This window comes from Tiliqua scincoides, chromosome 2 (assembly GCF_035046505.1).
Source record: "Tiliqua scincoides isolate rTilSci1 chromosome 2, rTilSci1.hap2, whole genome shotgun sequence".
NCBI lineage: Eukaryota > Metazoa > Chordata > Lepidosauria > Squamata > Scincidae > Tiliqua > Tiliqua scincoides.
The window spans coordinates 55,505,297-55,649,475 of NC_089822.1; the positions used below are offsets into that span (position 1 = coordinate 55,505,297).

The 144,179-nt window shown below is 44.1% G+C and overlaps 1 long non-coding RNA gene across 2 annotated transcripts; it reads left to right on the forward strand.

The window, feature by feature from the left end:
- The first annotated feature begins 75,530 nt into the window (after positions 1–75,530).
- On the forward strand, positions 75,531–102,306 carry LOC136641047 (uncharacterized). 2 transcript variants are annotated; one of them, XR_010793838.1, is made up of 4 exons: positions 75,531–75,623; positions 78,372–78,576; positions 98,299–98,391; positions 99,519–102,306. It is a non-coding gene; the product is annotated as an uncharacterized lncRNA (long non-coding RNA). The 2 variants fall into 2 exon arrangements; XR_010793837.1 differs by having other exon boundaries at positions 75,539–75,610.
- Positions 102,307–144,179: the final 41,873 nt, after the last annotated feature.

The following is a 144,179-nucleotide window of genomic DNA, read 5'->3' on the forward strand; positions in this document are numbered from 1 at the left end:
ACCTTCCCAAGCTCCAGTAGGGAGGAGATAGAAAAGGCAGAGGAGTGGAGGAAGGCTGGGCCTCTTGCAACCTGGAGGCAGACAAAGGCTGGCCAAGGCCAGGGACTATCGCCCAAAGAGGGGAGAACCTCCCCAGGGCTATTGGAGAGCCCCAACAGGAGGGGACCCCAGGAGCACATCTACCTTGACCCCACTTCCCTGAGGGCAGGACTACTCCCCCATCTGGCTGGACAAGGAACCCTGTGACCGCTGGGCCAGAAACTACCTGGGAGATCGAGAAGGAGATGAGAATGCAATCCTGAGACAAGGGGACTGCCCTGGTGTACCTACCTTCCAGTGGGGAGCACAACTTATCCAGCACAACTCATGGTGAGGATTACTGGAGAGGGGACCCGTAAGATAACTGGCCCCCTTTTGGGGGATTGTTATGAACTTTAACTAACACTGTATGGGGAATGCCCCAAGGGTTCCTGTGATGAAACAGGGCCCCACAGATGAATATAAAAACCTCAACTGAAGTGAAAAAGGTCAACAAACCCCTTTTTGCGGCTCCCTATTCTTTGCACCGGCCAGGGAGAGACTGGGTGGGCCTGGACCGAACAGTAGACCCCGCACCCCTTGATTCTGCCCCCAAGATGGACATCACACTGGCTTAATGGCATCACTTCCTGCTTAATGACATAACTTCTGGCCGTCAACAGGCATCATGAATGCTATATGGACCTCCGTATGAAATGAGTTTGACACCTCTGCTCTAGTGTACTTCCAGAGAAATACTGGTTTGGCTGACATTTTGAAGATCTCTTGTATGTCTATCCAACCACCCCCTCCCCCTTTAGTAAGACTTATGAGGAAAATAAACTCCTTATGAGGAAAGTGGGGAGGCGTGTGCCTGCCATGAATGTGCACATAATCAAATGCATGAGTCCTGTTGGATGGAGTAAGTATACTCTGAATCAGCCCATTGTGTTGAAATTATTGAGCTACAGATTATTTTTGTTATGGAAATTAAGAGTAAGGAAAAAGGAGTTGCAGCTCAGTCCTATGAAACTGTAAGTATGGAGCATGCGACAATGGTGTGTGATTGGGACTTAGCTTGAGAAGCAGCACTGTGCAGCAGGCCTCATTAGTAGTTCCTTCTCAAAGTGGCACAGGAGGTCAACACAGAGGCAGAACTGATCACAGGCAAGAGTTTAAACTGAGGAGCTCAGATGAAGGAAAATGGAACAAGGCTAGAGAGAAGCAGATTAGATGATACAAGGGAGATAAGGAGGCAGTGAGGGAGACAGGAGGAGAGATGGGCAAAGCTCCCTTGGCAGAGAACAGGGAACAGTACAGATGAGCCCTGAGACTGGCTGTTGTCCAAGAATGAGGCGTCTTCCTCTATGTGTTTATAGCTAGGTCAGTAACCATCAAAGGTGGATGGAGCTGTATTGAGTTGCAGGAGGACTTTCTCCACTTTGCAGCTGTGAATGGCACGTCGCCAGGGTTGCCAGCGAACAAACAGAAGACTTCAGTATCAGTTGAACACTGACAGAACCACTGTACTGCTGATGCAGGGCATTCTGGCATCTATGGTGTGGGAGAACAATTTGCCCTCTGGCAAACAATTTGGCCTAAGTACCAGGGCAATGTCTGCCTTAGGCAATCTCTGGACAACACAATGCTGCTCTGGTAAAGAGAGGGCAGATTCCCCACTGTCTGCTTTGCACACCATCCCAAAAGCCCGAAGGGAAATAGGCTACTACAACTCTGTACAAGCCATTTCAGGGGTAAGGAAGGGACTTGGGCAGGGGTCAGCAACCTGCAGCTCTAGAGCCGCATGTGGCTCTTTCAGCTGTCTGCTGCGGCTCCTCCAGGTGAAAGTGGCAAAGAGTGTGACAGGAGGCACCTGTGTTGGGAGTGCAGGCTGCTTCCCTCCGCCCCCTGAGCTCACTGCCCTCCTCTCCCTTCACCCCCACCTTCCCCACATTGGTTTCCCTATTCAATTTTGGCCGATCTGCAGGCTTAAGGTCCCTGTTTTTCCCTTCCCCAACTCTCCAGCAGGCTCAGCCAATCAGCATCCAGCAGGCTCCTGGCTTTTTCTGTTGGAATGGCTCAGGGCCCTTCACTGGCTGATCACCAGCCAATCCTGAGCCGCCCTCCTCCTCAGCCATTGCGAGCCCTTGCAGCCCGCCTTTCCCTGAGCAAGTCCCCACTCAGTGCAAGGAGAGGCTTTTGCTCCACAGCAGAGGAGACATCCTGTGTGTCTACTCAGTAGTAAGCCCCATTATAGTGGATGAAGTTTGCTCCCAGGAAAGGGTGCCTGGGATGGCAGCCTTGAAGCCTGCTCAAGGCCAAGCGCAAGGATGAGTGAGTGGGAGCCTGTGCAGGTCTGTTCCAGAGTAAGCCCCATTGTAGTCCCTGGGCTACTCCCAGGAAGGTGTGGACAGCTGTATCCTCAGCCTCCTCCTGTGCAGGTCTACTCACAAGTAAGCCCCACTGTAGTCAGTGGGGCTTCCTCCCAGGAAGGTGTGGAGGGCTGCAGCCTCAGCCCCCTCCTATGCAGGTCTACTCTCAAGTAGTCAGTGAGGCTTCCTCCCAGGAAAGTGTGGAGAGGACTGCAGCCTGAGAGCTCCAACCAACTTGTCTGCTCAGAAGTCCTGTTGTAGCCAGTGGGGCTTACTCCCAGGATAGTGTGGAGAGGGTTGCAGCCTGAGTGAGGGAGGGCAGGCAGGGCAGAAGCTGGCCTGTGGTCCCCCCCAGCTCTGGCTTCTTCTCTTCCCCACCTCTGGAGTCTGTGTCCTTTTTTCCTTCCAGGAGGGTGCCTCTGGAAGGTGGGGGGAGTTCTTTAGTATCCATGTAAGATAAGCAGATGTCATAACGGCCATATGTATTGGATTCCTGGAAGATCTGGTGAGGAGGTAGATGTGGTGTCAGCAATGGCCCCTTTAAGGGTCAGGCCTGGGCATCCAGCAGAGTGTGCTGCACAGCTGCAGCCACTTGAAGGCAATAGAGCCCTCAAGGATATAAGGAACACCTGAGGAAGGGGGTGTGGGTTGTAGAAGGAGTGCAGGTTGGAGGTACGAGACTGACTGACTTGGCTTATTGACTTTGACTTGGATACTCTGACTGATTTGACTGACTTACTTTGGAATCTGATCTTGGACTGTGACTTGGCTAATTGACTTTGGACTCTGCCCTGGATGCTCTGACTGACTTTGTGACTAATGGACTGCTGGAGACACTGGAGTTTGGTGTGTGGCTGCTGTGCCCAAGACCTGCTGAGGATGCAGGGTCTGCTGTAGTGGTGGTAGGCTGCTGGCAGGAGAGAGGACCTCTTGCAGGTTGAACAGGCGAGCTACCCTGGAGGTGGGGTCCAGGAGGACTGCAGTGCAGAACCAGGGTCATTTGTTGGGGGAAAGAAGGGGAGCTAATTTGCTTAAAGTGGGCCTAATTCTCCAGGCAGAGAATGGCCTTGGAATCAGGCAAAACACCATAGAGGACCAGGCGTCTGAAAACACAGGACAAGAATGTATGACAAAACTAACGAAAAGCTACAAGAAGGGGCTACATTATAAATTGGGACCTATAAGAGCATAAAGGTGAAAAAAAAACTATATATGCAGTATTATCTTCGTTTTAGATGTCAAAAGGGTTTTGTGGCTCCTGAGGTTTTTTTTCCTCTGGAAAACGGGTCCAAATGGCTCTTTGAGTGTTCAAGGTTGCCGACCCCTGGACTTGGGCTTTCAAAACCTGCTATTTTCCTTTGCTTACTTTTCTGACATTTGAGTCAACACACATGAATAGGATTGTGGGTGGCCTACAACTGCTGGAGGAGCCACCAACTGAGTCCCTGTAGCCTTCAATTCTTAAGCAAAGGTCAATATTCAGATGCCAGATCTTTATCCTTCCACCCACTTTTACTTTGGCATCTGTCTTTCACAACCAACCTAATGATCAGTATCTATACTTCTCTTGGCCTAAATATAGTTCTAGTATATTCTTGTATATTCTAGGGCAGGAGGTCTGACTCAGTTGGTTGAGCTGCCACCTTGTATGCCTGAAGATCTGAGGCTGCCAGTTTGAAACAACCGGAAGTACCCGAGAACTGATATATCACTGAACTGATATATATACAGATACTGATATACTTATCAGTACACTGATCAGTATACTGATCAGTATCAGTACTGATATACTGATATACTGAACACACTGATATACTGATGAGCTGACCCTCGGTGGCAGAGAGGAGTTGCCGTCAAGTGGAGCGTGGGAGGCGAAGGGCCAGAGAGAGACCAGACCAGGAAGGAATCCAGCTGGAAGGAGGAGTTCTATGAAAGACTAGAACTATTCAATTGTAAAAATCCCTACAGGGGTTTAGAACAGCCTGCCTATGTAAACCGCCTTGGATTAAAGTCTGAGGAGAAATCTGACGACCGAAGAAAGGTGGTATATAAATACCTGTATAAATAAATAAATAAATAAATAGTATTGTTAAGGCAGCTGCAAAAGTCTTTTGGTGTCCAGTGACAACTCAGCAAGAATGCTACTCTCTTCCAATGGGATACATGGGATTTCAGACACCAACACAAAGAGAAAAAAAATAAACCAGGATAGTTCTGTACAACTTTTAGTTCTCTGGGCAGTGGTGTACGGTTAGATCAATAAATGTTGCCAATGTTTCTCCTTTATAAGAAAATCCACAGTAACAACTTAAGTAAGGGCACAATCCTAGCCAGGACTACTCAGAAGTCCTATTTTGTTCAATGGGGCTTACTCTCAGGAAAGTGTGGTTAGGATTGCAGCCAGGCAGCCCAATCCTGAGGCTTGGCACACAGGCTCCTGGGGCTCCCAGGCTCGGCGGCACAGAGAATGGCTGCCACTGGATCCTACACACCTTGGGCTACCACGGGAGATGCCTCGGGAGAAGGGAACTTTTGTCCCCTTCTCCCGGGTAAGGTAAGCAACCCCGCAATGGGGATACTCACTTTACCACCGACCAAAAGGTCGGTGATAAGGTAAAGGCGCTCATGTAGGGCGCGGAACCCTCCCCGAGCGCCTTGAATCTTGCAGAGTGGAGCTCCGCTGATCCGCCTCCCTCCCTCCCCCTGACATGCCTCCAGCCCACCCCCTCCCTGCATCACACCTCCCCATCACGCCTCAGCCCAGCCCTCTATCCGCCCCCGCCGGCCTCTCCTCTCCCCGGAATGCCTCCTTTCCATCCCTGCCGCCACCTACTGTGCCGCAGCTCGGCGGTCCAGGAGACCGTTGAGCCACGGAAGCTGGGTGACCGCCTCGCGCTAGCCCAGCATCAGCTGGTGCTGGGCTAGCATGGGCAGGAGCCTGGCGGTGAGGCTAATGCTCAGTGAGGCTAGCAACAGTGCTTGGCGGCATGGAGCCATGCTGCAGAGCACAGTATTGGACTCTAAGCTGGCAATGTCATTTCAGCAATAGCAAGGTAACAGAAAGATTTGAAGAAGAGAGAAAAAATTATATGGGGAATTGCCATGACCTTGCATGGTCATAACATATCACTGTAATGAAATCATTTACTAAGGAAAAAAAGATATATTAAAGAATAAACAGATTTCAAGCAGTGCTAGAAATGAGTTCACTTCTGAATCTTTTTAATACGGAAGGTAAAGAAAAAGCCCTGAAAGTTAATTCCACCCACATTACTAAAATGTTTTGTTTCATTATCATTGCTTTGCTCAGATCATAAAAATCAATGTTACAATATTCAAAATTTATCTGGCTGATTATTGAAAAGGTTCATATTCATGTAATAATTTGTCACTATTAGCATTATGTTCAGTCTTCCATCATTACATATTCCTTCCAAGCTGGTAGGAATTTAGTATATAGTGTTGTATCTGGAACACAAAGAGCCAGCAGCTGACATAAACAAGGGGAAAAGAAATTGTCCAAACCAGGTTCAAATTAGGACAGATCTTTTTTTCTTTTGAAACATGAGAGAAATATCTCATTTATCTCATAAATGGTTGGCTAGCAACCTTCAGTCTCGAAAGACTATGGTACAAGCCTACAGCACCCGGTATTCCCAGGCGGTCTCCCATCCAAGTACTAACCAGGCCTGACCCTGCTTAGCTTCCGAGATCAGACAAGATAAATGGTGCGCACGCACACTGATGGGGCTGCACGCATGACACCGTCTTCAAAAATCACTAATGGCACAAATCAGTGGTTATGTGGGGAGCAGGGATGACATATGGCCTAGGAGAGCCTGCTCACATGGTTCAGGGTCATTGAATAAAGGTGGCAAGGGAAACTGAGGTGAAGGCATCTCTTTGGTGTTGCTCTTTTGCTCCAAAGCTAGGAAACTCTCAGGACATGGCTTGTTTACAGGTTCAAATTTGCTGAACAAAGCAAGATGTGGCCAATCACGTAATGTTCCAAAATGAGAAAGAAAGGCAATGTATCTCGGAAGCCAGTCAGCTAGAAGTGGAGAGGGAGCAAAGTTCGGCCTCTTCGCTAAGTCCTGAGGGACATGAGGCCGGTTGGCATCAACGCGATTCCACAGTCCGATGAGACTGGCCTGGGCCATATTCTTCTGACAGGAACTCAGCACCACTTTCATGTATTAAGAGCAATGTATCAAGTAACAGTATTAAGGCTGCAATCCTAACCACCCTTTCCTGAGAGTAAGCCCCATTGAACAAAATAGGACTTACTTCTGAGTAGACCTGGTTAGGATTGTGCCCTAAGTCAAGTAACAGTATTAAGCTTCATTTTACTGCTTTTTTTCCTTATGGTAGGAGATTGACAGCTTTCCACTTACATACGGAGTTGATAGGAGTATTCTTTTCACACAAGGTAGGCACATATTTGCACAAAGTAGACCCTAGTCCAAAAGTGCTTGTTTGTCATTTCACATATCTTTCCTTCAACTACATTTTGAGAAGTGATTTTCAATTTTTTTCTTCTCATGGCACACTGACAAGATGCTAAAATTGTCAAGGCACACTGTCAGTTTTTTGACAATTGACAAGGCACACCATGCTATTGGTGGCAGGTTCACATCCTGCAATGGCCCTGTTAAGGGCTCTTCCCCAAACTCCCGCAGCACACCTGCAGACCATTCACGGCGCACCAGTGTGCCATGGCACATTGGTTGAAAACGGCTGCCTTAGAGCCTTACAAGACTCTGGGTGCAATCCTAACCCACTTTCCAGCACTGACATAAGGGCAAGGCAGCTCCAAGGTAAGGGAGCAAGCATTGCCTAACCTTGAGGAGGTATCCATGACTGGCCCCCAACTGCAGGATGACGCACATGCCCCACTGAAAGAGCTATTCCAGTGCTGGAAAGTTGGTTAGGATTGCGCAGTTGGTTAGGATTGTGCTTTACGGCACGTTTGCGACCCTCCAGGGGCTCCATAACTGCCAGTTAGGATTGCGCCCATAATTCCTCCTCCTTCTGCCCTTCTAGGTAGATTGGCATGTTAGCAATGTACACTAAGTTTTGAATGGAAAGGAGGAGGGAAGCAACAGAAGTGACCATCCAACATTTAAGAGTCAAATCCTCCAAACTCTGAAAAGCTGAGATCAGATAAACCCACAGGAAGCCCAGTAGCATCATAAGCGGGTGTTGGTGGTGTGTACGGCACCAATTTTCACCCTCTTCTTCTCCTTTTACTACTTTGGGTGTTGAGGGAAATACAAAGTTCTGGTTCTTACACTTTTAGCGACCTCTTCCAATGTTATTTGATGTTGTTGCAATCTATCTTTGATGTTGTCTCTCCATCGTCCTCGGGGTCTGCCTTGTGCTCTTTGCCCTTCTCCTCTCTTAATATATGCCTTATGCAGTACAGATTCCGAAGACTTTCTCACTAGGTGAGCAAACCACTTTATTTCCTGTTTTTGTACACAATATAGAATTGGTTCTATTCTATTGGTTTCACCCTCAGGAGGATGATACCATACACAGCCCAAGTCTCTGTTCAGTTATCTTTGCCTAATCCAAGCCCATCCGCCTCGCACTTCTGCCAATGATAATATTTTCACCACTTGCCAGTGAAGAAATTAAGTGACTGGGCCTGGAGTGGGACAAAAAACTACAGACAAGGCAGTCTGGAGGAGGGCTTTTAGCATTTATTGCAATGAGATAACCCAGGGGTGATATGATTATGTCATTACATCACCCTCAAATTTCTGGAATGCTGAGCCTCCTCAGGTAAGTGCTACACTGGGTGGCACTCACCTTACAGATGCCTCTGAGGAGGCCCATTATTTCTTTTTAAACTATATTTCTTTTCCCCTTTTCTCTACCTCCTCCTTTCCTATCTCTGTTTCTTTTGTCTTGTCCTCCCTTTCTCCTATGGAAAACGATCCTGAACAAGCCAAATAAGACAAGGGTAGAGCTGCTGGTGTGACTCATCACAGGTCAAAAGCACGACTTGCTTGTGGGCCCACCAACTATAGAACAGCAGACAGGATCATGCGCAAGGCCAACTCTTTATCAAGTAGAAAAGACAGGCTGGTGTGTCTCATCAACCTAGAGATAAAAACTCAATTGTTATTCATGTCGTGGTTTACCAGATTTTATAACGTTTAGTGTCGACAATGTACTCTCACAATTTCCAATCACCCTTTCACAAAAAGAAATGATTAAAAATGCCCTCAGGTAGGAGACCCCCATGAGATTTTAAAACCAAATCACAGGGGGATGGGAAAGCTCTTTTGCTGGATTTCGTAAAATCATATCAGCCTGACAAGCTAAGGTCATTGAAGTTCAGTTCCGAAATGTTCTCCTCCCTTAGGAGAATGGGACATTATTAATATTTTTGTAGAGAAGAGCTCATGAGTGAAGCAGTCTCTCTCAATGATGAAATGAAAAGGGTATTCCACTGTGTACTGTGAAATATATAATGTATCTTCCACATAGTTGGTTGGGGATGAACTGCCAGTTTCTTCACGGTTTGAGCTCCTGATTGAAGTGCCAGCTGTGTTCCCGGGACTGAAAGAGACCTTGAAAATGGCAAAGCAAGGCCCAGCGTACAGAGCTGACAAAACAAAACTGACAAGAGCAGCCATCGCTATTCTTTCCAAGTGCTCATCATAGGAAATGTCATCGGAAAAGAGATTGAAAAAGAAGAAGGGAACAAAAAGCGGGATGGGGAGAGCAAAAAAAATCAGATGGTCTTTTCAGTTAGACTTGGACATGGTTTGTTTGTGTTTTTCTACACCTACTTTGCTAGGAGAACAATTCCTAAGACTATGACAGAAAAATTAAGAGGCAATTTAAAGAAAAGAAATTTTCTCCAGGAACAGGGTGGAAATAATTATCTTCACTGAAACAAATTCAGAGCATGTGTGTTTGTGTGTATACATATGCATTCAGCTGTGCAACTTTGAGCAAAGGTGCCTGGGATTTGTGGTGTTCTGTTCTTTGTGTTTGACAGATCAGCCAGTTTTTCATGCTGTTGTTTGTATTTTAAAGAAAATGATGTGTTTTGCTTTTTTCATCTGAGTCATGTGAGTGAGAAAACATTTGTTCTGTGGGGCAACAAAGACAATTGGGCCACCAGCTGGAGTAGCAGAAAGGCCTTTGAAAATTGACTATGATGTAAAAGTTGTTGCTGTTGTTATCATTATCATTAACTTTTCCTATTCAAAAACATGCAAAGTGGTTCCTAAAGTTTAAAAGCAAATACAATAAAATGCAAATAAAGCAATAGCATGCAAGTTAAACCTGGCTGAAATAGAAACACCTTTAAAAGAATCCAGGAAATAAAAAGAGATGAGGCCAAACTGATCATCACAGGCAAGGACCTTCCTTGTGTGTGTGCCCATTTGATATCAAAGAAGCGTAGGACAGAGCAGAGGTCCTCAGATACTGATTTTAAATGCTGGGCAGGCTAATGTGGGGAATATATCTCTATAGCATGCAATGTGCTTTAGATTATCACGTGACTCTTTACAACAACTCATAAAGATAGGCCATGGTCTGTTCTTCCTATTTTGCAGGTAAGAATTCAAGAGTTAGAATGAGTAATAAAGGTTATTTACAGCCCAGTCTTATCCTCCGCAATCTTGCTGGTGCAACCACACAAAAAATGGATGCACTGTATCCAGTGAATAGGGGGTAGGGATTGGAAGGCTTCAGCAGGGAAAAGGGAATTCAATCAATATACCCCTGCATAAGTCTCCTGCTAGCAGGGTCAGGCCTGGTTAGTACTTGGATGGGAGACCGCCTGGTAATACCAGGTGCTGTAGGCTTATACCATAGTCTTTCGAGATTGAAGGTTGCCAACCAAGTCTCCTGCTTCACAATGGGTTGTCTCGGACCTGCACAAGCAATTTCACTAGCGCAAGTCCAAGGAGGCAGGGAGGCTACCAACGGATGGGATATGATCCATTGTGCACCATCGCAGCTAGATCCACCTTCTCCTGTAGGCTTCTTGCCCACCAATCCTTCCCCCTTCCCAATTAAAAAAATAAACTATTTTTATTGCTTTTACTGGGCTGTTTTTATTATTATTTTTAACTACTTTTAGTATTTTTTTTTGTTAGGCTGCTTTTAACTATTGCAATTTTTGCTTATTGTACTTTTTGTGTTTTTTTTTTAAACTTCTGCTGATAGTTGCCTTGAGGCCTGATTCTTTGGGGGGGGGGGGCAAAGGCAGAATATAAATATTTGAAATAAATAAAATAGTCTGATATACGGAACAGAGGATGTTATGATAGAGACAAGGGCCAGTCAATCATCACAGTTCAAATAGAGCATAAACTGACAACCAGAACAGCTTATCTCTAAGTTTGATCTGGGAATGAAGGTTCTACATTTGTCCCAAATTCATTGCGTGTACATAGCAAGACATGGCTAACATTATCTATGTCTGTATGCACTCTAAAACTTTGTCTGTAAGATCACTTTCGCACCGATTCACAAGTACAGTATAAGACTTCACAGTCTTCTCCCATAGCTGTATCTACACAATGATCAACTTGAGCTGACAACAAAAACCTGTAAGAAGCAAAGAAGGCAACTCTGACCTGCCAGGCTGCCTGTCAGTTTGCCCCAGCTTACTATGATAGATCATGTGCAAAGAATTGCACCTACACAGTTGACTCTGTGGCAGGTCTCTAAGGCACAGTTCACTTTCATCAATCTCTGAAATGATTAAGATCATATTTTAGACTGGATATTAAATGCTGGAAATGCAATTGGGAAAAAAGTAAAGGATTCTTGGCTGTAGAGGGAAATGAACAGATCTTGAATTCAGTAAGTAAAACTATAGGATGACTCTATAGGACTTTCACCAGCTTTCAGTGAAAAATCTAATTATGATATGGTATGGGAATCAGCTTTTCAAGAAAAACTGCAAAGAATTCCACCACACAAATCATTCAAAGCGCCTGACAGCTTTCTGGATCCCTGTTGTAAAGCTATGTTTGTTTGAGCATTTTATTATTTGTATAATGTTTCCCATCCCCCTCCCCCTGGAGAATTACATCAAACTGTAATGTGATGGCTCTTCTAGTTGCTGGTGCGGCGTGACCCAGAATAGGCCTCCAGGACCTCCCAAGAAGGCCTTGTGATGCTAGAAGGAACACTGCATCATGACCTAGCACATAGGTTTGCGACCCACCACACATCAGGTCACGACCCACCAGTGGGTTGCAACCCACAGTTTGAGAAATGCTGATCTAGTTAGATTGTTTCCAGCCCTACTGTGACATCTACTTTTCACCTGTTTTGATCCCATGCATCAAGTTGTGGGCTCCAAATAGTCTGGAAGATAGTTGCATGGTTAGACATTGTTGCACCAGTACTATGGGTGGAGGTTGAGCACCACCAATTGTGAAGTTCTGCCAGCACTGCTATTTTTCTCCTGCTTATAAACAATTGCGTCTGCATAGTTGGTCTCAGAATATTTGGGGTATTTGATTTAAGAATAGACTTTATATGGAGGTTCCCTAAAACCTTGCATTCTGAGCAACTAGAACAGGGATTTTCAACCTTTTTCACCTCATGGCATGCTGACAAGAAGCTAAAATTGTCACGGCACACCATAAGGTTTTTGACAATTGGCAAGGCACTCTGTGCTTCTGGTTGGGGGTCTCACATCCCCCAATGGCCCTACTAATAAATGACCCTCCCCCAAACTCCTGTGGCACACCTGCAGAGAATTTGAAAATAGCTGAGCTAGAAGAAGAAAAAGAGTTCTTTTTGCACAAATAAGTGCTGAACTTCCAAGGAACATAATAGCTTCTAGGAACTGTTTACACTATTTCCTTAAAGGTCACTGTTCTTATTCTTTTTAAGAATATTTACATACTATTTTTCAACCCCCAAAAAGTACACAAAGAAGTTTACAGAAAAAAATCAAATAACTAAATGGCTCCCTGTCCCAAAAAATGCTGTCAATATAAAATAACTATTTGCCCCTTTCTTTTTTTCTTATTTGGCATCAAAAGTACTGAAGTGTCTATTGGTATCCCCTGGAGACTTCATTTCCACCATCTGACACTGCCAAAATTATCAAACTGTTGAGGGTTTATCTCCCCTACTGTGACTCAGTTGGAAAGTCTAAATCAAAACTGTCATGGAGCATGAACCTGAGGTTGATTACAGTAAAATTGAAGAGGTCGTTTTGACTGCAAGATACTACACCGTGGCTGCCATTTTTCAAAGAGAATGCAAGTAATACCATGTGTTCAATCTTGACTCAGTAAAAATGTGATAATCAAACGTTTTAAATAGGGAACAAAAAGAAGTGTATGATGTCTTCATGGAGAAGGTATCCTTCCTATATAGATAATTCCTAAATGGATGCAAAAGAGAAAGTATAAAATCAATATTTTCAAGTGTCATGGCAAATATAATTGCTGCCATTTTAGATATTTCTTAATAGGTGATTCAGTGAGACCAAAGCCCCATATATTCACCCCAATACTACTAGACATAAGGGAACAGTATTTTATCTCTTTGATTATACATATGCTTTCCAGGAGTATACTATGCAAATATAACTGCATTTTACAAATCAGTCATACTTGCAGTATACGTTTTCCCTTACAGGAGAAAGTGGTATTTTCTAGTGGTATTTGTATTATAGGCTTATCCCACTCTTTGTGTTAGATATGTTAAGGGATGTCAAAGGGAAAAAGGTACAGCACCTAGCCTTTAACAATGGCAGCCATCTCCCATTATTTTTGCTTCACTCTTTTTTTCCAGTTAAACTAGGACTAACTGGTAAACGGCTTCCCTTTGCTGCCACTGCCCAAAATTAGGAAGCCCAGTCAGAAGAAGGCTGCCTTGGGAAAGCACCTTCCCCAGATTATTCAAGAGAGTTCCAAAATCTGCAAAGCTGCTTAGAACCAAAGCAGTAGGACAGCGGTTTTCAACCTTTTTCATCTCACAGCACACTGATGAGGCACTAAAATTGTCAAGGCACACCATCAGGTTTTTGACAATTGGCAAGGCACACCATGCTGCCAGTGGGGGGCTCACATCCCCCATTGGCCCTATTAATAAATGACCTTCCACCAAATTCCTTGTGGCACACCTGTGGACCACTCATGGCACATCAGTGTGCTACAGCTGCAGTAGGAGAACACAACTATCAAAAAGGAGTGGCGAGCCTTTGCCTTCAAAGTGAACAGAAACCAGTTGGCTGAAATGCAGAAACACAAAGCATTTCTGAAAAGGCTGAGGAATCAAACCAAGGAATGGAAAAAGGCAAAGGATGAAAGCAAAGCACTCGTTTTTCAGAATGAATCCCCAGAAATGATTATTTTGTTGATGCTGCTGTGCAACTAAAGATATATCTCCTTCCGCACCAGTCTGCTGCTTTGGGTCAGTGGTTCTGTTCTCACACATCGAACTTGCAGACATATGAAGCTGCCACCCTGAGTCAGATCATTGATCCTTCTAGTCAAGTTTGGTCTACCCAAGTAAGCATAGCTTCATTTCAGACAACGGTCCTTCCCAGTCATACCTAGACATGCCAAGGACTGAACCTGACACCTTCAGCCCTCACCACCAAAGAATGTGGCAGAAGTGCTATTGAACCCATGTCTCCCTTTGGAAATGGAGGCATCAAGAGAGGCAACAATAGCACCTTGAGCCTCACTCAGTGGTCATAACAGGTTATCATGCTCCATCTTACACAGGCAGAAAATTGACTAAACAGATATTGGGAACAGTCTGCCTAATGTGACTTCGGGGGGGGGGGGGCTCATGACCCTGGTTGCTACTGTGGCTGTTTTTCTCTTTTCTACTTTCTCTGTTTCAAGAGGTCCCACTATACCTCAGCAGATAGATATGAGCTCCCTGCCCTCTGTCAAGTTGCTATTAGAATATGTATAAAAGCACCTGAAGATGTGGGATGGGGGAGGGATGGAAGTGGGAGATGGGCTGACTCCTTCCATGAAGCTTTAAGTCAACCAACCCTTCAGGCAAATGTCTCTCTCATCCTTAGCAAAAGGGAATTCTTCAAAATGGCTTTCTTAAAAAATTCCAGCAGGCTTTATGGTAGAATTTATAGGATACTTCCAGGAGAACGTGGATTGTATAACCATTTTTCCTCAGCCAAAATTGTATCCTGCATGATAAGGCAATTTTCACCAAATGCACAAGTTAGCCACTGCTATTTTTTTTTCATGAACATCAAAAAACTCCTTAAAATTACCATTCCTTTTATTTGCCAGCCTCCTCATAAATGTATAAATTACAGAGCACAAAAGTTGCCTTTCATTAGTGAGTTGCACTAGAGAAGGCCTTTCTCCATTTTATTACTCAAAAAAGTAGGAGGATTCCAGTTTTTGTTTACTGAAATGAGAAGACATGGGCAGCCCAATGCTGAAGCATATTTGCTTGGTAGATTGCTCCATTAATTCAAGTGGAATTGATTTCCAAACACATTTATGCTGAATTACTTCAGGAGATAAAATGCCATGCAACCTGTATTTAAGGTATAAATTGCAGGCCTTTTCCTGCATGTGAAAATACACATGTGTAATTCAGCAGACATGCACACAGCTCTCCACACGGAGAAAGGTAGCCAGTGGGATGAAGGGGCCACTGATATGGGAATCTCCTCACATACAGCTCTGCCTGTAAGAGGGATAAAAATAACTTCATTCTGTGTTTTTTGAAGTACTTCATATTGTTGGATGTTTGGGAAGGTCTCTTTATGGATACATCTTTTTGGAAAGCCAGGAACTGGGCAGGCAGAGGGTGGACCAGGGGGGTGGTTTAGGCCCTGGAGGGGGGTGAATCGGTGACTCGGAAAGTGCCTCATTATGACTCGTTTTCGAGTCAAGTCATGGAGGGGCGAAGACTCTAGACTCAACTTGAGTCAAGCCTTGCTGGACTTACCCATCTCTGTTTCTGCACCAGCTAAATGGCTGGGAGAGATCTAAGTAGACACATAGGGGCTGCTGGGGCCTGACACAGGGTATGGTAACTGAAGTTCCCTTACCCTGAGGAGACCTCTGGCAACTTCCCTGCCCCCCCAGGATACAGCAGCAGCCAATTTTGCACCACTGTACCATGGGACAGCAACCTGAATAGGACTGGGTCCTAAGAGCAGCAAACGTGGCTTTGGATAAGAATTCTCATATCATAAATTTATTTGGTGAATGCATATTGTTAACTCACATAACGCTTCTATGTGTTATGCTTCTCTTTGTAAGATCTATTGCAAAATCCATAACCCATAAATAAAACAAATAATAAAGAATGATAAAAAGAGTAATTTGCACAAGCTAGGGAAGACTGTGATAAATATCAAAATCACTTTATTTCTAGTTCAAAGCATAGGATGACTATCTGAGAAAAGTCATGTAAGCAATATCCAACCAACAAAAAGTATGCACAAATATTCACAGCATGAAGAAAAAACCTGAGACAGTCTGTGTGAAAGCATCTGAGTCACAGCAGTTCCCTAAGGGGAAAATGCAGGCATTGACTGCAGAAGCAAACATGTACCCCTGTGAACCTGAATGTTTTTACTTGATAGCTTGGAATGCTGGAGTCCAGCATTGGAGACCACATGGATAATACCTCCCCAAGTTTTGTGTTTGCTTGCGCATATACTGTATCCAGAGAGAAGGAGGTGGGGCTATGGACCATATTGGGACCAGGGGAGGGGCTTGCTAGCATGATCCCAGCACTGTTCATATGTGTCTGAGGATTTGACTATCAACCTTTCCTCAGACTTCATGTAGTAGTAGTAGTAGTAGTAGTAGTAGTAGTAGTAGTAGTAACTTTATTGTCATTGTGCTACAGCACAACGAAATTTATGCACCTTTGAGATACAAGCATAAATACGAGTATATACTACAATTCCAACAATCACACTCTACACACTCACCCACACATTCTATACAACATGCATCATAATATAAAAACAGTATAGCAGACCATAATGCCCAGGAGCATGGTAGCAACTATATCGCCTTATTCAATGTAATTGTGGCTGTGGGATAAAAACTGTTCAGGAATCGTGTAGTGCTGCTCTAATAGTTCTGTATTGTCTACCCAAAGGCAACAGTTCAAAGAACTTATGAGCTGGATGGAAGTGGTCTCTCACAATACTATGTGACTTCTGCAGACAGCGAGATGTATAGATGTTCTCCAAAGCTGGTAGATGAAGGTTGATGATGTGCTGCACAATCTTAATAATTCTCTGCAGAGCTTTTTTGTCCCCTGCAGAGCAATTTCCATGCCACACCAAAATATCATAGATTAGGACACTCTCAATGGTGCAACAATAGTAAGACACAAGCAGCTGCTGTGACAAGTTTAACCTCCCAAGCTTCAGAAAATATAACCGCTTTCGTGCCTTTTTGATCAACATGCTGGTGTTAATAGTCCATGAGAGGTCCTCTGTGATGTAAATACCTAGGAATTTGAAACTAGCAACCCTCTCCACCTCCTCACCATTTATGTATAATGGTGTGTGTACATCCCTCTTTTTCCGGAAGTCAATTATAAGTTCTTTAGTTTTTTTGATGTTAAGTGAGAGATTATTTTCTTTGCACCACAACAACAACTCCTGTAGCTCCTTCCTATAAGCAGTCTCATCATTCCCGCTAACAAGCCCCACCACTGTAGTATCGTCATTGGATGACAATGTTGGATAGCCATATTCTACAAAATTCTAGAATATTTTACCCATTGGACCGTTGACTTGGCATATTGTTTGTGGACTTAGAAAACAAAATGAAAATTATACTGTCTCCAACTGTCTCCTGAAATCCTCATTTTCAAAAAGAAACACTAAAAAAAAACTTTTTAATATACACAAAACCACAGCCAATTACTCCTGCAGTTCAAAGAAAATTGCAGCATCTCCTCAAGCACAGTGGAAAGTAAGCTCTGGCAGCTACAGCTTTCATAGAAGCATCTTTCCCATGACTAATTATTCCAGCAAAACTATTAATTATTCACAATAGTTTACATATGAAACCCGACGTTAGGATTTCAAAACACTTCAAGTTAAATAAGCTTTCATAAAGTGATCCGATCTTTGTACAGCCACCCATCTCTAACCAAGTATATGTATACATTTTAACAATTTGCACACGCATTATTGTAATCCACCGGGTGCATTTTTTTTATTGTACGTGTTTGCGTTAAAATAAAATAAAATGTGATTTTCTCACTTCCAAATCCAGTAAATTAAAAATGCAGTTGGTTGTTTCATGCATGTTATGATATTTTTGGGTGTCTTTTCCCCTTTTTCCTTTTTCTTTTTAATTAAAAATAAAATCAAACATAGGTACATTATTCATCTAGGAAAAAAAAGAAAATAAGAACAGAAAAGTAACATTATGACAGATATCAAAGCAGATAAACTACTAAAGAAAAACACCAGAAACGATAATTAATTTTAAAAAGCCCCCCCAAAATCATTCTGAAGATATATTTCCACTCATATTCCAGTACTGAACGGATGATTTTTTGATTTTGTTGAAATAAACTGGCAGATCTTGCATTCCTTTGGAGGGACATCTCAGATCCATTTTTAAAACCACTCTGCTGCAATCCATCAACCTGTTCCAGGCATGTTATTGCCAAAGCCATCCTTTTGTAAACCCTTGGGAGTTATAGTTAGACCATCCAGTTATGCTTGTTGTATGCTGGATTTCTGAAATTCCCTAGGCCTGTGAGTCAGTGTTCTGGAGACAATACAAGGAATGCAATCACAGTCTGTGTGTACTCGACGCAGTGATTAAAAGTTGGCATGACGAAAGGACTGGAGAAACAGAAATTGCTTTTTAAAACCAGGATAAATAAAACTGCTGCCCTGGTCAGCAGGACACCAAGTTGTGTCTGCCTATAAAAAGTCAAGAAAGCACTTATCTGGCCAGGTGCCATTGAATTAGTAAGCTTTGGTAGCGATAGAGCTCTTAAATGGGATTAGACAGAGCAGCCATGAATATAAAAATCAGACCCTTCCTTTATTTAAGGCTGGCTGAACAGCTGTGAATAAGTTAGTCACAGATATATTCAGGAATAAGTAGGAGTGGGATGTTGTCACTAGCTGGTTTTTATTGTGCGTTAGCAATCTTCTCTTCAGGACAGCCAGAGTAAGCCAAAAACAGGTTTCTGAAGATAAGAGGCAACTTAATCACCCCTGGAATTTTCTTGACCTTATGTCAATATACGTATATATATTTTTTCTTTTTGTCTTGCTAGTTCCATTCAGATATGATGCAACCATCTTTGGGAGTGCACCAGCAAGTATGTCCTCTCCATGCTCTGTAGTTTTACCCTACTCCCCTGGGGGACAGCATTTTTCTGAAGTGGCAGATTCTATCCCTAGCCTTAGCAAGAATATATCTCCACAATCTGAATATTTTATGTCAGGAAGCAGGGCTTGCTGATGCTCTTCCAGGTATACTATACACACAAATGCTGTCCATGATTACAAGTTTGAACAGGGCTTCTTTCTTTCTCATCAGATGATATATACTATATGGCAGTGGTTTCCAAACTTTTTTTGACTGGCTGCTCCCTTGACCTACCAAGACATTGGCCACGCCTCCCCATTAGGGCTATAAATCATATACATTGTACAAAGCAGTGGGTTTTTCGCAAGGATTCCACGGCTCCCCTGGCTGGTGCCCGCAGTTCCCTGTTGAGCCACGGCTCACAGTTTGGAAATCACTGCTATATATACAAGTGGCGAACTTAGATGGTTGACTGGCTACAAATCTGGAAATGAAATAGGGCCACCCAATATAATTCTTACATATTCTATTCTAGGCAGAAGTGCGTGTGTGTGTGTGTGTGTGTGTGTGTGTGTGTGTGTGTGAGAATTCAATAAAAGAGAAGGAAATATATGTATTTTTTTCAACTCCAGAAAGCATCTCTGTGAGCTTATCTTCCAGGATCTTATGGACATTTGAGAGCACCCAGATAAGAAAATGCTATGACTAATCAAATAGTCTGGAGAGCAGGAAATCCTGCTTCTCCTTTGTTTTTTGAGAGGATAAACATGCCACACTCAATCATAGCTATTCCATAACCCTGGATTTCTCCACTGTTATCAATGGGTAGGTCTCTGTCTTGCCCAGGAGTAGAAAATAAGAGGTACTGTTTGAGGTTAAACAATTGTACTCTACAAGAAAAGGATCACCTTTTCCCTTTCCAACTTTCCAGACACCCCCCCCCCAAAAAAAAAAACAAAAAAAAACTGTTGAGGTTAGAGACTGACACTTGATCCTTTAGCACTATAGAGCAGGGCAAGTCCAAGGAAGTGAAAAACAAGAAAAAGTATCCTTTACCCTTCCCTCCCCCACCTACAGCCACCCTGCTGAAGTCTAAACAGAACTACAAGGCTTTGTTCCAGGCTGTCTGGAGTCTGAACAGATGGGCAGCCCAATCCTAAACTGCCCAGCACCCAGAGGAGCAGCAATGTCAAAATGGCTAACTCTGCATCGTATGGGCACTGTGGCAGACACCAAATGTCTCTTTGGAAGAAGGAGATGTTTGTCCCCTTTCCGCAAGCAAGGTTGCAGGCCCCACAATGGGTCTCCTCCAGTCTGCACTGGTTATTTTGCTGGTGTAGACTGGAGGAACTCCATGTCAGGCTTTTCAGTTCAACACAGAGCGTAAGATCTGACAGAGGTCTCCTCCACTGGTTCCACCCCCTCCCAGGCCCAGTCCTTCCCTCCATCTGCCCTGTTCCGCCCACTCCCCACGTCCCCCCTGCCCCAAAAAGCCTTATCTCCAGCTGATGCTGCAGGAGCTGGAGCCAGCTGTCTCTGCTGTGCTGGGGTTCGGTGCCAACTAATGCTGGTCCAGTGCTAATGTTCCCTACTCCCAGGGTGCCTTAAGCATGCTTTATAGCAGGGGTGTCCAAACTCAGGCCCGGGGGCCACTTACAGCCCTCGGGGATTCTCAATCCAGCCCGCAAGGAGTCCCCAGTCTCCAATGAGCCTCTGGCCCTCCGGAGACTTGCTGGAGCCCAGGCTGGCCCAATGCAACTGCTCTTAGCATGAGGGTGACTTGACCTCCCGCATGAGCTGTGGGATGAAGACTCCCTCTACTACTTGTTGTCGCATGTCTGTGACAGAGCCTGGACAGCAAAGGAAGGGCTAGCCTTGCTTTGTTTATTTATTTAGCATATGGCATCTAATACATGGACTTATATATCAGTTAGACTAGATCAATGTCCAGTTCATTCAAGGACAGAGTAACCTTCATGGAAAAAGTCAGACCATGGGGCATGTATACGCCCTCAGTTTGCAGCCAGACACAATGTGGTACATGGTTTGGTGGGAGAACCTGCAATCACACTGAGGAGTAGATACTAGCCCCCATTTAAACATCGAGTCCTGACAAACACCATGTAGGGTACGGATCCTATTCAAAGTTTTCCAGTGCTAACGAGATACCGTATTTTTCGCTCCATAAGACGCACCTGACCATAAGACGCACCTAGTTTTTAGAGGAGGAAAACAGGAAAAAAATATTCTGAACCAAATAGTGTAATAAAATATTTAATAAACTATAACAGAACAACATTTGAACCATTTAAAGTGAACAGCAGTCAACAGTGGCATTAAGAACCATTATCACTGTCATTAACAAATGGAGAGACTTAAAGGTTTGAGTACTCTAGTTTTCTGGAAACCCCAAGAACTCATCATCGCTAGAGTCAGAATTTATGAAGCTCACAAAAGCAGGTGCACTCAAATAGGGGATAACATTATCTTTCTGCTACAATGATGTTCTGCCAAATTCCAACCCACTGGGCCTCATGCCCGCTTAAGGCTGATCAGTCCCCCTTGTGCAACTCACCAGTGCAGCAAGCAAAAGTGAGTCCAGTTCCAGTCCACAGATGCCAAGTAAATCAGTCCCATCAATCAGAGTTGCCAAACCAGAGTCCAGAGCCAATAAGCCAAATTACAGTCCAAAGTCAGGTTCCAGGTAGGTTAGTCAAATCCGTCAGGGTATCCAAGTCCAAAGACAAAGTCCAGTCACAATCCACAGTCAGATTCCAAATTCAATAAACCCGGTCAGTCTCCTCTCCTACCTCCAACCTGCACTCCTTCAAAACCCACAAACCCTTTCTGCCTCAGGTACTCCTTATATCCCTGAGGGCCCTATTGCCTTCCAGTGGCTGCAGCTGTGCAGCACACTCTGCAGGATGCCCAGGCCTTACCCTTAAAGGGGCCACTGCTGACACCACATCTACCTCCTCGCCAGTTCTTCCGTGATTCCAATACAAATGAACAAGTGGAAAATCCAACCAGAACTTGAATTCTCAAGACACAACAAACCTCTGGATTTATGGTGAGAACCGAGCCTTACCTGGGGCTTGTGCAATAAGCAAACACTGGAATTCTGACCAAGGAGACAGTTTTTTCTTTGTGATGGGGGAAGGCTTACATTCAGATGCTGAATGAGGTGAGTGAAAGCGCCCCTCCCCTGCTGTGTGAGTGTGTGGGGGGGGCAGAGCATCTGTGTGTGTGTAAGAGAAGGGGGCAGCCTGTGTGTGTGAGAGAGGGGGGAAAGTGTGTTGCAGAGAAGTTGTGAGGCTCCAGGCTTGGGGTGGGGGGAAAAAGAAGCTGTGATGCTCCAGGCTTGGGGGGGGGAAGAGTCTGTGATGCTCTAGGCTTGGGGGGGAAGCAAGAGTCTGTGATGCTCCAGGCTTGGGGGGGAAGAGAGAAGCTGTGATGCTCTAGGCTTGGGGGGGAAGAGTCTGTGATGCTCCAGGCTTGGGGGGAGAAGAGAGAGGCTGTGATGCTCCAGGCTTGGGGGGAGAAGAGAGAGGCTGTGATGTTCCAGGCTTGGGGGGAGAAGAGAGAGGCTGTGATGCTCCAGGGTTTGGGGGGGAGAGAGAGGATGTGATGCTCCAGGGTTTGGGGGGCGGAAGAGAGAAGCTATGATGCTCCAGGCTTGGGGGGGGAGAGAGAATGTGATGCTCCAGGCTTGGGGTGGGGAGAGAGAGAGGCTTTCCTGGGAGTAAGACCCCCTGACTCTAATGGGGCTTACTTCAGAGTAGGCATGCACAGGATTAGGAAGTGAGACTGCCACCCCACCCACGCTTTCCTGGGAGTGAGCCCCACTGACTCTGAGACTTACTTCTGAGTAGACACGCGGGCTTGGGCTCCATCCGGCACTGCCACAGCCCGTGCGGGTGCTGAGGGAAGTCAGGAGCCCCCCCAGCCAGCTCAGCCTCAGCCTCTGACTGCCCGGGGAAGCCAAGCAGAGCGAGCGGGCAGGGGGCGGGGCCAGGGCCAGGGGCAGAGTTTTTTTTTTTTTGCAGTATTCGCTCCATAAGACGCACACACTTTTCCCCCCACTTTTTTGGGGGGAAAAAGTGCGTCTTATGGAGCGAAAAATACGGTAAGTCAAAACCTGGCACCTTAAGTGTAGGATCGTCTATATATCTACCGGTTTCTGGGCGTTTGACTGCCCATTTAGCTTTAGCCTTTTATGGGCCTTGAGCTACTGCAAGACATTCATTCATTCATATAAGTTCCATCTTTAATATATTCATTTATGTAAATTTATTCAAATTTTAAATGTAAATTAATTCTTTTTTTCCCGTCCCCGACACAGTGAGATGAGAGAGATGATGTGGCCCTCCTGTGAAAAGGTTTGGACACCCCTGCTTTATAGCATATTCACGACACCCAGTGCCAGTGGTACACCTGTAATGCTGGTGCTGCTCAGGATTGGCCTCTAATTCCTCCTCTCCTGGACAGACCATCAATTGCCACATTTTGTTGTGTATTCCATTGGTGTAGCATTCCATTGTAACATTCTGCTCTACTCTCCCAACATTCCATCACTCTGTAATAGAGCTTACAAACGGAACCAGAATGGGGCTATTTTGAGTATGCATTCTGCTGTTCTATTTTGAGGAGACATGATTTGTGCTCAAAGCAGCGATTATTTCTTAATGAATGGAAACCAGGAAAGGCTATTTAGACTTTTTGAATGAAATGGCCAGCAATCCCTCAATGAGACATTGTTTCCTCCTATTTTTGCCTTTTGTTAAACCTCTAAGGACATCAGGCCATAAGGAATTCCTTTGGTAGGTTAGATCAAGATCCATCTAGTCCGGTAATCTGTTTCCTGATGCAGCTGGTTATACTTCAGTGAAAGTTCACCATCGGGTGATGTTTATTCTCACAGTTTCTGATATTCAGAATACACTGCTTCTGTATCAGAGATTCTGTTCAGCAAACCTACCTAAGAGCCCCTCATAGACAAACCTTCTGTTAATCTCCCCGCAAGTCATTGAAAAACAGACCAGTGAATTAATTTGCCTCACCGCTAAGGATCTTGGGATTGGAGGCATTACAAGGCATACATACATCTTACACAATATTGGGGTCATAATTTAGTTGTAAATTTCAAGATTAAAAAATGTACATATTCCGATGATTTCAACTCCCTGTATACAAATGAGCAGATAGAGTATTTTCTTTTAGAAGCAAGTTAAAGTTTCCCTTCTACATACACAGAAACACCCACGTCCTTTTGGCTGTAATTTCAGCAGCCCAACATTCTCGACATCAAACAGAGGTTAAGTACTATGTTATTTAAACAAGATGGAGGTATTTGATAATGACCAAATAAGGAAAGTGGAGTCAGAGGAATGTAGGAATGGAATGGAACTTCTATCAGCAGGGCACAGGAGAGAACCTAAACACAACAGCCCATAAATCCACTTGAATCCAAATATTGCTGCCACAACAGAGTAATTCATCTCTCTGTGTTTTTATGTTTCCCACTCCAGAGGGCAACTATGTCTGTAGATATTATTTCACCTTTTAAAAACTGTGCTATTTGAGAGAGTATCTAAGATCTCTTAGATTTAATTATGCCCATTAAGTTAAGTTATATGTCAACCACAGCCAGCATGTCACACATGTGTCAGTGGTAAGGAACTTGTTAATCAGATACAGAAGATATTTTTGGTTGACCATCAAACTAGTGGCACCATGTTTCATTTTCTCAATATTTTATCACACTTCAGTGACATTCTTTCACCACAAAGTGTGTTTGTTGCATTCACCTCTGGTATTTATAATCAAAAGAGGATTGTTCAAGGAAAGGACTAAGAGTGTCCTATAGTGGTACAATGCAATGGCCCAGAGTATCCCTATGACCAGATGTGTGACAAATGAAGCGGCAAAGGGGAGGGATTTCTGTAAACACTAGATCTGGCCCATGGGCCAGGGTCTGGCGAGCCCTGCATTAGAGTGTTTTCCCCCATCAAATGATCTAGCATTTGACCTAGGGATTGGCTGGACGCTTACAACAACTGAATAACTATCATTCATTTATTATATGAAGAAATACATTGGGAAAGGCCCTTAGGACAAAGCACTTGCTCCCTTCCCCAGGAAATGACTGTATGTGAACAATTTGTTCCATCTGAATATATGGTGGGTGAAAGAATAATAGCAGCTGTATTTCCAAATATATATGACAGCCATGTTATATATTTGTCTTGCAATGTCATGGCATACAGGTAAGCTAGATGAATAGACATAAGATACAAGAATTGATTCCTACAGGAAAGAGGAATCCAAAGAGGAGTAAAAAGGGTAAATCCTTTTTTACCCGAACACAATATTTTCTCCCCCCTCTATTAGCCTGATTCTAAAATAAACACTTCAGAATAAGTTCCACTGATTTCAACAGCCCATCCTTCCAAATAAATACAGGCATGTGCTGCTTAACAACCGTTTGCTTAACAACAGACTGCATATATGACAGCGGTCAAAGCGCAATAAATATGCTCTTAATGAGGCAATCACATCTCCCATAGCCTGCAGCAGAGTGCCTGCGTACACAATAGAGAGGCTCTTAATGCCAAGAAGAAGCGATCAGTCTCCAGTAGCCTGTGCAGCCGGCTAGCGTCTGGCAGGATGTGTCTGTTTACACAACAAAGGCAATTGATTGAACTGAATGATCACTTAATGACCTAATCACATAACAACAGGTATTTGAGAATATATCCCCATTGTAAAGTGGCGCACACTTGTATTCAAAAACCTGCTCCAACAGTTATGCATGTTATTTGGGTTGCAATTCTCTACATACTTACCTTGCAGGAAGTCCTACTGAACTGATTGGGACTTACTTCTTCGTAAACATGCCAAAGATTGTGCTGTTGATTACTATATACTTGCGCAGATTTCCACTTGCTTCTACATCATATTTGCTGTGCACTTCTTCCAGTCCTTTGTTATGCAACATGAACAAATGCTGTTTTTTTCTATGGGAACATTTACTTCTGTATCTACAGGTTTCAGATGTGGCCAATGAGCTGTCATGAATGCCTGAACTTTTCAAGGCCCCTGAAGACTGAGTTACAGCATATGTTTTATAACTTAGCAAGAGGACATCAAAGATTCTTTTCACTACTGATATATTGATGTCACCATTGAACTATACTTGCACTATAGATTTTTTAAAAAAAATATATATCTAAAGTACCTGGACATTTGTTACATAAGAGTTACCATTTGTAGCTCAAATGGAAACATTTTCATCTCTCACCCATCTTCACTTCATCACCTTCCAATGCACTCATCCATTTAACTCTCTTGAATGTACTGAACACCCCCCCCCATTCAAGTTCATAGGGAAAATTAACAAAAAATTCATTTGAAAATTTACTTTCAGTTCTTTTTTCATATTTATATCCTTCTTATCTCCTATTTAATTGAAGGTGGCTCACAATTAAAACTAAAAGTATCTATGTTACTGCTAAAAACACAAAGGCTGCAATCCTAGCCACACTTTCCTGGGAGCAAGCCCCATTGAACACAACAGGGGTTACTTCTGAGTAGACATGCAAAGGATTGTGCCCAAAATTAAGTAAGCAAAATAGTCATGGAATAATCAATCCCAACACAGAGAGAAGGGTAAAGAGAGAGAAAAAACAGGGCAGCAATAATGAATCAAAGTTAGGGTATGAACAGAGGATGTTACCTTATACTGAGTTAGACCATTGGTCCATCTAACTCCAAATTGTCTACATAGACAGGCAACAGGTTTTCATAAATGGGTCTTTCCAAGTCCCAGCTGGAAACAGTCAAGGAATGAATCTCCAGTCTTCTGAACACAAAGCATGTACTCTACTACTGAGCTGTTCCTCCCAAACCTTTTGCTCTCTTCCCATAATGAGGTTAGAACCAAGTAACATCTTGCAGGTAACATCACTTACAGCCCAATTCTATCTAAATTCCCTGCACTGATGTGGCGGCACTGGTGCGGGCTATGCTACATCCTGTGGAGGAATTTCAGCTTCTGGAGGTCTGCTTGGGACAAATGTCCCCTTGCCCAACATGTCAACTTGGACCTGAGCCAGTGAAATTGCTGGTGCAAGTTCATGTTGATCTGTAATGGCAGATCAAACCATGGAAGGGGGATAGGATATGGCTGCGCACCGGTGTGATTGACAAGTCCATCTCCTCTAGCTTTTTGACTGTTGTAAGAAAAATATGTGGCATAGGATCTTATATAGAGAAATAAAAACTGCTTTTCCTTCTCCCTTTGGACCTAGGAAACAGTACACAATGATTCTGAGCCTGTCAAAGCTAGGTACTTTAATGCTTTAAAGCTTTTAGTAAGGTATGTCAAATGCATAGTGTAAAATAAACTCAGTGCAGGCGAAAGGTTGCAGTCATAAAGCAAATTTAACCCCCTCCCCCACTTCTCTTAACTACAAAATACTTTCTTAAGAAAACATCTCTCCAATTGGTTGGCTAAACAATCTCTTCTTCCCAGCAGAAGAACAAAACCTGAACCAGATCCACAGCAGTGTGCAGGTGGCCAACAGATGAAAGTCTGTGCTCACTTGCATATAAGCTTCATATTCTTAATTCATAAGAGGACCTACCCGCTTATTCCCTGACTGTGAAGTATTCTCAGCAGCCTTTGGCCAGGGGCCGTGACAAATGCCTTCTGAAAATTGAGATATATAATATCCACAGGTTCTTCTGTGTCTCCACATGCCTGTTGACCCAAAGAATTATAAAAGGTTCATGAGGCAAGACTTACCCTTATAGATGCCATGCTGATTCTCCCTGAGCAAGGCTTTTATATGTTTTAAGATTTTAACTTTGAGGAGGCATTCCACTATCTTACCTGGAACAGATGTTATGCTGACTAGCCTGTAGTTTCCCAGGTCCCCTCTCCTTCCTTTTATAAAAGATTGGCTCCTTCTCCCAGTGGCAGCTGGCCCCTGGTTGCCTGTGCTACCAGATTCCAAGGCCAAGCTCTGCCTGGAGAATTATGCCCACTTTAAGCAAATTAGCTCCCCTTCTTTTCCCCAACAAATGACCCTGGTTCTGCCCTACAGTCCTGCTGGACCCCACCTCCAGGGTAGCTCGCCGGTTCAACTTGCAGAGGTCCTCTCTCCTGCCAGCAGCCTCCTGCCACTACAGCTTCCCGCCACTGCTTGGTCCTCAGCAGGTCTTGGGCACAGCAGCCACACACTAATCTCCAGTGTCTCCAGCAATCTGTTAGTCAGTCCCTTAGTCACAAAGTCAGTCAGAGTATCCAGGGCAAAGTCCAAAGTCAGTAAGCCAAGTCACAGTCTGAGGTCAGATTCCAAAGTCAATAAGCCCAGTCAGCCTCCTCTCCTACCTGCACTCCTTCTACAACCCACCAACCCTTCCTGTCTCAGGTGCTCCTTATATCCCTGAGGACCCTATTGCCTTCAAGTGGCTGCAGCTGTGCAGCACACTCTGCTGGCTGCCCAGGCCTTACCCTTAAATGGGCCACTGCTGACACCACATCTACCTCCTCGCCAGATCTTCCGCGATTCCAATACATTGCCCCATTTCTGTCATTGTTTGTTCTCTGTAATTTCCTGCATCTGCTTTTCAAGGATACAGGGGCAGTCCAATCCTTCTCCCCCTGCACTAATGTGGGAGGGGGGCAGCACGGCCTACAGTGTATCCTATGTGGTAGTTGGAATGCTGGCAGGTTAAGGGGACATTCATCCTCTTGCCCTGGAGTAAGCCCCAGCGACTGCAATGGGACAATTTGCACGTGCACCTGCAATGTACAAGTCCACGTTGCCCCATGTCAGTGGATCAGGTCCAGGAAGGTGGATAGGATAGGCAGGAGTGCCAAACTCATTTTGTACAGTGGGCCAAATAGCATTCATGATGCCTACTGAGGGTCAGAAGTGATATCATTAAGCAGGAAATGATGTCAGTAGGCAGATGAAACCCAGAAGTACTTTTTTCTCACATTGGAATGCATTAGCTGCAAATGACAAAATATGCACATCTTGATTATATTTTCAAAATACGAGAGAGCCCAATTGTCACATAGGCTGCCCTTTCAGCAGTGACACCTCAGCAGCTGAGAGCAGCTGGTGGTAGTACTGGGAGAGCCTGAAGACTGGATAAAGAGCTTCATGGTCCCTGGGCCTTATGTTTGACATCCCTGGGTAGGGTGCTTGTGGATGCAGCTGATTCTGCCCCCCCCCCCGGCCTGATCCACACATTTCCCACCCCAAACCAGTGCACTGGAGCACCGGTTAGGATTATGCCATGATTTTTAATCTAGGTCTTCCATCCATCCATCCATAAACCTTTATTGGCATTAAATAATCTAGGTCTTTTTAATCAAGGTCTACTCTGGTTCAGGGTCCTGAAGTGAATTCTGGTCAGCTGCATCCATTCTTCTTTATCAATAATAATAGAAATGTGTCCTTTCTCCTTGCTAATCTGCAAGTGACTGTTCGCATTTCAACCTCTGCTATGATAATATTTTGAGTAACCAACTTCTTGTCTTGAGTGAAAGCTTCCCAGATTGGACAGCCCTCCATTTGTGTATATACTTGATATAATATGTACTCCATGGCGGAAAACTAGCAAATTAAATATGGAATTCCAAAGTTGTGTTTTATATATATATATATATATATATATATATATATATATATATATATATATATATATATATATATATATATATATAATTTTTAAATCAAAATCTATGGAATCAGAGAGAGAAGAGGAAATGGGAAAGGGATAGGGGCTGGGATAGACGATGGGGGAGGACTGGCAAGACCATATGTTCCCTTACTGTTCTGAATTTTACATACAGAATTTCCAGCCTGCCAGATGGAAGGAAGTGGTGTTGTGTGTGCGTGTTTTGCAAAGCACATATGAGTTCCTCCAACAAAGCATAGCAATTATAAGTAGCCTGTGTAGAAACCCATCTGACTCTTATCTGACTGTTAAGTGGGAGCATTGTCAATTGCTGGGAAACTGTAGCACACTGCTAACAAAATCATTTGAGCACATCAATAGCCTTTTTCTTAAAATGACAAGATTGAAGTTGTAAAATTGGCACACGCTAATACAATAGAGTGGTCGGGGAAAGATTTCTTGCCTTCTTGGCAATTTCTACCTTTAAATAAAAGATTTCCAGATAACAAGTGATCCCTTCATGTTGTTTGCATGAACGTGAACATCTGATAGAATTCGATCAAGATGGCAAGTTTTTCTTCACTCTAAATCCTGGTGCCAGCAGGCTGATGGAAGCATTTTGATAGATAATGTAAACTGAAGCTTCTCGATAGATAAACTCATCAGTCAAAATTCTCTGACACTTAATGCCGTAAAAAGAATGTTAAAGGGGCCACATTCAGTGTGAATATCGGAATTTCTTTCGAGGGAGCTTCAGAAAACACTCAGAGAGATACCTTTTATCAGGAGCTGGAGGAGGACATGTGAAGGTTAAAGTTAGTCAAAGACCAAACAAAAGCAAAATTCACAGTGCTATCATTAATACTCAGTTCCTCTTCCCAGAGAAGGCTGGCAGCCATCCAGTTTATAAAAATTACAATCAAAGGCGGATCTTCCCTCTGTAGACAGAATGAGTCAAGGATGGATCGTTTACTCAAATAGCCTTGCTCGCTGAGGTATAAAAAATGTTGATGTTTTTTATACATAAAGGCCAAGAATCCATTGGGAAGAAATTGTTATTTTACGAATATTGCTACAGTCAGGTCAATTTTGCCAGGGGACCATTACCTTCACCTTGGGTCTCTACACTATGTATGGTGGTGCCTGCTCGTTAATGGAGCAATTCCAGTTAATTAAATGGATGTCTCATTGAAGCAAAAAGCCTTTTAAGATTGGCTTTCCTGGTGAGCCACACATATTGTATAGGGGGTCCCCTGGAAGAGTAAAGTATAGATGTTTCTCTTGTTCAGAGACCAAGGATCTGAGCCAACCAAAGAGTTAAGGGAGTGCTTAATTTTCCTCACTGAATCAGAATGGAGCTGATCTGGCTTAACAATGACTATGGCTCACGTCCATAGTTTGGCAAAACCAGCTAAAAGACACTTAGCTCGGACTTAACAGAACTTGTAGTGAACCTGGCTGGCCAGTGTCTTGTTGACCTTTTCTTGTTAACCTGTACATCTGAAGCAAATAGAATGCAGGGTTCAGCCTTGTGTTTGCATACACAGAAGGATGGGGCTGAAGACCAAGGGGCACATAAGAACTTTAGACTTGTACTTGGTGCACTCGGAGCATCAAGTCATAGCATAAGCAACTATATGCATTCTAAGCAGATACAACGAAAACCTAATCCTGGATTAGACTTCTAAAACATGAGAGGAAAATACATATGGCCCATTTTTATCCGAATCATTGTATGTATAGACAGAAAGAATACAGGAAGGTAATCTAAAACTGCTTGTATCCTCCTGCAGCTTCCAAGCATGTCATCTTGAAGTGACTTGCTACAACAAAGTCAATGGGACTTTATTATATCAGGGAAGTAGATTACATGCCATTCGGTGTGTTTGGGCCACCTCAGTAAGCAGCAAGCTTGGAGGGGGATTTATGTAGGATTGGGCTGCCCTAAACATTGACACAGTGCTTATGCACATATGCTAAGGAGAGGCCATAGCTCAGTGGTAGAGTGCTTTGCCTGCAGAAAGACGTGGGTTAAGTCCCAGGCACTACTAGGCAATTCTAGGAAAGACCACTGTCTGAAATGCCAGATCAGTGGTTGCCAAACTCGCAACCACTGTCCGATGAAAATGTGGTCCCCGTTTGGACCAGAGCTTACCATTCTGCTCCTGTGCTGTGTGTATTTCCAATAGATCTGGGTACCTGGATGCTCTGGGCAGTCGCATGTGTTGCCCAGTGTATCAGAAGGCTGTGCAACAGAATGTCTGAGCATTGTCCCTCTGCCCAGATGCAACTGTCCAGAGCATCCCTCTGCCCAGATCTACTGGAAATACGTGTGGCACGGAGGTGGAGGGGTAAGCTCCATTCACAGAGTGGAGGGCTTCCCCCAAATGCTGGATCTGGCTCCTGGGTTTGGAAAGCTCCTGGCCCAGATAGTTGTTGCCAGTTCCAGAACCCCCGTGGTTAACTGAAACCACAGATACTAGGGACACCCCCAACATTCTGGAGGCGAAAGCGGCTATACTCCCCTTGCCTCTGGAGGGTCTTCTGAGCCCCACAGAGGCTGTGCACATCTTCCCACAGCCTCTGCGTGCCTCAGAAAGGCTGTTTAGGCTGAAACAGTTTTTTCTGTTTTTTCATAAAACCAGAAGTGATGTTTTATGCCTTTAAAAGGCATTAGGAGAGCTGGGGAAGCTGGTCGGTTAACATGCATTTTGGCCCTATGGAGAGCATGCAGGGCCTTGATAACATTAGAGGGATACAAACTAGAGAGCAAAATGCTAAGAAAATGAGGAAGACAAAAAAGAGGTAAGGGAAAATTCACAATGGGCAGACTTGAAAGAAGAAAATCTATTAAATAAAATACCATATGTGAAGGAAACATAAATCTTAGCAGTAGGTGGAATGAACTTAATTCCTTCTGGGGGGCGGTGGTGATGGTGGTAGCCATGTTAGTGTATTACAGCAAAAACAACACAAGTGGCAGGCTCCTGAAGTGGGGGCAAACGCTAAGTTTTCCATGTGTCTGAACACCAGAGATGTCTCCTCTGCTTTGCTCTCACTGCTCCAAATGGCTCTGTAGGGGAGGCAAAGGGAAGGGGCCTCTTTACACCTGCATTCAGGCTCCTGAAAACCTTAGCGTTTGCCCCCTCCAGGAATGCCAGTGAACAACAACATCTTTTGTAGCACCCTTTTGGGGGCTAAAATCCACTTCATCAGAGGCACAAAGTCCTCATTTAAAACCTGGTGCGGAAATAAATTGGTTAGTTTTTAAGGTGCTACAAGGCTCCTTGTGGCTTGTATTTTCACAAGAAAGACACCTTTGCTCACCTCTTTAGAAGTGAAGAGTCTAATGGGGCTTATATTTGAATTAACATGCCGAATTAGCGTTCTCTGCTTAGGAGAATGTCGGATCCCAGTCGTGGTAAACAGCTTACAGATAATGGTTTTGTTCACTTCCTCCCAATCACCGGGTTCCCATGACCATAGCATTCCACGTGTGTCATCTGTCCCTAATTAAAAACCCTCTACATTGGAGTTCACACCTACAATTACTCATCTCAGGCAGTAATTTTAGAGGTTAAACAGCATTTCTGTGTACCCAAAAGGCGGGCAGGAGATGTAAGGCAAACTGTCTTCAAGCAGGAAGAATGCCTCTCTCAGTCAGCAGGCCTGCCCCAGGGAAAAACAGTGCCTTGGATCTGCTTTGTTTGCAAGGCAGCATTTCATAAACAAGGCTTTGATAATGACACGGTCATATTGAATTGAGGGCTGTGTGACTGAATGGCTGTTGAACTTCTAAGTTATGATTCAGCACACCACAATGAGAACAGAGCACACACAAAAAAAATTAAACACCACCAGATGGTAGTTCAAAGCCCATCAGATACACAGATTCCCTTTTCTTTTCTACAAAAGATTGGCAAGGCTTCATATCTAAAGGGGGGAGGGGGAGAGACAACCCATTAAGATAAATGGAGTTGATTTGGCTTTTGTTTTGCTAGGCTATTCTAGCAAAGTCTTCTGAATGGATCAAATTACAAACAGGCCTGGATCAAAGGATTACTATGGCAGTAGCAGGTCAAAGTGATTCAAGCTATGTCAACTGGATCAGTGTGAGACCCTAAACCACAAGGCAACAACTCTTAAAAGATTTGACCAAACAAATTACAAGAAGCAATGTGGGGTTGGGGAGGGAATGGAGGTTGCTGCAGGTTAGAAAGAACATATGGAAATCTATATGTTAACAAGTCAGTTTATCTGAGTCTACCTCAAATCTTCTACCTAAAACTGGGTGGGAGAATAATATTTGCAGGCAAGACCTCCAGATTCCATGGGTGGTGAAGAAGATCTCTACAAACACAGCGTTTTGCTGCAGAGTGAAATTCTTGGCATCATTGAAGCTAGTGGTTTAGCTCTTCCCTCTAAAATTACAGGGCTGCTAACCAGCCCAAATTTCAGATCCCCAGCCAAAGTTCGACCAACTTGCATTTAATTTTGGGGGAAGAGATGGCTGCTGCAGGTGATTCATGCAAGTAAGAGGACATGTAGCAAGGCAGTGGGGGCAATAGGCCCGGGGTGCCTGTAATGGAAGATCAGAAGATCCTCAGGTGGATGATGTGGTGTTGACAGCAATTCCCATGTTTTGACAGCTGTTTGACAGCTCTGGGAAGGGCAGGGCTGGCTCCACAGCTGTAATCAATCAAGGCCAGTGGAGACTCTGATGGACACCTGAGCTTCATTTGACCTTGATGGGACTTTGAATGGACATGGACTGAAGAGATGGCTCACCTGAACATAATTTGGATTTAACAAGGGGCTGCAAGGATAAAAGGCAAGGATAAACACTTCAGAAGGAGCAATCCCAGACCTACAGGACATGGACAGACCTACCAGACACGGATAGACCCACACCCTGGGAGAAGGGGATTGCCAGGACCCTGCTGGAAGACACAGAAGAGAGGGCTGCCAGGACCCTGCTGAAGGAGAGACTCTGCTGGAGAGGACACAGAGGAGGGACTCTGCTGCAGAAGACTGGACTGGGAAGACTGGACTGTGCTTTAGAGATTAGACCGTGAACTTGAACTGGAGGCTTTGGACCTTTACCCACTGTGTTAAGTGGAGTTTTGGGGAGGGAAAGCCTCTGGACAAGAGGACTTGAGGGGGTGTCTGTGTTTATAGCAATAAATCTTGTTAATTGCTCAAACTGATAAGGAGTTCTGTTTGTTTCCTTTGCACACCACAGCTGCTATTCTTGGAGAAGGGGAGGTATTAATTAGCCAAAAAGTGGGCATTGGGAGACAAGAGTATTTTGGACGAGACAAATTGGCATAGTTGGCAGGATTGCAAGACAAATTGGCGTAGTCGGCAGGATTCGAACAAATTGGGCAAGACAGTGCCACACTGGAACATCACATGGGTGGGTGCCATGTGAGCCCAGCCAAGATGCTGGTGGCCACCAGTGTTTTGATCCAATCAGAGATCACTTGGAAACACTAAGGGGGTGGTGGCATGAGGAAAGGGGATGTGAGAAAGGAGGAAGAAGGGGTGGGGTGTGATTGCCTTGCTGCCTCCTTCTTCCTTCTCCCTTGCATCCCCCTTCACACCACCTGCTAGTGTTTTAGCAGCTTCCTGGTGCACAAGCACCAAAACACTAAGTGGCAGCAGTGAGATGGCTAAGCCTCCAAAGGAGGAGGAAGGAGTTGTGGGCTATTGCATCCTACTCTTCCAGGAGAACCGGGAAGTGATGTTGCATTGCATTATGTTACTGTCGTGACATCACTGCCCCAGGTTCTGGGGCCCCCAGCTATGCCACTGCATTGCAGGGGTAGTGTTATTGGTTTGGGCTTCATTGGCACTCCTGGTGGGCCTAGAGAGGAGTGTGCGTTCATGCATGTTGGCATTTAGTGGGCAAAAGAATACTGAACTAGGTAGGTCTTCTTATAAATATATCTCATAGATCCCCTGTCTTAAATCAAGATACTTCATAATTAAGGCATCACCAACAGATTCTGTCTAACTTTTACAGGAAACCATCTGAGATGCCATGCCTCTTGCTCAGCTGCTTTTATAGCGAATCATGCTTTTTCCTGGATAATGCCCATCTTCCTATGTTCCTATATAGGAAGATACACGATCCTATATCTTCCTATATTTTATGGTCCCAGTGCAAATATACATCTACACAGTAGTAGGCTGTGCACCTGTTGCTCCACTTGAAGATTCTTCCTTCTGAACAGAGGATTGTCGACACTGCAGAAGGGATGTATCCTGTAGCAACTCTGAGAACACACCCTGGATGCTAGCAACTTGTTTCTTGAATGAATGACTTTCCTTCATAGAACACACTTTTGACAACATCCATTTGCAAAAGCTTGTTTCTAGGTGTGGATTGTGCTTGGGGGGGACGGGGGGCGGGCTTGATATGACTTTTTCCTTAACATTCATTAAATAAGAATGAGTGTTTTACTTTGGGGGTTGTACAATAGGCTACTTGTGTCATTAAACATTGAAGGCGATATTGTTAACTATTCAGCCCCAGCTGTAATTCTTATCTCTAGAATCCACCTCTCCAGTTTTTCTGCAAGGTTGTACGTTGTATGAAGAATGTACGAAAATGATGAAATGAATGTCTTTAAAAAAACATCCTAAGACTTTCCATTAGTGTTATTATATGAAAACACAACATCTCTTGGCAAGTGCTCCGTTTTCAATAGAAGGATTTGATTGCGAGGCAGGAGATCTGAATGTTTTAAAAATCAAGGATCCAGCCCTGTTCCTAGCAAAATGTCTCACATATTTGACTGTTAGAGATTATGAAAATGAACACACTGTGAATGTAATTAATCTTCTTTAAAGCCCTTAGAAATATACAGAACTCCTCTACAACCTGATCTTTTGAAGTAGAGACAAGAGAGCAGGGATTCCCAAACTGTGAGCTGTGGCTCCTTGGGGAGCTGTGGAAAACAGCCAGGGGAGCCGCGGAATCCTTGCAAGAAACCTGCCACCCTATACATTGGATAAGACTGCAGCCCTAATGGGAACACCACCACCAATGGCCCAGTAGGTCAAAGAATCGCCAGTGGGAAAAGTATGGGAACCACTGCTCTAGGGAATCAATCTAATGACTCTAGCTGTCTGCTCCTGCAAGACCCAGCCAAAGAGAGAGTTTTCATACCTGAATCAGGGAAATACAATGTCACCACTCTCCTAGGTTTCCTGTCTTCACCACCTCTATCTCCTAGGTTTCCTGTCTTCACCACCTCAGTATTTTCCACTTAGGACCCAATCCTACCCAATTTTCCAGGGCCAGTGCAGCCATGCCAGTGGGGTGTGTGCTGCATCCTTTGGTGTGGAGGAAGTCACAGAGGCCCCCTCAATGTTAGGGAACATTAGTTCCCTTACCTCCAGGCTGCATTGCAGCTGCACCAGTGCTAAAAAGTTGGATAGGATTGGGCTCTGAATTTCCTAAATGCATAATGAGGTGTCAAACAAAAGGAGCACCTCTCACAGCTGCCTAGGCGCCTTCACTTGATGCTTCCACAGATGGGAAGAGATAACCTTCTGCCTTGCTTGTAGGCTTGTGCCCACAGAGATAAGGCAAACACACCACTTTCCCATGATTCTCTTGGAGAGAATGTTCAGCATTTTCTTTCTTTCTTTCTTTCTTTCTTTCTTTCTTTCTTTCTTTCTTTCTTTCTTTGAACAGAATTTTGATAAGAACAGTTGAGTCTCAAATTCTGGAGTGTGGAATTTTCATCTCAAAATCCAAACACTGACGTGCAAATGGCAACATTGGAGGTTTAAGGCTGGCTGTTTTAGTTTCAGGCTCTGTGGAAATTCAGTGCATAATGTTTAGGGTGAAAGCCAAGCTTCACATGATATGGTTCACAGATTTGGTGAAACCTCTTTGCGACTTGCAGCTGTGTCCATCTTCCTTCCGATCCGCATGCGTCCTGTGGCATCATCCCTTTGCAGCTTTCCAGCAACAATCAAATCATTCGATTCACTCATTATCAGAGGCTCCCCACATGCTTAATTCCACCCATGTAGGAAGGCTGCTTGCAATTCAGGGGACATGTCTGCTTTTCCTATTTAATTTGAGCAGAAGCTTCAGGTCCTGGAAGTTTACAGTGGGGGCCAGTGGCCTACTTTGCTCTGAATAAGCAGCTTTTAATAAGTGATGCATATTTTTTTCTCTGCTGCAAACATTCCCCCCCTTTCTTTCTCTGGGGTCAGATGGAATGAAATGCCAGCACTTTTCAAAATGCTGAATGTCTCAAAGCCCCTGATGATTTTGAACAGTGCAGCACATCACACAAACAGCAGTCATCTGGGTGGTGGGGGCAGCATTCGAGGTGGGGGAAGGAGGCTCTCCTCTGCCTCGCTCTGCACTGTGTTTCTATTCATGGATAAATCAGCAAACGTTACAAACGCCTTGACTGAGTAATGAATGGGTTCTGGGTTAGTTACTGTGCTGACAGCAGGTTTTACATTCTATTGAGTCAGGCAAGGGAGAAGGTGAATAGGGTAGAATTACAGGAAAGGATTAATGAAGGGTTTCTTGCTGAACATACTGCTGCAATGTTCTCTAAGTTGCTGTACCAAGCAGTCACTGATTTTTTTCCCCTCTCTTTTCCCCCCCACTTTTGCCTTAAGGCTCTCACTTTAATAGCTTCAAATAAGCTTCCTTAAACAAATTCGCATCAGACAATGTGCACGTGAACACTTCATTGGTTTCAATAGAATTACTTTCCTAAATGCTCTTTTTTCGGAAGCAATTTTTTGTACTTGAAAATGCATTACAGGGAACATTTACTGCAGCTACAGTACAATGATGTATAATATGACAAGCCACGTTTTAATCAGCATGAACCGCAACCGGGAACATACATTTCATATGGTGGTTCTCAGTCAATGTTTCCTGGGATGCTCGCTTGTTCCTCTGGAGTCATCATTAAAATCCATTCGTTCGGCCTTTCCACATTGTCTGCTTTTTATTAGGGGGTGTTTGCTAGTCAAGATTGCTGGCCCTGCACGGGAATTGGTAGCAGATTTAGGATGACGGTTTGATGGATGTGTGTTTACCGGTGTTACATTATTTCTGCCCTTCATGTGTATGCAACCATGCCAAATAAGTTCATAAGATCATTTTGCTAGCACAGAAATCATACACATGCTTTGCTCTTGCCTGCACTTTGTCAGAAAGAGAGAGAATGAGTAACCAGAAACTTCACACTGGATTTAGCGGCTGCTACACAAAGGGAAAAAAAAAATGAACTTATGTTCAGAACAAACAATGGTTTGTTGTATCAGGAACAGAATTTAAATGAACCTTGAGTTCATGTGTTTCTCTTTTTCTTTCTTCCTTATCTTGGGCACTGAGTCGTGGTACAAGAATCCTCATTTGTTAAAGCACAGCTCTACATGTTGTCTGAACCTAGAAGCTGTAGTTTAACAGTGGTTTACAAAACAGGATATGAAACTAGGATTATAATCTTGATTTTATATACAGGTTTGTAAGTCTGAAGATCTCAAACTGGGGAATTGCAACACCCCTGCTTGAGAGTTTCAGCCCCTGGCCCCTTAAGGGAGCGGGGAAAGGCAAATAGCAGCAACTCAATGGCAGCGTTGGAAATGGCAGCAACTGGGGGGTGTTTTTACTTACAGAGGGCTGGTGGAAGGTCAAGGAGTTGTGGGTAGCCCTATGCAGTCCTCCACAGGGCTCCCCGAGTCTTAACATCTTGAAAAAAAAGAACGGCAAACCACTTCCTGTTTTGAGACAGCAAACTAGAATTGATTTGTGATCACTTTTTTCAGTATTCTAAGACTCGAGGTGCCCTGCGGATGGCTGCACAGGGTTCCCCACAACTCCTAGGCCTTGTGTCAGCTCACTGTAAGTAAAAACAGCCCCCTTTGCCTCTATTAGCAATGCGATCCTGAGGATCATGTTGCTGCCTTTCCCCTTCCCCAGCAAAGAATTACCTTGGGAGTTTTACTCCCGAAAAGTTTGAGAACCCTTGTTGTAAGCTATAGTTAAACCACAGTTCTTGGATTCCGATAACATGTTGAGCTGTTGTTTGTCCACCTGCATGCCTCATTGGTCCACCTTCTCCTTCCACTTCCGGGATTGGAAAAGGAAGAGGGAGACAGGGAGGAAGAAGAAATGTGGAGTGTTGGAATACTGGAGAATGAGAAAAGCAGAGGCTGATACTGGCACACTGCCTCTGGTGTCAGCAGGTCTTAGGCCAGCCCTGGAAATATATATGCATTTCCAGAGACGTGTCTACCCAACGATTTCTTGTTCAAATGGGAAGTTTGATCAAATAGAACAAGATTAGCTCTTGATGTAAATCCATTGATCTCAGTGGAACCATTGAAAAATGTCATCAAAAAGCTATATTACAAATAGGAAATTTATTACAAATGTTTCATTGTCATTTAAGCAAAGGTGGGAATCAACTGTGGTGTAGAATGGGCTGTTGTTGTTGTTGTTGTAAGTTTCTAAAATACTGGCTGTGCCAATCCAGTTTTGCTTAGCTCATTTACTCTGCATCTGAACTTGTAAATTTATCATCTCTGGCAACAACAATTTAGCTGCAATTAATCATACAGGGAGGAGCAAAGGACTTGCACGGATGTGAGTCATATTAACAACATAATTTGATGGCTCTCAGTGTAATTTACTAGTAGCCCGATGTGCATGTACAAGGCTTCTGCTGGTGTTCTGGCACATGAGGTAGTGTGTATCATGCAGAATACAATAGGATGAATAATAGATAGCCAAAGTGGCTGAGCATCTATGTTACTTACTCCCTTGCTTAATTGTTTATGTGCAAAAAAAAAAAAAAAAAAAAAATAGTATGTAGCTTTGACTTGTTTCTTGTTTCTAAAATTCTTTTGTGCATGGAGAGATAAGGATATGATGTGTGATCCACTGGGAATTTCCCCCACGCAAGTTCCATTAAATAAACAAAAGCTATCCAAGAGGACAAATAGTCTTCTGTACTCCCATTCATTTAAAATAGAACATCACCGTACATTTTGCCCAGTGTTGACATCAGAGGGAAAAATGGAGGAGGGGAGGCAGAGAAAGGGTAAAATGCATTGTGGGACAAGCATGTGAAGTCTCTCCAAATAACCACAGGGCTCCAGCTATGGGGTTTCCCCCCTGCCACTCCTCTGGTGCTCCCTATGATTTTGTCACTTCTCTATGCCAGTGACCTTCAACCATTTTTGGGCCATGACCCCCCCCAAATAAATGATGAGAATGGGATCCACTGCTGATCCAGATCTGTCCACCCCCTTGCCCTCATCAGCCCCATTTCCTCCTGCCTCTTGTTTCCTCATTACAACCCTGTGAAGTAGCAGGCCTGAGCAGGGCTGGTCTTAGGGGCTGCAGGGCAAGTCAATGAGAAGAGGCTGCACAAGATTATATCAAGAACTCCATTTTGGTAAGGAAGGACCATGACTGGATTGGATCAAAGCACAGGCTTTGAAAGGCTCCCCACCTTCATGAGGCTTCATATCCCATAGATTGAAGAACATGGGTCTATGCCAACTTATTGAAATCAAGATGTCTACAAGTGATTTTGAATTAAACTCAAGAGAAATCCATATTGCTGAATAATTTTTCAGATGTCTAAAGTGTGTCTGCTCTAGCATGCATGGTTGTCAGCTGCCTTTGAGGCTCGGAAAGCACAGAAAGCCAGTGTAGTGAAGTTGTTAGAATGTTGAACATGGACCTGGGTGAGCTTGCTTCAAATCTCCAATCATATAAAGTTAACTGGGTGACCTTGGGCCAGTCATTGTCTCTTAGGCTAACCTACCTCAATAGTTGAACAAATGCAATTGCCTGATTGCTGAGTCAGAGTATGGGTCTGTTCAGCTCACAAAGTGACTACCTGAAGTAAGAGTGGTTCTCCAGGGTTTCTGACAAGAGCCTTTCCTGATCTTTCTGCAGAAATAAAGGACATACTTTATGCAAAACACACAGTCCTTCCCAAGTCAAAACAGAATCAAGTTTCATAGAGACCTGTTCAGGCAGACTTTCCTTTGAACATACCGAGGTTCAAAATGATGAGCACGATTCCAGTTCGCCCTCCACATGTTATGCCAAAGGTTTTTGAAGGCCTGGATAGCTTTGAATGGAGAGAAACACTGGAGTTTCTCAGGAATCAGAAGTATTGAAAAAGAAAGGATAAGCTAAGTAAAGTTCAGTGAACACCAGATAAGTCAAACAGTTTAAATCTACTTCTGTGTCTTTATATATGTACCACTTTATTTATAGTCTTTATATTTTACTGCAGTCAGTGTGGGAGGGAAAATGTCTTTTCTCCTGGGTGCCAACCCGCATCTGAAATCCCAGCTTGTTTTCAATTTGTGTTCTAAAAGTTGCCTAGAAACTTGAAAAAGGCTATGCAGGCTTTCATAAACTGACTCCTGTTCTCTTGAGGCTTGGCCTTCAAAATATGAATGTGATTTAAGTCAAACCAACACAGATGCTGGTGTTGGATGAAATCAGAGCTCAAATGTGTTTGCAATTTCATTAAAGTTATACTTTGGCTGGTATGAACGATCCTGGCCAAAGAATAAAAGGTGCTTAGGCAGAGCATGTAGTTCTCAAAAATATTCCACGTTCCTACAATAATACTCAGCACTTGCAGAGTACTTCATATGTGACTTCTTTATGTAGTCTTTATATCAACACTGTAAAGGTAGGATCATTATCTCCATACTGTAGCTGGTAAGCTAAGGGGAAGTGGGGGAGATGGGAAGTAGTTTGCCTAAGGCCACCTAATGAGTTGATAGCAGAAGTAAGATTTAAACCAGGTAAGTCCTGTTCAGAGTTCAGGGTCTTAGCTGCTAGGTTGCATCAGCTCTCATGTAACATAAGTGCATGCTTTGTGTGGGTCAACTGTACACTTTTTCAATTGAAACAAACACTGTTGCATGGCTAGATGAGCACACCACAATGTTGGATAGATCAGTGTCAGCTCCAGCTTTTTTTTTATGGGGGAGGGGAAGTCTGGGGAAAAATAAACACATCCTGGGATTGTGTCCCATGGACTTCAATAGGCATTACTTCCAAGTTAACATGCACAGGAATTGTCCTTGGCAGACTTAGGCTGCAATCCTAAACACACTTTCTTGACAGTAAGCCCCATTGAACACAATAGGACTTACTTCTGAGTAGACATGCGTAGGATTGTGCCCTTAGGCTACAACCCTACGTGCACTTTCCTTGGAGTAAACTCCATTGAACACAATGGTACTTACTGCTGAGTAGACATGCATAGGATCGTGCTGTTATATGTATGCCTCAAGTCACATTGGAGGTGCTTCACTTTAATAAAAATCACAGTCAGCCTCAAAAACAGTAAAAATCTCAATCAGAAGGCCAGTAGCGGCTCTGGTTTCATGACTGAAAACCGTAAGCGGCTTCTGATCATGGCATTTTGGAAACAAACGTCACCTACATTTTGGCATGGGTGGACACTTCCCTTGGGTTCCGCAAGTCTCAAAATTAATAAAAATCATGATTAGAAGCCACTCACGGTTTCAGATCGCGTTTTTTATTATTTTTGAGGCTTGGGGAGCTGAACAGAAGCATTGGCAGTGCTTCCCGCAACCCCTGGAGCCTATTGCTGGCTTCAGAAATGCCCCTTTCACCACAGAAGCGTGATCCTGGGGATTGTATTGCTGCAATTCCCCTGCCGCAGCAAAGACTTAAGTGGTTCCCTTCTCTTGAGGAGGATTTTGGGAACCACTGATCTAAGTTATATCATACATGTGCTGCTCAAGGCAACATCCCTTTACACAATACAACTGGATACCCCAGTGTTCTAACACTGGAATAGGTAAACTTAGGAGGGAATGAGTTTCAAATAGCATGTAACTGTGCTCAGAACTTGAAACAAATTTGCTTTCAATATTCAAGTTGTTTTGCTGGATGGTAGGATAATGCAATAAACCTTCATTGATAAAATTCTGTGTTTCTGAAGCCATCAATTTTAAAGGGGACAAATATTGTTGGTATTTTCAAAATATATGTGTTTCCTGGGCTGAGAACTTGTTTGTCAAGTTTCAGCTCAAGGCAAATTTAAAGAGGCGAGTTATAAAACTCCAAATAAAATGTTGGTAATGGAAATTCTGACAGAACCTCAGTGTTAGTGGCCCAGGCAGACAGAAGTCTAATAAAGCACCAAAGCTCAGGAGAGAAAAGAGTGTATCTTGGAAAGCCTCCTAAGCGGTTGGTGTTAGCAAAGAGGAACTTGGGATTAGTTTGTTGCAATTGGTGTCATTAAATATATGTGGTTTGCAACCATTCCATGGCTCTCAGTAGGTTTCCACATCATTACTGATATTGGTGCATTTGTAGAAAGTATTGTGTATATGTATGCCCTGGTTTGTGTGCTTCCCTGGGACATGAAGAAACAGTAAGAAACCTAATGCTAGATTTCTTAGATCTTTGGTCTGATCCAATCAGACTCTGTTTACACTCTTAACCACTTTTTCTCAGTGTAATTCTTGTTGCCTGTTGTGAACTATGTGGCCCAATAATCCAGTCAAGCTGTGTTTTGTTTGGTGAGCATCTTCTTTATTTGGGTTCATTCTCTTGATAGTTTTAGAGAACTGTTTTATGGGACTCTCCTTCAGAATTAAAATCCTCTGTGGCTTTGCTTTCTACCATGGCTGGTTGTGTGTGGAGTTGTGGTGCTGCTGAAACCAATCCACAATTCCCAAGAGGCAATGCAATAATGTTTGTGGCATGACCAGTGCACACGCACCAACATTACAAGCTGAGAAAAAACGATGAAAAAGTGTTTCCTAAACAAAACTTAAATACTGGGCCAATCACAGGCCTACAAAACAAACACACGCACACACGCACACACACACACACACACACACACACACACACACACACTTTTATTTTTAGTTGCCAAAGACATTTTGACTGTATTTAGGATATTTTTGGGGTGCTGAATCCAAAGATGGCATTGGTTTTGGCTGATTGGCTCTAGCTTTGGGGGTATGGCATAGCCACCTTAGAGCACAGTCCTGGGCTTAGTGCTGCGGCTTCGTGCTGCCACGCACTGTTGCAAATGTGCCGTAAGGCACATTAGTGAGCCTCACCACCAGCCTACCACCTGTGCTAGCCCAGTGCCAGTGGGTGCTAAGCTAGTGCCGGGCTAGTGTGGGGCGGGTGCCCAGCTCTGCAGCTCGGCTCACGGACCGCCAAGCCACAGCACAGTAAGTGGGGCGGGGGGGGCGGAGAGGAGGTGTTCCAGGGAGGAGGGAGGCCAGCAGGGGGCAAAGAGAGGGCGGGGGGAGGCGTGATGGGGAGGCGGAGGGCGGGGAGAGGGGCGGGCGTGAAGCGTGCCAGGGGGAGGGAGGGAGGCGGGTCGATGGAGCTCCACTCCACCAGATTCAAGGCGCTCATGGAGGGTTTGGAGCCCTACATGAGCACCTTTACTTTACTGCCAACCTTTTGTTGGCGGTAAAGTGAGTAGCCCCATTGCGGGGCTGCTTACCTTACCTGGGAGAAGGGGACAAAAGTTCCCTTCTCCTGAGGTATCGCCCACGGTAGCCCAGGGCTCACAGGATCCGGTGGCAGCCATTCTCCGTGCCGCCAAGGCTGGGTTTCCTAGGCAGCTCAGGATTGGGCTGTTATATGCTGATTCAAGCAGCTGCTACATGAGGAAATCAATGGCTTCCCAAGAATACATCTAACAGCATACCCAAGAAGATAGGGCTAACTTTTAAGATAGCAAAATGTATATAGGCCAGTAGTGTCACTAGAGGGGAGGCACAGCATTGCATTTTGCAGGTGCCTTAACACGCCGTGTAAGTGGCCCATCCCCCCTTCAGAGCCATTCCGGGTGACAAGAGCATGACAGAGGAGATGCCTCTGCTTTGCTCTCCCCACCCGGAATGGCTCCAAAGGCGAGGGAGAGGGGCCGTTTTCACGGCATGTTGAGGCACCTGCAAAATGTGGTGCCCTGTTCCCCCTCTGGGGATGCTAATAGTGTAGGCTTGTGTTTTGTTGTCTCCCTTCAAACCCAATATTTCAAATGCGTATCTGTGCAGCACATATATTTCCACTTCAGATACAGCTTCTGAACATAAAACCAATATTTTGATGAAATCACTTTACTAATACATCCTGGGAGCGATTCAATCCATTCTTTTTCTATCAGAATGCCATTACAGACAGAATAAGCTTTTTTTATAATACAAAGTAGTGTCATTTTAAGACTGTTCAAGCAGAGTGCGTACGATCATTATAGAGACATTTATTTGAATTATCCAGTATCACCACATGGTTCATCAGTCTGATCCAATTCTACATGGCTTCAATAATAAAGTTATCTCAGTGATAGTGAGTGCACTGTGATTATGAATGGTAAATCAGGTGCTTTTCCACTGAAGTGTGTTGGGTCTCATTCAGCACTTCAAAGACCTGAAAAGTCACAGAGCAATTACCCTCCAACCCCCACTTTGACATTCTTTCCTTCAAGCAGCAGATAAGTGAATATTAGGTGTCAACAACAAAAGTCAACATAATTATTTTTGCTGGTGCCACCGTCTGCACTTTTGATTCCTCACTACAAGACTAAAGCAGTGTTTTTTTTAACCAGTGGTATGGGTAGCACCACTGGTACTTGAGGTGGTATCTGGTGGTACTCACAGGACCCCTGGACACCTGCCACCTGGCAGGGAGACCAGGAACCTGACACAACAAACCACAGTAGGAGGCTCAGCTCAGCAGGCAGAGCTCTAAAGAATGCTTTTCTGCACTCAAAAAAGCCCTCCCGACCATCCTGAGCTTCTTACGGGTGTTTGTCATGTCGCATCTGGCCACCCAACTCAGAAGTAACTGGTGATGATTTCATGACTTTCATCATGATTTTACTTTCAGTGGTACTTTGAATAGGTGGACCATGTGAAGTGGTATGACGGAGGACAAACCTTGAGGAACACTGGGCTAAAGGATGCTCCAGGGAGCTCGTCCTTGCTCTTGAGTCAGAAACCGATCAGCAGTTGGAATAACAAAAGAAGCACTTTCCCCATAAAACGATGTATCTCCCATATTACATATTTCCCGACGAGTAGAATTATTTAACACAAAATGTTATGATGGTAGATAGCATAGATTAGGAACATCCAACTTCTTTGACTCAGGACGGGCAAACACTGGCCAAGGCACTCAAGGTCTGAGCCCCTCCCTGGGCAATGATGTCATTTCACCAACTGGAGCAGATTGACTGAATAAGATGACTCCCAAGGATGACGAGATTGGAAGGCAGCTTTCCAGGCTTGAAAGGACCAGCCAGCCAGCCTAGAGTATTCTGGGATATTATTCCCTTTTACACCATGAAGTAAAGAGGTGACATACCACACATTGTTTTGGCCTGCATCTCACTGTGAATTGTCGCTACTGAACCTGCCAGCTGCCCCTCAGCCCTCTCAGCAGCGAAGGGAGAAAAGCCCCAAAGGCCTCTGTGTTGTCACAGAGGGCAGTGGAGTATTTTTCTGTCCCTGGGATGAGCCGGGCCCAGGAGAGGGCGGTAAAGGGGGTAATTTGTACCTGGGCCCAGGGTCAGAAAGGAGGCCCAGGAGCCAAAGTTGCGGGCCCAGAAATTTCCTGGGATCTTACATTTTCCAATATCACCCAGCTTGACAGCCCACGTGCAATGCTGGGGGCATCACTGTGGGCACATGGCAGTGACTACTGTCACAAGCCATACACAGCAGGCCCAGGAATTCCTTAAGCCATTTCTGTCCAATGTTGCATATAAGCAACAGGGACCAAAAGTGTACACCTGTGGGCTGGGCAAAAATGGTTTAACAGTGTCACATCTGGGAAGAAACTGACCTGCTACAGTAGCTCTTTGGCTTGTGAATCCACTTCCTATGAAAGAATGTAGAGGAGCTCAGTGACACAGCTGCGAGACTTGCAGCTGCTGCAGAAGTCAGTTTTGGTGCACACAGGACACTTTCCATTCCAGTGTGAGCCTAAATACAATGATTCTTATCTCCTGCAATGATTTTCTATAGTTGAAATATTTTAGAAAGACTTGGTTTGGTGTGTTTGGTTTTTTTGTATTACTGTATCTAGCTGCCAATGCCAGGCAGGCAGGTAGACATGAGCTCTGTATTGGGAAGACTGTTAGACGTGGGCACCAATTCCAGCTGTTGCCACTTTCGCCCTGCCTGTTTTTCCCCCATTCTGCCAACGCCCACTGCCACTTCCCCATTCTGTTTCACCCCCTCCCTCTTTGGGAAGGGGCCCAGAAGAAACTTTGTACCCCCTGATAAAATGCCTCTCAGAGGCTCTGGGAATGAGAGAGTGATCAAGCAGGTCAGAACTGGTATATGACTGTGGTATATATTCACTACATTTAGCTTAGGTTTCTTTCAGTAAAATCCTATTCAAACCTAACCATAACAGTAGCTATTTCTCACCATTCCTGGTGCTGAAGACTGATCAAGCAACCTCTGCAATGGTGCAGAGAAGCCTTTGGTTTCTCTCTTCCTTTAGTTCTGGGGTGGCTGGGGCTAGGCTAGCCAGTGATGCCCCCAGCCAGCTGTTGACCAGAGTGTTTTCAAGCACCTTGAGCATTTATCTTCTCAGATACTTGTTTGGCTCTTTATTTTGTTCCAAGTTGTTTAACATTGCTTTTCCAGGTGGAATGTGGTGTGTTTGTGTGTCACTTCCTGATTTACACAAGGCCAACCAATCAGCACTGAACGGACCTGTTGTGACCAGGCAGTGCCTCTGTCAGCAATGGAATTGCTAGTTGTCCAATCAGCACAGCACAGTTCCACCTTCTGTTGCAAATCAAAGCTCCCTCCGAGTTTGATCTGGGAAGAAAGTCATACGTGTGCCAAAATGGAGTAGGCAGTTCACTGTTCATATTCTGTACATCTTTGTGCTCCATTTCTAAATGGGGTCTAGGCAGGAGATGAGACAGAAGTGAAAAAATATGAGGTGCGTTGGAAATGAAAGCTTTGAGAACATCTTGCCTGATCTGACAGCCAACATCCCAACTTGCTATTTTTGCTACTTTGAAAGCTACAAATGAGGCTGATGTAGAATATTTGATGAATATTTACATGCACAAATGATGAAAAGGAACCCAGAAGCAAACATCGTGCTTTGTACTAGGCTATAAATTAGTTACTTACATTTTGTTTAGTTTTGCTAGAATTACTGGGAATGTTTGTGGCTTCATTCTTTCTTAGTTTAGATTTGTTTCAAGAGAGCTAACCCTTGCCGAAGGAGCCTAAACTCATGCATGTGGGTTAGCATGTCTGTTGCTAAAATGTTTTATTAGTCTTTTACTAGCTTTGTCCTGAAGCATTGTTAGGCTGTATTTTTTACTGGTCTGTGCAGCCCAGCCTTCTTTTTGTCCTGAAAAGAGAAGCATCTGCTTTGACCACTTATCTTAAGGCCAATTCATAAGCACCCACAAAACTATGTCCCCTACTGGAAATTACTTCAGCATAAGAGCTAGTCATGCATTATTTATTTACATGCATGTCTAGGTGTTGGTTCACGCATACATATCTTTATGTGAACAACTGTACATGATTCATTTTTCAAGTAAATCCTGAGACAAACAGCCCAAACCTGAGCTGCCCAAAGCGCAAGGCTCCCGCAGCAGCAATAATGGCTGCCACGGCATCCAATACACTCTGAGCAGCCACCACCGCCTCCTCGGGGGAAGGGGACATTCATCCCCTTCCCCCGAGTAAAGGAAGTGGCCCTCAATGGGACTACTCAATTCTACAGCAGCTCTGGAGCTGTCGCAGAATAGGAGACCTCCGTGTTGGGCCATGGGCCAGACGCGGAGTTCAGGACCCAGTGGAGCTAAGCTCTACCAGTTCCATCCTCCTCCCGCCCCGCCCCCTTCCCCAGCACACCTCCTCTCCGCCCTCTCTCCACCCTTCCCCTGCCCCGGACTGCCTCTTCTCCATCTCTCCCAACAACCACACCTACCTCTCCACTGCCCAGCGGTGGGCTAGCTCTGGCACTGGGCCAGCGCTGAGGCTTGCAAACGTGCTTTACAGCTCATTTGCGACAGTAAGTTGGAACACAGTGTTTAGGATTGTCCTCAAACGCCCCGATCCTGTCCAGTGCTTTAGCAATGCAGTCATGCCAGTAGGGTGCATGCTGCACCCTGTGGTGGGGAGGCAATCTCAGAGGCCTCCTCAAGGTAACCAAACAAATGTTTCCTTACCCTGGAGCTACACTGCAGCTGCATCAGTGCTGGAAGGTTAGATAGGATTGGGCCCAAAATCTCTCAAAAGTTATTGTGCATTGGTGAACACTAACTGAAATTGCTGAACGCTCATTGAACATACTGTGTGATTACTGTACACTCAGTTATTGTACTGAGTACAGATCAACAATCAGCATGCGCTACTACAGTAGCATATATATTAGTACATATAGAGTGGAGATATGCAAAGTTGTCATTTGTTTTATTTTTCACATTTTTTATACCACCCATCCTCTAAGGAGCTCAGGGTGGAGTGAATGGTTCCTTCCCTTGGGAATAACCCATGTGTGAGTAACACATACACAAGTGTACGAATAATCCTGTAGGTAATTCTCAACAGAACTGCAGGGACCATTTGAACATTTGTGGCTGAAATGTTTGGAGCCCAGGAACCAACTCTGATTTGCAACTGTATAAAGAGTTGGGGTTATACTTACATGACTCTGGATGAGTTCACACATAGCTCATACTTAGCATGCAGAAAGTTTGGGTTCTGTTCTGGCATGTCTAGGGACCCGGGTAGCATGCCCACTGCCACCCTGGAAAGCCATTGATAGCTGATGGTGCCAGAACAATGGACTAACTTGCTGTAAGGCATCTTCATTTTGCTCTATATTTATTGGACTCTTAACAACTGTTACTCAAGTCATTACTTTAGGTCGATACCTATATGTGCTGCCAAGGTCAGACTTAACTCACAGTGGCAGAGTCCTGTATTGTTCCAAATGCATTATGGGAAACTGCATAGTTGAAATGCCTTGTTTATGTCAATATTGCAAGTAATGAATATTTTAAGTATTCTTGTGGTCTATTCAGTTGAAAGATGGGCTATTGATATTTAAAAAGTAAATGCAGTTAGAGATCCGCACCTGTTTGCTTCACCCCAAAACCCAAAGAATGTATTCCTTACTGGAACAATAAATAATTCTATGTGAGAGCAGAAATACAGAAAAATTGAACGTGGGCCTCCTTTTCTGGTGATAACCTCAATAACTTGTCTGAAACCTTGTTAAATGAAAAGCCCAATCCTATCCACACAAGATGGAGGCTCCCATCATAGCAGCTGCTCTGATAGTCTCATCTCACCACCAATGGAGCAGCAGCTGGGAAGCCCCATGTCAGTAGCATCAGCATAGGTAAGGCGGCAGTGGCATTCCCAAAGGGGGGCAAAGCCTCCGTGTTGCTCTTGCCACTCAGAATGGCTCTGATGGTGAAGGGGTGGGGAAGCTTACAGGGCATAATGAGGCACCTTGCAAAACTTAGTGCTTTGCACTCCCCTGGGAATGCCACTGGGTGGGGGGGCATGATGGTGGTGTATCTAGGCAGCAGTAGCACCAGCACCTGTGAGATCTGACAAACTGTCCTGAGCCTAGCACACACCCCCTGTGGTGCTCCCTGTGGCGGTTCAGATCTACCCCAGCAAAGTATCTGACATAGGTTTGAGTATCTGGCCCATAGGGGCACCAGGGAGCAGCAGAGAAGTAAGCAGTTTCTTTACTTATCTCTATTGGCCAGCCTGAGAGCTCTTGAACAGAGTTTCCCAGCTTTCAGCTTTGCCAGCCCACCTATTGCAGCACTGGAGCCGCATTTCTATATCAGACTGAACTATGTACCTCAAGGATGCCACCCAGGCTGCAATACAAGCCAAACTAGGCAGATGGGATTAGCACACTATTGGGCGCCACCTAACCTTGTAAAACTCCAGCCTCACAGTGTGATTTTCAGCCTTAGCAACCGACTCACTGGAAAGGATTCTGCCAGCTAAGCACCCGTTCCTTATGTAGTGACACCACTTCCTATCTATCTTGACTATATTACTTGCATCAGGTTCTTCTGATATTTGGCTGCTGATTAAGGAACTTGACACATACCTGTTCTGGACACGGCTAGTCATCTCTGTGTCCATCAGATTGACAGCCAACTCCCTCTCGATCCCCAAACCTTACTGCTGTGGACCAGTCCCCCCCTCCAGTCCTACGTTAGTGCATTCCTTTAAAACATTTGTATCCTACTATTCAGTCAACAAGGCTCCCAAAGCACCTTACAGAAAATCTATCAATGGAAAAATCATTATAATGGTAAAAATGTGTGGGGAGGGACTATGGCTCCCCAGATTCTTCTTCTCCTTGTTTTCTTCACAGAGGAGGTGGTTCTGTGACTTCTATAGGGGAGGAGTGTTTAATCTTTTGAAAAAAAAATCTAGCAGGTGGAAGCAGTAATGGTGACTCTTTGTCTTGCTGGCTTTTCCTGTCTTCTACACCACTTTGTAGAGTAGTTGGTGGTTCTTTAGGTTTTTGGGCTTATACATGCTAATAAAATGCTGGCCAAGCTAAAACATACCCATTCTTCTTTTTGATCTCCAGGGTCAAAAGAGAGGACCAAATTCAGATTCAATCTCTTGCCAGCTTGTATTTCACAATGGGTTTTCATTTCTTGAAAAGCTTACATTGACAGATGGCACTTAACAGAGAAAGAGCATGTCTTTTCGCATACAAACATGTCTTGAAAAAGAGAGAGATCCCAAAGGTTATCCTGCACTTCTGAAGTTGCGTTCCCAGTTACCAAAATACAGTGAATGTTTTTTAGCATTCTTATTGTATCATGCCATTTCAAAGTTGATTCCATGAACAGAATATAGAATTACGATCAAAACCTGTAACAATCAGTTTTGAGAAATCCATTCTAACTTGCAGCATTCAAAAACAACTGAAATGTTGACAGTCTGTTATCTCCTAGCAGGGAGAGACAGGAAAAAAAGCAAAGATGAAGTGATGCACAGAATGGAGAAAGCCTTTAGGGATATTAAACCAATCTAGAACAATATGGAAATAATCAAGAATCAGTCAACAGACCAAATAAGACATTATGAAATGAAAGTACAGACCATAAGAAGAATTGAATTGTAGTAGATGCCATCTGTTTACGGAACAGACCAAGAGATTATAAGAGGTGACGTGAAATAATTAATGCTGGTTACACTTAGACAGCCCACAGTAAAAATTGATTTACAGCCCAATCCTGTGGTTTCCCTCTCCCACCAATGCAGCCATGTCAAAATGGCTTGCATGACATCCTATGGGGGGGGCAGACCTAGGGAGTTTCCCCTGGATGAGCCTCCATGGCACAGATGGATCTCCTGGGTCTATTGGGACCTATTCCAGTGAAATTCTGGAAAGTGAAATTCCAGTGAAATTCTGGTGCAGGTCTGCATGGGTTGGGGGTTTGGTTTGGCTATTTGCCCCCTTCCCAAACCCAATCCACCCCATCACCACTCCCATTTTCTCCCCATTCTGCCCACCCTTTTCCCCATTCCACCCTCCCCTGCTGTCCTTCCAGGGTTGACTGGTCTGCAACAACCCTCCTGAGTGTGGAGAAGGCTCTGGCCCTACTGCCTGTACTTCAGCAGCTTGCAACTCCACACAATGCTGGAAGGGCTTTTATGACAGCTGTAAGGCAGTTAACACTGGCAAAATGCTCATTCCACCAGCTTTACAGCCTAATAGGATTGGGCTCTTAGCGCCCAGTCCTATCCAACTTTCCAGCACTGATGCACCTGCAATGCGACCTCTGTGACTGCCTCCTCACCTTAGGATGCAGCACATGCCTCATTGGCATGGTTGCACTGGAAAACTGTACAGGATTGGGTCCTGAGTCATTTTCAGTTTAGACATATGAATGGAAGGTGTAACTTACATGATCATCCATAAATATCAACTTGTTGAGCCTCCAAAGGAGAAGGAACAGAGGGCAGTGGCTGGATCGTGGGCTCACTGCCACTGCTGCCAGTGCCTCTTCCTAGAAAGTGGAAGCCAATGATGAAGGAGCCTGGCACAACCCCACCAATGAGGCATCGCAACCTCAAGGTTGCGCACCAGCACATTTTTAGAACTAGAACATGGTAGTGCATATTTTTGTGCAGATCTCATTTATTTTAGTTGACTTCCACTGTGGATTTGTATCTGACTGCAGAACTGAAACTGAACACCCATAACAGGTTATTATTTAGATTTCTTTTTCGCAGGAAGTGTTGTCATGACCGTAACTCATTCTACCCTGACAACAGCTTTGCCAGGTAGTGGTGTCACTTGAAATGCAGTGCATTCCTGCTCTGTAACTGCAGGTGCTTCACCCATTACTGCACATTTGAGAGCTTTATTTCAATTTAGAAAAAAAAAAAAAATAAAGTGAAAAAGGTGTAGTTAGGATGGACTGTGAAAAGCCAATCTGAACTCAGCTCATGGCAGAGCTTTGACACCATTGGTTCCATGCATTGCATCCCACTCACATGTACCCCAATGGTGCAAAAGCCACTTCCCACAGAACGGCCTTAAGGTACTCTAGGGGTGTAAAATAACCCTGTAGGCAAGACCAAATGTGTGAATATTTTTAACTCAATCACTGCTTCCTTTTGCTTGCCACACATTCAAAAGAGCATACGAATGAGTTCTAAGCAGGGCTTTTTATTCCCTGCCTTCCATGTTGAAACCCAGACCTCTATCTGATAATCTTCAAGGAAAATACGGAGAAGGTGAATTACAGGAAGCTATTCAGTTCAATTCAGTCAGTGCAGAGTTTTTCAGGCTCAGAAAGCAGCCATCAGATGCACGTCCAACTATCCTAGGCAGAAGAAAACAATAACGAGGATTACAAAGAACAATGTCTATATCTGAATTACATGTGATGTACTGGAAACTGTCACATTACAGCCAAGATCCTGTGGAGCAGCTGTCAGCTCAGTAATAAGCTGTTGGCATGTTTCCACTGACTTGTTCTTGCTCATTCGAAGGGTTGCTCCATCTCATGTAGTTGGCTTACACTCAGGCAGGCTGTATGGAGCTGGAGAGCATCGAGCCTCGTTGGTAAATGAAATGCTCATATTTCTGTTGGATCCATCAAAGAGTGCAAACAAACTCCACTTAGAACGGAACAGCCAGGCACCATGAAATGCATTTTCAAACATGTCTATATTTTCTTGAAATGACGTCAACGTTTGGCACCAAATAGCTACATTTTCCAGTTGTGAATTCGATCTATAAATGCTTCTTCACAACATTCATATTTGCAATAGAGCATATCAACTATCCAAAAGAAGCACCACACTGTTTCTCAGGGTACACCTGCAACAAGCCAAGAGCACCTCTATGAATTAAAGGAGACCTTGGGAGCATCACAATTGCATTGATATCAACCAAAATGAATGACTCGGGTACAAAGTCCTATAGATCAGTTAGACCACTGTATAGACCACTGTAGACTAGAATAAAAATGCCATCTATGAAATTGCACCATTGAGCCATCCAGGCTAGTAGTGTCTCCTCTGACTGGCAATGGCTCACCAAGAGTTCAAACAGAGGCCTTTCCTAGCCCTGCTACCAGAGATGCCAGAGATTAAACCTGAAACCTCTGGCTCATGTCTATTACTGACTGCAGACGCAGGTTCAGAACCTTTCCTGCCTTCCTAGAATTGAATGGCAAAAAAGAGATGGAGCTGGGTATCATCAACCAATCTCAAATCACCAAATGGTTTCATGTATATCTTTCACCCAGTGGTTTAATGTATATCTTTAAAAACCTGGGGTACAAGACATCCAAGCAATACTCCCAAACCTGGGGTGGAGAGAGATCACTTTCTGGGTCCTCCTTTCCAGGAATGACTGGAATCACATCCATACTGTGCAACCAACCTTGTCCCAACAAGGAATATCAGTAGCTTCAGGTCAGAAACCAGATTAAAAAAAATGTATAGCCCAATCCTATCCCCCAGCCATGCTATAGCATGCAGCCATATCAACATAGTGCATGTTGTATGCAGTGGTTGTGGGCTGATCAGAAGAACAATCAGAGATAAGTAAAAAACTTTTTTCTTTACCTTTTTTTAATTTACCTTTGGATAGGCTGTCTGTCCATCTATTGGTCTTCTCGGATCCTTGCCAGCATGGTGTATGTCCAAGGAGAGAACGGTAGTGGGATAGGCTAGAAAATTGATGATAAGATCCTGTGTGCACCTTTGCTGCTGAGCTCCAAGTCTTCAATGGCTCCCCGCTCCCTGCCTTCCTCCCTTCCCACTCCAAAAAGCCCTGAATTTTTCCCTCCTAATACTTCTGGCTGTTTGACCAGCAGCCCAGAAGCATGCAATGGCATCTCGGCTTTCAAGTTGCTGCAAAGTGCCTTGTGCTGCCAGACTGCAAGTTCTTGCAGCACAAGGCCCAGACAGGGTCAGGTTGTAAGGTAATCAGTCTCATCCATGAATGCCAGTAAATGGGTGCCAGTACATGCTCAAACACTGTGCCAAAATATGACAGGCTGATAGCTATTCAAATAGATAGGATCTAATGATGGTTCCTTTAGGAAGGATCTCACCATGGTCATCTTCAATGTCATGATGACACCTTCTCATCAACCATCAGGCGGTGGACCAGTAGCAGTGGACCAGTCCCCCACTCTGTCCAAACCAAGAGCATACGTGGTTTGAGGCTTGAGGCTTGAGAGATCCTGTTCATATCCTAGTGGCACAAACTGAAAAGGATCCATATAAAAAAAGCTTATTTCCTTGCATGCATTTCAACACAATGCCATTTCATCCCAAATACTTTCTTCCTGTGAAACATGAAAGTGAAAGTAACTGGGGAGGATCCATATGTAGCCCAGAAGAAAGAAAATGCCTCAGTATTTCTACAGCTACAGCCATAGTAAGCTTGCACTTGAAATGTACTAAGAGTAAATATGCCATGCCAAATTAGAGGCTCATCAATTTGGAATGTGCCTCAGCCCTCCTTCCTTTCTGGGCCCTGCCTGTGAAATGATGGTGGCTAAACTTTACTTGCAGTGAAATTATGAATGTGATATTACAGTGCCCTGGGGCAGCAACTCAGAAATATTAACATCTAGTATTTAATTATATTTAACACACAGCCAAATTGCCCCTGAGTTCCAAAAGCAGGTAAAAAGCTCACCAACACCCACTGCTTTCGTTTAACTTTTAGGTAGACAACTTTAAAAAAAAAAGATTCTAGGCCATGTTTGTTCATTAAAGGTCTCCCTGGCTGAAACATTATATAAAAGCGTCATGTAAGTAATTTTATTATGAAGTTATGAGCACCTGTAAAGGAGGTGTGAAATGAAAATATCAACAGATGTGTTCATCAGCAAAAACCTAATACTCTTTTAAAGGCTACAGCCAGGAAACCCATGGAGGTTCCAGACTTCCAAAAGCAAAAAGAAACACCCAGAGAAGAATGTCATATTTTCTTGACAAGCATTATGGCTATTTAGATCTCTACTTTAGATCATCCATGGTAAAAGTTTTGATCCCTAGAGTGCGCAGGAGTGTCTCTCTTCAATCCTGCTGAGAATGACTAAGAACACCCAGGGAGAAAGAATCTAAAACTTCCACAAGTTCCTCTTCCTTGGAGAGGTGCTGATGGGACAACCTTAAGTCTACAATTATTTAGCTCATCTATCAATTCTGATAGGAATTCCATAATTTTTTTTCATGGTATATCCACAGCACAAGCCTATACATGTCTACTTAGAAATAAGACCCATTATGTTTAGTGGGCTTACCACAGGAAAGTGGTATAGGATTGCAGCATCAGGACCTAATCCTGTCCAACTTCCCAGTACCAATGCAGCTGTTCCAATGGGGTGTGCGCTGCATTCTGTGGTTGGGAGGAGAACCATGGGGCTGTATTGCGGTTGCCTCTAAACAGCTGGTTAGGATTGGGCCCTCACTCAGGTAGCCCAGAATTCATGGAAACCTTAGTGCATATGTGGAACTCCTGCATGCAATCACTTCTGTATCAGCTACAAATAATCAGGTACACATGTAATGGAGATGCACATACATGCAATCAGTGTTAAGATGAATGCAGAGCCTTTTACTCATGCAGAATTTTCATATGGCATCATGAGCAAGACTGGTGTCTCTTCCAGCAACCACAGACATAGATCCAGCTGGTCTCTTGCATTCCTCCAAGTACCACCTTTTGCTTTACTAATTGAAACCATGTTTTTGAAGGTTTTTTTCCCCTTGTGAAATGGCATTCCACAGTCAGGGAATTAAAGGACAGGTCCTCTCATGGATTGAGAACTGGTTGAAGACCAGGAAACAGAGAGTGGGTGTCAATGGGTAATTTTCACAATGGAGAGAAGTGAAAAGCGATGTGCCCCAAGGATCTGTCCTGGGACCGGTGCTTTTCAACCTCTTCATAAATGACCTGGAGAAAGGGTTCAGCAGTGAGGTGGCTAATTTTGCAGATGACACCAAACTTTTCCCAGTGGTAAAGACCAGAAGTGATTGTGAGGAGCTCCAGAAGGATCTCTCCAGACTAGCAGAATGGGCAGCAAAATGGCAGATGCGCTTCAATGTCAGTAAGTGTAAGATCAAGCACATTGGGGCAAAAAATCAAACCTTCACATATAGGCTGATGGGTTCTGAGCTGTCTGTGACAGATCAGGAGAGAGATCTTGGGGTGGTGGTGGACAGGTTGATGAAAGTGTCGACCCAATGTGCAGCAGCAGTAAAGAAGGCCAATTCTATACTTGGGATAATTAGAAAAGGTGTTGAGAACAAAACGGCTAATATTATAATGCCGTTGTACAAATCAATGGTAAGGCCACACCTGGCGTATTGTGTCCAGTTCTGGTCACCGCATCTCAAAAAAGACATAGTGGAAATGGAAAAGGTGCAAAAGAGAGCGACTAAGATGATTACGGGGCTGGGGCACCTTCCTTATGAGGAAAGGCTACGGCGTTTGGGCCTCTTCAGCCTAGAAAAGAGGCGCCTGAGGGGGGACATGATTAAGACATACAAAATTAAGCAGGGGATGGACAGAGTGGATAGAGAGATGCTCTTTACACTCTCACATAACACCAGAACCATAGGACATCCACTAAAATGGAGTGTTGGGAGAGTTAGGACAGACAAAAGAAAACATTTCTTTACTCAGCGTGTGGTTGGTTTGTGGAACTCCTTGCCACAGGATGTGGTGACGGCATCTGGCTTGGATGGCTTTAAAAGGGGATTGGACAAGTTTCTGGAGGAAAAATCCATTACGGGTTATAAGCCATGATGTGTATGTGCAACCTCCTGATTTTAGAAATGGGTTATGTCAGAATGCCAGATGCAAGGGAGGGCACCAGCATGAGGTCTCTTGTTATCTGGTGTGCTCCCTGGGGCATTTGGTGGGCCACTGTGGGATGCAGGAAGCTGGACTAAATGGGCCTATGGCCTGATCCGGTGGGGCTGTTCTTATGTTCTTTGATTTTTAATTTTGGGTTTTCTTATGGGATCTGATATTTTTATTGGGTTTGTTTGTCACATTGTTTTGATTGTGTTTTGAGTTTGGTTTGCCTTTTACATTGCAAACCACTTTGGGTGGAAGGGAAAAGGCAGGGTATAAATATTTTAAAAAAACACAACCTGCCTGAATAAGTGGAACAAAACTGTCTGTTATTCCACCAACCTGGACACTCTGAGATACACTTAAAACTAGCAGCCTGCAAATGGAACCATGTAGGAGAGATTTCCTCTGTTTTCGACAGAAGCAGGACATCTCTCTGCAACAGAAAATGGAACAAGGCTACCCATCCACCTCATTTTAAATAAACTATACAGCTGCTGTTATAATGAGAAGATTCTTGGTCAACAAATAGTTTGACAGACTGAAACAACTGGCAGAAATCAACACAGGTCTTAGCTTGGCAGAGATTCCGAGGGCAGTTGATAGCTGACAAAAGGGAATGGCAGATGGATTTTCACTCAGACTGATCCTTGTAAGAGACAAGTTCTCCAACATCTTTCAACAGCTTGTTGAATGCTATTTGGCATGCTGAAAGCTGGTTTTACTCCATCTCAGAGCCTCGTGTCAGATTATTGCTACATAGAGACACATACCAAAGTTACTGTAACATGCCCGAGATATTTGAAAGGCCTACACTTGGCACACTTCATACGAATCAATTTGTTGTGATGTGTTCATTCATCAGAAAGTCTTCCTTAGACCTCACCAGCATAACAGTGATAATAAGTGGTAAAAAGCCACGTTTACACTTCACAATATTAGATCAACTAACTATTCTGTGGATGAACACAGAACTGCTCTTATCCAGTTTCATAACAAGTGAATCCTCCATTCTGCTAAGTGCCAAACAGCAAGTGGTCTGGTCATATCCCCTGGCACCAGTAAGTCAGTGGAGCGGGCGGGAGGGAGGTGGGGAAGTGGAGGAATGGGGCAGGGAAGGGGAGGAACAGGGCAGAGATCAGGGCAGGAAGGCAGGCAGGTTGAGGCCAGGAAGAGAGTGGTATAGGCGGCAGCGTAAGAACATAAGAACAGCCCCACTGAATCAGGCCGTAGGCCCATCTAGTCCAGCTTCCTGTATCTCACAGCGGCCCACCAAATGCCCCAGGGAGCACACCAGATAACAAGAGACCTCATCATGGTGCCCTCCCTTGCATCTGGCTTTCTGACATAGCCCATTTCTAAAATCAGGAGGTTGCACATGCACATCATGGCTTGTAACCCATAATGGATTTTTCCTCCAGAAACTTGTCCAATCCCCTTTTAAAGCCATCCAAGCCAGATGTATATTGGATATATACATATCCAATATACATATATACTTGTATATATAAAGTATATTGTTTCATGTCTATCATTTCTGTAAAATTGTTACTATGAGGAGATGCTAAAATGCACACAGAACAAGATGTTGGGAGAAAGGACAAAGTTTAACTCACCCCGAGTTTCTCATTAACCTTGCATACCTTTCTATGCTAGCTTCTTTATTCCAAATGCAACAATGATGACTCGCCATGGGGCTGCTAGTCTGATGTATCAGTTCCAATAAATGCCGTTCAGTCCCCAGTGATAGTGCCTGGAGAGAGGGAGAAAGCTTCCTAGTTGATACCTGCAGGAGGTCAGGCAATTGAAAAGAACTTGAAAAAATTAATTTACCTGAGTTGCCAAATCATAGCAGATGGTAAGATCTAGAGGGAGATAAACATTAAGGATTTAAAAGCAAGGCATTCATCCTTTCAGCTTATGAAGACCCAGTGTAACTGAAAACTCTGCCAGTGAAGTATACTGAAACTGAACAATAGTGATGTTTGACAACAATAAAACAAGTTTATAGGGCAGATAGCATGTGGCGCAGAGAGAATTGAAAACTCCGAAGCCGAGGCAGGCTTCCTTTAAAGTCAGATGGCTGCTTTCGGTGCCACATAGAGATGCTATAAAAAATACAGCAGGTGAATTATATGGCAAAACATCAAGCCTAGTGCTGAAATATTAAGCAACACCTGGCAGATAAACCGATAAAACTATATGGAGGAGCTTGGCCATTCTGTATTTTATGGCAAATGTCCCTAAGAGTATATTCCCTAGAACTCTACATTGTTCAGTGATTTTAAATATCCTTCTGACATATACCTGAATACACATTTTCTCACAGGAAGAGTTATTTAAGCGTACAATGCATGTTCTTCTTAGAACTGGTTAAGAACATCTATGGGCATCTATTAGTTCTTTGTCAGTATAATTTGAAAGCTCAGCAGGGTTAAGCCCCAGTGCTCAGTCCTGGGACACATGGAAAGCTCAAGCTAGCAAGTGTCTCTGAGGGACAAACTAGATGGGATAAGGCAGTTGTGTGATCGGAACTCTTAATGACCTTCTTGTTTGCAAATATGGGCTTGGGTAGGGGCAGGGCACTGGTGTGGGGGAAGGGGGGGTCTTACTGTTGCCCCCCTTGTCTTCTGGGAAAAAGTTCCAGTCCCAAAGAGGTTTCTCAACAGCTACTAGCAGCATGAGGGCAGGGATGGAATTTAAGTTGAAAGATCTCCAGAGGTTCCTAAACTTATCTTTGTTCACAATGCCCTTAGTGTCTCTATAATTTCTCATGGCAGCCCTATAATTCTGTCGCTATAGGCCAAATTGATTTGCAAGTTAAATAAGGCTATGCTTTGACATTCATCCATTTTTGACTTTCATCCATGCTCTGGTCTCTAACCAGTTGACTGCGCAAGGTCTTGCTGTATAAGAGTGAAGCTTGAGTGGTAAGCTTCAGCAAACATGTGGGGCAGAACTTAGTGCATGGTTCCTTGCTATCCAATCATTGGCAACAATGGCACTAAAGGCAGACAAACTGAGACAGGGCAATGACCATGTCCATCAGGTGCCCAGCCAATCAGATTGACCCCTAAGCCTCGGTACAGTGTCAGTGGTAGCTTCCCGTACGCCATCAAGGGTGCAAGGGGTGCCATGGGGGTCCAGTGTATGAATTTGTCTCAAGACCCCTATCAACCAGGAACTGGTGCTGCCCATAGTGATGGCACACTAAATGGTCAATGTGAATGGACCCTTGCAGGACAATCCTATCCACATTTACTTAGATGGTTGGCAACCTTCAGTCTCGAAAGACTATGGTATAAGCATACAGCACCCAGTATTCCCAGGCGGTCTCCCATCCAAGTACTAACCAGGCCTGACCCTGCTTAGCTTCCAAGATCAGACAAGATCAGGCATGTGCAGGGTAACAGTTGCTGCCTATTTACTTAGAAGGAAGTCCCCTATAGAGCTTGCTCTGGAGTAAATGTGAATCAGTTTGCAAGCATTAGTGAGTGAAGGTAATATGACAAAGAGAGGAGATCATTACAAAGAACTGTGTTGCTATTATTCCTCAATTTGTTTTACTTTCTCAGCACAGTTATGCATAGCAATGGAAACTGTTCATAACAGTGGTGATGCAGCAGAATTTGTATATCTTGTGCGCTCCCTGAGTCTAAAATGATTTTCTTTTTTTCATGGATGGAGGTGTTAACCTTTCAAAAAAAAGGGTGGGCTGAAAGCGGTGTTTATGTGTTTTTATTCCGAATTAATATTTTAATAAATTTAAAGCATTTTTATCAAGTGTCACTGTCATATAAGTGGCATATATGTGTTTTATGGCTGTGGTTGTCAGCAGATATAGCCACAAGAATAAAACAGGCATAATACACATCACTCACACACACACAAAGAGCATAACCACAGAGTCAACTACTTGAATTAAACTTACAGGAGCCATTTAAGATTTGCATGCTACTTGTATGGACAACTACAACGAACCTAAATCTGCCAAACACAAACAAATTAAAACATTGAGAAGATACCAACTTGAACCAACAGAATTGAACATAGCATTGAATTGCTTTGTAAATGAACTGGTTTTTAAAGTGCAGGAAAAAAGCACACCGATGTAGCAAGGAACCATTAAATATTTGCTTCCTTTTGAGTAAACGTGAACATGTAGCTCAGTTTCACTTTCCACAAGGTTCAACACATTGATCAGCTTGGAGGGACTTCCTTCTTGAGTGTTTTTGCTGCCTGTGTTCATCAGATTGGGAAAATTCTGGTGGCGTTGCATTCCTCTTGATTTGCCCTTTCCAATGGACCAAGACATGGTCATCTGCTCATGAGTAAACACACTGTAGCTCAGTTTCACTTTCCTTAGGCTGCCATGCATTTTCCTTGGCAGCTTCTGAGCATGCTCAGAAGACTAAACAGCCAGTTAAAGCAACACAGCTGCTAGGGAGTTAGGGGCTTAGAAACAGTCAGAAGCACTCTGGACAATTCACAGATGCTCCTCAGCCACTTTAATAGGTACATGTCAACTGTTATTTCATTAGTTGAGCAGGATATCATGTTTTATCATTTTTTAATCCCGGTTTTGTGTTATAGCAGTGTTATTTTGTTTTTACCGTTTTAGACTGCCCCTATCCCTGAGGCATCTAATGTGAGATACACTGTGAAATACAGGAAACTGAAGTAGATGGGCCTTTGGCCTGATCTAGCAGGGCTTATGTTCTTACATATCTATATATATGCATGCATAAAGAACTCATGCAAAAGCTGTTTTTGAGTATCCTAAAGTTACTAATGCATAAAAAAGATGTTTCTTTTTTAGTCTGATGTTGAAATATTGAGCTTCAGAATCTGTAACAAAACATGTGTCAACCGAAAGACAGATTAATGTAGAAAGAAACCCATTTTTTCCCATCAGAACTGAAGTTATAGCACTCACAAGAGTTCCATTTGGCACAACATTGTGTGAGGATTATTTCCTCTGCATTCTGTATGTGTGAAGACAAGGAGGGGAAAAAACACATTTTGAGCAAATTAGTCAGTTTCTGCAAAAACCGTGTGTCTGCTATCAAGACATTGCAGCAGAGTTTGAAAAACACATCCATTTGTGATGAGAGGATGGCAAGACTAGACATTAGGAAGGGGATTAACTATCTGCATTGTTCCAAAGAAAACAGAAATTGACGTCTAAAGCCTTGATGGCATAACTTCTGACTACAGACCTGTTGGACAAAAGGAGCTTTGTGGTACTTGCCCACCAGCCTAGGCTGAGGAATAGCTTCTCCTGATAAAAGTATCTGGCGCTCACAAGCTAGTAATGCAGCCAGGAACACAGAAGTGGGGTTGTCCAACTGATGGCAATCGTCAAGAGAATGAATGCCGCTCATTTGCTCTTGGAACTTCCACTGTAAAGTACAAAGAAGACCTCGGGTGAATGACATGTGTTTAAAAGACATCAACAATAGATGTTTAAGGCACTCGCACATTTATTTGTCAGTGCGTCTCAGAATGTCTCTGTTGCATCTGCCATATTCTGTGTTCAACAATATTTTTTTCATATTGTAGATTATTTGGGATAATGATGTGGCTCACCCATGAATTCTATGAACAGAGGCATCTGTTTAAGCCTCTTGGAATGCAAAGGCTTTTTCCCCACAAAGGAAGTACTTGCAAAATGATGGTAGGTGCACGCTGCTAGAACCTATCTGCCCCACCTCCTCCTTTCCATTGAAGGCTGTGATCCCCCCAAGTCACTGCTGAAATTCATGGGACCCTTGGCAGTAGTATGGTATGGTGCATTGGGGGGAGGGGGGAAGCTGTAACAGAAGGGAGAAGATGCCTAGAACCCAGGAAAGAACTGTGGGTATTTTCTTCCCTTTGTCTGCCATTCATTCCACACTGAATACTATGCAGCTGCTAAGCGTCCCCCAAACTTCAGCAGTAACTTTTTGGAGAGGCTGAGGGACTTCAATAGGGGGGAGAGTGGGAAGAGTAGCTTCTGGCAGTGAAACTTATGTGAGTGCTATGGTCTGGATGCAACCAGGACTGTTTATAGCAGCTAAAGAAGTGCTAAAGGCAATGTCTTCATACGCAATTTATTAAGAATCTGTGATAAATATACTATAGCAAGAATTACTCTTTTGGTGTCAGCAGTGGTTTCTGTGGCTGGTGATCCAAAATGTAATACAGATCTTCAAAACTATCAACCAGGGACAGGATAGGTATTATATAAATATATGGATTTAACTGAAGACAACTTTGTAACAGTGGTTCTCAAAGTTCAACCACTTGGGAAGGAATGAACTTCCACAAACTGAATATTTTCAAGTCCGAACATATCTCAATATAATGTTACATAAACTTAATCAACTAAGGATGCAATCCAAACCTGCACTGGAGCAGGCAAGCCAGGAGGCTTGCGCTGCATCCAACGCAGGTTCGTTGGCTGCAGCGGCTCAGCCAGAGGCAAGGGAAAGCTCTTCCCCTTACCCCTGGGTAAGGGCTGCTTGCCCCTATGGGTCTCCTTGGACCTGTGCCACCTCTGCAGGTGGCGCAAGTCCGAGGAGAGCAGAGCGGCTTGAAGCTGCTCTGCTCTCCCCAGGGACGGGGGTTGGGATTCGGCATAACTGCCGGGTCCCAGCCCCGCCCCTGGCTCTCCATGCACCTGCCCCTGGGGCCACCCATCACCCGCCCTCCCCCACCTAGAAACGCCTCCCTCCCGCCTCCTCCACACACCCCCATGCCTACTTTCGCCGCTTGAGTTGGCGCAGGTTTGCTGACACAAGCAGCGGTGTGGAAGCCACCGCGGAGGCTTCTGCTGGCCTCCATGCGTCAGCACATCTAGATGCGCCAACGCAGCTTCCTCCCGTGAAGGCACAAACGTGTTTTACGGCACGTTTGTGACCCTCCCGGGGCACCTATGCTAACATAAGTGCCAGTTAGGATTGCGCCCTAAGAATTATTACAAATTCTGAAAATATTCTCATAGTTGTACATAATGGGCTTCATCCAAAAGTTCAGAAGATGAACTTCTTCCAATATAAGTAGAAATCCTCCAGATGAAACACTTTCTCAGAGAGGAACAGAACCTTTGGATGCAAGGCATTCTATACTCTCATACTAAATTCTGTTAGGATACACTTTTGAATGTGTACATCTGGAACAATGTATGGTGAAGTGTGCACAAAACACTGGAGGCAGTATATACTGATGATTATTTGGAAAGGTTCATGGATAGAATTATTTGAAAACGGTGCTATTTACCTTACTCAGAAGTAAGCCCATTGTGTTCAGTAAGACTTGGGCTGTAAGCCTATCTTACTCACTGGAAACAACACCTTTATTTATGGAGAACCAGTCATCACTTTTTCCTTAAATATGAATTCATGAGAAAAATGGTTTAATATGGTAGTGTACTACCTTGGTACAAATAATACTCACAGTTTAAATATTTGAAAATGTAGAACAGTAAAAGAGTCCCGTCCCCCCCACATATGGTGGGCAAAAAATTCCTGGAAATTTAAGAACAAAACTCCTAGTTTAAACTGTCCCAATAAACCACAGTTGTTTCTGCTGAAGTGCCCAATCCGGAGCTTGTCACACCTGCCTTATACTGGCTGTAAGGCATGCCTGTGATACTCAGCGCCAAGTCTGTGCTGGTACCAGCCAAGTGCCAGTCCACGCTGAGCCCAGGGCCAGCTGCAAGCCAACTACAAGGGAAGGCAGCAGAAAAGTTTGTTAGGGTGGGGGAAGGGTGGGGGTAGAAGAGGAAGTGGAGTGAGAGGGGGATGGGACCAGTGGAGCTGTGCTTCGCCGGATCCAGAATCCATGTCGGGCCTTTTGGCCTGACACGGAGCTCCTCCAGTCTGTACCAGCAAAATAGCCAGTGCAGAATGGAGAGACCCACTGCAGCCCCTGTGCCCTTACTTGGGAGAAGTGGACAAAAGTCTCGGCGGTGCTGCTGGATACAGTGGTAGCTATTTTGGTGCTACCGGGGTTAGGATTGGGCTGTTACTCTCCAACTCTCTCTCATATGGATGTGACTATTGGAAAAGTGGGGGGAAGGAGCAGAGCAATCATCAGAAAGACTCTTTTCCTAGGGTAAAATCCACCCCCTGGCTAGGCTTCTATCAATTAACACACACAGGAGCAGAGGCTGGCTAAGGTTTCAAGAGAAACTTACAGTTTCCAAGTTGAGGTATCTTCTCAGTGGTCAGAGGTTCCTACTACTTGTGCAACAGAGAACCCACTCCTTTGTCGTGTGTGGGAGGGTGTGGACTGGTTGGCTGATGTGGGAACTGGCTGCTGGACCAGATTTGCCTTTGGCCTGATTTAGCAAGGCTCTTCTTATCTTCTCATCATTATGTGTGGCACTAGTTTATTTCTGTATGTCGATGTGCCATGAAATAGATACATCGGCTACATCATGCATATGATAGCCTAGACAAGTTTTCCAATACAGGAGCACATCACATATTACAAAACGCTGTCACACTATAAAGGGCTTCCATTCTTCTGCGTACCCTTATTGTTCATCGACAGGCTTTCCTTTCTCTCCCATCTGATTGTAAGAATTTATTCTGCCCTTCCTCATTCCCACAACCATTCACAATAAATCTACTCATTGACCAAAACTAATTCACGTTAGATTTAGGCAGCATTTATTTATTTATTTGTAAAATTGACCTTTTGTTTGAATGGGCACTTTTTCCTCTTTCTATTTGAGGCATACACCAGGGAATGCAATCAGGAGATTCCTATTGATTGTTCTGAAGCAATTTAGTGCTGGTCATGGTTGTACTGGATTTGCAATCATTCTGAAGTGAGGTGTTATTGACTGCACCTAGTAATTACCACACTCACATCACAGCCTGCAGTGTGCTCCTTGTCTAGGCTACTGTAGAGAGATGCCTTTAAAAAAAATAAATCAGAACTTAGGTTAGTACAGGGGATTGGAATCTGGAATTTTCTAACTTTTTTCAGTTTGGGGACTTGCATTTAACCCCAACCATGTAAGGTAAGCTCCACTTACATTTTTTTCTCCATAGATGCCCATCTTTCTAATTTTCTGCCTTTTCACTATATATTCTTCTTAAGGAGAGAGAGAGAGAGAGAGAGAGAGAGAGAGAGAGAGAGAGAGAGATTTGTGTTGTGGTTGGAGTGTTCAACTTAGACCTGGAAGATCCAAGTTCAAATCCTTGCTCAGCCACAAAGCTTTGTGAGTGACCTTGGCCCAGTCACTATCTACCTCACCCTCACCTACCTCACAGGGTTGTTGTGAGGACAAAAGGAGGGAAGGAACCATTTGCACCATTCTGAGATCCTTGGAGGAAGGGTGATAAAAAAGTGTGAAAAAATAATGTGGTTGCAGAGGTGGGATCAGAGTTCAGCCAGGTGGGGCTCAGGATCAAGCACCCATGCCCTTCAGAGGACCCATCTTGCCAGGTCAACTCCTGAAGCCAAATTATAGTGGCAGTACCTATAATACCATAACAGCAGTGGCATGTGGTGTTCAGGCCTTTACCCACGGTACCCAAGTAACCTAGTGCTGGCAGTAGGTGACAGTATCACCATGGATTGATTGAATACCCTGCTTTTCAGCCCAGATTGGCTTCCAATATGGTTAACAATTAACTACACACAAAGATAAAATTGCAAAATGGATATGCAGAGGGGTGTGTATGGCAGAGTCTTCTTATCTCTGGTAGTTTATGACATAGTCCAGATTCCAGACTCATCTTTCCAGAGGGAGCTACATCTGTTGAAGCAGCTAATTGGCTACTTCTAATTGGCTAACAGTAAAGATGTCAACCCACAACAGCCACCTCCATTGATCTGCAGAATCTTCATGTACCTTCTAGTATGATGAATCTTTGGTCCAAGCACACCCTGCTGTGAAAACCAATATTCTAAACAGTAGTGAAGGTATATTCTAGCCCTTCAAATACAGATTCCTTCTCAGGTTCAAAGAACACAATATGGCAGCAACCCTGAATCTTCAAATAGTGACTTGCCCTAAAATGTCTAAAATTGTGATTGACAATGGCAAATGGGCAAACCATCCCAGCCAACATCATGTCCATGATAGCTTTCCTATGAGGATGATCAGAGGGCTGGAGAACAAGCCCGACAAGGAAAGGTTGAGAGAACTTGGTATGTTCTGCCTGGAGAAGAGAAGGCTGAGAGGGGATATGATAGCGCTCTTCAAATACCTGAAGGGCTGTCATATGGAATTTGTTCTGAACTGCCACTGAAAGTCAAACTAGATCCAACAGGTACAAACTGCAACAGAAGATATTCCAATTGGATATGAGGAAAAAATTCCTGATGGTAAAGGTGGTTTGGCAGTGGAACAGATTGCCAAGGAAGGTAGTGAATTCTCCCTCACTGGAGTTTTTCAAGCAGAGGCTTGACAAGCACCTGCTGGAAATGCTCTAGGACAGGGGTGTCAAACTCATTTCATAAGGAGGGCCACATAGCATTCATGATGCCTACTGAGGGCCAGAAGTGATGTCATTAGGCAAGAAATGATGTCATTAAACAGGTCATAACCAAACATAAACACTTTTTTCTCACTTAGGAACTCATTAGCTGCAAATAAGAAAAGAGAAAATATATGAATCTTGATCATATTTCAAGATATGGGAGAGCCCAATTTTCATGTGGGCTGCTCTTTCAGCAGTAACAACTCAGCACTACTCAGCAGCTGAAAGCCTGAGAGCCGTATAAAAAGCTTATGCGGGACACATCGGGCCCCCAGGCCTTATGTTTGACACCCCTGCTCTAGGAAGATTTCCTGCTACAGGCAGGGGGTTGGACTTGATGAACTTTTAGGTCTCTCCAGCTGTATGATTCTACAACAGATTCTGTGATCTGCTCTCCGTGCCCTAGCCATGATGTAACAGGGTAAGGGGAGGGCAGTGATGGGGTGAGGGATGGGTGGATTGGGCCTGGGAAGGGTGAAGGATCATGGCAGCGGTATGTGCCATATCCTATCCCCCTTCCTGAATCTGATCCGCTAACGTGGGGCAATGTAGACTTGCACCCGCAATTGAGCTCATGCAAGTCCAAATTGCCCCACTGTGGCTACTGCGCTTACACAGGGGCAAAGGGATGAAAGTTCCCTTAACTTGGGGAGACCCCCTGACTGCAAAATTTCCCTGCAGGATGCAGCATAATCTCTGCTGATGCTGCTGAATTGGTGTGGGGCTCTTACAGTTCATATGTATCCAGTACGTGGAGTTCACTTACAGACCAATTTTTCTTCTCCACTCTTCTTGATTGGGGTTTGCGGCACTTTGTTGCTATCCCTGCACTATAAGAGTGAGAAGACTCATCAGTTTGATGTGATCTGAGTTGACAGGCATAGATAACATTTTTCAGCATAACAGCATATCGTTTTTCCGCACAACATAAACAATTGTTTTTGCTTTTCCAGAAAAAAGTCTTGCTGAAACATACAGCTAACAACCTTTTTGACTCTGTGCTCGTAAGTACTGCAGGAGGAAAAAAAAATCCTGTAAAATCATTAGTTTCGCTTTGTGAAGCTCTGAAATAGCAAGACGTGCCAGTCTCAGGGGACCGTACACATCCACCTCCTTCCCCCTGCATGCATGGCTTGCAATTTCAGATGTTTACCTGGGATCATGAACATTACAACACATCTGAAGATGCATAACTGCAGTCTACAGCCCTTTGAAGTTCATCATTGGCATTGCCCTAGTGTTGCCTGCTAAGAAAACACAAAGGCAGGCTCTGTATATAACAGTACATTTCCCCTGCACTCCATCTGTGTGGCCTATAATGCTACACAGGGACTCCAGAAGAATAGTTATATGTGGGCAAATTGTTCTTGTCCCTGTGACTCACTCACTCACTCACTCACTCACTCACTCACTCACTCACTCACTCTCCCGCCTTTCTCCCACACCAAAGGGGACTCAAGGAGGCTAACAACAGGAAACATAAAACCAATACAATATATTAAAAACAAATATTAAAACAATTAAAACATTAAAACAAACACCTCGGATTACAACAATTAAAATATAAATCATTAAAAAGCACCAGCCTCCAGTATCGGTTAAAAGCCTTAAGCTCTTAGAGCTGGTCCACCACCGTAAGGCACATCTGCAGCCCTCAGCACCAGTCCAGCATTGGTGCTAACTCAGCACTGGGCTAGCACTGGTGCTGCGTTACCACTTCCTGGTTGACTGAACTATGGGGCGGTGGAGAGGTAGGTGGGGGAGGCGGGGAGGAGCCATTCTGGAGAGGTGGGAAGAGGGTAGGGAGGAGGTGTGTTGGGGGAAGGAACAGTATGGGAGCGAGGTGGGACCAGAGGAGCTGGCCCCACACAGAGACTCTTGTTTCTACAGCAGCCCAAAGGCAGTATCGAGTAGCCCCATTGTGGGGCTGCCTGCTTTACCCAGGGGAAGGGGACAAAAGGGCTCTGGGTGCAACTTATGGATGAAAAGCAGCAGCGGAGATGGCGATTAAAAAAACAGTGAAAGCAGGGGTCCACCTACCCCTGCGTCTGTTTGGCTTTGAAATGGAGCTGTTCCGGACACTGGGGAGTGTGGCAGAGCAATGCAGGGGGGCAGCATGGTGATGCAGGGGCATGGTAACACGGGGTGATGTCACCATGTTGCCCCACCCCAGGTGCAATTAGGCTCCATTACGGCTCTGAGGCTGCAGATAAAGTTCCTGAAGCACAGACTATGATTGCACCTATTGTCAACAGGGGAAAATAGGAGAAAATAGGTGATACTAATAGGTGATACTAATTAAACTGAGAGTAGCAGATCAATAAGCAAGAGTTCATTGGGAATCAATTAGGAGATGAACTACTATTCTAATGTATCCCCATGCTATTATTCTTCATATACTGTAGGAGCATGCCCACTTTCCTTCCACTTGCAATACACACACACATGGCAAACTGGGATATACAATATATACCTGTATATACAATTCTATGTATGCCTAATCAATGATATGCTGCCTTCTGTTGACTTCAGACTGTAACAACTGAAGAAAACACTAGAATCATTGCAAAATATGCCTATTGGAAGACAATCATAGATTTTTCCCAGATTTTGATTCTGTGTGTGTGTGTGTGTGTGTGTGTGTGTGTGAGAGAGAGAGAGAGAGAGAGAGAGAGAGAGAGAGAGAGAGCACCTACAGAATGAGAGAGAGGAGACAGAGAATATTTCTGTATGCATGTATGCCTGTGTGAATACTCCTATCTCTCGATCTGCTAAGAAGGTTTCCAAAGTCTGCTTATTTAATTGCCTGTCTGGTGGTCAGATATATGCCTCGTTAATCTGATTTTCTCAGACTTTGCAGAATGATTAACCCTTTGAAAGAGACCGTCTGTGACCTACATACATCTATATAATTGAGGCAAAAGAGTTCAAGCCCATCCAGGGCTGATTAGAAAATTCTCTATCCATAAACATTAGCCTTAGTTACATATTTTACAGTACAATCCATTTAAGAGAGAGAGAGAGACAACAAGGTTGAAAGATGATATTCTTTGCTGCAACTGCAAAACGATGCACACTGAGAAAAAATCATTTTCCTTACATCCGACGCTGAATACTGAATTAACTCAAAACACGTATCTAAAGTTACTGATCATGTTCCAAAGCTCTGTGGGACTGTGATGACCCACCCAGTTCTCAATGAGCAAAGTGGCCTAATTCAATTAAATGTGTATATATGAGTTTGCCTTTGGAAAGTTCCCTGCAATATCTGGCTAGCTTCAACTTATGCAGTCCTGTGGGTACGCTACAGCCTTGTATGTCCATCAGAGGCCTGAAACCATGGGAGCATAGATAACTCTATGAAAGCATTAGCATAATGCAGTGCATCCCCCCAAATGCTAAATAACTTGTTACAGAGCCCAGTTCTATCCTTTCTCCCCCTCTGGTGCAGCTGCACCAAAATCAGTCATGCTGTAATTAGCAGGGGTGGGATGGATTGGTCAACTTCAGAGGCAAAATGGAATTTACATCCCCTTACACCTCTGTAAGCCTCAAACTCCTCTCCTCAGCCCTACACCAGCAAAATCACTTGCACAAATCAAAAGAGTGAAATGACACAGGGAGGCTGCAGAAAAGGTGGATAGGTTCCAGCGTGTTCCATTGCCCCTGGATCCACAGCCTCCACACTCTTCATTCCTCCCCCTTCCTGCCCAGTTTCTCCCCTCCGTGCCCCCACCACTGCCTTATCTGCTCCAGTGGGTGTAGGTGACTCTGAGGATGGACTGGGACGTTGCCACCTCATGTGACAGTGCTTCCAAAATGGCCACTGACAGGGCATTCTGTGCCCTGTCAGCAGCCATTTTACAACTGTGGAACTATGTTCCAGTGTTGTAAAGCCCTGCATGTGCTGGCCCAGTCCTTGATAGGATTGGACTGATAGTCTCTATCTGCCCAAACCTATCCTTTGCTTCATTATAGTATGCTGACATGCCAATGGAGGCTGAGCAGAATGCTATGGACGTGGGGGGTAAAGGACAGTGCAGGAGTTAAGTAAAACTATTTATTTCCTATGCCCTGGTAGGCTGCCCAATCACCTATGGGTCTCCAGAGAGAGAGAGAGAGAGAGAGAGAGAGAGAGAAGACAAGGGGTGGCCTGGGGAACAGGAGATAGGATCCTGGTGAAAGTCATTGCCATCATGATCTACCCCCCCACTCCTCTCCAACCCCTACCAATCTCCTCCTCTCCAAAAACTCCCCCTGCCGTTCCCATCCTTAACCCATGACATGCCTCTTGGCAACTTGGTTCTGATGGAGACCTCTGAAGCCCATTTGTGACAGAGGTTCTGAAACATGCAACAGCAGCCTGGCTTTCATACTACTAGAAAGAGCCCCGCATTGCTGGAATGCAAGTTCTAGAAGTGCAGGGTGACCATAGCATTGAGCCCTAAAGCATGTAACTAAGAGGAAAAAAATACAGGGCCCAGAAACAATGGGTGCCCATGGTGTGTATCTTCTGCATCAGGAAAGGGTAGACATTTGCCATTAGGAAAATGGACTGCATTAACAGTATGGAATGAATTGAAATGTTGTATATTGTAAAGTTCATTGATATTTTATAAGCTTGTGCATTCTTTTTGGAATGAATGAAAGACTGAACCAAACTGGAACCATTTTACTTAACATTCATTTGTTTTGAAACTCATAGCTATAATAATAAATAATAATACAGGTATTTATATACCGCCTTTCTTGGTCGTCAGATTTCTCCTCAGACTTTATTCAAGGCGGTTTACATAGGCAGGCTAATTTAAATCCCCGTAGGGATTTTTACAATTGAAAGAAGGTTCTATCTTTCAAGAACCACAACATTCAGATGTTTCTTTCTGATCTGGTTTCACATTCTGGCCTCCATCCTCCCACACTCAGAGCAGATGGAATAACTCAGCTCAGCTTGTCAGCTGCTTCAAGGTCGCACGGTGCCGGTGGCCTCAAACTGGTGACCTGTGGATGTTATCTTCAGGCAAACAGAGGCTCTACCCTCTAGACCAGGCCTCCTGCACCAGCACCATAGCTATGGTGCTAAAATGGATGAAATGCCATGTGAACTATTTGGCTCATTTATTAACCCACTGGTTCTCATAACATATCTCATTCTGTAATATGACACAGAGGTGGGCTCTTCATAAAAGAAAAAAAAACCCAAATCCTGTTTACAAGCTGTAAAGGAGTATCAGAGGCCCTCTCAGTGGCTGCCCTCTGGCAATTGCCATATTTTTCCAACAATGACTTGGATGTTGCATTGGTCCAGGCAACTGTGACCTGTACAATTCTGGAAAAGGTGACGGCATGTCGGCATGTGTTATGGGAACATGCACTGGGGCAGTTCCCAATGCTGAAGGAGAATAGGACAGCTTCTGTTGGAGTGACGCTATGTGAGCATGGCATCAGTGCTGGGGAGCATAGGAATATGGCATGTATGCCTCAAATTTCTTGAATCATCTGTCATTGCTGCTGAAGGGAAGATATAGGGCTCTATTGCATCTGACTCAAGCAAGTCAAAGAACAAAGGCAAAGAGAGCAAATTGGTCTCATGACTAGCTTTCCAATGCCTAAGTGTATGCAGCACACCCATATACGCACAACATACCTGTTAAGTAGAATATAGCCATATTTATTTGACAGGTGTGTAAGATAGCACCACACTTTCTAGTAATCAGACATTTGGGGAAACAAGAGTGTTATTTACAGAACATTTCGCTGACAGGATGCTATGTAGCGGGTTCATAATGAATGTGGATAACAAGGACTTCAGAATAAGTAGTTGAATAACAGGTTAACAGCCTATCCTCCATACCTACTTTACCCAGGCTTCGCGTACTGGAGAGGACACTGTTCCAGAGCCACCATTCAGAGCGCGATACCATAGTCTTCCGAGACTGAAGGATGCCAACATGAATAACAGGACGTTTATTGTAGCAACATATTGTGTATCAGGCATTTTTAGACAGAATTCCCCCCCCCTTCAGTCTCCTCATAGCAAACATCGAGCAGTAAATGCGGCTATATGCTGTATGCTATAATGAGTGCTTACAGCCTATCATAGGTTGAACATGAAACTGTTCTCATGTCATTAAAAACTCAACTAGGCAGAAAGCTCCGAATGGAGCTGTTGACAAAGGGAGGGCAGAGAGCTCGGTGGCTTATCCTTAATGAGGTGTTGGCACTGGTTCTTGTCAAACAAGGAAAAAGGAGTGTAGGCTGAAGCACACTGGTGCAAACACAGCCCCATTCACAGTACAAAATGCATTCGATCCGGCACTGAAAGAGAGTGAGGTGAGCAACCAAGGTAACAAAAGTGTGTGTGTGTATGTGTGTATGTGTGTGTGTGTGTGTGTGTGTGTGTGTGTGTGTGTGTGTGTGTGTGTGAGAGAGAGAGAGAGAGAGAGAGAGAGAGAGAGAGATGCTGCTTGCAAGGGAAGTGTGGGGTGAATTGCAAGGCAGTTAAAACTTATCAGTTTCTAGACAGCAACAAGCTAACTCTCTTAATGCATTTCTCTTCTTGGTTTTCCAGATGAAAGGTCAAAGGGAGTCAGATTTATACGTTCTCTTCCTCTCTGTGCAGCACATATCTTGGTGGCACTGGAATGCTAAGGACCAAATCCTCTGCTCCTTGAATATAAAGGCCTTTCCCTGTCAAAGAGTGTCCATCCTCTCCCCCCCCCCCTCCCCCGCCAAAAATTATTTGTCAGAAGAGGTGGCAAACAGTGTGATATTAAAAGGTCACAGTAGCAATCCTGGCATGAATGTACATGTGGCAATATGCTGGACCTAATTCCTCTTGACTACACATTGCTCTTATACCATTATACATTCATTTGGCATCTTCAAACCGCTAATATGGGGGTTTATTAAAAGTCTGCTGATACGTGTTCCAAAATGTATACAAAGGCTGTGTGTTTTCACAATGTGTATCAACTGTGTACATTTAAGCCACCAGATGGTAGTTCTTATCACAAAAAGCACTTGTGTGTGTGTGTGTGTGTGTGTGTGTGTGTGTGTGTGTGTGTGTGTGTGTGTGTGTGTGAGAGAGAGAGAGAGAGAGAGAGAGAGAGAGAGAGAATGATATAGCTCTAAGTATACTTTCAAGAAATAAAAAAGATAAGAAAAATTAGCCTGCATATCACAGCTTACATTACCCATCTACTTAGGCAGAAAACAGCATATGTTCTACTGCTGTGGAAATGTAATAGGAGAAAAAGAAAATCAGATTGGAACAAAATGTGGAGATGTGATATTAAATACATGTTACATGAAAGGTGCTTTCAGTGCTGTAATGAAAGGGGATGTTGATGATGTTATTAATATACTGAGCCCGAATCTCATATGGCGCACAGAACAGATTTAGGTGCCATAATTGCTTCCCCCTTTCTGTTTTTTCCCCCCTTTGTATTGTAGAAATTATGTATCACTTGTATGTAAATCGAGGGCGTATTTTATTTATAGCGGTTATTTTCATGAGGCTCTCAGCTGTCATTGATGCAAAAGGGAGCCAGGTATTCTTAAAATTTTAATTAGCATATGCAAAAATCTATTAAAAGGATTATGACTGATGCATTTGGGATCATTCAAAAGGTTAGTCAAACTTTACTTAATTTTTTTCTTCATTGTTCTTCTTATTTTTCCTTCCCCACAAGGTGCAGCAAGGTAGATATCCTCCAGTTTTGCTTAGAAAGATTCAATTACTTTTAGAATGTGGTGTAAACATCTGCCGATGAGCCCTCTTAAGCATATTTTGCGTCAATATAAACTCTCTCCCCCTCCCCGCCTCCTCTTCCCTCCCCCCCTTGCCAACAGCAGAGAGGATAGATTCAAGGCAGCTTGTCTCAGCTCCAGCTCATTCCGCCTCTAGCACTGAACTCTTGGCAGGCAGCCAACCAATCTCCATTTCCCAATGAAGCTCTGATTCCATCTGCTCCAGCAGTGCAATATATTCCACTTCAGGTCAAAAGCGGGGAGCCAACAGTATTAACATTACACTAATCTGTAAAGACATTTTCACTAGCCTAGATAGGCTAATGTTACACTGAGCTTTAAAAGCTTCTAGGATAAGGAACAGCAGTAATTGTCAGGGAAATATACTGTATGTAGGGGATAGCAGGCCCGGATGCATGGCAGGCTGCTGAAATGAACGAGATAAGCACAGAGAGTTACCTGTTTGTAAAATTAAAATATTAAGATGGGTGGGAAAACAGGCATCTATTTTAGTCTGAGTGCTTAAAAAATGAACTTCAAACAGATACGCCACTGGAATGAAAAACTGGTAGGGCATAAGCCAACATTAGTTTCAGTTTTTGAAAATAATTAGTCTTGGAAAGCTACCGATAAAATGCTCTCACAGCCAAGCAAGTGCAGCTATTGTTTCCAGAAAGATATAGGCTCTTGCATATGTGGTGGATAAAATTGACTTATAATCAATTGCTTCTGAAATATGATGTCCCATGTATTTGGGGTTTTAGAAAGGTTCTCATAAAATACTACAGCATTACAGTTGAAATGGCTTAATGCATGCAATAGAAATTCAATATTTGCAATAAAAGCCAGACCTTTTTTTATTATTATTATTTCACCACCACCTCCCCCTAGCTCATCCTTTAGAAAGTAATTTAAGATTCATGCCTTTAGGCACATCAGAAACCATTAAGAACTACATTTCTGGAAGTAGGCATGTATAAAAATTCAATTTAAACTACTTTTTAAAAATAAATCTCGAAAAGAACAGGGATCTAGAAATTACGTACATGAGAATCCTCATGGTTAAATATTCAGTCCTTGTTTTTTTGGGGGGGGGGTATGGTTTTGATTCATATGTTACAGATGCAAAATGCCACGAAAGCAATTATACAATGGGGTTCCCACTGGATTACATGGAAACATAATGCTCTGAAATTGAAGATGAAATCACCTCAGAGCTTCCACGATTAGTGTGTGATTTATCCTAAGTACAAGGTTTGCTTATATTGGGAGCAATTTATTTTTACCAGTTTGGCTACCTCTTTGTGTTTTAATTAATATATATTGCTTAATTACTTGACAGACTTTGGCTTAATAAGTTCCCCAAAGAACTTAATTTCTGCAAAAGGATGTTTTGAATACAAGATCTTCTTATGCAAGCACTGGGAGCCTATATTTTCTATGATCGTTTACTTGAAACAGAGCACCGGAAATGGAGATGGAATCATTCAGTGCAGTATGAGAAGGGTTGTCAGATGGAATGCACCTAAAAACCTGAGATTTCTGAGGTAAGCCCTGATGATATCTCATAAGGTATATAGCATTCCACAGAATGTCTCTATTTTGAAACTGTGTTTCAGCAAATGCCTTCTTCTGAGATACAGAGAAAATTCTTTCAACAATATGCAGTCCCATATTGGGGACTGCGTATTTTCAGCCCTGGGGAAAACAGGAAATTTAGCACTGGAAAAGGCCCAGCAGCAACCCTTACTATGGTCTGAGATTCACAGCCCAATCCTGACCATGGCCTGAGATTCACAGCCCAATTCTATCCTCCTCACCCCTCTGCCACCAATGCACCCACCCCAAGGAGGTCTCCTTGGCCCTGTACCAGCTCTTTAGATGGCACAAGTCCAAGGAGCAAAAGGGAGTGCGCTGGCTGCTATCCAAGGGGGGAATAGGATCCCCCCTTTGATGCTACACACTAGGTGACACCCTTTACACCTCATCATGCCCCCAGCCTTTCCACTCTGCCCCCACCCCAGTCCATCCTCCCCACCAACCTATATTTTTTGGCAGGTGTTCTGTTTCCTGCCACTATGTGTGGGGCTGCTCTGGCTTCTCCACTGTCAGGCCAGTAGTGTGTGCCCCATTTCCAGGAGATAGGATTAGGCTGTAACTTTTGTAGGCTGCCAACCCAAGCAAAAAGAAAGCTTGGGAAATAGGTTAATAAGCCTGACTCTCTCTCTCTCTCTCTCTCTCTCTCTCTCTCTCTCTCTCTCTCTCTCTGTATATGTGCTTGCATACATGTACATGTACACAGAGAGTAGTTTCCATTCAAATCAGGAGAAAGACTGGTTTTACAAGGTTTTGATCTAACTTGGAAGATCTGTGCTAAGTTTAGATAAAAGTGCATCAACTTCAGTGCATATAGCCTTTTAGAATACTTTATGTCCTCATCACTATACTAAGCATGTGTCGCTGACAGGCAGCCTGTTCAGTCTAGCAGATAACAAATGTGTTCAGATGGCCGTTGGGCCTGGCCATTCCACATGCGCGAGAAGCGATTGTATTCCATTCCTCTGATTATATACAGACAGGCAGAAAGTGCTCATGGAGCTGTAATTGACTCAGTTATGAAACATCTTCACCTGTTATCCAGAGCTAAGTTGAATCATTGGAAATTGGAACAGTGGCTGTTTTCATGCCAGCTTAATTTGAGATGATACTGCTGCTCACTTAACACAGATGAATAGGTGTGTAGGATGAGACTTTAAACAGAAATGACACCCCAATGAATATTTTCTAGGAACTGTACTGCAGGAAGCCAGATTGAAGAACAACAGACAATTGTTAAAAGCTAAAGCGGGAGAGGGGGAGTGGGGCGAGGGGGATGATATGAGCAGAGAGGAGATTGAAGTTCTGCCATGTGTATCTATGCCCATAATGATGTCTAAAAGGGTGACAGCTTTTCACAGTGAACAGGTCTGATCCCCAAAGAGCTGAGGAGGTAGAAGCTATATCAGAATGAAGAGGAGAAATTGCGCCATCACAATGGCTAGAGAGCCAACTCTTTAAGAAGTCACTTTTTCTCTTCAAAATTAGCACCAACAATTTAGTGCGTCTACTGGCCTGGTAAATATTACACTACTTCAAACATGGGTGGCAATTCACTATTTAGGGACTTGGCATGGGTGCTAAAATGTAATCATCTTCTGCCTTGCGATGAGTAAACATTACAGCATTATGCTTACTTTTGACTAAATAAGGCATGTGCAGTATTTGATTTAGAAGTAGTCTGTGCCTGACATAGGAGAGGAATCTTGCAGATGAAATTTATCAAGGATTGTGTTTCAGCAGAAAATAACTTCACTGGTGAGCAATTTCCCCCCTCTCCCCGGTTTGCCACTGTGGTAAAGGGGCAGGGGTCATTTCCCTGTCCTACTTGGTGATGCCAAGAATTGCAGCTTGGAACCTTCTGCATAGAACACATGTGCTCTGTTGATGAGCTACAGTCCACTGCTTGCCTTGTCAGATGCCACTGACCTCAGTTTTTCTTATTTCTCCTGTCCCTCCTTCTCTAAGCCCTTGCCCCAGTTCTGCCCGTCCCTAGGAATGCACCAATTCCTCAAATGGTCACCATGGTGCCAATTCTTGTCTAGATTCTCTGACACAAGGGCAGTCCAGTTCATCACTGCCAGAGGCTTCCTCACCAAATCCTTCAATAGATTACTTTATAGATTGAGATAACTGAGATTGAGATGTCCAGCCAATTTGTTGTTTATTTACGCTTTGCAAAATGACCATGTTTAGAATCTGCTGGATCTTGCAGCAAGAACAGCAGAGCATAACAGCGGTCACACTTTTAAAAAAAATGGGAAGTGTCAGACCTCTGTGGTTGTTATTAACTCCATTATCAGTGAGCCAGTAAATAGAAAAGCGAGTGGATTGTCTGCCGCCTAGGATGAACCGCGCAGGAACCCGTTCAGTTTTATCAGTCAAACATCCAGTATTAAAAGGAATTCGTTCCCACCAATACTTTTTAAAATGGCTCCAGTATTTTTGGAAGCATCACTAGTTTGATAGTTGAGACTTGTGTTCTGTTTGACTTCCATCCTGAATATCTACACGAGGCATGGAATGTCCTTGTAGTGGTAAATTCATAGGGCATTTTGAATTTTCCGTTACTTGATACAGCAATGCAGTGTTCTAAATGTGGCATGAATTGGTGCTGTGATCTATTTGGCATGTGGATGTGGAGTTTCATTCCCAATAGGAATAGGAATAGTGAGGATTCCTTTTAATGCACTGAAATCCTCAGATCAAAACTGTGCTAATTTTTATTTTTTTAGCCTTTTTTAAAAACTTTTTTTGACCATTTTGTATTATCAAACATATTCAAAATATCTTGCGAAGTGAATGCTGGCTTCTAAAAATTGTGATGTTATTTGGCTTCTAAAAATGGTGAATTTTTACTTACCTCCCCATTGGCTGTTTGACCTCCAATGGATCACCTTAGGATAGGACCTTAGCATATACTGCTGCTGCTGAGGCCCTCCTCCTTCCCACCGTGAACCACCCACGATCCTCCTACTGTGGATCCATTTCCTGTGGTGGGTCACAGATTGCACACTGCCACCACATTACCTGCTGCAGCGGGCAATCTGTAACCCATCACAGGAAATGGAGTTTCTTGGCTACCACACCATTGCTAGCAGGTCACAGAATGGTGGTGAGGCCAGGACAATGGTACAGTGCACAGTGTACAGTGCATAAGTGATCTAACTCCTATGGTTCAGGAATAGAAAAACCCGTAATAGAAAAGAAAAACTGTAGTTCACATAATTTTTGGAGGGAAGGATGTGGGGCAAGTTTCTAACAGGCTCGCTAAATTTTCTGTCTGACAAGTATGGAATTTAAATATTTCTTTTTTCAAATTTATCACTTTGCCAATACTTTCTAAGTATTATGCAAAACAATCTACAAAGTTTAATTAATGACAAGTGATGTACAAAATGTGTGTTATCCTCCCATTGCCCTCTCAACCAGACACCTCCACAGTCAGGTGTTGCTCTTCTGCAGCTTTTTTTTTCTTTTTCACTGTCTGAGATTGAGCTCCAGCTGCTATGTCCACCTGTTTGAAATTGTCCTCTATGAGACACCATACATGCAATTTACAATGCCTCCCTGTTCCCACTACACTCAAATTTCCATTTAATAATCCATAGTGGTATCTTGGACTTTGTTTTCAGGACGTTCTACAATGACCATGCATGAAATATCTAACCTTTCAACCCAGAATTTTTGTTAACTTTTCTCTGGAAAAATAATTTCAAGCCATTACTAAGGTCATACCAAAAGGTCAAGTACTATCCATAGATAATTGTGATTTCTGTTGCTGGAAATGCATTTTACTGATCTCAGACAATCATGTACGGCATCCAGGGCATGTTCTTCCCTGCTTTAATTCTGATTGGGTTATCCAATGCAGGTAAACTCTCACCTCTTGATTTCTTGGAAAACTGAAAGCAAGACCTGGATTCAGGGAGATCTCATAACTCTTCAGTCAAAGGCAGAACAGCCCAGTTCACTCATTAGTTTCTAAGTGCAATAAGAAGTTTTGAGAGGACACAAGAGTCTCTCATCAAGCTGAAATTTCTGTAAAGTCATAAGTGAACATGCAGTAGTATGGTCTCAGATTCATTGTATGACTGTTTGACAGGAAGGTAATTTTGTGCCACTTCCTGTTCCCCAATGCTGGGGTCAGGAACTAGCCACAAGGTCTTGCTACTGTTATTAAGGAAACTGAGCTTTCTTCATTGTTTAGCAAGGCTCAATATAGGAATTCCATGATGAATTTGATAATGACCTTCATCCTAATAGGTCTAATCCTATCCAAGACCAGCCTGTGTGATGCACAAATACTGATGCAGTGGGGACCAGGCTGACTGGGATAGGTAAGTAAAGAAAAATATTACTTACCTTGTCCACCACTCCTTGGTGGGCCTTCTCAGATCTAGACCAGCTATTTTGCTGGTGTAGATCTCTTAAGGTGAAGGGGACATGTTGGGTCAAGGATGGGGGCTCCAGATTCTGCAGACACTGCTACCACTATGACCCTTCCAGCAATCTGCCCCTAGCTGAGCCCAGTCCCGCACCTCATCTTCTCCTGAACTTACCCCTCTTGGCTGGCCAGGGTCAGGCGACTGGCCAGCAGCCAATCTGCAGGTGACTATTGGCAGTCCGTAGCTTTTTGGACCTTGCACCAGTGGATGTGCTCCACAGAATGGGAAAGAGTCTGCCACATTAGCGGCCAAAGCTATGCTCCAATAGGATTGGGCCATTTGAATTCTTTTTGGCTTTGCCTGGTTGTCAGAACAGTGAGCTGTTCATAATGATCTATACGCTCTATAGCAATAGCTAAGGCAACCTGTCACTGAATGTATGTTGTTAAGAACATTTTTCTTCTGCAGTATACATCACTTTCAGCTTAACAAATCTGATTTCCAGCTGCCATTCTATTGCCTGTTTTCACCATGTTACAAGATCCTTCTGTTAAGACTGCCTCGATGGTATGTCTTAATTATTGTTGTGCTTTCTGCTCCTACATACAAGATTCTTTGATAACCATAGCTTGCTGGTGATGATTTCAAACAGGGACATGATCTCTTCCTGTTACCATAATCGGCACTGCAAAACATTCTCAGAATATTTAACCACATTGGGTAAAATACTTTCATTGCCCTAGTATACATCCTAAACACAGAAACTGCAACTGTGCTGGATGTTCAAATTAATAGTCAAAACTCCCTGGTTAATTCCCCTTTAGGAAAATTGAAATTCACGAGATGCATGTTATTTAGAAACTCTGAAAAACAAGTGTACCTTGTTTTTCTTCCAATTAAAGATATAATTCAGCAATGACAGTTTACGAGATTAGACTATAGAATAAAATGTGCCAGATTCTCCCTTCCTTATTGTATAATATGGTTTTCACGATTTTTATTTGCCACTGTTTGTCATATTGAAAGGGCATATCAGATTTCTAACCTACCAGTGACAGCTTCCGCCCCCCTCCAAAAAAAACTATTCATTCTATTGCTTTTCCCAGGGCAAGTGAGAAGGGAAAAAAATCAAATGTCAATAACTGCAGTTTTGAGAATCTATTCGAAGCAGTTGTTGCTACCAGCTAAAAGGATAAAAATGGAACTAGGTTAGGTACTCTGGAGGGAAACTGTGGAAATGACTTGTAACTAAGAGGATGTGACCCTCTGCATAATTCATAATCATTAGTCTAAGTGACACTTCTGCAGCATACGCACCAATGCCTTCCAATACGGCAGGTTGGAGTCTAAATGGTCCACTCAGCAGCCCTCACTTTGTGATCAGGTTTCTCTGAAAGGCAACTCTGAACGCTACATCTGCCTTGTGAGTGTGTGTGTGTGTGTGTGTGTTTTAAATAGTAAATATGCTGGTTCAGCTTCATCATGTGTGCAATTTAAGGGTCGCTCAAGTGATTCCTTAAAACTGCATAAAAGCAATTCACCGGTGCCTCAGAGACAGTATTGCCTGCTGTACGGCTCTGTGCATACATCTGCATGATTTCTCAGAGCTAATTCAAATTTAATGCATTGGTAATTCCTCTTCTGCAGAAGTCACCCAGCAGTAATCTGAAGGTTACAAGGCGATATTCCAGCTCCAATAACACTTCTCGAGCCGCATAAACCAGAAGGCAGGATTCTAATGGGCAGAGTTAAATTCGGCATAGCACATTTCTATTCTCTTTGCAACCTTAGTGTTAGTAGCAGCCTGATGTGATAAGCAGAATAAGGAGGCATGGGAGAGTTTATGTTGATTGCAAAGCAAATTGGCAGCAGTATTGTTGCGATAGCAGGGCATAATGGCCAAATTGTGAGGGCCAAATTTCAAGTTGCATCAATCCATCATTAGCCCTGACAGGCTCTTTGTCTTTCATCCATACAGCCACAGATCAGGAATTCAGCATAGGGGGATGGAACTCTAACTCTTTACCCCCACCAAAATCCCAATCCAAATTGCTCCCTTGTGATTACTCTTGCCCAAGGAGCAAAGCTTCTGAATTGTGGCAGGGGAAAAGGATCAAAACATTTCTCCCACCATGCTGTGGTCCCAGTTTCGTTTGGGCTTCCCAACAGTTGCTATTGATGAAAAAGTCAACCCATCAAGCCTGATGGCATATTTGACATCAATTATGCTGTTGCCCTCAATCAGTTGGTCAAGGACATTGAGAAAAAAAAGATACTCTGAAGCAGTTGGAAACGTCTGTGAACTAAACAGCACCAACAGACAATTGCTCAGATGAGTAACCACAGGGAACATTAGCATTTTTAAAATCTTACCTGAAACCAAGATCACTTTCTTTTTTGGTTTCATTCTTGTGAACAATTTACAGCCCAATCCTATCCAACTTTCCAGCACCAGAGCAACTGCAATGCAGTCCCAGGGTGAGGGAACAAATGTTCCCATACCTTAAGGAGGCCTCTGTGACTGTACCCCCAACACAGGAAGCAGTGCATACCCCATAGGCACAGTAGCACTGGCACTGGAAAACTGGATAGGATTGGGCCCTTAGTCAATGTGGTTATAACTCCTCTGCCTTAAGACTGCAATAAAACCCTGTCTTAAGATTGTAATAAAATACAGACTTTGGAGAGCCATTTCAATGGACTTTCCTTGTTGCTCCTTGCGTTTCCTTGCCATCTAGCTTGATGAAAAGTTCTGACCAACTCAAAAAAGCCAGCTGCTCAAGTTTTTGTTTCATTTTGTAGCCGAGTGGTGGAATACCTGCTTTGTATGTGGAAGGTCTCAAGATCAATCACTGGTCACTCTAGATGGAGCAGAAAACAATTCTTATTTGATGGCCTGAGAGCCATTGCTAGTCAAGGTCACCCATACTGCAGATCAACCAGTGTTCTGATGTTTGAATAATCTATGAGTGATGTTTATAATCTATAAACCAGTGATGTTTGAATAATCTATGAGTATCAGACATGCCTACAATTAAGTATGATTTCCCAGATGCTATCTATACACACAAGTTGGCTCCTGACATTTCCGGTTTGGTGCTGAAATATAGAGGCAGGAGTTGAAAGACAGGATTGTTTTTTCCCCACCAGGGACAACCCCAAGCAAGAAGCCAGCAACTCCAGACCTTGGATCCTATGCTGGCCCCATGATGATTTCGCCATTACTCTACCTACCCCAAAACCCTTCCCAAAACCATTAAGCATGCTTCAATATGATGTACCTTGTGCGCCACTTTTCAGGTAGTTTGGCTCAATTGTGTGGAAAGGCTTTCTGCCAGAATTGTCTTATGTTAAAAAAAAATAATTTTGCTGTGATCATTCCAACTATTTGCCACCAGGTTCCATCATGAATGTGGGCCTCCCTGGCTTACAAAGTTCTCTCCAAGCAAATCAATAGTAGGGGACAGCTCCAAACATGCACTCTAAAATAACAGATTCCTGCCCTCTCCATTGAAAAAAGGGGGAAAATACTCAGGCAGGAACCTTGGATGGGTGCCTTTAACAGATTTCCACTCCTCCACACCTGGTCAGCTTTTATTGTTTTCCTTAGGATCACTGTTCAGCTTGTCAGTTGAATTTTTGGTGGGGAAAAAGACAGGTAGAATGCTGCATTTTGCAAAAATTCTTTGCTATATAGTAATTTTCAAAGATAAAAAAAAAAGCCCACAAAACTGTTTCTTTTGGCTTACAGGTTCCCTTGAAAATGAACTGCATCTGAGCCTTTTACAAATCTGATATTAATTACATGCCAGGCATACTATGTTGGTGGAAAAGAGACATTTTGTTGAATGACTTATGAATGTCAAGGATGACTTATTACCTTCTGCACATTTAAAAGGAAAGCTAATATGATTTCTTATAGTAAAACCCTCAGTGACAGCTTCTCCATAGAGTCAATTACACTGCTGTGAGCTTTCCAACAGACTTATTTTTCACACTCACAGGGAACATGATGAACAAACATCTCCATAGTGATCGAGAGCTGAGTTTTTCCCCTCCCCCATTTTTTGTAGGGCTTGCATGTTGCCTAATGAACCAAAGGGGGAGACAAGGCCAGCCCCTTGTTGCAGCATGATTTGCGTACATGATTTATGTTGTTCCTTTGACATCATCCATATGACTTATTCTGTAAGACTGGCCATAGAATTGATAAGGTTTGTATTATTTTATAGATTCTGCCTCTGAGGAAACACCCAGACCTGCAGCTCTTGGTTGGGGGGGGGGGGGCTTGTCTCCTCCCAAGTTCTGTTTTCTTGCTATTGTAAAGATAGCAGCAGGATACAGAGAGAAAAGCCCTTCTTTGTTGTTGTTTCTGTGTTGTTGTTTCTGTGACAGTGCTTTACACAGTGTTATGGATACCACCGCTATCCACCACAGTATGGTAAATGATACTTGGCCTTATCAATCATTGTACATATGTATGAAGCACTGTCATTGCCGCTGGAACTATGCAGCATTTCTCTACCTGGGCCAACCCCATCAGAAGTGGAGATGGCGGCAACCAGACACCATTTGAAAGAGGTGCAAGTTGGAGAGGGAGGTATGAATTGGGGAGGAACCGGTTGGCGGCAATAACTGGAGAAGTCTTCCTATTGGTGTAGCGAGCAGCACCTGTCTGCATGGGAGGCCACCACTGCAGCCTTACTGGAAGTAGCGGCACATGGAATGAAAGTGGCACTCATAAAAGTGGTACTCAAAATGGTGGTCGAGGAAGAGAGAGAGATTTTGGAAATCCTGGCTAGGCTTAAGAAATTAATCCATCTTATCCATCTATCTACAGTGGTCTAGAAGATGCAGGCTGCAATCCTATCTGCACATACCTGGAAGTAAGCCCCACTGATTAAAATTGGGCTTGTAGTGACAGGTGCTAAGACTTACAGTGGAGTTCATTAGGAATTATAAGGGCTGGTTTCCCCACAAATTTTTCCTTCTTTCTCTTCTTTCCCAAGCTGGTTTTCCCTTCTTCCCCACAAGAAGTAGAGGACTTAGTGGAGGTGGGTGACCCTCTTTCCCCAAGCATGCTAGGTAACTCAGTGGTCAGCCTGCTGGGAAGGTACACTCTTTCAGCATGATATTGTACTATTAGGGCAGGATATATTCCAGCCATTTTCAGCCACTGTGCCATGGCACACTGGTGTGCCGTGAATAGTCTTCAGGTGTGCTGCGGGAGTTTGGGAGAGGTTCATTTATTAGTAGGGCCATTGGGGGGTGTGAGCCCCCACCGGCAACATAGCGTGCCTTGTAAAAAAAACAGATGGTGTGCCTTGACAATTTTAGTACCTTGTCAGTGTGTCATCAGATGAAAAAGGTTGAAAATAACTGCTATATTCTGTAAAGCTAGCAAATTCAAACTGAGTCTTACTATGCAAACCCCCCCCCCCATGGAAGATCAGGAGATCACTGGGCTGATGATGTGGTGTTGAAAACAGAGGGGGACATTGAGACTCTGCCTGACAGATCTGTGTTGGACCCATCCAAGGACAGACGTGGGGATGCTGCGGGGTTGCCACTGGACTGGGAAGATTCTGTTGGACGGTGCTTTGAAGTTTGCTGTGAACTTGCACTAAGCTAAGTTCTGGGAGAAGGGAGAGCCTCTGGACAACAAAAATTGCCAGGGAGTGTTTGTGTAGTAATAAATTTTGTTAATTGCTCTCAAACTGGTAAGAGTGTTCTGTAGTAGATCCTTTGCACACCACAGCTGCCATTTCTGGAGAAGGGGAGGTGTTAATTAGCCAGAAAGTGGGCATTGGGAGGGAGACGGAATATAGTTTGGATGGGACCCCCCCCCCCCGAAAAATCCAGAGAAATGTGCAAAAATAACTGCTGATCCCCACAAGATACCTGACAGAAAATAACCAGTCTTTAAGTAAGAGCCATAAGCTTGAACTTGGTACTTTGTAACTGTTTTATAAGATGGAAATCTTGGTTTATTTCAGGTGAGATAAAATTCTATGTTTTCTTTTTTTTAAAAAAATGTCTGTTGAGCAGTTTTCTCAAGAGACCTGTGGACGTAAATAGTCTATTTACAGACATGAACAGTGGGAGCAAAAGAAATTACCCTCTCCTTAGCTGATATTTGTTTGGTGCCTGCGATTGGCTATAGCAGGAATGTCTGTTTGCATGAATTGTGCTAACTGCTCTTATGCCTGTGGAGAGAGGGTGACATATTTTAGGCCTGACCCATAAAAGGGGACTGGACCAACATGGCTTGTAGATGTTGTGTAAAAACCCTTTTAAGGTACTGCAGTGTGTATCTCTCTTAAGACCATGACTGGAGCCCTGCCTCTTGATCTCCTTGGGTGGCTGGTGGCATTTAAGCACCTTTGGTTTCAGCTTCTCAACTGGTCTGATTAACTAAAGGCAAATGAAGCATGTCACTTATATAGGAGCAGTCACCAAGGCACCTATGCCATAAATAGGACTGGAAAAGAACATGAACTAGAGTGTCATAGTTTTAGATGGTGTAATTGTTTGACAATACCTTCTAGCCATTTAAAATGGAGATGAAGGGTTTTATCATCGGGCAGCCCAATCCTGAGCTACCTGGGGTGCCCAGCCTTGGCGGCACCAAGAACAGCTGCTGCTGGATCCTGTGCACCTTGGGCTACCGCAGGCAGCACCTTGGGAAAAGGGAACTTTCATCTCCAGGTAAGGGAAGTGGCCCCGCAATGGAGCTACTCGCTTTACTGCCGACCAAAAGGTTGGCAGTAAAATAAAGGCGTTTGGGCGCCGAGCCCTTCATGAACACCTTCAATCCGGTGGAGTGGAGCTCCACAGACCTGCCACCCTCCCTCCCCTGGCACACTTCCTGCCTGCCCCCTCCTTGCACCCTGCCTCCCTGTCACACCTCTCCCCAACCTGTCTCCACCCCCCGCCGGCCTCCCCCTTCCCCGGAACACCTCCTCCCCCCCCCGTCCATGAGACCACTGAGCCACGGAGGCTGGGCACCGGCTGGAGCTGGGCTAGCACGGGCAGTAGCCCTGCAGTGAGACTCATAAACGTGCCTCACGGCACATTTGCAACAGTGTGCAGTGGCACGAAGCCATGGCACTGAGCTCAGGTTTGGGTTCTAAGTCGTATCATCTAAATATGATGAGTTTCATTTTGTTGATCCTGTGAAAGCATACGTTACTAGGAAGCACAACTTGCCTTGGTTAAGGTCAAGCTAGACAGGATGGTAAATGTGTCTTTGCATTTCTGTTGTTTAAAAAATAGCAGTCAGAGGGTGCCTCATTCCAAGCTGGCACCATGGCATGTGGGTGGTGATGATTCTGCACTCTTGGCCAGTGCAGCATCCACTGCTCCAGCAGAGCGCAAGGTTAGGATTGTGCTCTGAGTAGCAAATCATGAACACACTACTTCAAATTCTGACTCTATCACCAGCCCATAGCATGCAGCGCCACTGGCAGAGCACATGCTGGATGCTGTGATAAGTGGGTAGCCAGCCTTCAAGAGCTATTTTTTACTTACCTCCCCATAGGCCACCTGGCCTCCAACAGATCTCATGAGATCTCATTTCAAGAGAGTTAGGGGGCTGTCAGGCTGGGAAAAGAGCAATAGGATCTCAGTGTGTGCTACTGCTGCTGAGATTCTCCCCCTCCTGCTCCAAAGCCCAGTCCTTGCCCCTCAACTTCCACGATCCTCCCCCAAACTGGTCTCACCACCAACCACCTGTTACAGCACAGGTTCTGCAGCCTGCTGCCCCCACTACCATCAGGTGCTTCCCTGCAGCATCAGGGCTTCTAGCACCATCATTAGAGAACCACCTGCTGTCAGAGCAGAACATGTGACTGCAGCAGAGGCATCGTCTGTTTAAGGCCGCCATAGGATTCGGCAGTTACTTATCTTATGGGGTTGTTGTAAGGATAACATCCAGATAATACATGGGAAGTGCTTTGCAAACTGCAGACACTGAACCAATTATAGTCATTCTCATTTAGTTCCCATGCATTTATTCCGAGAACCAAAGACTTCCTTCCCCATCTCCATATGACTCCCACCATAAAATGATGTCACAGATCACCCCAGCAGCACACTGATAAAAATAAATGAAGTACAAATATCCTTTTGGGCTGTCATGTATCCATCTTGCAGCAGAGGAAGGCACATAATGAACATGGCAAAGCAATGAAAGCTATTGCGCTTGGTACATGCAGCTCTGTAATCAGCTGAGCTTTCCTTTCCTTGTCTAATTAAATATATGACCTCAAAAGGACTAAAGCAAAACAAGAAGCCAAGCAGCATTAAAGCTGTTCTGCTTTAGCATCAAGGCAATATATTTTATCATTTCTACCAGGAGAGGAAGGATTAATTATGTTTCATGTCCTTTGGTTTACAAGTACTGCAGTGACTGCTGTTTGATGAAACAAATCAAGGAGCATTCTGGAAACAGCGAACATTGTACAGTGCTGAATACATTATTGCACCAATAGTGTGCACATGTGTGCATGAATGCATGTAAATACACACACACACACACACACACACACACACACACACACACACAAAGAGCCTGATCGGTATTGCCCTTGTGAACCGCAGCTCAGGAGTGGAGTATACCAAATGGATGATGTTATTGAAGTAGAGAGCAGAACAAGAGGAGCTGAGGGAGAAGTAATCTGGCATATTGCATGAGAAAATTACATTATTATCTGAAAGTAGATTGGTTTACTTGCCCTGTACTCACAAACCCCTTTCCCTTGATAATCATCTTCACACTCAACTGCACTTCATAGCTTGTTTACCATGTTGCAATGATATTTGGTCCCTAAGTTTATTTGATGTTGGCCATTTGAAAACATTATCATTTAAATTAGTTTCTGTAACTAATGAGCATATGTTTCGCAGTGAACAAGCAGATGAAAATTTTAAACCTAAAAAAAAAAAAATCTTGTCACTAAATATGATCTATATATTTGGATACCAAACAACACCCTCTAGAATCCCGATCCTGAATATATGAATATAGAAGAGAGGTTCTGCAACCAAACGCAGCAGTATATCAGCAGCCCTTAACATCTGTGCTCTGATTTTTTGCTTGGATTAGTAGGACATATAGGACAAAGCATGCATTTTATGAAGTGTCTCCCCCCTTTATCTCTTCCTTTATTCATTCTACCCTCACCTTTATCTCTGTTGCCAGTTACTCATACTCTCCAGCTTGTCCCCTCCATTCACCTCTCCTTTATTCTAGTGTTCTCCCCATAGACTCCTTTCTCTCTTTTTTCCTTCCAATTGGGATAGCTTGCCCCTCATTTTTTCTCTATTGTTCTTTAATCACTCCTTTGCCCCCCCCTCTCCAGTTTCTCCCTCCTCTTATACACCTTTTTTTCCTAGTCTAGCTATTCATTCTTTCCACACCTTTCTCCCACTATCTCAGTCTTTCTCAAACTGTGGGTCGGGACCACTAGGTGGGTCGCAAGCCAATTTCAGGTGGGTCCCCATTCATTTCAATATTTTATTTTTAATTTATTAGACCTGATGCTACCATGGTATGTGACTGGTTTTGGGGAAATGTTACAGACCTGTACTTTCAACTAGCTAGTAGTTGCTGGCAACCTTCAGTCTCGAAAGACTATGGAATCGCACTCTGAATGGTGGTTCTGGCACAGCGTCTAGTGTGGCTGAAAAGGCCAATTTGGGAGTGACAATCCCTTCCACACCAGGAGCAAGTGCAGTCTGTCTCTGGTCTGTCTCCCTGGCTATGGGCCTTCCTTCTTTGCCTCTTTGCCTCAGTCTGTTGGCCAAGTGTCTCTTCAAACTGGAAGAGGCCATGCTGCACAGCCTGCTTTCAAGCGGGCCGCTCAGAGGCCAGGGTTTCCCACCTGTTGAGGTCCACTCCTAAGGCCTTCAGATCCCTCTTGCAGATGTCCTTGTATCACAGCTGTGGTCTACCTGTAGGGCGCTTTTCTTGCACGAGTTCTCCATAGAGGAGATCCTTTGGGATCCGGCCATCATCCATTCTCACAACGTGACCGAGCCAACGCAGGCGTCTCTGTTTCAGCAGAGCATACATGCTAGGGATTCCAGCTCATTCCAGGACTGTGTTGTTTGGAACTTTGTCCTGCCAGGTGATGCCAAGGATGCGTCGGAGGCAGCGCATGTGGAAAGCGCTCAGTTTCCTCTCCTGTTGTGAGTGAAGAGTCCATGACTCGCTGCAGAACAGAAGTGTACTCAGGACGCAAGCTCTAGCTAGTATGTCTATTCTTTTAACAATGATAGTCAATGGCACTTACTCCTGGGTAAGTGTGGGTAGGATTGCAGCCTAGGATTGTTAAAAATGTTCCTGCTTGATGATGTCACTTCTGGTCATGACATCACATCCAGTGGGTCCTGACAGATTCTCATCCTAAAAAGTGGGTCCCAATGCTAAACTTGTGAGAACCACTGCACTATCCCTTTCTAATCTGCCGTCTGTGTTTTTTTAAATATATCTCCATTTCCATTCATTCTCCCCCAAAAATATTCCTCACATTTGTTTTCCCTTTGTTTCTGCTGTTGTAACTGTCTCATGAGGTTTATATCTGGAGCTTCCAAGTGAAGGCTGCAGCTAGGCTGTACAGGTGTCCTCCAGTATCCACGGATCTGGTAGCAGCAGGTTCACTTATGCATGGTTCTCACACCCCCCCCCATTACCTTCATTTTTCTGTATTAGCAGTGGAAGAAGCATTTTCTTCCTGTTTCCTGTTAACATTCAGTTACAGCCCAATCCTATGCATGTCTACTCAGAAGTAAGTCCCATTAGTGTCAATGGGGCTTACTCCCAGGAAAGTGTGGCTAGGATTGGGCTATCAGTCTCCTCCTCTAGTGTGCAGGCTGCCCGCCTTCATGCTGCATTCCTCAGTTAAGCAAGAAACGGTTCCTCTGTTAAGCAAGAAAATGTGTGCTTCCACTGCTAATAAAGAAAAATGAAGGGAATGTGTGCAGGGGGGTGTGGAGGTCACAGAGTATTGTACTTTATATAGGATTCCCCCATTTCTATGGTTTCCATATCTGTAGTGTGGAGGCAGAATGGAATCTCCACAGATATGGGGGGTCCCTGTATTTTATTCTGGAGTGTTTGTATCTGTTGGTTGGCACTGAGTAAGTAACAGCAGCTTCTGGGCTGGTTTATGGAATCCAACATCCTACTTGGGTAAACTTTTAATTCCCTCATCTCATGTGAGTATGTACATATTCAGTAATCCCCCCATTCAAATTCAGAATACTGGTTTCAAATTCAAATTTATCTCCTTTGGTGATTTTTTTTTTCTTGTTTCAAAATGCACAATCTACAATTTCCAAATATGTTGATGCTTAAGTTTTTTTGAGGGTGATTCCATTTGCCTCACAGATGTATCTGCACAGAAGTCAGGTGTGGGCTGTTCAAGGGAGAAATTGACTGAATAAAACCACTGAGTTCCATGAGAATTGCTTTCTTATAACTATGTTGAGAACTGAAATCAGGCAGCCTTATCTTGGGCTACCTGGAGCACGGGGCTGTCACAGTGCCCAAATGGCTACCACGGCATCCAATGTGCCCTGGGTAGCCACCACCATCTCATCGGGAGAAGGTAACTTTCATCCCCTTTCCCTGAGTAAGGGAAGTAGCTCCACAATGGGGCTGTTCGATTCTATGGCAGCTCTGGAGCTGGTGCAGAATCAGAGAGTCCCATGTCAAGCTGTGCAGCCCCACATGGGGCTCAGGATTCAGTGGAGCTGAACTCCACTGGTCCCACCGCCTCCCCCGCTCCCCATCTTTGCTGTCTGTCTAGTGATCCAGACCCTCTGACACTTGGGTAAGAGCCCTCTTCCCCCTGGGAGGGTGGAGCCCCATGGCTTGACTGACATCACAGGCCCCTGGATGCAGTAGCTCAATGAAATAGTATATAGGCCCAAAAATAGTATACAGGCCTCAAAGAGCAGAAAGTGGAAGCTTGTTCTATTCAAAACAGTAGACATGGACCATCTTCAGTATGGAAGGTAGAGTCAGAACAAATGTGACTTACCCCACATGGTTTTGATGCTCTCGTGGTTACAATTCCACATGGATATTTTCACCTGTGGTTTGTTTGCTCATACAGTTGACAGTGTTGCTTTCTTTCCTTTCCTAAAAGTGTAATTACAGTCTTATCCACCTGCTTCATATGACATTTGATGGGGAATTCACGTGGTAATGAATCATGTGTGTCTACTCAGAAGCTGACCTGTATATTTCCACCAGATGATTGAAATAGGCGGGGGAGGGACCTGTCTGAGATTTTTCATGGCTGAATGGCTCCATTCTCGGAAAGTATGAGTGCATTTCCAAGTCGAAAACAACCATGGAACAAACCTCAAGTGAGTAAATTCCCACAGAATAATTGAGCGTTTGTTCTGACTCTCCGTTTATGAAATATAGTAATTAAAATAATTAATAGTTATAAATCTGGATTCAGTTTCTCAAAAGCTAGAGAACAGCAGTTACATTAGAAGTTGCGTATCTGGCAGTGATGGGCAGCAATTTCCACAAATTGAGAGCTGATGTTAATGGCGTTTGAATATTATTATTTTAGTTCTTCAGGAATGCTTTCATTGCAATAGCAGCTATTTTACTTCAGTGGGTCTTTGAGCCTTGCAGAATCCTTCCCTTCCACTGAACACTGAAAGGCATCCCCAGGTTTGCTAACAAATTTTGAGTTTTAACACAGGCACAGCCAGTTGCTTACCTCCCATAGACTTCTCTGGGGCAAAAGCCCCAGGTCCCAGCCACTGTTTCTGGGACAGTTTCTGGGACAGAAACTGTGTTTCTGGTTTTCCAGAAGCATAGTTGAAAGCGTCAGGGAACCTCACAGAGGTTTTCCCAATGCAGCTCGCGTGAGGCTCCATGAGCATCTGGTGACTAAGGGGGGGATTTCTGCACGGAGGGGTGGTGATAGCCCATGGGGGGTGCCATTGCGTAGCTTTGCCCCAGGCGTGGGGCTGTGGAGGTCCACGGCTGGCCACAGCACTTTCCATGCTGAATAAGCTGCAGAGGTAAGACCCAGGGAATTGCAAAACCCATGTTTTGCGTAGGTGTGAGCTGCATTGCCATGGTATTCATATGGTTTTGCAAGCTAGTACAAAGTGCACAAAGTTTAGTACAAAGTAAAAATATTAGCCTCTTTTTCAAAACATGTTACATTTTTAAAAAAACCTAGTCCTATCTAAATGCTGCTGCTAATATACAAGTTGCATCACTGGAGCACATGCTGCAACCTGCAGGGGTGGGGGGGGTGGGGGTCCCAGAGGTCTCTTCCATGTAAGGGAACATTTGTTTCCTTGCCTGCAGATAAGCACTCATTGCTATAGTGGGTCTATTTGGACCTGCTCCAGGCCTAAGTAGACTCAGGAAAGTGAATTAAAGGCAGGAATGGGGATAGGAAATCGGCAAGGCTACTGCCACTGATATTATCCCATCAACAAACACCCTCCCAGTCCTGGTCTCCACCCCATTCCTCCACCTCCCCTCCCCATTCTGCTCAGCCCCTAGTCACTGCCCATGCCCGGAGCCAACTTACTGGCACTGTGGCTTCTCCACAGTCTGCTGGTTTACCGACACAACTGTAGCAAGGCTGCATAGAATGGCAGATAGCACTTTGCAACCACCATAAAGCACACTGCACTATGGAATGTGAGTTCCAGTGGTACAGCAGGCCCATAGGATTGGGTCATTGATGATCTAGTGCAGCTCACTTGAGACTTTGGCAACTATATAGCAATGCATAGCAAGCATTTAAATTGCTTCCACTGAAGGTTTATGAGCACAATAACACAAGTACAGTTTAAGAAAATATGTACTGTACAGTCTTCCTACTTTATGAGAGATTCTGTTACACTGAAACTCGGTTTCCTCCATGGTGTTCAGGGCCATTCATAGCTCCCAAAAGTAGAACGGAGCCATTAAAAAATAGCATGTGTCATAATGAACCTTTTTGGGCTCTTGAGTTCATTATACAGCTTCTAATTAAATGCATCAAGACTGAATAAAGAGTTTATTATTTGTCAAGCTTAGTAAGATTTTACAAAGACACTTGCATTGATTTGTAGTGAAAGGCCAAATTCTAGCACTTATGTCTCATTAAAGGCAGCAGAGCATGGCAAGATGAGGAGGATGTGTCTTGGCTGAAAGAAGACTGATTTTTGGGGGGAGAGGGGGGGCTTTTTCAGTTCCATTGTCCAGCATCCATTTAGTGTTGTTGTTTTTTTTTTTACATTAATGTTTTTTAAAGCCTAATAGTCATTTTTATTGGCCATTTAGCAAACCTTTTAAAATGGCTGTCGGGGTTAATCAAGTGGGTATTCAAAATGGATAACGCTATTTTTGAACTAATTCTCCTCTTCCTTACCTGATTGAAAAGCTCACAATAGTTCTTAGTCATGCAAAAGCCTTTGACTATACAAAAGCCATGTGCATGGTTCACCATTTCATTTCTGGTTATACCGTCATGCCTTGGCATCTGGATGGTTCTGTTCCCAGAACCCTTGCCAATGCCAAAACCTGTGGATAAACAAATCCATGGATCAGGGCATAACAGACCTCTGAATGTGACCAGAGAGGCACTGCAGTCACATCCTGAGGCCTCTGGAAGGCCTTAGAAAGGCACTTCGGTTAGAAAAGCACTTCTGGTTTTTTGTAAATAAACTGTGTGTGGCCTCCTTGGGCCTCAGAGCACCCTCCAGTTGGGACTGGAGCAGAGTTTCGGTCATGTTCAGAAGGTATAGGCTGGGCCTCAGTGCGGGTCGGGGGACCCACCTGAGTCAAATCCACAGATGCAAAATCTGCAGGTGACAAGGTCTGATGTATTTTTTCAGTGTCTTAAAAATATACACACAATAATGAGTTTGCTAGACAGATCTAGAATTATTTGTTCTTATGTCTCCCCCCCCCCCAACTGTCGTTAAATGCAGAATACAAGGCTATGGGATCTAACTAAGGAAGTTAGCATATGTAAGCATGATTTCACACATGTAATGTATGTTGGATCATGCATTCAAATGAATTTTGGAGTAGACATCCAAGTATGGGTACCATCTAGCTGTACTGCATGTTTTCAGGGGGCTACTCATTCAGATGTCTATCCCCCATCTCCATTCTGCAAAGTACTTCTTTTAAAAGTATGCCTAGAGCTGCAACAGCACAAAACACCCTAATCCAGGGATCTGTTTATAGAGATGAGCACCGTGATATAGTGTGCATGTGAATAACACTATTTTTATTTTTCCTAGGAAGGGAACAGATCTGCATGCACAGCAGGTTTGCTTCATTCATTTGAATGCACAAGGAGGCCTCTGCAAGTGAAGAAGCAGCCATAAAAAGAGGTAGAATGTGCTCATAAAATGTGCCCAGTTATAAGTGACCCAGTAGCACTTTTCTTTTTCATTTTTTTAAATTTTCTCTCACCCCCTGCCCTCTGCTGATCTGCCAGATATTGTATAAACAAACCTTGTCAACCTTAGGCCTTGCTGGAATGTATATGTGAGCTGCCCACTAAAGATTTGCATTTTAAACCAGGAAGTTTGAATTTTTGGTTAGGAGAAATATTTAAAAGGGAAACTCATTTCTAACTTCATCAGGGACATGCCATGATGTGCTGTGCTGAAGAGGCAGAGAACATTATGTGACCCAGATGTGACATAACACTTCCAAGTCACTAGGCCTCCGCATGCAACCATAACCTTGTTCCAGTCATGTCCAGAATATTTGTGAGGCCCATGTCCAGAGTCTTTCTGAGGCCTGCAGAAGCTGCACACATCAGAAAGGCTCCTGGACATGTCTGGACAACATCTCTGGTCACATCTGGAGTCCTACCAGTCCCTGCAGTGGCTTCCCGAGGGTGCAGGGAACCCTGTGTGACCCTCCGCAGGGCTCCCCAACCTTCAGAAAGTGAAAGCGGAGCGATCTAAAATGTAACTGCAGTTTATTCCTGGGCTGTTAAAAAAAAAGTATCCCCAAATTAGAAAATCTAGCTTCTTTGGGTTGAAAGGATGCAAATAAATCTAGAGAAATTTAGTGGCACCTCAATGCTTCTTCCATGGATTTCAGTGGGATTTCCATGTGTTTGATGCTCTCTGAATTGAACTAAACATTTATTTGAGAATTTAATCATGTTTGTCTGTCACATATAAAGAGAACAAAATGCTGCGATTCCAATAGCCAGAACATTCATAGGAAACCTCCTACTTAATAAAAACAAATCCTATTACAGTTGTCATCTTCACAATAAATTGATGTTTGCATTTTCTGCAGCTGTAAATTGAACAGAAGACTCGTGTTGTTCAGAATCCTCAATCCAAAGTAGGGTAATGCTTTTTTCTTTGGACCAGCCAAAAAGCAACAAGGCATCAGACAGTGAGCTTCCAAGTTCTACAGCTCTCTTCATCAGGTTAGATGGTATTTATCAAAGTACTACTCTTAATTCAAATTGTGTCTTTTCCTTTTAATACAGTGTTTCCCAACATTTGTCCTCCGCTGTACCACTTCACCTGGTTCACCTATTCAAAGTTTAATCGGAAATAACTGGCAATGACATCGGCAATGACATGGGTTGAGAGGCAACACGACAAATGCCAGTAAGAGGCTCAGAGTGGATGGGAAGGCTTTTTCGAGCATGGAATGCCTTGGAGCTCTGCCCACTGAGCCAAGCCCCCTGCCGCTGTTTGTTGTGTTCCTGGTCCCACTGCCTGGCAGCAGGGGTCCAGAGTTCCTGCGAGGAGCACCAGATACCACCACAAGTATCACTGGTGATACCCATACCACTGGGTGAGAAACACTGTTCTAATGGACCTAAACTATAGCTATGATTTTGTCAGTTGTTCAGAATGTAACTGAGTACACAAACTGGTTTATCAACACCATCTCTCTCTATCACATTCCCAAGTGGTTCATTAGACTAGACAGGGGTGTCCAAACTTTTTGGCAGGAGAGCCACATCATCTCTCTGACACTGTTGGGGCCAGGAAAAAAAAATTATTTACATTTCAAATTTGAATAAATTTACATAAATGAATATATTAGAGGTGGAACTTATATGAATGAATGATGGTCTTGCAATAGCTCAAGGCCTATAAAAGACCTTGCATGAAGCAAGGCCGGCCTTTCCTTCACTGCCACTGCTGCGTCACAGATGTGAAAGAGCAATCAGTGTAGGAAACCCTCATCCCACAGCTCACGCGAGACGTCAAACTGTCACCCTCACACTGAGAGCAGTTGCACTGGGCCAGCACAGGCTCCAGCAAGTCCTCGGAGGGCCAGAGGCTCATTGGAGACTGGGGGCTCCCTGCGGGCCAGATTAGGAGTCCCTGAGGGCTGCAATTGGCTCCCAGGCCAGGCTTTGGGCACCTCTGGACTAGAAGGACAAAGAGATATGTGGTTCCTGCAGACACAGCCTGTGCATGAAGCAAACATGTCTGTTCACATTGGGTGGCAAATTGGGGCCAAAGCAGAGGGGGCAGTGGACAGATACCCACCACCTCCACTCCACCACTCCAGATGGAGCTGATCTTACCAGCCCTTTCCTCTGTGTGGCTCTAAAATCAAAGCAGGAAATGCAGGACATGTTGGGATTGCTCCAACATGGTCTATTTTTCTTGCTTGGTGTAAAGCACCCACATGGAGAAAGGCATGTGAGATGAAAGCGGAGGGGGAGTGGGGGACAGAATGCTGTGCTTCAAGGATCAGAATTCAGCAATCCCGCCCACTTACCTGGCTTTGTGCTGGCTCTTGAAATGAAACAGGAAATGCCAAAAGCACTGGGATAGTTCTTCTGTTTCCTGCTTTGATTCAAGAGCCTGATGGAGGAAGTGGCAAGATCACTAATTCCTGCTTGTGGACTCAAAAAAATGTCAAGCACTCTGGGAGTGAGTTCAGCACGCTTCGCATTTTTCTGTCTTGATTCAAGAAGGAAGAAGCTGGGTAAAGGGTGCAGGAGCTGGAGGGCAGTGATGCTGGCCAGGGGGTGGCAGTGTTATTGGACTTCCTCATACAGGCTTCAGCCTGCCCTGGGTACCTGACAGACCAGCAGTGGCCCTCCCCAGCCCCATGCCTGGGGCCCCATGCCTGGGGCAGCCTCATGCCTGGGGCAATGGTCCGCAATGGCGCCCCCTTGCAGGCTACCACCGCCCCCGCGCAGAAATCTGCCCTACTCACCTGAGGTTCATGGAACCTCGCGTGATCTCCACCTGTGTCGGAGAAACCTCTAGGAGGCACAAATGAAGCAGTTTCCGCCCCCGTCAGGAGCCTCAGAGAGGCTTCTGCAGGGTCCTAGCACTTCACTCCTAGGACTTTGGCCCCATCAGAACTTCTGGTAGGTTCGCAACTGTGACAGACCTAGGTTGCAGTCCTATGTGCACTTAGCAGGAGTAAGCCTGACTGAACAGAGTGAACTTACTTCCAAGTGAACATGTACTGGATTGTGTTAAGTGATTGTTACAGTAGCTTTGATGGGCAAGAAGACCCCACCAATATTGGATATTGGATATACATTAATTATGGTTTCAAAGGTGTTAACTGTTCCCACAGCTAAGGCAAAGCAGCTAGGCTTGGGAGTCATGCTGACAAGCCCCTCCCTTTGAAATCCTCTTTTCCTTTGGGTCTGTCTACCCTAACCCCTTTGACTCTTGATTTCTTGTGCTTTCATCCAAGTGTATCCCGTTTAATTCTGGCATATTCCTCAGAACGTCATGGAATTTAAATGATCATTAAGCAACCCAGTACTAAAAATGATTTGCAGAACCACAAGGCAGCTGGATGACGTGAACACAAAGCACATACTGAGTACAGAACTTGCCAGCAAAGTCAGTCAATCTTCACAGAGTTCTCTGTTCATAATCACCATCTCTGTGTTGTGAGAGGACTAGGAGCCAGGTTGCGACTCTGGTTATTGGCAGAACATCCTCCTGCCACGGTAGCAGAGCCCAAACATTTGGCAGGCTCAGAACTTTGAGTGTGACAATGACATATCCTTTCTGAATAAATGCGAGCCAAAGCACCCCGCTCTACAGAGTGCTTCACAGTGAGCCATAAAACCAGCCCAAACCGCCAACCCTTCAAAAAGCATGACTGGCATCATGCACTCCCGGATCACAACTCACTGCAGAAAACATCCAATTTGGCTGAGTGCATCTTAATCCATTTCTAATTGTACAAACATTGTTCTCCTGTTTGGTTATAGAGTCAAACCGTTCCTTCATCAATTTAATAAACATAATCTTATTAAAACACAGTGCTTGTGTCAACTGTAGTTCCCTGTCCTCATTTAACCTGTGCGATGATACTGAATGAGCTGAAACAAGAAGGTGGGTAAAGTGTGTTTGCTTTATTTGTTTTTCTTTTTTAAAACACATCTCTTGGGCTCATACTTATTTTTGAGCCAATCATATGTGGAAGGAAGCAACCTTGCCGTGAGTCAGATGTTTGCTCCATTTAGCTCAGTATTGAGTGCACGTTGACTGACAGCCGCTCTCCAGCATTTCAGGCCCACTGATACATGTGTCTTAACAGATAATTTTTGAAGGCAGGCTTGCGGTGAAGCAGGAGGCCACCTCTCTGTACTGTGTCCAACTTCAGGCTAGAGTGCCCAAAAGTCATACACGCCCTTCAGTGCCTGGGAGGTGAGTCATATGACCAAAGAGATTGTGAATATGGACCTAAACAGAGTTTGGTTTGTAATGACAAGATCATATGGACATATCTCATATGGCCATCAGTCCACCTAGCTTAATCCATTCTTGCCTGGCCCACAGGTATACACATTTAGTCCCTGTTGCATATATGCAAAGGTGGGCAGAAATGGCTTCTCAACATGACTGATAACAGCTGTCTAGGATGTCCAATGGGGATTCCCTCCTGCCCCACCTGAAGATTCCAGGGATTGAAACTGGAATTTTCTGCATGGAGTGCATATGCTCTTCCCCTAAGCCCAGTAGCATAGCTAGCGGGGAGGGGAAATGGTAAGTACTGCAGGTGCCTCAACCCACTGTGTAAGCAGCCCCTCCCACTCACTGTCTGAGCCATTCTGGGCAGCGATGGCAATGCACCGGTCCACACCAAACCAAACAGCGTCTCCTGCACTTTGCCATTTCCAGTATGGCTCCGACGGCAAGTGGGAGTGGCCGCTTACATGGTGCATTGTGGCACCTACAGTGTTCACCATTTTGCCCCCTCTCTAGCTACACTACTGCCTAACCCTCACCCCAAGTGACTATGCACTTAACTTGGGTATTGTATTGGCAACCTTCAGTCTCGAAAGACTATGGTATCGCGCTCTGAAAGGTGGTTCTGGCACAGCGTCTAGTGTGGCTGAAAAGGCCAATCCGGGAGTGACAATCCCTTCCACACCGGGAGCAAGTGCAGTCTGTCCCTGGTCTGCCTCCCTGGCTATGGGCCTTCCTTCTTTGCCTCTTAGCCTCAGACTGTTGGCAAAGTGTCTCTTCAAACTGGGAAAGGCCATGCTGCACAGCCTGCCTCCAAGCGGGCCGCTCAGAGGCCAGGGTTTCCCACTTGTTGAGGTCCATCCCTAAGGCCTTCAGGTCCCTCTTGCAGATGTCCTTGTATCGCAACTGTGGTCTACCTGTAGGGCGCTTTCCTTGCACGAGTTCTCCATAGAGGAGATCCTTTGGGATCCGGCCATCATCCATTCTCACGACATGACCAAGCCAACGCAGGCGTCTCTGTTTCAGCAGTGAATACATGCTAGGGATTCCAGCACGTTCCAGGACTGTGTTGTTTGGAACTTTGTCCTGCCAGGTGATGCCGAGGATGCGTCGGAGGCAGCGCATGTGGAAAGCGCTCAGTTTCCTCTCCTGTTGTGAGCGAAGAGTCCATGACTCGCTGCAGTACAGAAGTGTACTCAGGACGCAAGCTCTGTAGACCTGGATCTTGGTATGTTCCGTCAGCTTCTTGTTGGACCAGACTCTCTTTGTGAGTCTGGAAAATGTGGTAGCTGCTTTACCGATGCGCTTGTTTAGCTCGGTATCGAAAGAAAGAGTGTCGGAGATGGTTGAGCCAAGGTACACAAAGTCATGGACAACCTCCAGTTCATGCTCAGAGATTGTAATGCAGGGAGGTGAGTCCACATCCTGAACCATGACCTGTGTTTTCTTCAGGCTGATTGTCAGTCCAAAGTCTTGGCAGGCCTTGCTAAAACGATCCATGAGCTGCTGGAGATCTTTGGCAGAGTGGGTAGTGACAGCTGCATCATCGGCAAAGAGGAAGTCACGCAGACATTTCAGCTGGACTTTGGATTTTGCTCTCAGTCTGGAGAGGTTGAAGAGCTTTCCGTCTGATCTGGTCCGGAGATAGATGCCTTCTGTTGCAGTTCCAAAGGCCTGCTTCAGCAGGACAGCGAAGAAGATCCCAAACAAGGTTGGTGCAAGAACACAGCCCTGCTTCACTCCGCTTCGGATGTCAAAAGGGTCTGATGTGGAGCCATCGAAGACAACAGTGCCCTTCATGTCCTTGTGGAAAGATCTGATGATGCTGAGGAGCCTGGGTGGACATCCAATCTTGGGGAGAATCTTGAAGAGGCCGTCTCTGCTGACCAGGTCGAAAGCCTTTGTGAGATCTATGAAGGCTATAAAGAGTGGCTGTCGTTGTTCTCTGCATTTCTCCTGCAGTTGTCTAAGGGAGAATACCATATCAGTGGTGGACCTGTTGGCTCGGAATCCACACTGCGATTCTGGATAGACGCTCTCTGCAAGTACCTGGAGCCTCTTTAGTACAACTCGGGCAAACAGCTTTCCTACAACGCTAAGGAGAGAGATGCCGCGGTAGTTGTTGCAGTCACCCCTGTCACCTTTGTTCTTGTACAGCGTGATGATGTTTGCATCCCTCATGTCTTGAGGTACTCCACCTTCTCTCCAGCAGAGACAGAGGATTTCATGCAGCTCAGTGACGATGATCTCTTTGCAGCATTTTAGGACTTCAGCAGGGATGCTGTCTTTTCCAGGTGCCTTGCCAAAGGCAAGGGAGTCCAGGGCCACGTGAAGTTCTTCTAGGGTTGGTTCACTGTCAAGCTCTTCCAGCACAGGCAGGCACTCAATGTTGTTCAGTGCTTCTTCGGTGACTACATTTTCTCTGGAATATAGCTCAGAGTAGTGCTGCACCCAGCGTTCCATCTGCTGCGCCCGATCCTGGATGACCTCGCCTGTGGCAGACTTCAGAGGGGCAATTTTCCTCTGTGTTGGACCTAGGGCCTGCTTGATACCATCATACATCCCCTTGATGTTGCCCGTGTCAGCTGCTATCTGTATCTCGGAACAGAGCTGGAGCCAGTAGTCGTTAGCACATCTCCTGGCAGTCTGTTGGACTTTGCTGCGAGCAGTTCGGAGGACCTGCAGTTTGCGCTCACTGGGACAGGCCTTGTATGCTGCTTGAGCTCTCCTCTTTTCCTCAATGACTGGTGTCAACTCCTCAGAGTGGGCTTTAAACCAGTCTGCCGCCTTGTTGGTCTTCTTGCCGAATATGGACAAGGCGGTGTTGTAAACGGTATTCTTGAAATGTTCCCATCTGTTGGATGCGTTTACGTCGGCCGGGCCTGGAAGAGATTCCTCAAGCGCTTGTGCAAATTCCTCCACTTTTCTCTGATCCCGGGTCTTGCTGGTATCAATGCGAGGTCTTCCTTCCTTTTTCGTGTGATACAGTCGCTTTGTTTGCAGTTTCACTCTGCTGCACACCAGGGAGTGGTCAGTGTCGCAGGCAGCACCATGATAACTGCGTGTGATCTTGATGCTGGGAAGGCTGGAGCGTCTGGTGAGGATCAGGTCGAGCTGGTGCCAGTGCTTTGATCTTGGATGTCTCCAAGAGACTCTATGTTGGGGCTTTGTGTTGAAGAACGTGTTGCTGACACAGAGACCGTGATGACAGCAAAACTCTAGCAGGCGTTGGCCATTTTCGTTCATCCTCCCAGTGCCAAACTGACCTAAGCAAGTGGGCCATGAACTGTTATCAGCACCAACTCTAGCATTGAAATCGCCGAGGATGAACAATGGCTCTTTTACAGGGATTTTCTTGACAGTGGTGGCCAGGTCATCATAGAATTTGTCTTTGGCTTCTGCTGGAGACGACAGAGTCGGTGCATAAGCACTGAGGAGAGTGACAGGTCCTTCTGATGACTGGAGCTGCAGGGACAAAATTCTTTCACTTCCCACAGTAGGTGGGATGATGGATTTCAGCAGGGTATTTCTGACCGCAAAGCCAACGCCATGTTCCCTGGTTTCGTTTGGTGGTTTTTCCTGCCAGAAAAATGAGAAATTTCTCTCCTTGACAGATCCGGAATCTGGTAGCCTAGTCTCTTGAAGGGTATAGGATCTAATTAATAAATAAATACCCCCATCTTTTGTTCAAATGATCAGGACAGTTTACCGTTTCACAAAAACCGTTGCACAGTATCAGTAACACAAAAATTCCCACACATGTAGAGGCACAACCCAACCCAACCTGCTCACAACTCAACTGCCACATATCATGCCTCAAGTTGTTTTTGACAGATTTGGAGACAAAGCTGCCCGAGAAGGTACGCGGCTTCCTAACAGACTTGACACTCTCCCCTCTTTTGCAGACTAAACGCTGCCTCTTTTTTCATTCCCTGCATTAGAAATAATTGTGTAAGTCACAGTGCAGGAGCACCTTTGAAAGAAAGAGCCCTTGGAAAGGTAGTTGACACGAAGAGCATCTGCTGTTGTGCTGGAGAGAAGCTGATCTACTCGGCTTTCTCAGGGCTCCAGGCAATCTGGCTTGTATAATGAAGCCTTTTACTTTATCCTTCCCCCTTCCAGGATGAGCTAGCAAGGGTTTTGATTTAAAATTGATGTTTTACACCCTAATAATTCTTCGTTTTTAATTCAATCGCAGCCTGTTAGATGCCCAGTAATAAGAAGGAAAATATAAGATAAACTGCTCTAATTACAGTGTCATGAAGGGAAACAATAAACATATTAAACTATGAAGGGATAATCGTTATCATAGCTTAAAGAGAAGATCAGGGTCTGAGGCAGACATTTCTAACAAGGTTCATTAACTGTCCTTACAGCTCTTGGAATATTTTAACTGTGGCAATTAACATAAAAATAGATTTAGCGACACCAGTTTCTCATTACTGTCAGCTTGTATTTGGGTTCATAAAATATAATTATAAATAAAATACACTTTTTCTTCCTAACGCTTATTAAAAGGAGATATTATACAGTTTCACAGAGCTACTAATGATCAGCACTTTAATTCAATATTGTAAATTGCTGCATTCATGTGCACAAATATATACACACTCACTGCAAGTTCATCTCATCATAAGATCCCTTCATGTCACGACGCTGCTTTTATTTTATTTTGCTGTTTTCTTCCTTTCTCCATTTCCTCTTTAATTTAAAAATGGTTCTTGGATGCTATGTATATTTAACTCTACAGCCAGACCCACAATCAGCTGAATTGAATGCTTAAATTCCAGGTCCTTTATTCTAAGGGAGTCAATGAAGTGTTTCAGGAATCACTCTGCGTTCCTCTAGAGTTTACCTATGCAGTTTAAATTGGTTAATTAACAAACAGCATTCATGTTTTAATTTTAAATGAAATTTTAATGTCTTTTGCGTACTCCTCTCTCTCTCTCTCTCTCTCTCTCTCTCTCTCTCTCTCTCTCTCTCACCCACCATATACAAAACATAGTGTACTTGTCAGAGAGCCATAAATTCGGTTAAGAGAAGAAGTGGGAAATCCACAGTGGGCTTTGAACCAGGCCCCCTGCATCAGCTCCCAAGTGTCACAAACATGCCATAAAACACTTTTGTGCCAACTCAGGAATTAGCTGGGCCAGCAAGGATGCCCATGCCAGCCCAAGAAGGTAGGATCCAACTCCTGCACTGCTCAGATAGGGTAAATGTATGCTGGTCAGGGCAGGCTGGTGCAGGAGGTGGGAGAGGGTGGAGGGAGAGTGGAATAGAGGTGAGGAGGGGGCTTTTTGGGTGGGGGAGGGCAGAACGTTGAGAAGATTGACCCAGGAGGGGGTTGGATTGGACGCAGCAGTGCATGTCGAATCCTAATCCCCACTCCTGGGCCTGGCACCTTACACACACCACTTGGATTTGAGCCCGCAAAAGCTGGTGCCAATCCAAGTAGCCCCATAGGGCAGGCTGGAGCTCTACACTGGGTAAGGGGAAACTATCACCTTACTTTGTGGTGACCTTCAGCCTGCACCTAACTTGTGGTGGATCCAGCACAGGGCAGTTGACCTGCCTGTTCCAGCGCAGGTTACAATTGGGCTGCCCAAGCGTTTGTATTCAGATTGCATATCAACCAAGCAAGTTTTTAAAAAGAAAAAAAAAAACTTGCCATTTTTAAATATTGAAAAACATTTTAAAAATCAGATATTAAGTTTTAACAATCCTATTTAAAGTTTTAAAAATCCAATTTTTAATTTAAAAAAAATCATGGGCTGGATGCAGCGAACAATGAACTGAAGGAAAATTGTGACTAGTAGTGTCCCACACTTGCACAAGAGTCTGCACACTGCTGTCATAGTATTATGAAATAGGTACATTCTGTAGCAGTTTTCACACTTCTGCTTGTGCAAAATATTGCACAAGCTGTCGGATAAGTGGAAGAGCATCTTTGGATTGATCATGGTAAGTGCTCTGAGCATGTGAGAACCGAGGTCCTTTTGGTCAGGAAATCCTCGATGTGGGTACTGAGTCATCTGCCTGCTCTGAATAGGGTTGCAATCCCCCTGCAGGAACAGGTGCGCATGCTGAGTATGCTCCTGTATTCACAGCTTTCCCTAGAGAGCCAGGTGACAGCGCTGGCCGGGGGGGGGGTTGCTCAGCTCCAGCTGGTGTGCCAGCTGCGGCCGTACCTGTGTCAATTGAACCTGAGCATAATGGTCCATGCCCTAGTGACTTCAAGATTGGGTTACTGTAGTGTACTCTACGTGGGGCTGCCCTTGAAGACAGTTTGGAAGCTGGTGCAGAATGAGGCGACCAGAGTGATTACTGGAGCTAGGTGGTTCGATTCTGTCGAACTGCTGCTTCGGCGACTACACTGTCTGCCCATTCATTTCTGGGCCCAATTCAAGGTGCTGGTTTTGACCTTTAAAGCCCTTCATGGTTTGGGGCCAGGTTATCTGAGGGACTAACTTCTCCCAAACTTTCTGGCCCGCCCTCTTATGTCATCTGAGGGGGCTTTCCTGCAAGTGCCGCCCTTCTCCCAAGTTAGGGGGATGACGGCACGGGATGGCAAGCCTTCTCAGTAGTGGCGCCACAGTTATGGAACTCCCTATTGTGGGAATTAAGATCTTCCTTCTCCCTCGTGGCATTTCAGTGAGAGCTTAGAACATTTTTGTTTCATTTTGCTTTTGGATTGTCTGCTTCCTGTGCCTCTATAGCAGTTCCTTGAGTTATTTTTGCACTTCTCCACTTGATGTTCTCCCCCCATTGTATTTCCTTTTTCTTTTATTATATTTTCTATTTTTTATTCTACTGTGAGCCTTGGGTATCCACTTTCAGCAGCGGAAAGGCAGAGTAGAAATCTTTTAAATAAATAATATAAATTCCATAACTCAAGCCTGTGAACATGCCGAAAGGAGCTCTTTGGATGTAGCCACTGAGCATTATTGCTTGATTAAAAACAAACTCACTAATCTAAGAAGGACAATATATGGTGGGGGGAGGATGCAGCTATTACTGGACATCTAGGAAGAACTGTTAATATAAAATAAATGCAACAGGATATATAGAGTAGGTACAACAGACAGTAGTCAAGACCTAGTTTCTAAAAGATCTTGCTATCAACCTTGCATGTGCTACATATTTGAGTGCCATATATTCCAATATTCCATATATTTGAACCTGAACGCTCTTGTTTGCAACCTTAACACTACCCAGCCATATACAATGAATTATGCTTTCCCACTGAATGTTAAATCTAACATTTTCCAAACACTTTGTAGTCATTCATGTTTCTGTGTTCCCAAAACCCAGCTGAATCCCTCTTTAGGGAGCAGTAAATTCAAGCCTCTAGTGCAGAAGTGATTTGTGTAAAGTCAGGAAGTGAGTCAGCCGTCCAGCAAGGAACACAAAGAAGCTCTGACTAGTTTTTTGCTCTTTCTCCTTCGCTTCAGGGTAACGTGGTCAAAAAGAGGTTGATAAAGCAAGAACTACAGCGAGAGAATAACAACCATCACCACCACAATAGCAGCAGCGATACAGCAGCTTTGTTCATAGAAACCAAAGAAAGCAGAATTGTGAATTTTGCAGGGTTGGTCTCCCTGGCTATCGAATCACTCAGCTCCTTTACTGTTTGGCTTCAAGGGAACCCCACAGTACTGGAGGTTTTTTATACACCTGAGAGAGAGGTTTTCCCAATGCAGACTCTTTCTATCTGAGCTTTGGGTGGTGGCAGCAGAAAGTCTACCAATTTCCCAGAAAACCCTAGTTGGACTGGTGGTGTTCCCAGAGGGGGTCACAGTGCTAAGTTTTGCAGGATGCCTCAATGCACCATGTAAGCTGCCCCTTTCCTCACCATCACAGCCATTCAGGGCAGTGAGAGCAACACAAAGGCCGATGTATTTTCAGGAAAATAGCTTACCTATAGGGAATCAGGAGCATCTGAACAGTGAGTCTTATCCTAAGATCAACAAATCTTGTTGACTGTGCCAACTGAGTCTTTATTCATTGAAACCAGGATAAGTTTAGCTTTGGGACCTCTTAAAAACCTATTGGGTTTGTTACAGTCACAATGCCCCTCCACTGTACAGTAAGTCATCCTTGATAATGAACAATCTTTAACGATGCCTCTTTAAAAGAGCAAGTCAATTATTTTTGGGATGTTTGTCACTGCCAAGGGTGTCTCTGGAAATGTCTTGACATGATCACTTCAGGAATGTACTTGTGGAGTGAGGGAGTGCACTGTGCATGCAGAGAACCATGGGTATAAGAGACGGCATGACATTTTGGATTCACACAATGTGTAGTTTCATAGTAATCAGACATGTGCTTGCATTGAATTTTCCAAATTTCATACGCTTTTGCATCTAAGAGTTAAGTAAGAGAGTGTGTGTGTCAATCATCATCAGTCAGTCAATCATGCAACTAATTCCTTTAGGGGTCACGGTTTCAACAAGGACAACAATTGACAGAGAGCAGACAGACTGAGGCCTACCACCTCGATAACAGTTTGTTAACACCAAGCCTTTCCTTGCGCAAACAGATGGTACGGTCCATTCAGTATGAGTTAATCCCTCAGGCAGTTTTTGACATTCTAACCCAAACAATTCCTGAAAAAGGGAGGAGGGTAGATGGGGAGAAATAAAGCTTCTTAGATTTCACTGCTTACTATTTTGCTTAATAACTGCCACATTTCACACTTGATCCAATCCTTTGTTGACATACTTTAAAATTAGAAGGTAGGGCTTTAAATAAAAGTATTATCGGCACAGATGTAAGAAACGTAGAGCATATGTAAACACACACACATATTTTAAATATATTTTATTTCTCTGTTGTTTCTTGGGAAAAAATATTTGCTGCAGGAACTCAGAAATTATTCTCTTGCAGTTGTGTGCACAGGAAATGTCAGGGGCCTTGGGTGCCACAAACGTCAGGGTGCCCCCAGTGGGTCTTGTGTAACCCCAAAGTTAAGTGAGGTATGTGATGGTGTTGCAGCTCAGTGCCTTGGGGGTGTCCTGTGTCTCCAGCACAACGTATTTGGCTGCCCAGAATGGCCCCAACTGTGAGTGGGAGAAGCCGCAGCTTTTACCGTATCGCCTCCACTGTGGGTACACTACTGGCGTGGAGGCATTTTTGCCCTGCCTTGTCATCACAGGAGGCAGGGGTCTAATGTTGGCATCCTATTGGGTGCTTTCCAGGGGAGGCTTGATTGTTGTTTGCTACACACAACCTTCTCCCTTCAGTGCACCCATACCGAACCAGGTAGGGATATTTTGCTATCTTCCTTTTTGGCCCTGGTGGGAAGATTTGTTTTGTCTACCCCAGGCTGTCTCTTGAGTAAGATTCTTTCATCAGGTTGGTCACATGTAGCAGGTATGGCATGGCCAGGGAGTGGGAGTAAAGATTTTGGTGTGCACCCTGAGGTAAGACACTCAGAAGGGGAGCAGTACTGCTCCCTAGATGCTCAGGGAGGTTGACTGGTGATCCCTCGGACTTGGGTTGCAAAGCTGACCTCCAATGCTTTCTGGCTTGTGGGAGGCAGTGCAGTTCAGCTTCCTCAAGCCCTTGGGGTTGACATTGACAAGCCCCGGGCAGTCAATTGATAGCCCACAGCTTGGAGTCAGGGTGGGGATGCCTATAACGGAAAGAGATACTACTGTTTCCTGTCTCCTCTAGGTTAGATGGCTGCACTGAAAGGGGGATGGAGTTGGGAGATAGGAGTTGCTTTCAGATTCATTATTGATTTTATTCAATAAATATGACTCAATTCATATTCCAAAAATTTGTCTCATGTACTGCATTTGTTGGGGGAGGTATAAGGACAAGGCCCAGATTCAATCCTGGCATCTTCACTTCAGATTAGGAAAGAGCCCTATCCAAATCCCTGGATAACCACTGCCAGATAATACTGAGCTAGACAGACAACAAATAAAACACTCCAGGAGCAGTGGAATATACAGGAACAATGCACAAGCCAAACATTTGGCAGAACAGGCCAGTCTGCAAGAGCAAGGACAGAGTGCTTGAAATCCTTGAGGCAGAGAGTTCCACATCCAGAGGCCTGTAATAGAGAAGGAGCTGTCCTGTATGCATGTCAATCACACGTTGCTCAATGGCAACTTAAAAAGTACATGAAAGTACTGAACTCTGGTTGGATCATGTCCTTCGACACGAGATTTCTTCACTCTGAGCTTCAAGAGTCTGATCTCCAAAAGTATCCGTTTGGTCAAGATAGACTGAGAAGTTGTATTTTCAGAAATAATTCAGACCTGAAATCTTTTCTGTAAATACAGGGGGGAAAGGACTTGGAATGTTTCTTACTGCTTCTAATTAATCACAGCTATTATTATTTCTAACCTGATGCCCTCTCACTCCATAAAACCATATTGTGACCTACTGATGGCAATGGTACTGGAAGGCAGCTGTATTTCACCGTTGCAATATCATAGTGCTGTGAGTAGGGCATTTTTAGAACAGAAAACGATTCTAAAGAGAATTTGCATCACTTTGAAGCAGCGAGAGTATAATATTAATGAACCAAGGTTAGTTTGTGTGATATAATGCTTGGCTCCTTTTTCTTCCATGGAAGTGCTCTTACAACTTGGGAGTCATAATTGGCTGAACATAAAAATGTCAGCTGAAAAGGCCAGAACTGTTATAGTTTCCAGTTTGCAACAAATGTTTCATTAACGTGACGTACATGTGCCCATTGTTCTACCTTAAATCTTTATAAGCAGGGCTATGTGTAGTTGCTGCTAAATTACACATAGACCTGCACCTTGCTGCACCCACTGGAGAAAGTAAGGCAACAGCAGGGACAAGTGGGTGGGAAGGCACAAGTCTGAAGAGTCCCATTGCAAAGCGGGAGGCTTACAGAGGAATAAGGGAAAATAATTCCCCTTTTCCTATGAAGGCTCCCCTCCCCCCACTGGGTACAGAGCACTCCTTTTTTGGTATGGCTGCACCATTGGGGGGGGGGAGGAAGGATATGATTGGCCTCCTAGGATTAGATAGGATTTTAAAAAGGGTACAGCTAGAATGATGATAGTTTCTGCTTCTAAAAGCCCAATACTACTTTTGCTGCCTTCATGCACATATTGTTCTTTTTTATTATATATACATTGGTTATTTCTAAGCTACTTTCAAAGGTTGCCTATTTGAAATAAAATTACCCTGAGAACATATTCAGGGAGAACATACCCTGAGAACATATACATATATATACAATATATATATAGTAGCTTTTGGTCTTTCACCCTTATGCGAGACACATTTCCTTTGCAAAGCCCCTCTCGCACTAGGAGCTGCTTAGGTGCTGTTCACTCTGGATAGGATCCAGATCTATAATAGCCCACAAAGGATGGATAAGAGATCAAGGACACATGGAGACATTGTCCTGTGCCAGCCCCATTACGATGAATAGATGCTCTGGTGTTTGTACAGGAGAACTTCCAGGTGATTGTGTCCCAATTATTCTTCTTTTTTAAAAAAGGGAGGGTTGAAAAAAATCCCAATCTGTACCGCATTAATTTTGCTATACAAACCGGGACAATAAAAATGCTTAAACCTCCACTACAACTCTCTGGGGTATGGCAGCTATTATCCCCTATTGAGTTGGTACTTACCATTCAGAGCCTGAACAATTCATACAGAAAAATAAACCATAACATTCCTGTTTATTATTGCTTTAGCCGAGAGGCGCTGACATTAAACAGTTCTACACTGCTGCTATAAATCATCATACTGCGGATGTTCCCAGCGTGAGGCTGGAGCTCCTTGGTAACAGCACTCATCAAGGCAACCAGCTGCCAGGATTCTTCAAATTAAACTGTTATTACTGTAGTATTCATTAGTCAGTTACTGACTATTAAGATATTTTTATATCAAAGCCATTGACACTGGATATTGCTTTTTAATATGCAAGTTATATATAAACATGATTAAGTGGTTTGTGTAGGTTGGATGGCTTCTGTTATAAATCCTGCTCCCCTTTGGAGGGGCGATGCTGTGAAAAGAGACTGGCCCGGCTTTTGGAAACTCATTCTCCATTTTGGTTAGAAGGGATAATTGGTGCCCTTAAAGGTATGCATTTGTGTGCTGGGGAAGTGTGTGTGTGGTGTGTTATCTTACACCCTAGAGAGGGAGTAGATGTTAATCTGAGCCCTAAGGAAAGGGTTTCAGGACAAATCCACCCCAACTACTTGGAGGGCTTTCAAGAGTTTAAGGGGAATAATAGGGGAGAAATCCCTTATGGGAGAAATAGAAGCTGTTGTTGAGGATCAGCTGATCTTTAAGGTTTAATCCAGATCCCTAAGGCCCAGGGAATTATCCGACACTCAATAAGCAGTGAGTCGAGTTGCCAAGTCAGAGTCAACTCTGAGATTCAAGATCCGAGCTTGGGAACGTCAGGGACCTGGTGATGTCACAGAACTGCCAAATATTGAGTGACCAATAAATTTGTCACATTGTCTTCTTCCAGGCCAATTGGAAGAGGGTGTGCATGCTCAATTTTGACTGGAGGTGAGAGGGGAGAAGCCACATAAGTGGAGATTGGATGGTTACCTCGAGGCCTTAAGATGGCACACTAGAATCCTGAGTCTACTGCTGAAAAATCAAAATGTGGCAACTTTAGTGGGGTATGAGAACTTAACTCCACCTCCATTTTCACAGTAGCCTCATCTACCAGGAGATATGGTACATCCTACTTCCAGTTGTCTAGGGGGGATAGGATGGTGATATTGGCTACTTGCTTGCTTGCCTGGCCTTCAAAGTGCCACCATAAACAGACATATTTAGCCAGGGACCATATAAAATGGAGTTGCTCACAGGCGAAACATGCCCTCTTTATGTCAACATTGACTGCCTCCTCGCCTGCTGCCTTCTCACTTGGGCTTCCTTATGAGACTGAAAAGGCAGCATGTTCCAAGGAGCAATTCCTTGGGGGGCCGAGCATCACAGCCTCACAAAGAGATCAATCAGTACAAATAGCACAGGGTAAGCCTCACTACCTGCCATGAAGTTGACTTTGGCCACGGGACTCATACATATACATGGGGGAGCTTGTTTTACTTTAGTGCCGCTCATTACAGCTCCTGTTGTACTGCAGAAGCTGTGAAGGGAACAAAATAGAACATGCTGCAAAGGCCAATATGTGCATGCAATAAAATGCGTGTCTGACTCCTCACTTCAGACAAGGGAAGCTATTTTCAGAGTCAGAAAGGATGCAAGTTCATCTCGGTCAGCCCGCTTTCTGCCAGGGGAAAGTATCATCCACCAGCCTCAAAGACATAAGTGGCTACAGTGCAATTCACAGCAAGCCAGAAACATCTGTAATACATGGGTAAACTCAAAACAGCAAAGGAAAACTGATCTGGATCACCCAAGGAAATGAGCCAAGCTTCAGGGGGATGCAAAAGCAGAACCTGATTTCATAACATGAAGTGGATGAATCCACAGAATGATGCTCTCTGGTTCATTTGCAGGTAAATCTTTGAAAAGAGAAAGGGTTTTTCGCACGCAACATGACTAAAAGGCTAGCCAGAACATGCACACTATGCTAGTGGCAATTATAAAGCAAGAATTAAGGTTGTACTGAGAGCATGCAGCACAATCTTGCACATGTATATTCAGAAGTAAATTTATCTATGATGAACAGGGTTTACTCCCAGGTAATCATGCATTGGGTTGCAGTCTTGCACATTTCTATAAATATACACTACTAAGAGTGCAATCCTATCCTTTCCCACCCCCACCGATACAGCAGTGCCGAAATGGTTACTGCTGCATTGTGCGGGGGGCAGTTGCGGAGGTCTCCACTAGGGGCAAGTTTCCACAGCACATACAGGTTGTCTCCTAAGATCTGTGCTATCCAGGGATGGGCAAATCCAGTGCGGTTTGACTTGAATTATGAGTCTCTGCCCCCGTGACTTGAGTCAAAAACGAGTCCTAACAGGGGTACTTTCTGAGTGGCCTGGAGCATTTTCATGACTCAAAAAGACTTGGGTCACGAGTCTTTTGATACATGTGTTAGGCACAGAATAAAAAACAGAGCTACTACCAGGGTGTGTGTGTGAGAGAGAGTTCTCTTTAACCACTTCCCTGCTGTTGCCATCCTATCTGTAAACAAGGTGGGAGGTGGTGGGACGAACTGTGAGAGAGTGGGGACCGAAGTGACTAGAGGGAGGAGGGTCACGTGCAGCAGCTGTGAGGCTTACCAGAATAACTCAATCCTTTGCAGCTACTCAGAAGTAGTCCTACTGCAGCCAGTCATTCAATGGAACTTCTTCCCCCTAAGTAACAATGGAGTTCACAGCAGCCATGTGATTGGAAAGCATGATCTCTACAACCCCCCCCCCCCCCCGCTTCTGCATCTCCTTGTTCCCTAGGCTTCTCCAGCCAATTCCAAGGCAAGAACTCCCTTGGGCTCCTCCTCCTGCCCTCCCTCATACAAAGAAAAAAACCAGACCACCCATCCTTCATCCAATGATAATCAGTTCTTTCCTATAAGAAAAAGGCAAGAGAGCCTGCCCCCCCCCCCACTCAAATGCCTTAAAATTTCCCTATCTCCTGGCTGGAACCTCCTTGCTGCTTGCCTGGTCTGGATGCTGTCCCCACAAGGTTTTTCACATCGTGAAAACAGTAAGCAAGTACATCCAGACACATACAGACTTGAGTCTGCGTGCATGGGAACCTAGTGCTGAGTCAGGGGCCCTTGAGTATTTTGCCAGGTCTTTCACACATGTGACTCAAATGTACATGAGTCAGCAAAAAATGTTGATTTTTGCAACTCAGACTCGAGTCACCTGACCCATTGGGGCAAAGGTGCCTTACCCGGAGGTACGGGGGAAAGTTTCCCCTTGCCTCTGGCTGAGCTGCCTTGGGCCCCTATCCTGCACTGGATACAGCACAAACCTCTTGTCTTGCTTGTTCCAGCATAGGGTAGTATTGCGCACTTACTTACTTACTTACTTACCTACCTACCTACCTACCTACCTACCTACCTAAGGCCTAATACTACAGGTCCATAGCACTGTCAATGGGTGTTGTTAACATGCCGTAAAGTACATTTACGGCACCCTCAGAGTAGGGAGCACTGGCACTGAGCCAGTGCCAGTCAGCTCCGGGGCCAGCGCTGGGTGGAGGATGCTGCACGACCACCTGGAGGTAAGTGGGACTGCTGGGTGGCAGTGCAACCTTTCAGGGCGGGGAGGTGATACGGGAAGGGAAGGGCAGAATAAAGGAGGAGCCAGGACAGGAGGGGGTGGGACCCATAGAGGTCTCCTCTGCTGGATCCTATCCTCTGTCAGACTGAAAAGCCCGACACAGAGGTTCTCAAGGCTGTGCCAGCAAAATAGCTGGTGCAGACATAGGAAGCTATGTGATTGCTGGTGCTTACTTTCAAACAAAGTGAACAAGCTTCTCATGATGACACAAAATAAACAATGAACCACAAATTCAAAACAAAAGAAAAAAAGTTTTTTTTTCTTTTCCCCCTGAGCATTCTACTATCACACAAAATTAGCAGGGTCAATCTGAATCAAGCCCAGGGGGTTGTGAAGATGCCTATCACTATCTGGGATTGTCCAATTATAATATGATTTTGACAAGGACTTTTAAATAGGTTCATTTAATTGCGGCTACTATTTGTTTGTGTGGATTGTGTGGACATTGTCTGTGTCCTTCATCCTATCAGGCACCTGAAATAAGAACAGCAATTATGGTTATGTAGGGATTTTTTAACAGCAAAAACTACATTACAGTGCTGGACGAAAAATCACCGTGCACTACCTTGGACTTTGGTACATGAAAAAGTCCTGTTCCATAGATTAAAGTAACCAGTTTTACCTGGAATGATCAGGGCTGCATTTTTAGTGTTTTATAAGATGCAATTTATTTTCTTTCCCCCGTCTCTTCAAATAAAATAGAATTATTTGATTTCTGAGTATAGCTTAACACTCAAACAAATCAAATTATGATGTTTGTTTTTACATTTATTAGTGGCAGTAATGTTATATATAACATTATGTAAGCTATAAATTTCATACTGCATGATTAATAATGAAGAATTTAGATTTTCAAACAAGGCAGCAACCAGTCTCTTCATAAACACTGCAAAAATATCATTTTGTTATCTGAGATACTGTCACTCACATGCAGACCATGTATAGATGATTTTTATAAATCATAAAAAAATGACAGAAAGAAAGAAACCGCAGCCTGAAGGAAACCATTTGACAACTTCGTAGTGGTAAAGATTTTAAGGACCTAATGTCAAGGTGATCAGTGTCCAAAATATGAGCACCGGTTGTGGTAGATGATCCAGTTCCTAGAACTTATATAATTTCAAGGCTTCCATCTACAGCACAGTCCTAAACCTGTTAGGTTAGAAGTAAGTAAGTTCCATGGTATGCTGTGGGCTTAGTCAGGCAGCCCAGTCTTAATGGGACAGCCTGCATCATGATAATAGCTGTGCCAAAATGGCCACTGCTATATCCTGTGTGAGCAGGAAGGCAGCTGGAAGACATCTCAAGGAAAGGGAACATTTGTTCCCAGTGGCATCACTAGGGTTCGCGTCACCCGGTGCGGGATGCCAGCGTGTGGTAGAAGTGATGTTATGGTGGAAGTGACATCATCAGGCAACTTAAAATAAATAAGGATAAATAATTAAACAAATAATTAAATAAGCCGAAGTCAGCCCTAGTTCACCAAGTGAATTTCCTCTGTAGCCTGCCTGCAATAACACCCCCCCCCCAAAAAAAAACCAGTAAGGTTTTCAGCCCCACCCAGTGCCCAGTTCAATTTAAGAACTTCTGTTTAAACCAGATCACTATCAAGATCCACCTGGCTTTGCAGGTCTCAAAAAAGTTCACTTCAGCTAAAGCCTCAGTTTTGATCCTTTTTAGTGTTGGGGGGGGGCTGCCTTCTGGCGCATTTGTTGAGCTCCAGTTCCATCAGATCAGGACCATTCTGGTAGCTTCACATTCCCCTTTGCCTGGCCTGACCACCAGCCAAGGCACGTTTGCTTACTCATGAGTAAACTTGACTTGAGGCTTCATTTTGCTTTCCATATGGCGCAATACATTATTCTGCTTGGAAGGAGGGACTTCCTTTTCAGGTGTTTTTGGGGGCTGCATTCATTGGATCAGGACCATACTGTGTCATTAGCTTCCTCTCAGCCTGCCCTTTCCGATGGACTAAGGCAAGTTTGCCTACTCATGAGTAAATGCGCAATACAGCTGTTTCACTTTTCATAGGGCTCCATGCATTTTTTGTTCAGTTTTTTTGGCCATAACTGTTGATAGAAAGGAGATATTTCACTCTGGTTTTTTGCATTGCATTCCGCTCAAAATTCCACATCCAACGGTATATAACATGATGGGGTTACCCCTAACCACCACGATTTTAGTGTGTCACCCCCAGTGCGCATCACCCCCCCATGCGCATCACCTGGTGCAGTCTGCACCCTCCACACCTCCCTAGTGACGCCACTGTTTGTTCCCTTACCTTGTGTTGCACTCCAGCAACCACTATGGATCTACTTATATCTGCGCCAGCTCAATTGCTGGTGGAGAACCAAGTAGCCCTGTGTAGGGCTTTCAGGCCCGGGATGGGGGATATGATCCAGAAGCAACTTCTACTGCTGCCCTTCTCCCTCCCAGACCTGAATCACCCCCTCCTCACCTTCCCCCTGCCTTCACGCCACTCCGTGACAGACTCACCACCAATGGCTCTCAGGGTATCTCTTACTAACACTGAAACCCAGCACCTACCCCTGCTGGCCTCCACACCTTTGTCTTCTTCCCTCCTTCTGGCTGCCATGAAGTCTGCAAGAGCAGCACTGCTGGAAGGTAGGATTGGGCCCTTAGTTAAGTGTGTAGGGGACTGCAGCCCTAGCATGGTTAAGTCTTGACTGGGACTCTACCACATACTGCTGCATATGTTGATCTAGTCTAAAAGGCAGCTTCCTCTTGTCTGACCTCTACTCAGGCCTGAGAAGGGAGGGCCAAGGGACCAAACTCCCCATGGCCCAGGCTTCCAGGGGACCCAGACTATGACAAAACAAATTATACAGTTCAAAACAAATTTAGGAAAGGGGCCCCCAGCGCTAGTGCTCAGTGTCCCAGAAGCACACAGCGCCTGGCCCAAATCTTAATCAGCTTTCCAGCACTGACATAGCTGTGCCAGTGGGGCTTATGCTACATCCTGCAGTTGGGTGACAGTCAAGGAGGCCTCCTCAAGGTATGGGAATGTTTGTTCCCTTACCTTGGAGCCGCATTGCCCTTACCTTGGTGCTGGAAAGTTGGTTAGGATTGCAGCCTCTGAATTACTGGCATAATCAGAAGGGTACCCTACCCCTAAAAGATAACTCGTGGCTGCATGATCCTGTATCAGTTCTGGTCTTCAAAGTACCCTGACCAATTATGGATCAGGATGATTTTGTCACCTCTTCTATGGACAGGTGCTTTAGTGTCCTTTACACCAATACACTATTGTATCAAAATGAAAACTTCCGTTTGGTCCTCTTGTTATTGCTTTCTGAGTGCTTGTGTTTGCATGTGGTGTTTCTCCACTGAACCACCAAACATGCGCTTGTAGGATTTAGCCTTCATAAAGCACATAAAGCTGCAGAACATTAAACCTGACACTTCTAAAGTGGCAAAAACACTCTGAACCCTCACTTTAGGAGAACTACCTAACTTGAGGCAACATGAGATGCAGAGGAAAATAATTCACAACCATGGAAGCATTCTCAAAGTTTAGATACCTGGGACAATTCCCCCCCCCCCCCAACACTGGATTGTGTTGAGACATAGAAAAAGAAAAACCATCCGAAGAGTGTGCCATTGCCATAAAGACAAACCACAATTTCAAATAGCCTGCAGTTATTAATACTGTAAATCTTTCAGAAAGATTTGAGCTGATATTCTTTGTGAACGAAAGCAGATATTAAGCAAGCCATAGATCTCCCAGAGGTGACATAATTGCAAACAACAATGAAAAAAAAATTTAAACCATTCATTAAATCCAGCCTTAAAAGGAACAGATCATTATTGTATGATTTATTTAGTTTTAAATAACCAATCGCAACTGAGGTCCGTAAATGCCAAATAAATGCCAAGACAATAATCAATTTATGAAATCACATTTGTTTTCTGAAACTGCAGAGATAATTGGGATTTCTTTGTCATTTAATTATCAAGATTTAGAATCGTAGCGGACAGTGAATGATAATGAGAAGATGGGTTTTTTTGGAAGGACCAGTGTTCACAAGCTTCCTTTAAATCAGCATATGCAAACTAAGTATTGCCACAAAAGGGCAACTGGTGTACTCAAGGACCTCCGCAGCCCTGCGCCCAGGGCAAAGCTCCATGACGGTGCCCCCAGTGGGCTGTTGGCACCCCCCTCAACAGAAATTCACCCCCCTCTACTTACCAGAGGCTCACGGAGCCTCCCATGACCTCCTCCCGCACCAGGGAAACCTCTGTAAGGTTCCCCGGCGTTATAAACTGTGCTTCTGGCAAACCAGAAGCACAGTTTCTCCCCCATCAGGAGCCTCAGAGAGGCTTCTGTGGGGCCCTAGAGGCTGGCGCTTAGGGCATTTGCCCCAGGTCAGCCTATGGCAGGCACGAAACTGTCCTGAAGGTGCTTCAGACATTCAAGCAAATGATTTTGATTACAAATTGAAAAGAAAAAAAATGGTCTCACTTAGGAAAGAAATTTTGTCTCATACTGATGTAGCACTACCTGGAGTAGCTCAGCTGGACAACACTATCCAGATGCAATGGGCACAGGACAAAAAGGCTTTTTTGATGCCATTTCCACCACAGAGTAAGCTCTAATATGTGCTCTAGCCTGTGTGATCAGATTCATCATGAGTTTTTCTCCATGCTGCTCAAGGGGAAGGGGTTTGTGATCTTGCAGTGCACTACTGTCACCAAGATCCTATCCCTCCCACCCCTAAACCACCTCTGTTTGGCCCAAACTATCTCCATAGATGTTTGGCTATCTTATAATGTAGAATATTATAGCAAGAATGTGCTGGAGTCACAGCGCCAAGTTTTGAATTGAGACTTGAGTGTCACTCCCCCTTGATTCAAGTCTTACGTAAGTCATAATGGGAGGCCATTGTGACACATCCAGAGCCTTTTTTCCAACTCATTTTGACTCAAGTTTGAGTCTTTTCAAGAAATGAGACAAGCCGCAAGTGGCAAAGAAAAAGCAAGTAAGGACACACAGAAAACAGAGTCGCAAGCACACACAAAAGTACATCTTGAATCAAGTCTATTTGAGTCACGAGTCTTTTCCAAGTCACTGCTACAAGCCTCAAGTCAGCCCAGAGTCATTAGTGCGCATGACTCACATTTCCCATGGGTCCATGAGAAACCCACTTTTTCAACTCGTCCAAGTCTCAGATATGAGTTCCCATCCCTGCATTATAGAACACAACGAGAAAGAACTGACTCAGCGCCCAAATATGTGCATATCTATTCAGAAGCAAGTCCCAATATAGTCGATGGGGCTTATTCCCAAATCAGTGTGGATAAGATTGCAGTCTTTAAATTATTTTTGGTATTTCAGCAGAAAACAAGAATGTTGGAACAATGTGATCAAATAAGCCCAAAGTAACTATAACAATTGCAAAACAAACCACTTAAAGTACCTTTCAAGTGCTTTCACGGAGTATAAAAGTCTAATTTCCATGCAAGCAATTTCTCCGAGATTGTTCATAACACAAGGCAAAATGTAGGAAGGAAGAAGACTATAACCTTTTGGTAACATTAGCTGGACTAATAAAGCGTGCTTGTGCATTCCATTGTATGTACAATATTATAACGAGATGCTGAACATCTGCTTGGTGTTTGCCCTTAAAGCTGCCTCTGAAAGGCAGGAAGCTTTCATAGTAACATGTGTCACAAAAGCTGTGACTCACAGCCCCATAAGTCTGGAGGGCTTGCCCTTCCCCCAGCTCACATGTAAATATTTTGAAATCTCTGCTTTGTGGATCACATTCTAAAACTTACACTTTGTGACTTTAAAAAAAATTGCAGCACTGAATATTTCTCATCTGGGAAGTAATGGAAGGTTTTGTGTGTGTTTGTTCTCTAATTTTCATTTCCACATGTTCTTTTCCTAACTGACATGTTTTAACGTGATAGATGAAATTTTAACAGGCTTTTCATCAGAGCACTCAAGTTCTTAATCAACAAGCACCCTTTGTTTTAATGTTTTCAACTGAACAACTGCAAAGAATGCAGTTAGATCGGCAAAGGAAATCAATGGCAGGAGAATGTAGAAAGTGTAATTTATTATTATTTTTTGCATTAAAATCGGTTTCTATATTCAAGTCAGATTTAGTAAACAGGATTAAAGGAAGAGGATTTTTTTCTATTGAGAATGTTATTTTTCAGGCTTCAGGGAAGGCACATGGAACAAGCTTAGAGATAAGAATTTTTTTTAACCAATCTCCATACTTTATAATCATACTGTGGTGGAAAGAGCGCAATTACTCTATGATCAGAATACTAAGATGTTAGCAAGTGTATCAGCTCTGCTGTAATCTTTTTTTTTTTTTCCTGCATGCCTGCTGTTGCTGAACTTGCTTGCTAATATCTTACTCTCACCTCATTCACTGTATGTCGGCAATCATGTCTGGTGCAATTTCCCCCCTTTATTGCAAAAGTGGCACTAAGTTTGGATCCTATATGAATAGCCTGACAATTGTACAAATGTAATGGAAGCAGAGAGAAAAGCAGAAGTTTTACTGGGATGGGGGGAGGGAACCTGACCTACTTTGTTTTCCTAATTCATAATTAGAATCATTCCACTTATAATCCCATCCCCCCACCATGTTATAGTATGCAGCTGCAGCAACAGAGCATACTCTGCATGCTATGGAGCAGGGTGATCGGACACCTTCATGAGGTAAGTAAAAATATTTTAACTTCCCTCCCGATTAGGCTGCCCAATTGTCTAGGGGTCTCTTTGAAGGTGCACCAGTCATTTTGCTAGCCCAAGTCCATGGAGAGCTGGAGGGTGTGTAGGGATGGAAAATGGGGAATACGATTCAGCAAAAGTTGCTGCTGCCATATCCACCCCTCCCACCCTTGACACACCCCTGATTCCTCTTCCTCTTTGCCCAGTTACTTCCCTACCTTCTCCCTGCTGGCCCATGAACACTGCACCAGCCTGCCTGTCCTGGCACTGTTCATGGTTCGCGGCAGCAAGGATCCCCCACTACAGCTGCCTTGCACCAGTAGCCTCAAATGGCTGGACAGCGACATGATCTTTGCATTATCCCAGGACCTTTTACACCAGAGGGACTCTATTCTGGGGCAAAGGCTCATAGTATCGGGCCATTAGTCACACAGAGTTCAAAGAAGATATGAAAATGACTAGGTTCTGATCTAGTTAATTTCACTTTTAAAGGAAGATGACACCATAGGTCAGGGCTTTTCAAACTGGGGCGTCGCAATGCCCCAGCCTGTGGGCCCTGGCCTCTGCCCCCTTAAGGGGCGGAGTCTGCCTGGAGGCAGGGAGGAGGCAGCGGCGCAATCCCCAGGATTGCGCCGCTAAGGAGGCTGCAGGAGCTTGGGAGCACTTACCCAAGCCTCCTGCAGCCTCCCCAGGGTGTGGGGAGCCCGGTGCAAACGTTTGTTAGGGCTCCCCGCAGCAGTGAAAGTGGAGCGATCGTGCTCCACTTCCACTTTAGTGGAGGCAGGGCGTGATCGCTCCACTTTTACATTCACTGCTGTAGGGAGCTCTAACAAAGGTTCGCACCGGGCTCCCCACACCCTGGGGAGGCTGCAGGAGGCTTGGGTAAGTGCTCCCAAGCTCCTGCAGCCCCCTGAGCAGCGTGATCCTGGGGATCGTGCCGCTGCCTTCCACCCACCCTCGCTGCCTCCCCCCCCACCCCCGCAAGAACTTACAGTGGCTCAAACTCTCCTGGAGAGTTTGAAAACCACTGCCATAGGTGATGTACCCACTCTTACCTATACTAAATGTATTAATATGCAGCACAATCCTATGTATTCCTCATCAGGAGTAAATCTCAATGAGTTAAATGGGATTTACTCAGAGGAACGTGTGTATAGGTGGGACCTTGTTAACTGAGGGGGTTCCGTTCCTAGATCTACCATGGATACCAAACTGGCACATAATGAAATCCATGGGGGTCCCTTAGAGGACCTTTGGACAAAACCGAAAGTGCCTTCTGGTTGCGGCCGGAGGTGTTCTGCTGTGCGGGAAGGCCATGCACTGCCTCCATGCACCTCAGAACATGTCCCAGAAGCTTCTGAATCACACTTCTGATTTTCTGTAAAACTGGTGGAAGTGCATCTCAAAAGCTTCTGAAAAGTCTCAAAAACCTCTGAGGCATGCCAAAGCCATGGGAGCCTTCCCTGCATCTTAGAACACCTCTGGACACGAACAGAAGACACTTCTGGTCGCATCCAGGAGGTAAAATGAGGCCCTCCAGCCACTGGTTTGAAACCGTTCAAATCTGTGGGTTCAAATCTGTGTTTCTTTTTATTGGGGGGGGGGGGGGCTCCTTATTTCAACTTTTGCATAACACAGCTTGAAGTGCTATTCAGATTTGCAAATCCAATGGTGATGTCTCCGTAGTATTATTAAAAAATGAACCATAATATTTGACTGAACCAGACTATTCATATGAATACTTAAACCAAGTATACATTGGTACTTCAGAAATCCAAAACAGTTGAATCTTGTAATGAATGAATGTGGGCATCTTTAAAAAAAAAAATGAGACAAATCATTATCCTTTTATATCTGGTCTCTCTGTCTCTGGGTGCTGGTCCCTCCCTCTGTTTCATATTCTTTTTCTCTTCCCTTTTTTCCTCCTGTCATTCTTTTTCTATCACAACTTTCCTAACTGTGATAGGGTTATGATGACGACAGAATTTGCAGGCGAGAACCGAATAGAGCAAATATTACAAATTTAGATCATTACCTGTTCTAAATCATCGCTGAAAGGAAATGCAGATGTAATTTAGGAACAAGAATACAACTGTCTAGTCAGTTAAATAGTTTAGAGGTAATGTCAGATTCTTTGGGTAACATAGCCACTTTAAGTTCTTAAATGAGCATCAAGCTACATGTCAGAGTAGCTGATGACTTATTGATTTACATTGTTAGTTTATCCAGACTTGCAGTGAACAGGAAATTTAGCTTGCATGGATACAAACAGACACACAAGAAAAAAAGGTAAAAAAAAGAAAAAAAAATTCTTGATAAGTGACAGATGTAGCCATTGTTAATTATCAGAAACCCCAAATCAATGCACAAAAGACGTTATTCTTTTGCAAGTATCATATTATGATAGTGTTTTCTTGGGGGGGGAAAATGCCTGTATCGCATTTCAAAAGGCATATGCTCATGTTTGCTTAAAACAAAGGGATGGTTGACTTAATGAATTATTTACAGGCATGCAATATGGCAATAGTATCATTAAGAATTCTCTTCTAAGATCTCCTCTGGCTACTTCTGGCAGGGTGTCAATTTGCTTGTTTTTATTATAGGCAGGGGAGATTGTGGAGCTCTTTTCTGAAACGTGATTCTGTTATTCTACTTGTTTCGATGCCAACAAAGTCAACGCATTCTCAGAATTTGTGGTGTAATGTTACTGGATCAGTTATAAAGAACCATCATTTTTTGAAACTGGGGAAAAAAAATCCCTCAGTGAAATGTCCATGTCCGGTGTAAAAGACATGAGGATACCTATACAATGCCACCGCCAGCTGATTCTGCCAAACCCTGCATAGAAATAGGGTGTTTTGAGGAAGGATTAAAGGAGTGGGGAGGGGTGGCATCTTGTAGGTATTGTAGGAGGGTGTTCCTAGCACACGGGACAATAAGGAAGTAAGGGAAGTGTAAGGGCAGGAGACCTGCAAATGGTTGGCGGTGGTAAACCTGGAGAAACAAAGATCACAGACCAGGAAGTATTTTGATATGAGAATATCAGTAGCAGAAATGAATCATGTGTAAGGATTTAAAGAGGGATATCACGTGGTTTGAGCAATGAGAGATGAGCATTTTTGGCAGCAGAGTTGTAGACAAATGTGAGATTTCCTAAGATGTTCATTGAGGGCCAGAACATAGAAAGCCCTACAAAGCTTAGGTGTGAGATACCTGAAGGATCGCTCAGTGGTAGAGCAAAGGTAGTGGTAGTCATTAGTACAGTCTCTGGGGTCAGCTGCCTAGATCTTTGACTCAATCCTATCCGCCCCGCCCCCCCGTTGGTGCAGACGAGCCATAAAGGTGCATGCTGTATCCAATAGGGGGCAGAGCTGGGGACCTGTAAGCCTCCCACCCCCAATGGGTTTTCTCAGATCTGCATCAGCAATTTCACTGGTGCAATTCCAAGGAGCGAAAAAGGGGGTGGGGAGGCTGTGGATAAGGAGGGTAGGATCTGGTGTGCACTGTCACTGCTGGATCCATCCCCTGCGTAGCCTCCCCACCCCTGTTCCTCCTCCCTGCCCAGTTTTGTCCCAAACCTTGCCTCCTGTGCTGGCTTACTTGTTTCAGTGGGTGGCCAGTACGGTGATGATGCATATGGAAAAGCTCTGGCCTTCCCACCGGTGCTCTGGCAGCAAGCTGTTGGGCACACTTTATGACTGCCTTACAGCAGCCAGCACTGGTGAAACACTAGTTCCACCAGTGGGGCAGGCCAATAGGATTTGGCTATGCATAGATCTTTTCAACTTTCAGTAGCACAGAAATCAGTTAAGAAGAAGGATCAGTAACAAAGGAATTGCCATTCCCAGTAAGGTTGAATGCGAGAGGGGAAATTCCATACGTGAATACCTGGTTTTGGATAGAATCCTGAGTTTGTAGAATATAGTTGTTACCTTTTGGGCTAGATCCATTAGTTACTGTAAGTGGCCATGATTTGGCCAGTATTAGGTAGAGGCAAAGTTGAAGGTTGTGGATTTAATTAAACATCCCCTTTTCCTCCCCCAGCATCATTTTATCACTGTGTTGCTGATTCCAGAACTGTCCTTCTACATTATTGTCTTTACACAAACCAGTTGATATACTAGTTCTAAGATGAACTTTTTTTTTTTCCTTTCTAATAGCATGCTTGTCAACACATCATCTCCAGATTACCATGAAATGCAGCTGATGAGCCTGTTTTGGAGTGTGGCCACCAGACAATGATTGCATAGGAAGTTGGTATAACTGACTTTCCACTACTCAGCAAAGCTTTTGCAGTCCCAGAGATACTCCTACCTGGTTATATTGATTCCTGTGCTTCTTTGGTAACATAATTTCAAAGATGTTCTTCTCTGTCGGTGGTCCTGCTTATCTCAATTACAGCCCAATCCTATCCTAGGCTGGAACAGGTAGGCCAACTGGCCTGCGCTGCATCCAGTGCTGAGTAGGAGATGGCTGTCACACAACTCTGAGTAAGGGGCTTTATTTCACCTTACCCCATGACGTGCAGCAGCCACCACAACGGGGCTACTCGGATCTGCGCCAGCAATAGGTTGGTAGGCCTATGTGATAAGAAACCTAAGTCACCAGTGAGGTGAACCCGCCATCCCATATAAACCCAAGTGACTGAATGTCATTGGTAGAGTGGGGAGAATGTCATTGGCTCTTGTGGGGAGTGGTTGATTTTGTTTGTTGGATGCACAAGAGTTCCTTTGCTTCTCAGACTCAGGGCCTTCTCACGTCATTTATCCAAACTCATTTAGAGAACCATACTGTAATCTTATTGTGGTGTCCCTGCACAAAATTCAGAATTGATATTATAGAGTAATTCAATACATCAATGTCTTATAGATGCAGAGATTTGAAGGAACCATACAAATAATAGATAATCTGAACATCAGGAATATAAATGGTACATGGCATTGTTTTAATAGCAAATCGTTTCCAAGCTTTGGATTAATGCAGGCAGCAATAACCAAACGGAAATGAGAATGAGAATGATGGACAGGAGTGCAATCTTTTATACAATAAGAAAAAACTACATAAAATAAAATTGCCACTTTCTATTATCAGGCATATAAAGCCAAGTTGGCATGCCAGAACTTTTTGCAGGCCTAGTATGGTTGACTACAACACGAGTGGGGCTTTCTGATTCCATGGGGCATTCAAGTAAGTCCTTTCAGAAGCTTTTCTTCAAATCTTGGGGAAGACCCAACATTTGCTGCTGAATTCCAGACATTTGCAGAGCTTACCAACAACTCTGCTAACAACAAAAGCTGAGCAAGGTGGAGTATGTTATCAATTTTGGGTCTTCCTTTGAAATCTGTTGTGATTTTTCACTAAGAATTGTTACAGATAACTAAGTAGGAGGCTGTCTTATCTCAATTCAGGTCTTGTAGCCATCTAGCTCAGTACTGCCAACACTGATTGGCCACTCCAAGGCCGAACCTCTCCAAGGTTTCAGAAAGGAATCTTTCTTTGCCCAATCTGGAGCTGCCAAGGATTGAACATTCTGCACACAAAGTATGTGCCCCACTACTGAGCTACAGCCTCTCATTTTAGATGCTGGTAAAGCATGGGCAGCCCAATCCTACCTAAATCCCTGTGCAGCAATGCAGTGGCACCATCACTGCTTCTGTTGCATCCCGCTACTGTACTACTGGCACAAGTGGGCTCTGTGCAGGCAGAACAGGTCCAGGAAGAGGCTCAGGATTTGGTCTCCACCACCATCATCAATCTTGTCCCTTCCCAGGCCTGATCTGCCCTTCTCTGTCACTGCCCCACAGCTTATCTGCTCTGGTAGCTGTCCACCCACCCACCGACATAGGAGGTTGCTGCAGCCTTCCCACTGGTGGGCCTGCTGTGCTTGTCAGCACAGGCTGCTTTTTGACAGCTTCGCTCATGCAATATTACACCATTGGGGGAATTTTACACCAGGGGGATTGGGCTTTGGTTGATTAATTATCTTCTCTTAATACTGTGGATTCAGGGTGAAGAAACTACTTTTTCATGGCCCAGGAACAAAATGCTGTTCTGTCTCATTTCTTGAACTTGGGAAATGAGGTCAATGAATCTCAGGAGGAGACGGTTGGGAAGCATTTCACCAAGGTAGACCCTGGAAACTCCTCCTTTAAAACCCCCTGGGCAAAACGTATCCCTGGAGTTGGTCTCCTCTCCTATCCATGGCTGGATGATGCAATTCTACCTGTTTTGTCTAACTCCAAAGACACTTTTGAGGAACATGCAAGGGGACAACATCCCTTCCCCCATCAGGTTGGATCATTTTTGAAAGGTGGACTAAATTCTCTTAAGCATGAGATACTTTGCAACGAATGTGGAAGAAAGCAAAGGTCATCTATAATAACTTCTTTCATCAAGATGGGAATCTGAAATATAGGATAGTCTCTTGTATATTAATGGACCAGTGTCCAAATTGTTTGGAAAATGAACACTCCAAATCCTATTCATAAGGAATATCTTCCATATTGTTTGTTATGGAGCTTGTTATGGACATTTGTTTTAACTGAAGGCTATCAGCTCCAGTTACCCGTGGTTCTTATTATAAGATCCCAAACTGGAGTGTATCCTGTTCTGGGTATTGTCACAGGCATGATGGTACCATTCTGAGCATGAGCCTGGGTCTGAGAGCTAGGCCTTCAACCATTTACAAGGGAGATAGAACATGTAGCAGAGGTGTAAAGCAGTTTTAAGAACCTGCTGAGGGCAGAGACAGGGTGGGGCCTGAGGTGGCTGAGTAGTCGTGTTTTTCTGAGCTCCTGGAAAGCTCTTGGAAAACACACTATTTCTTCCCAAAATTGCGGGTCTGAGGATCAGTGGTCAGGAGAGGCCTTGATCCTACAGATGATGTATGGTTTTGGAGAAGAAGTGTCCAGCCAAGGACTATTTTTTCTCCAAGGGAGAAACAAGAAGTTGAAAGAAGCAAGTGAGTGTTGTTCCGTTGTGTGTGTCTGGCATTAATTGACTAATTGACTGCCTAATTAAGCTTTTGCCCAAGAGAAGGAGAGGGAGGGGCAGGCTTCCCCCCTCCTGGGAGAAGAGGAAGGAGGGGGAGGCTTTCTCTGCTTATTTGTTTGTTGATGTGAGAAGAAGCTTTGGAGGAGATCTGCCAAACTTGTTATGGAAATATGAGTACATAACTCTAACTTTATAAATCTAAACTTTGTTGGATTACAAATTAACCGTCTTGGAATACAATTATTGTTGTGGCATGTTCAGTTTCGTTTTCCTGTGGAGAGCTGGCAGAGTGCCTGTGGAGAGTGTGGCTGGAGACCTGCATTTTTTTGTTTTGCAAAAGTGGTTGATTGTTTACATTCCTTTGATTATCTCCTGGAAAGGAATGCGGTTGACATAGAAACAGATATAAATAACAGAAATAAGATATAAACAACAGAAATAAGAACATTACGGTCATCTAGTGGACTAAAAAGGACACTACAAGGAAAGAACAGGACTTGACAAGTGAAGTAAAAAGAAAGAAGATATAAGAAGGAGGAAAAAGGATGACAGGAAAAGGAGGGAAAGTTAGGAGCTCTCCTGCCTCAGAGTCCAGCTTGGGAAAACTAACACAAGAGGAACCGAAAGGGAAAGAATACAAGACAATATAGAAAAATTAGTGGCGATGGGACAGCAACAAACAAATCCATATCTGCGGGTTCAGGCTAGTTTGGATGTGTTAGGTACACAACTAGATGATCTTAGTGTGCAACTCAAAGGTGTTATATCCGAATCACATGAGAAAAAACAAAGGATTATGGAAAAAGTACTGGAAATGGGGAAGCAACAAGCAAATCGATATTTACAAATCCAAATTAGCCTGGAAATCTTAATTCAACAGACAAATGAGCCTAATACGCAACAAACAGGAGAGGATCAACAAAAGAGCAAAGAAATGGAAGATAAATCCAAAACACTGGAGGCAGGACAAAACAAACAATTGGAAGAGACAATGTTAATGGAGATAGCTTGGACGATAAAGACTCAAAAGTCACCAGATCAGAAAGGAGAAGAAATACTTCGACTAATTGATGCAGATTGGATTGATCAAGTGAACAAAAAAAAGAACCTGCTGAGGGCTGCAAGGTGTCTAGCTCTGCCCTTTCTCCTGGAAAGCCTGCTGTTGTTCAAAGGGCCCTGGCCTGGTTCTACAGCCATTTACTCTGATGACATCGGAGGAGGGATGTTGTTCCCTTTCATGTTCTCATGACTCAGAAGGGCTTCCAATGCACAGAATTAAAATATACAGAATTATTTTTTTATTCAAAGCTTTGCGAGTCAGTCAGTCCCTGCAAAGTTTCCCTCTTTTGTGAGGACGTTCAAACCGCTGCAAGGTCTTGAATTGAGAATACAACAAAGCTCAAGGGTTTCTGAGCATTTGCTTGAAACATGCTCAAGAGCTTGACTCTATCTGAGGTGCTACTTCGGAATGCTCATGCAGGTGAGGTCTTTGGTTCATATATCAATAAGCTGTCTTGCTTGCACAGGAAAACCACCTCCTTCTACATTCATTAAGGAAAAAATACCGAACGCCTTTTCGTTTCAGGTATCTTTCAACTACATTTTAACTGCAGGAGCTCAGAGTTGCCGTGATAAAGAAGATTTTGTCTTCCTGGAAGTCCCCAAGCCTCCATTTTACCATTTCTCATAAGTCGTCGTGCTCTGCTTACAGTGGGGATATAAGACTTGAAGGTATAGATTCATCACTATCTCCTTCTGGAAACCAAAATGGAAAATGTGATTGTATTAATAAATGTATTTGCACATCAGGATCTCTTCATGGAATAAAAGAATCTCTGACATGAGAGAGAGAGAGAGAGAGAGAGAGAGAGAGAGAGAATAAATGAGTTGTTCCCTCAGATTAGGTCTGTGTCTCTGAAACGCAGCGTGTAAGAATGTTAATTGAGTTTGACATAAGCATGGATATAAAATGCATGATGCCACTCAACTTACCAGCAGTGAAACTGATTACCAATTATAATCATTCTATGCTTGGTGACAGCATACCAAGATGGAGATGTTGAATATTTCAGTTGGCAATATTATCTGAGTTGTTTAAAGTACTGACTACGTGCCCTGAAACCAATAGAGGTAATTGGTATGCATGTATGAGCTGGCAGACTGAGCACATCACTTATTTATAGACTCTTTTGATGTAACTCTGTGGAGGGGGGAAAAAAAGTTAATGAAACATGCTTCAAAGGCAAATTTACACTCACCATTATATTATGACAAAGTACAAATGATTGTACCTAAATAACTGTTTTCTTGTGAATGGGATTCCTTGATCCTTTTATCAAACCAGTCCAATGAGAAGGCCAGTCGAAGGGGAGAGGAGAGGCAACTCGGAGGAACGTGACGGTTATTATTAACCTCATTCTTTTCAGCAGATCATATGGCAGGTATGAATATGTGCTGCCGTGGCAGAAAAGAACAACAGAGTACGACATTCCTTCCAGTTTGCTCCACAAATTGTTTTATGATCCTCCCAGGACTCATTCATCAGCAAACTTCATGTCAACAACTGATAGGAAAAGCTTGAACTGATCAGAAAACAGGATGCAGGAAGTGACACACTGACCTTTGCTGAGAGGCAGCAAGCCAGCCAAATGAGCTTTAATTTAAAACCTTCTACTGCAAGAATGCTGACATTCTTAACAGGAAGAGAGAATAGAATATCTTAACATAATATTTATAGTATGCCTTGTTTTGGCCAGAGTTGGCTTTAGATCGGATGTGATGTTATAGGAATGTAATTTGATTGCAGAGGAGAAAGATCTGTTGGGCTGCTAGCATCCTGAGACTATGTATGTGGTGGTGACAATATTAATAGCTGATCTGGTTCAACGGGATTTACCCGCTTTAGAGTAGAAGTCGTATGGGGCAGGTCAAAGTGCACAAGCAAATGGTTGCTTGGGATTTGAGAATTTTAGGAGAAAATTAAATAATTCTAGACACTCACAGTAAAATCAGATTGGAAAGTCACTTCTGGTTTCAAAACACACGTAACTCGAGTCTACACAAGTCAGGGAAAATGCGTGTTTAGTGACAGGTCTGAGTCTTTCGAGTTGCGTCTCCCATCCCTGGAAAGGACTATATTAGGCCTGAAAGGGAAGGGATGGAAGGAGATGTAAGAATGCTGTGGGCAGAACATACGTGCATGGTCAGAAACTTTGTTTACACTTTGAGCAAGGGACATATTATGGTGTGATGACTGGCATGTTTACTTGCATTCATGACTTTGAAATTCCATTAATTAATTATGACACACAGACAAAGCAAAAACATTTAGGGTCAGGTTGGGCCAACAGAAAGTAAGTGCCTTAGTTCAGCCTGAGATATAAATATCCAGAAATCTCAAGCAATCCAAGATGGTTCCTAAGAGATGCTTTATCCTACTTCAGGCCAGTGGCTGTTGAATTTATACTAGTCATGAAGTTGTTAAAGCTACATAATCCCAAGAAAAATCAGCGGCAACTGGCAACTCTCCACAGGTGCCTCAGACATCCATAATTCAACATTTTCATTGTACAAACTGCTCAACAGCCTTCTCACACCTTTAACACTTGGAACAAAACCTACAGAGACAAAGCAGTTAGGCAACCATTACAATATTTTCTGTGCTGAAACAGAATGAATATCCAAGTAGTTTTCAGCATTTCCAGAGGAAAAGAGTGGCATTCTAAAGCATAAAACTAGACATTACAGTATATGAAAAGACCATTACTGACTTTAATGGGATTGATTAGGTTCTCAGTTTACAGTAATGCTGTGGTGATCCAGCTGCATGGAGGGAAACTACTTTTACACCAAAAAACCTTAGTAGATACGTTGCTGTGAGCTAGGAGAATGTGCAATTTCAAATACAGGGGAAGCTGGCTCACTTCCACACCCTACTTTCCATCTAAAGTCAGTCCAAAAGGACAGGATTCCTTCAACATGGAAGAGAGATTATGTAGGAGAAATCGGGGAAGCCAACTGCCATCAGTGATGGTGGGGAAAAGCTCTGTGCTCTAAGCAATCTGGGCAAGCGGCATATAAAAATAACATCAGTTTATTTAAAAAGAATTTTAAAAAAACACAAAAAGGTATTGGTAAAAAAAAAAGGCAAAAACAGGAACTCCAAAGCAAGTAAAATCAGGTCTTACGAGAGACGAGACCTTTAGTAACTTGTAGTGAAAGGTAAAATAAAAACCATAAAATCCTGATGGACTAGATATAGTAGTGTCTAGGGGGAGAACTTTGTTGTAGTTTCTTTAACATCTCCCTTCTGCCTGGGTGATGGGGCTAGATCCCACAATATGCAGGTTGACCCTCTGTCAAAGCCAACCACTTCTGAGAGCAGCCTGGTTTAGGTAAGCGCTGGCTTAAGTAACCTTGGCTTGGGTGGGCTCCTGACTCCTAATTGGAGGGATCAAGACCACCTAAATCTACCTAAACCTAAACCTCTGACCTGATCAGGTGGACTGAAGTGACCAGTGGGCTAACATATGCTGTCAGGCAAAGAGGAAGAGCAATAGACATAACAGTTGACAAAGAACAGTCATACCATTGACCCAAATGATGAAGGAGCCAGAATCATTCAGATGAGCCCCTTGTCCATGCAAGGGATGTGCCCTGTCACAGTGCTATGGCCTTTCCCCATTTGGGGTGGAGGAAATGGAGCTGAAGCTGCAATCTTAAGCATAGCTACTGGACTGTTAACCACACAATCCTGTGCATGCCTGCTGAGAAGTATGTCCCACTTTGATGGGGTTTTGCCTCTGGTAAGCATGTTAGGAGTGCATCCTCAGAACACTTAGATGTAACAAAGGCCACTCCCATACACACTTTTTGCCATCAAGAGAGCTGTGTGGGCCTTAAGACACCCAGAGCATCTTCTGAAAGGAGGACACAATGCAGCAACTGTCCAGGTCCAGTAATTGCCTAGATGCGTTACTGCCTGAAAACCTAATACATGCTCCTTTAAATTATATCACAAAGAGAAGGTGTGATATAAATGATGTTCAATATACCTAGAGGTTCCCAATAGGTGGGAAAGGGGAAAAAACAGTGGGTTCACCACAAATGCACAAGCTGTAATGTAAGCACAGGTTGCAACACCCTAAGAATGTTGTTCTGTGGAACTTATTGCCACAGGATGTGGTGATGGCATCTGGCCTAGATGCCTTTAAAAGGGGATTGGACAAATTTATGGAGGAAAAAACTATTATGGGTTACAAGCCATGATGTGTATGTGCAACCTCCTGATTTTAGAAATGGGCTATGTCAGATGCAAGGGAGGGCACCAGGATACAGGGGCATTTGGTAGGCCACTGTGAGATACAGTAAACTGGACTAGATGGGCCTATGGCCTAATCCAATGGGGCTGTTCTTATGTTCTTAATGCACTGAAGCAAAAACCTTTGAAAGAGAAAATGTGCACATGGATAGGAGAAACGAACATTAATTAGTGAGAAGAAACATAACACGTCCAGTATTAATATGATGATGATTATTATTCGAAATGCTTTCACCCAATTATCCTCTTGATCTGCTCATTACTAGCAAATGGTAACATAGAAACGGGTTATTTTTATCCCACAGAGAAACTATCCCAAAATTTCATTTTGCTGGAAGATCAGGAGAAATACTGCACTAGCTCACCTTACCCACATAGTTAATCTCCAAGACTGTAGTGGGTATCTCATTAGATATCTTGAGCAAGCGCAATTAACTCTCTTTTGAGGGAGATTATTATTAATAAAATACAAAGCCGGGCAAGTAATCCAGTTCATGACATCACAGATATAGACCCGTCGTTCACAGAAAGGGAAATGTGTTCCAATCATTACGTTGACTTATTTTGCTCACGAAGTGATTACATCTGAAATGTGCAGCTAGAAGAATATCAGTGACAAGTCTTGAGCTGGCTTTCCTGTGATGCCAGGTCAGTTTCTATGAGGGTAAACTACACGCAGCCATATTCTTCTGAGTAGACACACTAGTTTGGGGCTGCAAGTGGAGTAACTGCAGGGCATTCGCCACATCCTGCCAGCAGGCTGGGCATTAGGTTGGCAAGGAGAGATGAGTACAGAAAAATTTTACTTATCTCTCTGGCGGCTCTATGGTCCCCTACTCTGTCCTATACCAGCTCTATGCTGACATAGATTTGTTACGCAGAAGAGGGCATGCCAGGCCCAGGATGGGGGAGGGGTATTGAAATTGTTGACACTGCTGCTGTTGAAATTTGTCCCTGTACTGTCCTGATATCCCCCCACCATCAGCAGGAACCCACCAGTAGCAACTCTTTGGGATGCCACTGGAGTCACCTGGACTTCTGGGCTTTGCACCAGCGGCAGCGCTCTGCAGACCTGCAGAAAGATTGCCACACCAGCATAACTCATGGATAGGGCTTGACCATTAAATGTCCTTTTTCCTGGTCATTTTTTGCTCAAAATTATCATCCAAAACTTTTTTATATCATTCAGTGAAAAAGATGCTGGCACTGTATCCCCAAACCATGTCCCCAAATCCTATACACCAGCCAGTGAGTCACACAGCTTTTATCTCCTGTAGCTGAGGCTGTCTTCAGCTGGGATCCATATTGGTATTGAATCCAATTGGTTCAATATTCTCCAGTTCAGTATTGAATCAGTGTTCTCCAATTGTCCTAGTATTGTCCAATTCAGAAAATACTGCCCAACTCACCAAATTGTGTGTATGTCCCATGCGTATGTCATCCCACCAAGTGCACCATCCACTACGTCATAATTGTGTGGGGATGAAACACCTGACACTTCCCTTGCTATCTGATTTAAATATTATTTTAAAGTACTATTCCAAACCATCCCTCACTGTATGATTTAAATAGTACTTTAAAATAATATTTAAATTAGATACCAAGGGAAGTGTCAGGTGTTTCATCCCCACAAATGTTCTATCTATCATATGTGGTGAGGGGGTGGTGCCCTGTACAGGGAAAAGTGTATGCATGCATACTTCTCACACAATGGACAGGTCAGTCAGCTGCATCATCGGAATCAATCCACAATGGTTAGTTTTCTACAAACTGATTATGTACCTGCTATGTGCCAGTTGTTTCCCTTAATTCACAGGCAAATAGCCACCCAATATAACCTTCAACCTAGAAGCCATGCCTCCGAGGCTGGCCCAAAGCCTCCTGACAGCTACCTCAGCCAAAGACATACCAGCCTTGGATCCTCCAACTCACCAATGCTGTAGTTCAGCACTCTTCCCCCTCTCCACAGTCTCTTCCTCTCTGTCCCCTCTTCCTTTTCCAGTCCAAGAAGGAGAAAGAGAAGCAGTAGAAGTAAGGAGGTCTACAAAGAATAGGTGGCACCCGAACCAATATGCCTCCCAAGGCAATTGCTTAAGTTGGCCTCACTGATGGGCCAGCCATAAATGCCTCCTATGGCTATGTTAGTTATCAGCACAAGACTCCCAGGAATACCTTAGACCAAATCTTCAGGCCTTTTCTCCAGGCAATTCCCATTGATTTCAACAAGGCATGCTTGACAGCATTGTTCATTGGTGTGGATGTGTTCTTATTTAGAGAAGACTGGGAGCTGAATGAACAGTTCCCTGGTTTGCCATTTTTCTGCATCAGAGAGGAATCCAGTTCCCTCTACTCCACTGCAAAACATTATATGAGTTTTCAGAATCAATAGTCATTGTTAGATACTCTTTAAGCTCAGGTATGGGATTTGTGGGGAGGTATCTGCTCTGTTGGCCTACATTTGTTTGTACATACAATACATCATACTAAAAGTATTATAACATTCGTGGGTCAGTTCAGGTTGCCTATACTTGAGGATAAACAACTCAACAGTGGGTCAAAAAGAGGTGATGAATTCTAGCATTCTCTCTGCATCCCATAAAATATTTATTATTCTTGGTAATATAAAATGTTGCTAAATGATTCAGAAAGAATGCATACATTCTCCACTGTTCCTTTGAAAGACTGCCATTTGGGGGAAACGATTCCGCTTCTGTCAACATTATTAAATCAGAACTACTACAGGACGGAAGCATCTTTTAAATGCCGTTCTCGTTATTTATGATGTCTTTAATAAAAAAAGGCAGCACAAGTGTTTAAATAAATGGCTCAATAATCTGCCATTTTCTTTTCCTAATCACAGTTATTAAATGCAGTTCTTTGTGTTTTTATTGTGTTTTAAATGGACACAGAAAATCCGAATCTGATAATGACCTTTGTACATCATGCTGCAAATTGATTTTGATGACCTTTCACTCTTCAGTAATGAGGCAGGCTGTATGCACATTGCACAGCCTTCTAGCTCCCACAGCTCTCCAATTGTCTAGTTCCATGTGCATAAAAAGAAAAAAAAAATCTCCACTTGCCTCTCCTTTGTCTTTGCCTTTTTGTTGCTGATTAGTTGTTCTAAGATTTGCTTTTCTGCCCAGAATATAAACTGAACTGGAATTTGCTTTTTGAAGAATTGTTTTATTCCCAAAAGCTTTTTCTCAATCGGGAAGGATTTTTACAAGTTTTATTAGTGACCAGCTTCTTTCTGATTTATTAGTTTATCCTTTCAATATATACTTTTTGAAAATTGTTATCCTTTCAATATATTTGTTTTACTGATATCTTTTTGTTAGCTGCCTAGGGCAGCGGTGTCCAAATGTTTTGGCAGGAGGGCCACATCATCTCTCTGACACTGTGTTAGGGGCCGAGAAAATAAAAGAATTAATTTACATTTCAAATTTGAATAAAGTTACATAAATGAAAATATTAGAGATGAAACTTATATGAATGAATGAAGGTCTTGCAATAGCTCAAGGCCTATAAAAGGCCTTGCACAAAGCAAGGCCAGCCTTTCCTTCACTGCTGCTGCTGCATCACAGATGTGAAACAGTAAGCAGTGGAGAGAGCCCTCATTCCACAGCTCACGTGAGAAGTCAAACAGTTTCCCTCACACTGAGAGCAGCACCATTGGGCCAACACAGGCTCCAGCAAGTCTCAAGAGGGCCAGAGGCTCATTGAAGACAGGGGACTCCCCGCAAGCCGGATTGGGAGTCCCCAAGGGCTGCAAGTGGCCTCCGGGCCGGGGTTTGGGCACCCGTGGCCCTCTATGGATACGGGTGTTTGAAAATAGATTTTTTTTTGAAGATTTGTTGAATAAAAGTGTTGCAAGGTTGAAAAGGCAACTCAGGAATAACTCGGTAGTCAGGAGTGAAGGTTTACAGGCTTTTTTATTTCATTGCAAGCAATGGGCATCTCATGGGACTAGTGTCCACAGCATGAGAGCCCTTCCCAATATGGATTCCAACTTTTTATACAATTTTTGGCTCTTTGTCCCAAAATCTAGACTCCCCATTGGCTGAAATTTGACATCAGAAATGGGGCTAACTCCTAATAGGATACAGATAAGGCACACCATACCTCAGTGGTTCTCAAACTTTTCCGACTCGCACCTCCCCTGATCCTTGTAGCCATTGGCCACGGCTCCCCATTACAACACCTCACCTCAGTTACCCCCCCAAATAGGGGTGAAGGTGTTATAATTATACACTAGAAACAAGGCTGCCAGCATTCTGAGGCTGCAATCCTAACCACACTTAACTGAGAGTAAGCCCCATTGAACAAAATAGGACTTACTTCTGAGTAGACCTGGTTAGGATTGTGCCCTGAGTTTGTTAGCAGCACACCTGGAGGGGTTTGGAAAGGGAGGGGGAAAGTGATGAATTTGCTGGGGGGGGGAAGACTTTGTTTTGTGTGTATCTGCTAATTGCAAACTGATGCAAACTGAGACCCAGAGGCTGTTTGGCTGGAATCCTAACCCCACTTTCCTGGGAGTAAGTCCCATTGAACACAATAGGACTTACTTCTGAGTAGACCTAGCTAGGACTGTGCCTTTTGTCTTACAATAGCAGCCAACAGAGTACCCCCCCCCCCAAAAGGAGGCAGGAGGAAAAGGGGGAATGGCTAAAAAGGAATGGGGATTTTTATTTTTAATCAATTTTTGGAGACAAAGCCATCAAGAGTGGCTTTTTTCTTTTTTGAAGGGGGAGCAAAAAGAGAAAGGTGAGGATCCTTGGTTAAGGTGGCACAGACCCCACGCCTATGTAGGTCTAACCAGAAGTAAGCCCCATTTGAGTCAATGGGGTTTACTCCCAGGAAAGTGTGGAAAAGATTGCAGCCACACCCAGCAAGATTACAACTCACCCCAAAGTAGATGGGGGTTGCTCACACACACACACCCAGCATGCAAATGCCACCCCTGTTCCCCCAGGCAAGATGGAGAGATGCAGGCTGGGGCATTTGGCCCCCCCCCACTAGGAGCAGAGGAAAGCGCTGCACTGCCTGTACTTACTCTTCCCTCCCAGTTTGAAGCCTGCCAGGAGCGCCCCTGTGCTGATTAGATACAGCACCTCCGCACTCTTCTTTCCTCCAGCCTTGACCAATCCCAGGATGCCCAGGGCGAGGGGCACACTGGGATATGTAGTCCTTGGGGAGAGGTTGCACATGGAGAGGGCTCCATGATGAGATGCGGCACCTCTGCCTGCCCAGCCAGCCTTCTCTCCCACCTCCCCCCACCATGTTTCACACGCCCTCCCAGCCTCACACTGCCCCACCCACCTTGTTCACAGCTGCAGAAAAGCAGCAAGTCAGCCGGCAGCACGTGCAGCTGAGCAGAGCAGACTCTCTCCCCAAGATGCCTGGTGACGCACCTGGAGGCTAGCCACGCCTCACTAGGGAGGCAGGACACACAGATTGAATACCTCAGCCATACCTGATAGGTACATTTCAGATTATATTTGCATTAAAGATGGGAAATAGGTGGGCAACAAATGGGCAAAACAATTGATTGGCTTTGATTTACATACAGGTGGGGTTTCACCTTAAAACCTAGAAAAGTACAAAAGTTACTAAATCCCAGCAGGGTGCACTATAATACAATTTACTTAGTGTTGGATCACATTCACATAAATCAACCCTATTATACAGATTGTTTTGATAAGGTTTAGAATAACATCATTAACAGAGAGCACAAAATACTTAAAGACAGGTGTGAAGACTTCAGACCCATACTCATCCCTCATTAGGGTGGCCTTGTTCGAGCGCCCTATCTTATCTCTTCTGCATTCCATAACAGTAAGACTGTCTGGAAAACAGGCTTCTTTTATTAAGAGGTTTAAAAGTTTTACTAAAATCAAGTGTTTTGGTTTCTATGGCTTAATTTTATATAACTATTGTGACCAGTTACCTTGGGTATGGTTTGGTAACAAGGGTCACTTGGTCTCCATATTACATATGTATGCCTTTGCTCTGAAAGCATAAAGTATGAAAGCTACAGAGTTTTCCTAGTAAGCATAAATCAGTGAATGCCCTTGTCCCTTGTCAAGGAGTGAGCTCATTCCTCTTCAGTAGCTGCCTAGCACCTGCTATCTCTTGAGCTACAAAGCGTAAACACCCTGAGTTGAGGCTTCAGCCAGCTTCTCTCAGACTTTTAATCAAACTTGCAAAATGATTCTTTCTTAATACCAAGCAGCTTTTTACCATTCTGTGTCTGTACGTGTGGGTTACAGCCTGGGGTCAAAAGTCACCGTGCCTTAGAAGCACGAGTGTGATATTTTGTGTTTTTATTCAAATACAACTTACATTTTAAGTTAAATTTTTCTAGGAAAAATTACCAATTACTGTTTGACCCTATCTAAATGGTAAATGCAATGTTTATGTAGCAAAATATCAGCAGAAACAATGAATCTTTCTGACTCAAACTCTGCAGCTCTGTTACCACAAGTAACCTGATGCTTCAGCATGATGGCTGTTCTCTCTCACATCCAACAACGTGTTCAACGAATAAATGTTCTCTTTCTTCAACCACAGACTGTTGATCTCTTTATTCAAACTTCAGACTTTGCAATTAGAGGTTTATCATTGTCTCAGATCACCTTTCTGGAAGGAGATGAAAAGCAAAAGTTCTCCAATCAGTTCATTCTGGTTTGGTCTGGAATAAGGGATGTTGATATACTGGTTTGGTCTGGTATGAGAGATTCTGGTTGCACCTGCGGAGTCACGCCTAAACTTGTGCCTAAATTTGCACCTAAGTTTGCTGATGTGGTAGTTGGGTGAGCTTGGGAGCTACTTGATGGTGTCTGTAGAGTCATGTCTAATCTTCCTGGCCCTGGGTCATTCTTGCTGAAGTGGCATGGCAGCAGGGTGAGGAAAGCCTATCCGTAACCTTCCCAGGTACAGCCAATGTCAGATGTAGCCTCTGCAGCACCAGCAGATTTGTGCCTACGTGTGCTTTTGATCTGAGGTAGAGGGTGGGGGGAGGGTGGGCCAGTGTGCAGACCAGCCCGGGGGGACGGGACCAGCAACTGGTACTTAGGTCAGATCCTAACCCCCATTCCTGGCACCAACGGCCGCCCAGATTTGCACTAGCGATTTCACTGCTGCAAATCCAAGTAGCCCTATAGAGCTGGCTGGGGTGTTATGCAGGGTAAGGGGACATAAGCCTGCA